Source organism: Crotalus tigris, unplaced genomic scaffold (assembly GCF_016545835.1).
Source record: "Crotalus tigris isolate CLP2741 ecotype Arizona unplaced genomic scaffold, ASM1654583v1 scf7180000017764.6130737, whole genome shotgun sequence".
In the NCBI taxonomy this organism is placed as follows: Eukaryota; Metazoa; Chordata; class Lepidosauria; order Squamata; family Viperidae; genus Crotalus; species Crotalus tigris.
Window position 1 is genome coordinate 4,095,781 of NW_024096618.1, and position 144,179 is coordinate 4,239,959.

At 39.1% G+C, this 144,179-nt stretch overlaps 1 protein-coding gene across 3 annotated transcripts; it reads right to left on the reverse strand.

Annotated features, from left to right (window-relative positions):
- Positions 1-48,397: 48,397 nt before the first annotated feature.
- LOC120307059 (copine-8) lies at positions 48,398-118,242 on the reverse strand. 3 transcript variants are annotated; one of them, XM_039341290.1, is made up of 21 exons: positions 117,989-118,242; positions 93,359-93,399; positions 91,953-91,999; positions 87,099-87,202; positions 85,987-86,026; positions 84,450-84,526; positions 83,665-83,730; positions 79,734-79,797; positions 77,972-78,075; positions 76,655-76,759; positions 73,306-73,347; positions 72,205-72,280; positions 71,255-71,308; positions 69,289-69,350; positions 65,081-65,127; positions 62,922-63,103; positions 60,370-60,497; positions 54,631-54,733; positions 53,680-53,737; positions 51,281-51,354; positions 48,398-50,466 (listed from the first exon to the last, which is right to left on the reverse strand). In XM_039341290.1, exons 1-21 carry the CDS (start codon positions 118,120-118,122, stop codon positions 50,278-50,280), a joined length of 1,797 nt encoding a protein of 598 aa, XP_039197224.1. In that variant the 5' UTR covers positions 118,123-118,242; the 3' UTR covers positions 48,398-50,277. The 3 variants fall into 3 exon arrangements, with proteins under 3 accessions (XP_039197224.1, XP_039197225.1, XP_039197226.1); XM_039341291.1 differs by lacking the exon at positions 83,665-83,730 and having other exon boundaries at positions 117,989-118,239; XM_039341292.1 differs by lacking the exons at positions 76,655-76,759; positions 77,972-78,075; positions 79,734-79,797; ... (5 more) ...; positions 93,359-93,399; positions 117,989-118,242 and adding an exon at positions 75,912-75,957.
- Between the last annotated feature and the right edge of the window lie 25,937 nt (positions 118,243-144,179).

The window sequence follows — 144,179 nt, forward strand, 5'->3', positions numbered from 1 at the left end:
AAATGTGCCACACTTACTATCAAACAAGGAAAAATAGTGAAAACTGAAGGAATCAAGATGCCCCACGAAAATAACATTAAGAGTCTGGATGAGGAAGAGTACTACAAATACTTGGGTATCCTTCAAGCTGACAACATCAAGCACACTGAAGTCAAGAAAAAGATTAGAGGTGAATACATCAAGAGAGTGAAGAAGATCTTAAAATCCAAACTCAATGGAGGAAATACCATAAAGGCAATCAACACCTGGGCAATCCCAGTCATTAGGTACACAGCTGGAATAGTGGACTGGACTCAAGCAGAACTAAAAGCAATGGATAGGCAGACCAGAAAAATAATGACAATGAATCATGCCCTTCATCCACGCAGTGACATTGATAGACTTTATCTACCAAGGCAAATAGGTGGGCGTGGAATGCTACAAGTACATCAGATGGTTGAAGAAGAAAAAATGGCTTTGGAAGAATATCTGAAGAACAATGATGAAGATGCACTGAAATTAGTATATCAGGAAGGCTTACTAACTACTGGAGAGACCAAACTGGCCTACAAGAAAGACCAAATGAAGAACAGAATAGAGGCATGGGAAGACAAAGCACTACATGGCCAATACATGAAAAAAATAGCTGGGAAAGCAGATAATAATAAAACCTGGCAATGGCTAAGAGCAGGAAAATTGAAGAAAGAGACCGAGGGACTAATTCTGGCTGCACAAGACCAAGCCTTAAGGACAAATGCATACAAAGTCAAAATTGAGAAGACAGCAACAGACAGTAAGTGCCGCCTATGCAAAGAAGCTGAAGAAACAGTGGACCACTTGGTAAGCTGTTGCAAGAAGATTGCACAAACTGATTACAAGCAGCGGCATGACAAAGTAGCAACAATGGTGCATTGGAAGATCTGCAAAAAATATCATTTGCCTGTAAGCAAAAACTAGTGGGATCATAAAATAGAGAAAGTCATAGAAAATGATAAAATTAAACTGCTCTGGGACTTCAATTCAAACAGACAAGCACCTGCAACATAACACCCCAGACTTAACAACTGTTGATAAGAAAGACAAAAAAGTCTGGATAGTGGACATGGCAGTGCCTGGAGATAGCAGAATAGATGAGAAAGAACTGGAGAAGATAACAAAAGACAAAGACCTACAAATAGAAATAGAAAGACTGTGGCAAAAGCAAGCAAGGGTAGTACCAATAGTGATAGGCTCCTTGGGTGCAATCCCAAAACAACTGGAGCACCACTTGAACACCATTGGCATTGACAAATTCGCTATTAGTCAATTGCAAAAGGCGGCCTTACTAGGAACTGCTTCCATCCTGCGACGATATCTGTAATACCATCAAACATCCACATCTGCCTATCCCAGGTCCTGGGTAAGGACTCGATAGGTAGACAAAATGCCAAATCCAGTCTGAACATCTGGCTGACTGTGCGATGATCGATAATAATAATAATAATAATAATAATAATAATAATAATAATAGTAATAATAATAATAATAAAGTTGGAAAGGACCTTGAAGGTAATCTAGTCCAATCCCCTGCTCAGGCAGGAAACCCTACACCATTTCGGACAAATGGCTGTCCAGTCTCTTCTTAAAAACTTCTAGTGTTGGAGCATTCACCGCTTTTGGAGGCAGGTTGTTCCACTGGTTAATTGTTCTAACTGTCAGGAAGTTTCTCCTTAGTTCTAGGTTGCTTCTCTCCTTGATCAGTTTCCATCCTTTGCTTCTTGTCCTGCCCTCAGGTGCCTTGGAGCTTGACTCCCTCTTCTTTGTGGCAGCCCCTGAGATATTGGAACACTGCTATTATATTCCTTGAAAAGACCCAAACAAACTTTCTCTGGATTCACAAATATCTCCTGTGGGGATAAGATGTAGTTCTGGTTTGGGGCCTTTGAATCAAAAGTTGGTCTATACCAGGGGTAGGCTCAGGAATTCTGACAGTTGAAGTCCACGGGTCATAAAAGAGCCAAGGTTGCCTACCCCTGCTCTATATCTTCAATCCGGGTTTTGTCTAGGCTATTGCATTGAAACAGTGTTAGTCATCCTAATGTATGGCCCCTTTTGAGAATAAGAAGTGAAAGTGGTGTTGGTAGCTTTGGATATTATTGATGTCTTTTTAAATTATTGTTCCACTACCAAAGAAGTCCTTTATTAATAATCTCAATGATTATAGACCAGTGGCACTCACCCCTATTACCATGAAGTGTCTTGAAAAACTGGTCTGCAGGCACATTGTGTTCTGCCCAGTGCTTTTTTTCTAAAAAAAAAAAAAAAAAAAAAAAGGTGCCGGAACTCACACATGTCATACAACCCGCCTTGCCTACCCTACAAGGTTCCATCCAAAAAAGGTGCCGGAACTCCGTTCTGGGCGTTCTATGAGAAAAAAAGCCCTGGTTCTGCCTCTCATACACATTTGATGGTCACAAGTTTACATACAGAGCAAAAAGATCCACAGAGGACACCATAACCAGCACTCTCCATACTGCTCTGACTCATCTGGAGCAGCAGGGGACCTATGTAAGGATGCTTTTTGTGGATTTTAGTTCTGCATTTAACACAATTCTTCCGTACACACTGGTGTCTAAACTTGTCAATCTTGGACTTTCACATTTAATCTGCCTTTGGATTATGAGCTTTCTGACCGGCTGCTCTCAGAGGGTTAGATTAGGTAACTATATCTCTTCAGCCCTTATTCTTAATACAGTCTCCGCACAGGGCTGTGTGTTGAACCTCCTACTTTACACCGTCTACTCCTATAACTGCATCCCCATTCATCCCAGCAATATTATTGTTAAATTTGCAGATGATACAACGGTGGTGGAGCTTATCTCCAAGGGGGATGAGTCTGCCTACTGGGAAGAGGTGGAGTGGTGGCTCTTATGGTACAAAGACAATAATTTGGTTCTCAACACAACTAAGACCAAGGAGCTTATAGTACAGTGATGGCGAAATTTTTAGAGACCGAGTGCCCCAAAACTGGCCCCACCCCTGCTCCACCCCCTGCCCTGCTCTGCCCCACCCCACCTGCCCGCAGGGTCACTCACTGCCTCCAGGGCCCACCACAGATTGCCCAGGCAACCCAGCAGCACCATGGCGGCCATGTCCTCTCCCCGTGCCCTGCAGCATCAACTGTGCACGATGGGGCGTGAGGGCAGAGTCTTGTCTACACTGCCTGGCTGCCATGTCCTTGGCTCTGCTGCTCCGCGTGGGCCACGCTCGGGGGCGACTCTCCTCTGGGGGGGGCTGCTGGTGAGGAGGGGGTCACGGGGGAGGCGAGGCTGGGGCAATGGCACGTGTGCCCACAGAGAGGGCTCCGAGTGCCACCTCTGGCACCCGTGCCATAGGTTCACCACCACTGTTATAGTAGATTATAGGAGGAATAGATCAGAAATTCAGCCCTTGACCTTTAGCAGAGACTGTGTGGAGTGGGTGGCAAGCTTTAGGTTTCTGGGCATTATCATAAAGGAGGACCTGACCTGGAGTACTCATGGTATAGCATTGGTTGGTTAAGAAGGCCCAGCAGACATTATATTTCTTGAGACTTCTCAAGAAACAACAACTGAATGAAAAACTGCTGGTGTCCTTCTACTGTTGTTCCATAAAGAGCATTCTAACCTACTGCATTTGTGTGTGGTTTGCTTACTGCATAGTAGCAGATAGAAAAGTGCTCCAGAGAGTCATTACCATTGCCCAGAGGATTATAGGCTGCCCTCTCCTCCCTGCCCCATGAGCTGTACAGTTCCTGTTGTCTTAGGAAAGCTCAAAATATTATTAAAGAGTCATCTCATCCCAGACATTCTTTTTTTGAACTATTACCATTTGGCAGATGGTACAGGATAATAAAAACAAAGACAAATAGGCTGAAAAATAGTTTTTATCCCAAAGCTGTAACCATATTAAATACCATTGTATAGTGCAACATTGAAGTGCAATATTAGGGGCCGCACAATAGTGAATAGAATGTGAAGGATGTGTGTATATAATGTATGTTCTTATTTGTGGTTTTTACTTGTGTGTAGTGTGCACTGTGGACAGCACTTAATTTTGTTGTGAGTTACACAATGACAATAAAGATATTCTATTCTATTCTATCATGCTATCTTGCTTCATTGGGTATGAGAGATACAACTGGAAAGTACATGGAGGGAAACTGAGGAGATAATAAAACTGGCCTTAAACTATAAAACCTGAATGATGGCTTTCTGAAAGATTCCACCTTCTTATTTTATTGACTTTGTCAATGCTATGTGTGCCATCCTTGTGAAATAAATGATAGCTTGAACATTTTAGGAACAGACTCACTGGAATAAGAATTGATTGGAAGAGCAAAGATTAGGGGTTGGGATAATTCATCGGGAGGTTCTCAATACACAAACACAAAGAAATCCTCTTGTATTTCACGAAAGCTCTTCAAATATGTCTACTCAGATGAGATAAAATAAACAAAGATGGGAGAACCACCTATGCTACAGTTTTCATCTCTCTTCCCCTCTCCACGACTGTGCTTGGCAATACCAGGTAAATTGCTTTGTGTGATTCAAAGGTGATTATATCAGTCACTCAGTTTTCCTTTCTCTGTTTTGCTTGTCTGGTACTGTACTGTATTTTCCTTAAACTGGAAAGCTTTGGAAGAACTGTGACAATGTTTTCCAGATCATCTTCTTTCAGCAGGCTTCCAAATTGCCAATTGATACCCAAAACTTTAGGGACAGAAGTTGTGGATGTTCCAACACTGAAGGTTTGTAAGGTCCTTTCCTACTCTGTTATCCTGTTATCCTGACATCCAAATGCCACACCATTTAGTTCATTGGGATTCCCATTTACCAACATATATACTTAATTTTGTTGTGAGTTACACAATGACAGTAAAGATATTCTATTCTATTCTATTCTATTCTATTCTATTCTATTCTATTCTATTCTATTCTATTCTATTCTATTCACCTGGGGAGACTTGATTGGATTCTAGAATCAGTCAAAACCAATTGACTTCTCTCTTTTATATGCTTGGGTTTCAGATCTCACAAACAATTATTGCCCTAAAAATGCCACATTTCCTTTGTACAGAAATAACACAGCAGGGAAACCTAAGACCTTTTCATCCTGTTTTCTTGACAACACAATTCAGTCATATTGAAACCCCATATGGAGTCCAGCCAGAAAACAGCTCCACATTCATTTAGTTCCTTTCACAATTTTCTCAGTTCTTGCAAGTTGCTCTTACTCATGCCATGCCTGGTTTGATAAAGAAAACAAAAGGTTAACAGTTCTTTACATTTTAAATAATTTTATCACTGAACTGGAATCATTGTTCAGATTGCTTTGGGTTGAACCCATTCAGTTTATGAATAACATTTTGGATATCTGAGTTTCTGGTGGCCTTCTTCCATTATTCAGCAATGATTTATGCAACTGTCTCAGTTGGAGAAAAAACTTTAATGTCATTAATCTAAATTGCTTACTTCCAATCTGCGTTTTAGCTTTAAATTATTTATTTTATATGACTGGGCACAATAGCTCTCAGTTATGGCAGAAATCAGATAGTTACTTCCAGTTTCTAGGACATTCCATCATCAACTATTCTAATCAACTACTTTATTAATAAAAAGCAAAAAAAATCCAGTATCAAGAAGAGCAGAAAAATTGTCCTCAAGGGCAATTAAAAATATACATTTGCAAATGTTTTTAATTACTTTGGAACGAGTGTATTTAGCCTCTACTTTATACTTTATTTTTGAATTCCTTACTGAAATGTAAGTATACTATATCCATGGCATATCTCTGGTCTACTAATTTAGTCACTTTGTCAAAGAATGAAGTAAGATTGGCTTGGCATGATCTGTTTTTAACAAACCCATGCTGGCTTCTAGTTTTAATTTTATTCGTTTCTAGATTTGTTTTTATCTTTTCCAATATTTTCCCATGCATTGATGTTAGGCTGATTAGTCTGCAGTTTCCTGAGTCTGTTTTTCCCCCTCTTTTTTTTGAAGATGGGGAACCACATCAGCTCTTTTCCAATCCTCTGGTACTTCCCTGGTGCTCCAGGAGTTTTGAAAGATATGGTGCAATGGTTCTGAGATAACATCTGCCAGCTCCTTCAGAACTCTGGGATGTAATCCATCAGGTCCCCGTGATTTATATTCATCAATATCCGATAGGTATTCTCTTACCATTTTCTTTCTTATTTTTATTTCTAGTCTGTCTTTTACAGTTATGTTTTTGGTAGATTGGGCTATAGTTTCTTTTTGTGTGAAGACTGATGCAAAGAATGTGTTAAGCAATTCTCCTTTCTCTCTACTGCCTGCTACCTCTTTGCCATCTTCTCTTTTTCTCTTTCTCTCTCCTATGCTTTATCGTTCTCTCTTCTATGCTTTTTAAAAAAATGTTTGCACAAAAGGCTGAATCTATTGGGCAGATTTTAGCCAAGACATTAGCAGTAGAAGCCTGGGGCCACTTGGTGAGATAGGAAATTGCTTTCTTTTTTGTAGTTTTTTTTTAATTCAACATTTTAAAAAGAGACTAGACCAGTGAAAAGAAAAAAGAAAAATATAACACAAAGATGACAACAAATGAACAAAGAAATAACAACAGTTATACATTTAGCATGGTGCTAACCATAAAAACCAGAATAATCTGATATACAAGGATATCACTTTCAAAAAGATCAAGCCGATTCCAATGTAGATGGCGGGGGGGGGGACCACTGGAGCATTCAGAGAAATTGTAGTCTTTTCACAAGATCCTTCAAGAACTGCCTCTCCATGATTCCTGCTAAGGAACCCCTAGAATTGTTTCCTTCAACTACAGGAGGAAAGTCAGTAGAGAAACCTTAATTAGAGGACTTAATCACAAGACTTAACTTGGGAACAGTGTAATCCAGATTGCATGCAGTTTTGGGATTCATGTAGCACAGCAGTACTACAACAACATATTTGGAAGGAAAGAGTTGTAAAAAACACACAATTCTGAATATATATATTTCATTCGTCTCACTAACACTTGCTTGCAACTAGATCTTATGTATCTTGGCTCCATGTATGTGTGTGTGGCTTAGATGCTAAAATCCTGAAATCTCACATCTGTAACATAGTGTTGTGATCCAAATGTGGCAGGGAAAGTCAAGTCCCCACCAGCAAGGGCTTTTCTGAGGCCTATCCAATCCTCATTTTTTCCAAAATAACAGCAATACGAATAAGTTTATAATTTCAGTGATTGCTGGGTGATGGTCTGACGTTTTTATAAATCACTAAGAAGGCTTAGATGACAAACAAAATAACATAATTGGTCATATATTTATTTACTACTGTATATTTATAACTTGCTGTAATGCAGTCAAGCATTTTCACAGATAAAGACATATATTACCAAAAATTACACAGTAAAAAATAAAAAACAAAATAGAAGTGTCAATAAACAAGAATATTTTAGCTCAGAGTTGAAATGAGGGGTCCTTGGTGTTCTCTGAGCTTGATTGTTTTTATGCAGACATTTCATTACCCAAACTCCCACTCCTTACTAGCATTGATGATATAACTTAGTTTGGGTAATGAAATGTCTGCATAAAAACAACCAAGTTCAGGGAATACCAGGGATCCCTCAAAATAATAATAATAAAAAAACTGACTACAAAATAAAAATAAATTGAGTTGGTTCCCAAATACTCTGTGAAAGGACTCTGTTTTAAGCTGTTTGTAGAAGACAGGAAGCAAACCATTCTAATTTTAACTGGGAGACTGTTTCACATCATGAAACAGCCCTCCTGCTCTCACTCTACCTTATGGGGTCTTTGACACCTTGCCACGCCCAACTCACCATAGCCAACTCATCATAGCCAATTCACCACAGCCAACACATTACAGCCAACTTGCCACGACCAATTCACTATTGGATAATTCAGCATGGCCAACTTGCCAGGGGACAACTTGCTGGGATAAGAGTTACACAAGTGTTATATTAATATTGAAGAAATACAGTGTTTCCCTGAAAATAAGACTCAACCAGAAAATAAGCCCTAGCATGATTTTTCAGGATGCTTATAATAAAAGCCCCATCCCCAAAATAAGCCCCAGTTAAGACTGGTAGCCAGATGGATGCATATTTCTCCAAATATAAGCCCTAACTGGAAAATAAGCCCTAATGCGACTTTTGGAGCAAAAATTAATATAAGACCCAATCTTATTTTTGGGGAAACACGGCTACTAGAATAGAATTATTAAAGAAAGGATGTGAAAGGAGGGACCAAATGAAATGTGAATGACAAAAATTAAATTAATGTTTTAACTATTTTAAATAATTATATTGAATTGTTGATGTCATGGTTCTGACAGACAAGACGAATAAAGCAGAACTCCAAGGCTTGCCGAAGAACATGTTTATTAGTTACAAAGTATTGGCACGGTCAAGAGTGAAACCAAGTCTAGATAGACACGTAACAATTCCCCAATACAAAGTTAAGAAATCCCACCCCTAAAGCATTTCCCCTGCCCTCCCACTTATACGACAATCTTTAGTTTCTTTCCCATACTTCCTTGTTTTCCTAGTTTATGGTCATATTTTACTAATGGTCATCACATAACTTCTCCAAGGTCATCTCTATACAGGACCATAGTACTGAAGGATGCCAAGCCATAGAAGGATTTACACCTTAAACCTAGCTTTAGAATTGCACCCAGAAGCTTATTGCTAGCAAGTGAAGGCATATAAGCTCATGAGCTGCCTCTTCTGAGGAATCAACCATACTCCTAACAAGCTGTGTATAAAATAAGAGTTTGCATTTAGCAGTTGGTATGGCAGAGAGTGCCAATGAAAACAAAGACAGGCCCTGAATGCAAAGCTTTTCTAAACACAGACCTCTGCAATTACCACCAGATGCTCTTGGACTTGGATTGGAAACCCAGATCTGTATTTTGAGGGTAGTTTGTATTTGTTTCAAAAGTAAGGGCCAAGTCATGTTCAGCCAAATTACTACAACAAAAGAGAAACAGGCAAAATAATAGGTGGGAGAAAAACATTGGAATGCACTTTCATTCATTAACAACAAAGCTTCAACTTTTTTTCTGATTGTCTTGCTTTTCAAGTAAAAAAAGGCCTGGAAAAGAGACCCCACCAAATGTTTGAACATACTGCTTGACAGTCTTCTTTCTTTCCCCAAGGTGTATTTGACAACTACACGTATCAATAATCCATTGTTGCAGATCAGCTATCGAATTCACTTTCTCATATTTCATAATTGCTTAATTCTTGATATCTTGACAAGTTCCAAATACTAGCTAGGAAGAATATAAGCATCTTTTACACACAAACCTCAATTCAGAGTAAAAATCCAGGCATTTGAATGGAGCCAGGCTAGAGAAGGCTGTTCTAATGGATAGCCTCATTCTGACACCTTTCAGAAGTGCATTAGCTTAATTCTCTTGAATGAAAATGGTCAGATCACAGTGCTTTGCTGGTTGAATTTTTGCCAACTTTGCCCAAAATTTGTTTCTAAATTTTGCATTCTGTATGATGAAAATTCAAGTTTGAATGCATTTTTCTAATTATATTATGCAGCTAGTCAGCTGAGAGATGCTTTGCTGGATTGGAAGGAAGGAGATAATATGCCTCATCACGTATTCTCCTTTGTAAAAGCTGGGAACTTTGTGATTAGGAGGTAGTAATGGGTCAGAAAAAAATAGAGTGCTTGCTAAGTGTTCAAATGGAGACCAAAGGCCCTAAGGCAGGGATCTTCAAACTTGGCCTTTTAAATGACTTATGGACTTCAACTCCCAGAATTCCTCAGCCAGGCCCGCTGGCTGGGGAATTCTGGGAGTTGAAGTCCACAAGTCATAAAAGGGCCAAGTTTGAAGAGCCCTGCCCTAAGGCTAGAACTGACCAGAGGACTGGTGAGATGTTAGACATTTTCTTAGCCAGATTTGTCTTCCCTTCCCCTTGAATCCAGCTGGAGAAAAATGGGACTTTAAGTATTATCTTCAGCCAGGTGACCTCATTATGTCAGATGAGGGAAAGAAATACCTCCAGTCAATAGCTTAGCAAAAACAAGAAGACCCCTGCTCTTTGCATATGGTCCACCTTTTCTCACATAATTCCCTCTGGCTGTTACTCTTCCAATCTGTTTAAAATCAAGGGATGGCTTTTTGTTAGTGTTGTGAGATAGTCCAGACAAGAGGAACAACAATCATTTAATCTGATATTCAATGTGGAGAAAAGCAAGGTTGTACACTTGTACATCAAATGTACAAGGACAGATTAGGTGAAACCTAGTTCAATTGCAGTAACTGTGAGAGGGAGTCCTAATGGACAATTACTTAAATATCAGCCAGCAGTGTATGGCAGAAGCCAAAAAAGCTAACATAATCCCAGGTTGCATTAACAGAGGGACATAATCAAGATCACATGAAGCCTTACTAAGTCTTAGTATAAAGCCTTAGTAAGACCACACTTGGAATGCTATATCCAGTTTTGGTCACCATATTATAAAAAAGATGTAGAGGCTCTGGAAAGAATGCAGATAAGAGCAACAAAGATGATTAGAAGGCTGGAGGCTAAAACATATGAAGAACAGTTGCAGGAATTGGGTTTATTTAGTCTAGTGAAAAGAAGGACCAAGGGAAGACATGATAGCAGCGTTCCAGTATTTGAGGGGCTGCCACAAAGATCCAGGGGTCAACCTATTTTCAAAAGCACCAGAAGGCAAGGCAACGAACAATGGATAGAAACTAATCAAGGAGAGAAGCAACCTAGAACTAAAGAGAAATTTCCTGACAGTGAGAACAATTAATCAGTGGAATGGCTTGCTTTCAGAAGTTGTGGGTGCTCTATCACTGGATGCTTTTAAGAAGAGACTGGACAGCCACTTGTCTGGAATTGTATAAGGTCTCCGGCTTGAGGAGGAGGTTGGACTAGAAGACCTCCAAGGTCCCTTTCAACTCTGTTATTCTGTTAATCAGACCATTGTCCAGGCTGGTGCTCTTCATCCTATCTCCCACAGACATTGATACTTCTGCATCTGACTCTCCTCTAATAAATCCATACTGGCTGCCAGCCATGTGATGCTAAGCCAGAGAGGGCAGTAGAATGTAGCCACAGATGTCCCCCACTTCTGTTTCTCTAAGACAGGGGTCTTCAAACTTGGCCCTTTTATGACTTGTGGACTTCAACTCCCAGAATTCCTCAGCCAGGCACACTGTTTGAAGACCCCTGCTCTAAGACTTCCCTCTGACTTGACAACCAATGAAAACTGCTGGTGCAATTTTCTACACTTTTAAGGCAGAAGATACACACAATGTAAAGTTATATAAATGAATGTTGTCATAGTTTTAAAAGACTATTAAATCTCTCCCCCAGATCTAAAAATCTTTAGTCCTTTATACATAAAATCCCTGGCCTTGGCATCATATCCTCCTCCAAACACTAAGCATGGCCCTTGATCACCACCCCTCCTCTGAGCCTTAACCACACCATCATCATGCCTTAGTGTAGCATATAAAACCAGCACCTGTTACCAATACACTCATCCTTTCTAGTGTGTAGCACTTTCTCACAGTTTTTCCAGGGTCTTTAACTTCTCCACCATGGTCTTCCATCAGAGATGTCTCAACTGAGCCCTCCCAGAGATAGAAGCCAGCTGATACCATTTGCAAATAACTGTCTTTCCACCGAGGATACTATTCTCACATCAAGGATGTGTGTTACAGATGTCTGTCTCTGCTTGGTGACTTTATTTCTGTATGCTATATTTTGCAATATTTTTCAGATGAAGCTCAAAGCAATTGTTATGGTTGTTATGATTACTATTACTACTATTGAAGAGGGTCAGTGGGTTCCCTAATGTTAAGAGAGTTAGGGCTGCCAGTTGTTTACTTCCCTCCCCAGACTCAAGAAGAGCAGCTTCTAATACCAGTAATTTTTGAAGGAGGAAAAAAAATCCTTTGCTTTTATTATGGCTGTTAAGGATAATCGTTACACTGAAAAATTACTGGAATAATTGCAGCTGTTTTCCTCTTTCATCTACTTCAGTGCCAATTATTAAAGGGTCAGATTTAGACAGAGGAGAACCTTTTATTGTTACAGTATTTTAAATCTATCTATCTATCTATTAATACTTGCCCAAGTAATCAGTAACATTATACAGTAAGCGATTAATTGAATACTCTATTTTTTTTTTATTTGTAGTTTTGAAGTTGTTTTCCTTTGCGCGATGCCTGGGGCTGGATGCCCAGCCACCCTTAGAAACAATTTCTTCTTAAGAATAGCTTACTGAGCTGTTCACATCACGATCAAAGAGCCAGCAGATCCCAGTCAAGCTCCATCAGCATCTTTTAGAAGTCTCTGTTCCAAATGGAGATGAGGTCGCAAGAATGGGGCTGGCTTTCGGAAAGCTGCTTTCAATATGTGCCCAGTCTTAAAAGACAGAGCACTTAGCCCATTTTTAAAAATAGTAATTAAGCAAAAAGAAGCCTCTGCTACAGGATGTTTCTGATACTTTGTCCATTATATGGGGCTATCAATTTCTCCCCTCTGTCTACCTTTTGATTCATACATGTAATCATCGTTTAACAGTAGTCGTTTTTTTAAGATAAGATAACCTTTATTGTCATTTTTTTTTACTGTGGGCACAACGGCACACATCAAAAATGAAATTTAGTTGCCCGTCTCAAAGTGAAACACAAACATGACACACACCTAAAACATAGTGTGTACAATGTATGTATAGACCCACACCCCTACATATACATAGCAAATAAATATTAAATACTGTACATCTTGAATATATAACAGAAGGAGGAAGCTTGAGAGTTCACAAGGTTAATGCTATATGGGATGAAACTATGGCTGAATCTGAATGTTCTGCTATGGATACCACGAAGCCTCCTCCCAGAAGGCAACAAGGAAAACAGGCCGTGAAGAGGATGTGAAGTGTCCCAGATAATCTTACGGACCCTGCTCAAGCAACGCTTCTGTGCTATGTCCTGGATGAGATGAAGGGAACTGCCAATGATCTTTTCGGCTATTCTCATCACTCTCTGCACCGCCTTGCTGTCTGAAGCAGTGATGCTTCCAAACCAGACTGTGATGCTGTATGACAGGATGCTCTCGATTGTCCCTCTGTAGAAAGTGGTCAGGACAGGGGAAGGAAGATGTGCTTTTCTCATGCGACACAGAAAATGCAGGTGCTGCTGTGCCCACTTCACCAGTTTCTCACTGTTGAGCGACCAAGCCAGCCTACTCGTTAGCTGCACACCCAGGAATTTGACGCTGGTAACCATCTCCACAGTCAAATCATTTATGCACAGAGAAGTGTGGTTGTGCCTGCCTTTTCTGAGATCGGTAACTCCATCGCTAGGTGATGTTGTTGTAAAGCATAATGTCACATGACTGTGCTGACTTCCAACAGCAGTTCTGGCTGCTGTCATTAAGTGAATCCCACATGGTCCTTAAGCATAATGCCATGTGTTAACCCTTTGTGATTCCCTGCTGGCTTCTCCACTGACTTTGCCTGTTGGAAGTCAGCAACAAAAGTCACAAATAGTGATCATGTGACCATAGGATGCTGCAACACTGTAACTGTAAGTCAGTTTCCAAGCATTCAAATTGCAATCACATGACTATGGGGATATTGCAACAACTGTAACTATGAGATTTGGCTATAAGTCTCCTTGTTCAGTACTGTTGCAATTTTGAATGGATGTTGAATCAGTGGTTGTTAAGTGAGGACTATTTATATCTTTAAAAATACCTGCTCAGAAGCAGCCATTCCTTAGGTAGTTTAACAGTATAAACTCAGATGGATTTATTTAGTATGAGCTCTGCAAGAAAGAAATAACAAGGTAACCCCTTCATTTAAAGCTGGTTATTTTATATATAAAAACTAGGGAGTCAACAAAGAGGTGTTTTCAGTCATTTTCCAGTTGCTATTCCTTTGTTCGACGCTATGATTTTGAAGACTTTGCTGCTTTTTTGAATACTCTTTATTGTACTTAAGAACTTATGGATCCTAAAAGCTACTTACCCAGTTATCTGATTTTGGTTGGTTAATATTATAAAGAAATTGCTTCTGTAGCAGCTTTCATTACTTGCCACCCTTGTTCATCCAAATAGATCTGGACTTCTATTTGTGTAGATGGTACATGAAATTATAAGTTCAAAGTACATTTGAAAGAGGAAACCTTAAATCACATGTCTGTGGATACCATCTTGCCTCTCTCCAACCCCCTCCCCCACAGTATCCCTGCTGTTTTTCACTGGGGGGGGGGAAGGACACCTGATATGGTCTGCTATTGAAGTAGTTCACGGAGCATTCTCTTTCCCCCAACAGCTTTTGAAGGAGGGGAAAGATATATTTTCAAGGAGCTTTCATCAGAAAATGTAATTAAATCTGAATAGCCAGAAGCTCTCAGGATATCTTGGAACACAATCTTTGCCACAATTCAGAAAAGCACTGGATGGCAAGTGTTTATAAGCTGTTTTCTCCAACTTCCCAACCCCAGTCTTCATGGCACATAATCTGAAGCTGGAATAAAATTAATCCTTTCTTTGGTAATGTTGCACCTCTTTAAAACCTCTGTATGATTTGTCTTCTTGTTAAGTGAGAGGTCTTACTTATCTCATCTTTTGACATCTCACCTTCAGCTATAGGCTATTATTTCACAGGCCTCTCAAGGAGAAAAGTGGCTTATCACAGTGACCCCCAACCTTCTGGGCACCTGGGATTAGTTCCGTGGAGAGAGGTTTTTCCCGCGGACTGGAAGGGGCGTGGCTTCATATGTTGCTTGTATCCCACGAATGGGGCTTTGCTTGTTTGCACGGTCTGGTTTCTGACAAGCCATGGCCCAGTGCCAGTCCACAGATAGGGGGTTGGGGAGTTCTGGCTTAACAGTTTTGCAGTTCTTCACATAACCATTTCCTTTGTTAGCTTGTGTACAACCAGACACATTGTTGTTGTTAGTTGCGAAGTCATGTCCGACCCATCGCGACCCCATGGACAACGTTCCTCCAGGTCTTCCTGTCCTCTACCATCTTCTGGAGTCCATTTAAGTTCACACCTACTGCTTCAGTGACTCCATCCAGCCACCTCATTCTCTGTCGTCCCCTTCTTCTATTGCCCTCAATCTTTCTCAGCATTAGGCTCTTCTCCAGTGAGTCCTTCCTTCTCATTAGGTGGCCAAAGTATTTGAGTTTCAACTTCAGGATCTGGCCTTCTAAAGAGCAGTCAGGGTGTGATCTCCTCTAGGACTGACCTAAACATACATATATACATACATACACATACATACAACCTAAACTAAGAACTCTGTTTTTATGTGTGTGTCTGTATGTGTGTGTGTTCTAAATTCTAATTTTATTTTTTAATGGAGGGAGGAGCCTTGAAGCGCACACATGCACACGCACACACACACACACACACACACACACACACACACAAAGTGCTCAAACTGATGCCTTTACTACCGTAATTCACAACAAGCTCAACCGGTCAGGAAATGGAGCGCACCAGGCTGGAGGAGGAGTCTGGAGAAGGGGAAGCGGTCTCTCAAAAGTAACACTAGTTGCAATATTATTTTTAATCATGCAAGGCGACTGCATTTTAGTTGTATCATGTCTGTGGGTGGCATTTTCGTGTAAATCTCGAGCAGCAGACATACAATTAACTTCTGTGTGATTCCACTGGTGTAAGAGAGAGGCTAATAGCTGCGTTCTTATCTTCTTGAAGAGCTGTTGGGGGAGGGGAAAAAAACCCTAAAGCTGCACTGAAAGTGAACACGTAGAGAAGAAAATGTCCTTTGCTACAGATTTATAGCCATTTCCCTTTTCACAGGCATTTGTCGGTGTTTCTGTTCCTCCATGGTGTTCATCCAAATATCTAATCCAGTGGTTCTCAACCTTTTTAATGCCGCGACCCCCAACCGGTCGTAAGTTGAGGACTACCCAACCGGTCGTAAATCGAGGACTACCCAACCAGTCATAAGTCAAGGACTTTCCCTGCCCGGGAGCACCGCGCATGCGTGGTGCCGCCCCCTGCGCCGGCCAAGGCGTAGCTGGCAAGGGGCAGCGATGGCTCAGGGCAACCACCAGCTGGGCCACCAGCTGGCCCAGCCCAAGGGAGGTAAGGCACCCGCCAGGCCCCACGCGCGCCAGCAACCCTTCCTGCGCCCGCTGGCCTCCCACCTCCCACCCCTGGCCCTCTTTTACTTACATTTTTAGTAGTTGCTCAGCAGGGAGGGGTGGAAACTTCCAGACAGCTTGCTTTCGCTGCAGACAACTTGCAGCACCGTTTGCAGAATGGGACTTTTGGCGGGCTCAGCAGGGCAGAGACAGCATGGACAATTCCTATTGGCTTTTGAAAGCCAATAAAATTAGACTCTATTCAAGAGAGTCTATTCTATTGGCTTTCAAAAGCCAATAGAATAAAAAGGAGTAGCACAGATAAAGAAAAGGGGGGAAAAATGGTGGACTGTGTTGTTTGGCGACCCCCGTGAAATGGTCGTTCGACCCCAAAGGGGGTCGCGACCCACAGGTTGAGAACCCCTGATCTAATCCAAATGGAGCCTTGTTTTAATGTTTCACTGAGTTCTGTTCCTGAAAGAAATACCTTTATTTTATGCAGCAGCCATACCTGTCAAGCGAATTGTAAAGGAAATCAGTATCAGTAATCTTCTCAAACAAGTCTGCCCTAATTTCTACATGATAGTCTTTTCAGGTACATGATGACAGCTATCATGTTTCTGTGTAGTCTTCTCCGGATGAAACATAACCGATTCCTCCAAATGTTCCTCATACATTTTTTAATTTCCTGGCCCTTTATCATCTGTAATTGCTTTTCTGTGACTCTGTCTCAGTTTATCAACATCCTTTCTGTCATGTGGTGGTCAGAACTGGGAATCATGTTCTAGGTGTGGTCTGACCAATGCAGAACAGAGAGAAATTATGAAGTTTCTTAATGTTAATACCTATACTTCTATTCATGTAGTCTATTCATGCAAAAGCAAATGCAGATTTTGTTTGCTTTTTTTGCCGCTGCATCACACTATTGGCTCATATTCAGCTTGTGATTTGCCAAGACGTCCAAATCCATTTTGCATGTATCATTTCCTATTATAGCCTTCTTGTTTCTATAGTCATGTCTTATTTTTCCTACATGTTGGACTTGGTATTTGTTCTTGCTGAAATTAACAAGGTGAAGTTTGCAAATAATTCCCCCCCCCCCTCTCTCTTTCTCTCTCTCTCTCTCTCTCTCTCTCTCTCTCTCTCTCTCTCTCTCTCTCTCTCACACACACACACACACACACACACACACACACAAACACATACACATTATGCATGCCTTCCTTTAAACCATGTTGTTGGTTGTTCTTTGAATCAGTTCACACATTTAGTCCAGCATCATTGGCTGTGATTGCATGTTTGGTCATCTGATTAGAAGTCAAAAAAGTAAATTATGATCCATAAACCTTACAGATTCTGTCCCAATATTTTGATCTCTAAAAGTAGCAGAAACAGCCTGTTTTGCAAAAGCTTGCCTGAGAGCTCTCTGACCGATGTTGTGTCCTTTCAGTTAGAATAGATTCCTGCAGAAGGTGATGACTGTTTTAAGAATACCTTCTGTTTGTGCAACATACAGAGCTGAGTCCATGGGAGGTTAGGATGCCAGGTAAACAGCATAGCAAATCATATTTTTCTGAAATCTGACCCAGTAGAGGCTAACTTTAACCCCCAAACTCTCCCTGGTCAGTTGTTAAGCTTTAGAAAGCCTGATCTCATTGCAGAAGTGTCTGCAGGATGGAATAAAAACAATCAAAACAGCTGACACAACTATGCCATCAAATCTCCGTCTTTTCTTGTGTGTTCCATGAAAGAAAGCAGCCATACTTCAATCAAATGGCTGTGTCTGCATCTTGACGTTTTCACACACACACACACACACACACACACACACACACAGACATCCCATCTGTTTTTATGGTTGATGGGCTTAGCAGGTCCTTTCTTCCAGTAAATCCACACGTTGTTACATTTGGCTCTTTGGAGGGGGATGTGCGAGGAGTTCTAGTGGTTCACACAAACCCACTTATATCTGGAGATATAAGCAAGGATCTTCCACAGGACATTTGACTCTTATTAAAGGAAACCAAAAGAGGAGGCATCGGAATGAGCTGGCATTTTCTACCTAGAAAGCATATCAACTGTTAAACTGTCACCTTCCCTTTCTGTTGGAAATCCTTGCTTCTTGAGCTCAATGTCATTTCTTCCCCATGAGAATGATGAGTAGGAAACAAATAATGTTACTGAAGATGCAAATATTAGGAGGGAGGGAGAGAGGGAGGGGGACCTAGGTTGACATCCATAGAACTTCATTGGCCAAGATTAAGGTGTAGACAGGACCAGATTCTTGTTTTCATTTTTCCTTCTCCTTTTCCTATTCTACATTACAGGTTGCCTATACAGAGGCATGTGGCTGCCTTGTGGGAAATATTCAGAAGCCGGTATAGAACCAAAAAATGCAGAAATGTTCTTTGAGCCCTGGGAAAGGAGATAGTATTAGGGTCCTTCCTGGTTCCCTCAGGTGTGGGAAGGAGGGAAGGAAAAATACGTCAGACTTGCAAGATTCTGTTAGTATAGCCTTGTGTCAATAGAGCTAATCTTCTTTTGGAGTCAGTTTCCTGGTCTGAATACCCACAAAAAAGTGAAATCGTCTTTGCAAGTAAGAAAAGGTAAAGATGTCCTCTAGTTCAGTTCAACTGGTAATTTATCCAAGTAGCAGGTGTCATTTCCTATCTGGACTACAAAAGTAGTTTGCAGGATGTGGCTGCGATTTCCTCGTCTAGCCAATTTTGCTCCGATGCCTGGATGCCTCCCATCCAATTAATAACTAAGACCAGGCATTTTTAATTTTAAGATTGGCAAAAATTGGATAGTTACTGATACCTGTTGACCCTTGAAACTCCATTTTGGTTCATATTGTAGTGAATGATTAGAGGATGGAAACAGTTCCAAGTTCAAATCCCCATTCTGACATAAAGGTAGTGATTTTGGGTCAAGCGCTGTAATGCTTAGCCTAATGTTGTCCCATGAGTGTCTGCAGAGAGATAAAAAAAAAAAAAAGTCAAGTTAGCAACCCCAACCATGTTATGAAAGCCCTGTCTTTTTCTTTACATAAGAAGCTCCCGTCACATAGTTGTGGCTGCCATTTTGGCTTATTTAAGCCCCACCTTGCAGACATACCTGCCTTGCTTACAGGGCTGTTGTGAGGATAAAATGGGGGAAAGGAAGAACCTCTGGCAAATCCAGGTTTCCCATTTTGTCCTCGTCCAATAAATACACCGATTGATGGATTAGGTGAGCTGACATCCGTGGAGGAACACCAGCAGGCTTTTTAATTTGAGTGAGTTTCAAGTTGCCAAAATGACATTTAGATGGAAGCCTGAATACAGGGAGTCTTCAGCTTATGACCACAATGGAGCCAAACATTTCTGTTGCTAAGCAAGACAGTTAAGTGAGTTTTGCCCCATTTTATGACCTTTCTTGCCACAGTTGTTAAGTGAATCATTAGAGTTGTTAAATTAGTAATGCAGTTGTTAAGCGAATGGCTTTGCTTGTCCAAGGTTGCAAAAGATGATCACATGGCTCTGGGACGCTGCAACTGTCATAAATACATGCCTGTTGTCAGCTTTGATCATGTGATCACGGAGATGCTAAAATGGTTGTAAAGTGTAAAAAATGTCATAAGTCACTTTTTTCAGTGCCATTGTAACTTCAAACGATCACTAAATAAATGATTGTAAGTTGAAGACAACCTGATAGAAAAAAATCTTAATGGCATAAAATACTGTATACCTTCTGGGGTCCCGCACCACACTCTGAGATCCTGGCCACTATAGCAATGAAAAGAACCAGCAATTCAAGTTGTGTCATTTTCTTTGGCAAAAGCATAATGATGGGATACATCTTTGCTCAACTTTATTTATTACCTAGACTGTATCTTTCATCCAGAAGAGAGGGATTGAGATACCATTTTGTAAATTTAGAACATAGAATAGGGCTGGAAGAGTCCTTGGAGGTCTTGTAGTCAAACTCCCTACCCCAGTGATGGCGAACCTTTTAGAGACCGAGTTCCCAAACTGCAATCCAAAACCCACTTATGTATCATCAGGTGCCGGTGGGCGTGGCCCATTGGGCGGACGTGGCTGCGGTGGTAACGGCAGACTGGGTGGGACTAAAAAGTTCAATCAATCAATTCCAACTTTGCGAGATCTTTTTTTTCCCGCAAGAAGTTGAAATTGATTGATTGAACCTTTTTTTTTTTTGCACATGGCGGCGGAGGCCTAAAGCGAAAAGGTTTTATAAAACCCAGCTGAAGGCCTAGGACTGGGGCGATTGCGCGCATGCCTACAGAGAGGGCTCTGAATGCCGCCTCTGGCACCCATGCCATAGGTTTGCCACCACTGCCCTACCCCATACCATTCCAGACAAATGGATGTCCTGTCTCTTCTTGAAAATCTCCAGTGATGGAGCACCTACAACTTCCAAAGGTTAGCCGTTCCATTGATTGTTCTCACATTTGTTCTCAGTGTCAGGACATTTGTCCTTAGTTCTAGGTTGAATCTCTCTTTAATAATCTTCCACCAATTATTTCTTGTCCTGCCCTCAGGTGCTTTGGAAAATAGGTCAACCCCTCTCCTCTCTGTAACAGTCCCTCAAAATACTGGAAGATAGTTATGTCACCCGTAGCCCTTCTCTTTGTTAGACTAGACATACCTAGTTCCTGCAAGCATTCATTGTATGGTTTAGCTTCCAGACTCTTCATCATCACCTTTGCTGCTGTTCTCTGCATTCTTTCTAGGGTCTTAAAATCATTTTTGTGCCATAGTGACCAGAGCTGGATGCAGTATTCCATCTCACCAGTGGTAAAGTGACACTATCACTTCACATAATCCCTCTGTTGATGCAGCCCAGGACTACATTGGCTTTTCTGCCAGTTGCAGCATACTGCTGGCTCTTACTTAAGTGGTAGTTTACAAGGACATCTAGATCCCTCTCACAGTTACTACCATTGAGCCAGATACCACCTTTTCTATACTTGTGTTAATCTTGCCTAAGTGTGTGTAGTGGGGTGCCCCAGGGCTCTGTTCTGGGTCCAGTGCTCTTCAACACCTTCATCAACGATTTGGACAAGGGGATAGATTGGGAACTCATCAAATTTGCAGAGACACCAAGCTGGCAGGAATAGCCAACACTCCAGAAGACAGGCTTAAGATACAGAAGGATCTGGACAGATTTGAACACTGGGCACTATCTAACAAAATTAAATTCAATGGTGAAAAAAGTAAGGTTCTACATTTAGGCAAGAAAAACCAAATGCACAGGTATAGTATAGGGGGTACCTTGCTCAATAGTAGTAACTGTGAGAGGGACCTCGGAGTCCTAGTAGACAATCACCTAAATATGAGCCAGCTGTGTGCTGCAGCTGCCAAAAAGGCCAACACAGTGCTAGGCTGCATTAACAGAGAGATAGAATCAAGATCATGTGAAGTATTAATACCATTTTATAGTCTCTTGGTAAGGCCACACTTGGAATACTATATCCAGTTTTGGTCACTGCGATGTAAAAAAGATGTTGAGACTCTAGAAAGAGTACAGAGAAGAGCAACAAAAATGATTAGGGGACTGGAGGCTAAAGCATATAAGGAACGGCTGCTGGAATTGGGTATGTCTAGTTTAATGAAGACAAGGACGAGGGGGGACATGATAGCAGTGTTCCAATATCTCATGGGCTGCCACAAAGAAGAGGGAGTCAAGCTATTTTCCAAAGGCAGGATAAGAAGCAACGGGTGGAAACTAATCAAGGAGAGAAGCAACCTAGAACTAAGGAGAAACTTCCTGACAGTTAGAACAATTAACCAGTGGAACAACCTGCCTCCAGAAGCGGTGAATGCTCCAACATTGGAAGTTTTTAAGAAGAGATTGGACAGCCATTCGTCCGAAATGGTATAGGGTTTCCTGCCTTAGCAGGGGGTTGGACTAGATGACCTCCAAGATCCCTTCCAACTTTATTATTATTATTATTATTATTATTATTATTATTATTATTATTATTATTATCATCATCATCAATCATTGCACAGTCAGCCAGATGTTCAGACTGGATTTGGCATTTTGTCTACCTATCGAGTCCTTACCCAGGACCTGGGATAGGCAGATGTGGATGTTTGATGGTATTACAGATATCGTCGTAGGATGGAAGCAGTTCCTAGTAAGGCCGCTTTTTGCAATTGACTAATAGCGAATTTGTCAATGCCAATGGTGTTCAAGTGGTGCTCCAGTTGTTTTGGGATTGCACCCAAGGAGCCTATCACTATTGGTACTACCCTTGCTTGCTTTTGCCACAGTCTTTCTATTCTATTTGTAGGTCTTTGTATTTTGTTATCTTCTCCAGTTCTTTCTCTTCTATTCTGCTGTCTCCAGGCACTGCCACGTCCACTATCCAGACTTTTTTGTCTTTCTTATCGACAATTGTTAAGTCTGGGGTGTTATGTTGCAGGTGCTTGTCTGTTTGAATTCTGAAGTCCCAGAGCAGTTTAATTTTATCATTTTCTATGACTTTCTCTGTTTTATGATCCCACCAGTTTTTGCTTACAGGCAAATGATATTTTTTGCGGATCTTCCAATGCACCATTGTTGCTACTTTGTCATGCCGCTGCTTGTAATCAGTCTGTGCAATCTTCTTGCAACAGCTTACCAAGTGGTCCACTGTTTCTTCAGCTTCTTTGCATAGGCGGCACTTACTGTCTGTTGCTGTCTTCTCAATTTTGACTTTGTATGCATTTGTCCTTAAGGCTTGGTCTTGTGCAGCCAGAATTAGTCCCTCGGTCTCTTTCTTCAATTTTCCTGCTCTTAGCCATTGCCAGGTTTTATTATTATCTGCTTTCCCAGCTATTTTTTTAATGTATTGGCCATGTAGTGCTTTGTCTTCCCATGCCTCTATTCTGTTCTTCATTTGGTCTTTCTTGTAGGCCAGTTTGGTCTCTCCAGTAGTTAGTAAGCCTTCCTGATATACTAATTTCAGTGCATCTTCATCATTGTTCTTCAGATATTCTTCCAAAGCCATTTTTTCTTCTTCAACCATCTGATGTACTTGTAGCATTCCACGCCCACCTATTTGCCTTGGTAGATAAAGTCTATCAATGTCACTGCGTGGATGAAGGGCATGATTCATTGTCATTATTTTTCTGGTCTGCCTATCCATTGCTTTTAGTTCTGCTTGAGTCCAGTCCACTATTCCAGCTGTGTACCTAATGACTGGGATTGCCCAGGTGTTGATTGCCTTTATGGTATTTCCTCCATTGAGTTTGGACTTTAAGATCTTCTTCACTCTCTTGATGTATTCACCTCTAATCTTTTTCTTGACTTCAGTGTGCTTGATGTTGTCAGCTTGAAGGATACCCAAGTATTTGTAGTACTCTTCCTCATCCAGACTCTTAATGTTATTTTCGTGGGGCATCTTGATTCCTTCAGTTTTCACTATTTTTCCTTGTTTGATAGTAAGTGTGGCACATTTGTCCAAGCCAAACTCCATTACAATATCTTGGCTATATATACGGACAGTGTTGAGCAGCGATTCTATTTCAGATGATGTTTTTCCATACAGCTTCAGATCATCCATGTAAAGGAGGTGGGATAGTCTAGCAGATGTTTTTGATGTTTGATAACCATGTCCTGAGTTATTCAGTATTGTTGACAGAGGAAACAGTGCAATAACAAATAGTAATGGTGATAATGAATCTCCTTGAAATATTCCTCTCTTGATATTAACCTCTCCCAGCTTCTCACCATTGATCTGCAACTGTGTCTTCCATTGTGCCATCGATCTTTGCACAAATTTTCTGATGTTTCTACTGACTCCTGTTATTTCTAGGCACTTGATTATCCAATCATGTGGCAGAGAGTCAAATGCCTTTTTGTAGTCAATCCATGCCACATTCAGGTTGGTCTTCCTTCTCTTGCAGTTTTCCAAGATCATTTTGTCTATTAGGAGTTGATCTTTTGTTCCTCTGCTATTGGGGCGGTTTCCTTTCTGCTCAGGTGGAAAGAGATTGTTTTCAACTAGATGCTGTTGTACTGCATCAGCTACCACACCAGTTAGTAATTTGAAAGTTGTTGGTAAGCAGGTAATTGGCCTGTAGTTACCTGGTGTTGCCCCTTTTGCTGGATTTTTCATTATTAGGTAGGTTTTCCCAGTTGTTAGCCACTTTTCAATTTCTCCTCCTTGTAGTATATTGTTGAACTGTTTGGCAATGAGTGGGTGTATAACAGTTAGATGTTTCAACCAAAACCCATGCAGTTCATCTTCACCTGGTGCTGACCAATTTTTGATTTTCTTTGCTCTTTTTTCTACCATTTTTGTTGTTATTACTAGTTCTTTCATTTCAACTTCTGTTTTATTTGCATCCACCTCTTTTAACCAAGCCGCATCCTTGTTGTATTTCTTTGGGTTATCCCATATCTGCTTCCAGAACTTGCACTGTTTCTTCCTTGTCAGGTACTGACTGATTCCTTGCAGTTTCTCCATTGATGGATTGGTAGAAACGTTTCTGATTGGATTGAAATTGGAGGTTCTGCCTATAGTTTGCAATTCGAGCTTCATATCTACTGATTTTCCTGGCTATAGCTGTTATTTGTTGCTTTATTATTTCCAGTGCTTCCTTGATCTTCCTTGTTTCTAAGTGGTATTTCTTGATTAGGTATTCTTTGGTCTTCTTGTTCTTCAGCTTCTTTTCTTTCATCTGTTCTAGCTTGCTTGCATGTGATCTTAACTTGCTGATCTTATTTTCTAGTCTAACCTTCCATTTTTCTGGTGCACTGTTTGTTTTTTTTCTTCTTTGTTGATTTTGCATCCCAGGTATTCTGTTATAACTGCAGCTGTGCTGTACATTAGTTGGTTTGTTTCTTGCAGTGAATTGGTGCTTATACTTGCTATTGCAGTATTTGCATCTTTTAATGCTTGTGCTAGCTGTTTCTTTGGAACAAGCTTCAATGCAGGCAGCCTTATTCTGTTGTTTTTGTGCTGTTCTAGATGCTCAGTTATTCTTTGTTTCAATTCTTTTATTTCTTTAGTTAGAGGGTTTTGTTCTTCCTGAGGAAGAGGTGCCTGGTTTCCAAATGAGAACAGTTGTATATCTCTACTGGATTCTTTCACTGCCAACTCCCCCTGGTTTGCCTCTACATTCTGAATTACTTCTTGTAAGGCTTTGATTTCTTTGCCCTGGGTAAACCTTTGCAGTTCGTCCAATTCTGTTTCTGTAAATACTTTATTTCGTGTTATAAATCGGCGTTGATCTGCTAGTCTCTGTTCTGTTATTTCTGATTCTGGATGTTGTTCTTTCCAGAACTGGTGCATTCGTTTTAGATATCCTCTTCTTGTTGGACTTGATCTGTAGTAACAGATCATTATTTCTTTGTTTTCCATCACTGTGTATCTGCGACGGGTAAACACCTTTTCTTCCAGTAGTTCTGCAGCTGCTGGCCCTGGTTGCTCAGCCAACAGTCCTGAGTCCTGTAACCCATTTTTCACCAGATATCCAGGAACTCCAATATCTAGTGCGGACCTTGTTAACCCGGGCGACGTCCGAGCCGGTATGGCATTCTGAAATTTACGTCTCACCATATTTTTTATGGGAGAGACACTCTTTGTCTGACTCCTCTGATGAGACCTGTCCAGTATGGTTGAACCTCTGGCATAGCTCTCATCTTCCTCAGAGTACACAAGCCCCACAACCACGTCAAGGTAGTGCCTCACTGGGGGTTATTATTATTATTATTATTATTTACTTTTCTCACCACTGAACTGCATTTGTTGGATAAGGTATAGTGTTCAAGTCTGTCAAGATCAAGGGTCTTCAAACTTGGTCCTTTTATGACTTGTGGACTTCAACTCCCAGAATTCCTCAGCCAGCATGCCTGGCTGAGGAATTCTGGGAGTTGAAGTCCACAAGTCATAAAAGGGCATAGTTTGATGACCCCTGGTCAAGATCCTTCTGAATCTTGAGTCTGTCTTCTACAGTTTTGCAACCTCTGTGGTGGAGTCCCAGAGTTACTGCCTTTGAAGATCAGTCAGGACAGAATGCTGATTTTCTCTGCCTTCTCCTAGGCCTAATTAACTTCTAGATCCGATTAAAAGCATCAACTCTGATGGTTAAGGCTCTTCATGGATAGGTTCCATAGCACCAAGATTATGGATCATTCCCTGAAATTTCAAACAGCTTTATTTTTTTACTTTCTTTAGATAATCGTACCAGCTTTTGAGGAAATTTTCTGTCCCAGTTAAAAAAAAAAAGTTGTTACTATGTAGGTACTTTTCCAAAATAATATTCCATTGCTACTACCACCATAAACAAACATACAAAAAGACAAAGGAATGACAAAAGGGATATTATTTTTATATACTGATTTCTATTCACCCAGGCAATTTTAATTATAATTTCGCTGAAGCACATAATACTAGTTGCAATATTGGAAAAGGTGAAACTTCAATTGCATTTTAATGATCCACCTTGGAGGTGTATAAATAAAAATATTTTTAGAGTCAAATAAATAATATCTTAATCTGATTATTAAAAGCTACCAAGCAATTTAGCATTGGGTTGGTTTTTATTTATGTTAGAAAAGCCTTGATTGAATTCCTTTTATTAAAAGAAATCGGTATCTTGCTGTAGTTGGACGTTTAAAATTCATTCATCTGCCCATAATATCTTATCTTTATGGCAATCACGTTTAATATGATTATGCAAAGTAAGAAGAAAGAAAAGTACATACTCCCTAACCATCACATTCAAAATATTTAATTCTGCCTTATTTTTAATAAATAATTGCCCTTTGGCCATAGAAAATAATATTCATCAGCCTTTTTATTATTTGGTAGTGTACCAGATCATAAATGAAAAGTGAGCACATTTTTAAAGCACAATTATAAATCCAGAATAAATTCTTTCTAACACTGCTAGTTCCCATCCAACCCATCACACCCACAGTAATTAAGCATTTTAGTCATTGGTTCTATATTTAAGATTTTACATCCTAATTGTAATTATGAGAGTTGTTCTTAAATGGTCATGTTATGCATCTCTAGTATAGATATATATTTTATTAATATAGATTAGTCATATATATGTGCACATTGTTTAGAGATAATTTCATGGAGTTTATCCATTTTATCAAGTTGCCAATATTGAAAAACAGTTGCATACTTAAATCCATTTCAGTCTACTCAGCCATTAATTTTATTTGATCAGTTTACATAACTGCTCTTTTAAAAATGTCTCAGGATGACATATAGTTAAAGAACTAAAACACAGTGAAAGTATGTCCACTGAAGGAAAACCAAAAATAAGACCATCGTATAGGATGGGATCATACAGTAAATGTTTCTGATTTAATGGTCAGGGGAAAATTAGGTCTTTAAGGCCTTATAAACTACAAACAATTCTCTATTTTGCTTTAAGAAAGACATAAAGGAACTAGACAACCCATGAGCCATTAAGTCATCATTTCAGAGATATTTCCTGACCAGATTCCACAATAACAATAGCACTTATTGTGTCACAGTGCTTTACAGCATTCTCTGAGCAGTTTACAGTGTCAGCACATTTTCTCCAACAATCTGGGTCCTCATTGTACCAACTTCGGAAGGATGGAAGGCTGAGTCAACCTTGAGCAGGTCAGGATCAAACTCCAGGCAGTGGGTAGAGTTAGCCTGCAATTCTGCATTTTAACCACTGCGCCATCATGCAGCAATGACAAAACTTCTAATGTGTTGCCTTCATTGAAAAAGTTGAGACACATTCAGAAATGTACAGTATCTGCCTTGAAAATAGTGCATGTTGAACTGGTTAGCATAAACATCAGCATAGGAAATGTTTTATGACATTTTGTGTTATGTCACAACTGTTTAGTCTATAGTGAATTGTACAACACAAACATCAGCACAGAAAATGTTTTATGTCATAAAGTGTTTTATGTTTATGTCATAAAGTATTTTATAAAATTTCCTAAATTTCAATTCCACATGAGTCATGGATTTTGGACACTTTCTGTAAGTTAATCCATTTGAGGTACTTTTGTTCAAAATGTTTCACCCTACCGTGCACTGTTTCACCCAGTTAAAGGTACAGGAATCAGAGATTTAATATCTGTATACTGTAATAGTAACCATCTCTATGTCTTTCTGGTTGTCTTAACTTTCTAAACATCATAAGAAAACTGATGATCTAGGGTACTTAAAGGACTTGACGTTGATGTCATTAAAGAAATGCTTAACTGCCAACATTTCACTATTTAACAAACATAAAGACCATTTATCTTGAAGATTTTCCCACTCTCTTTGAAAGGACATAATCTATTGCTTGCAAGGATTGATGCATTTCAGAAGCAATCTTGGTATTTGATCAAACTGGATCACTTAGAATGCAGGAAGAAATATATTTTTTTTCTTAAATGGTACTAAATGGCAACAAGAAACTTGTTTCTACCACAGAATTTTCTTCTTTCTCGGTTTTTAGGTTGGTTAGTTGGGGGAATCTGTCTTCTCCCTTCTTAGAGGCTCCAACAACCACAGTTGCCAACATCAATATCATGAGAAGGTAGTAGAGGTGAGCCTCAAGTTAGTCAACTTAGTGATTACCCGAGACTCTCTTCCATTAGGCTATGTGATTCTGAACTCATCTATGGTCAAGGCATCATATTTTGTATGGCGACGAACTCCAAACTTTCTAAAGGAATTGAAAAGTTTTGAAAAGTCCCATCTTTTTTGCAGTCTTTCTGTTAAGCTGTATAGATAGAGATCTCAGAGTTCATCAGTGGATGATCCTGGAGAAGATTCTGAATAGTGATTTGTGCTCTCAGACCAATCTAATCAGAGTCTTTTGTGCGGTGCAGAACATTTCAAGTGCTAGGCACTGTGCCACCTAGAAGATGGAGACTCTTGAATCATCTGAACACTCTCGCTCAAACTTTAGAGGTATTTGAATGGGGGGGAGAGGGCTGAGATGGAACCAGAGATGAAGTGTGGCTTGAAATCAAGAAAGGAAGTAAGGGGCAATTGAGTGATAATGTCCAAGGCCCATGATGAGACATGGAGATATATGCCAGTGTAGCTTCAGCTTCAGCCTTCTCACTGCTTTACACAACGTAACATAACATAAAACAACATGCCATCTTACAATGCTGAAAAGATACATGTTTTTAGGTCTCAATCAATTCAGTCTCTGCGAAAAATAAAATATTTTTTCAGCCATTTCTAATCCTGTAGAACAGAGGCCAATCTTATAAAGAAAATTATATTTTTATGTTCACTGATAGCAATTTTCTTCGGAACTCTTTGAAACAGTTAGGATGATATTCCCCAGTCCCCATTATAGGTAATTTCAAAGAGGTTTAGAAAAGAAAAAGCTGGATGACATCTGTGGGCCCCACATTTAACAATTTAGAAGCATTCCGTCATGAAGATCATGATTTTTAGATTTGCTGGTTGAGATCCTGTGAGACAGATAGAAAGCTCCCAAGCATGACCATCCTCACATTTTTATCACCACCTGGAAATTTTTAAAGATGGGGGTGGGAGCCAGCATTTGAAAAGTTCTCCATTGTTCTTCTCTCTGCATATCAAATCTTTTGACCCTGACTCCATTTTGCTATACTACTGCTAATAAACCCTATGCTAGCTAATAAACAAAAGATATGACAACATTGTCATTTGTGGTTTACAAATCACAAGGAAATGATATTAAAAAACAATAACGTTAAAAAACAATAATGGAATTATAATAAAAAATAGAAAAATATGAATGAAAAGAACAGGAGGCCAGATCCAATTGCCGAGCCACTAGTCTACCAGCTTTTTATCTGCTAAAGCTTTGAAAAAATTAAATCTGCAAAATCAAGCAGAAGAGGAATCTTTTGCTTCCTTCTGTCACTGAGTGGCCTGAACTTTGGCCTTCCATTTGAATTAGCCACTCTTTATCCATTATCATGAGCTATTCTTTGAACCTGATTGGAAATATAATTGAGCCATGATATTTATATGTCTGGAGTACATTAGATTTTCTCCCTCTTGTCTAGGTAACTGACCTTTTCTTCATGGAAACAGCTTCATTTTCATCATGTTAACTTCTATGTCACTATGATGGTTTACAATAGGAAACAAGGTAGAAGAAGTAAATAAATACAAGGGAAAGGTAGCCAAAAAAAAAATCAAAGGAGCAATTTTCAAAAATTAACATCTTCTCTGAGCTGAGCTCAATTTCTGGTAATCTGATAGGAAGGCCTGTGTTTTTTTTCTGGAAAGAATATAGTGGCTTGCTACTCTAACCTGGGATTCCCTGGAGAATTCTGGAGAAATTAACACCTCCTTCATAGAGAATTTTCATTAGAGGATAATACTTAATTATTGCTTAATTGTTAACCATGATTCTTTGGCCAATCTATTTTAAATCAGTGTTTCAACCAGAAAGCAGTTGTATTTGATTTGTGTTATTCTGAAGTTGCATTTAATTAAGGGAGTGGTGGGTGGGGTTTTTTGTTCATCACTTTTGTTCATCATATCATTTTGTTCATTAATTTAGGTTAAGACACGGGTGTCAAACTCGCCACGTCACGTGACGTGTCGCAATGTATCATGACTTTTTTTGCACTGCTAGAGCTGGGGTGGGCGTGGCCTCTGCATGATGCAACTGGCCCATGGGCCGGCAGTTTGACACCCCTGATTTAAGACAACAGAATCAAATCCTTGCTGTTTTCCTCTTTTGTCAAAAAGAGGGAAACAGTAAGTATCTGATTCTGTTGTCTTAAATTAACCTAAATAAGATTAATGTACCTATTCCAATGAAAAGAGGGCTAGTTTAGTCAATGGTTAAGGCATTGGACTAGAAATTAGGAGACTGAATTCTAGTCCTACCTAGACTAAAAAGTCAGCTAGGTGACATTGGGTCAGTTCTGCTCTCTCAGTCCTAAGAAGAAGGCAATGGCAAACCACTTCCGAAATTTTATCAAGAAAACTGCAGGGGCTTGTTTAGGAAATTGACAGGAGTTAACATTGAGTTGAAGGCTCACACACCATCCAAGAATGGAAGAGAATTTTGTATTGATATGTGTGCTGTGGAGTGTGGAAGATCTCTGGCCCTCCAGATTATGCCCTTCGTCTTCCTCATAATACTTCCCAACATTAGGAATAATAGGGGGTGCTTGAAAGGCCACGGGCTCTGACTCTCCATTAGTATTACAAATGCCTTGGAGAAAAGCTATAAATCAGAAGGCAACTACTTGGCAACTACTTGCCATTGACATGGCAACCTTTCCAGAGGCATTATAGCGATCTCAAGCATCCCTTAAATTGTACTTTCCTTGGTAAGATATTATATCTCTTTCTCAACAGCTCAGTGGGACTGAGAGTATACAGTACCTAGCCATAGTAAGCTTCCGTAACTGATAGTAAACCCAAATTGGGTCTTCCTAGTGTCGGTCCAATAGTTTAGTCACTATCTCATTTTTTCCCTGTGGATTGGAGGAAGTTGTGCTTTCTTTTACACCAAGATGTTTGAAAGTTGACACTATGCCATATCTCACTCCTGGTCAGAACTGTCATACCCACCAATGGCACAAATAGGACTTCTATCACAACTTAAATTTCTGATTAACCTGAATGGTGTCATATTTGTATTAAGCACATGCAAACAAAGTCTTTCATTACTTCAGCAAAATATTCAGTATGTGACCAAATCCCCAAAGAAGCAGATCACAGGAACAGGAATAACCTAAATGTTTGGCTACCTGAGGCAGTAGACCACATGCCTGCTCCTGGAAGTCAACTGGAATCTAGGTGCAAAAAAAACCAACAACAAACAAACCAATGACATATAATAACAATAAGAAGAATTTGCAACCAATCATTTTTTGTGTTTTCCTTATATCAGAATTAGCTGCCTGAGGCAACTGACTTATTGTGCTTAATGGTAGAGCCAATCATGTTGGTTGTCTCCTTGCTGTGAATTCCCAGTTTGTCTTCTTAGCCACTGTTGGAAACAGACTTTTGAATGAAATGGACCTTTGATCAAATTATGCATACAAGGCACTTTGCAAATTTTCTGGGTGAGTCTTGAGCAAGAGCCACAGCTGAAGAAAACAGGGAACAAACAGTTCAGGGCATTCTGCTGCAGCTGGACTGTTTTCTGTGTTCTTTACATGTTGGTTATCCAGGCTGGTTTATTTATGAGTAAAACAGCAAGAAACCAAGTCATGATTTGCTGGTGGAGCTTTCTGAAGAGTGGTAGAGGTAAATCTGGGCTACATCAGTAGGCTTCCATTTCACCTAGTTGTTTTCTTCTGCACCAGGTAGAAATAATGGGGGAAATACCTGAGTATACATTCTGTACTATAGATTTCAACAACAGCTTGTTCATTATCCTGCTGGGGCTGCTTTTGAGAACTGTCGTTTATACTAAAGTTTTTTTTAAAGAGCGAGTGATGTTCATGTATGTGTTCATGTGTGCAAGTAGGATAGAGGAAAGGAGTCTCCCCCCCTCCATATTTCTTAGAAGAGATTGCCCATAGGATGAATAGGTTCTTTACATAATGATTTGAGCACCAGAGGGGGGGAGCGCACCAATGCCTTTGTTTGGCATTCACAGCCCACACAGACAGTTCATGACATAAAGCCCTGCTAGCTTTCTTTTTCAGAGGGATGACTAAAGGCCTTTGAGGCTGACCCAACCTCCAGAGCAGCAGGGGGTGCCCAGATCACAGTGATGGAAGCAGCAACTATGTCACTATAATAAGAGTGCAATGCAGCAAAAGAAATGGCAAGAAGGAACATTTCCTTTTTCAGTCTTCAATGAGAGATTGTGGAGGAGAAGGTTCGTACAGTATGACTCACCTTGCTTGATCTTTTTCCTCCACATTCAAAATGGCTACTTCTTATTCCAAGAAAGCAGCACAGAGAGAAAATCAAATTAACTTGATGGAAAATTTTTATTTTATCTTGTATGAAAGTGATGAGTCTCGAACAAAAGGGATGGAAAGTTTGAAGCTCTTCAGATGCTCAATTATTTATTTATATATCGTACTGTTTATTGATCTTTGACATCTGGAAGATCGCTATAGGTTGTTTTGGGAAAGGAACGGAAGGCAAAGCACAATCTTGAGATTCTCTAAGTACATACTTATTGTTGAGTCCTCGAGTCAACGGCGAATGAATACAGCACATTCTGTAATTCCAACAGACCTTTATTTAAAGTAGTTCTCTCTCCGTCACAGCTCTGAGGCTCGCAGGCCTCTCTGACTCCTTTAATAGCATCCCCGGGCAAAAAGGAAACATTCTGGTGCGCTTCCGCACCTCGCGCATGCACGCAGAGCCGGCGCCACTCAGTCTGGTCCCGGGCAGCTTGCAACTGCCCGGGACCACTGCAACATCCCGAGCCTGCCTTTGCAGGCTCAGGACACAACACCCCTTCCCCCCCAGATGAGACTTATTAACTATATAGGTGGTTATTTGCGACCTCAACATGAGCGTGGTGTGCCAACCCCAAACCTGCACATCTATTGCAGCTGTGCAATAGCCACACAACAAATGGTACTGGGCTATTGTTTTGGAATTAACTACCCAATGCTAACACTCCCAGTTTTCCAACAACAGCAGGCACCCTCTCACTTTCCTTGCTTTGACAGCAGGGTTACAAAGTCCTCAAGATACTTGGGAGATCTTTTTACTCTCTGTGACCTCCTCAGGTTCTGAGAACCCCCTACTTCCTCTTGTGCAGAGGATGGAGTTGCCCCCTCTTTCAAACCCTGGTGGTCCCCGTGAACCATGTCCTGTTGCCTGGTCTGCTTGCTTGCCCACCGGGCTCATCAGACCAGGACTTTGCTCCCCCATAAACCTGGTTGACCTGCCTAACTGTAGGCTCTTGGGCCCCTCTGTATGCCTGCCAATGTTTGGCATTTCTGTAGAGCCTTCCAAGTCCACAGTGGATCTATCAAGGGAATGCATCCCTTCACTCCCAAGCCCTGTAACGGGATTGTCTGGGGTCTCTGCAGTGCCCCAATACTCAGTTGCCCGCCAATCTATGCTGGAGGTGCCAGAATTGGGATTTGCCTCTCTGACCACCTCCCTGTGTGAAGACTTCCTTTTGGAAGCAGTAGCAGTACTGGGCCAACTTGACTGTTTGTGTGCCAGTTCTCTTGCAATGTTTGGGTTATTAGGATGCTCCCGGTTATTCTCCCTGGCTGGAGTACTGAATGGTAGTTGTGAATGATGAGTATGTCCCCTGGGTGACTCCCTGGCTGGAGTAGGCACTGGTGCCTGTATTATTTCTTGTTCCCCGGAATTCCTGTTTGGAACACTTGCGGAACCTTGAAACAGGCCGTCTTTGGCCTCTCCGTTTGGCCCCAGCTGCTGCCAACACCCTTCCCTTTGCCCATAATGATCCCCCTCCCCCACTGGAGAAAGCCAAGGAGTTGCAGAGGGTAAGTCCAGTCTCGTACGCAGCTGATCAATATGCTGCCGAAGGAGACAACCGTCGTACAAGGAGACCTCGTATGACAATGGACCAGTAACCTTGCATACTACGGCAGGAACCCACAAGTGACCGAGCCCATAGTTCCGGGTCCATACTGGGGCACCCACTTGCAGACACCGCGGTGCCCTGGGTTGGGTGACCTTAGGAGGCAGTCTGTCTGGGTGCAACCTGTCAAGTTTGGTGATCAGTTTGCGCCCCCAACGGAGTTCAGCTGGGCTCTTCCCAGTGGAAGTTGAAGGTGTGGTGCGGTAAGCAAGAAGAAAGTCTGCCAACCTGTGGTGCCAGTCCCCGTAGGTCAGTTACTTTAAAGCATCCTTGGTGATGTGGACCATCCGTTCAGCCATACCATTGGTGGAAGGGTGGAATGGTGCAGAGGTGGCATGACGAATCATGTTGGCCTGCAAGAAAGCCTGAAACTCGAAAGAAATGAATTGAGGGCCATTGTCAGACACCAAAACATCCGGAAGCCCATGTGCAGCAAAAATCCCCCTCAGTACTTGAATGGTCTTGGCAGCAGTGGTTGAAGAGACAGGTACAACCTCAAGCCACTTTGAATAGCTGTCAACAAGGACCAAGAAGAATTGACCCTGAAAGGGCCCAGCGTAATCAATGTGCACCCTAGACCAAAGTGACTGTGTTTCCTCCCATCTATGTACAGGAGCCTGAGGCATTTCCAGGCATGAGCGCTGACACAAGTGGCATCCGTGCACTTGAGCCTCTATTTCCCTGTCTAACCCTGGCCACCATAAATGGCTGCACGCAAGCGCCTTCATCCTGACAATGCCAGGATGGCCCTCATGAAGGGAAGCCAAGACCCTAGGCCTCATTGAGGTAGGAATAACAACTCTGCTGCCCCACAACAGACAACCCTGAAAAGTGGATAACTCATGCTTCTTAAGCCAGAAACTCTGAAACTCAGTACCTGGACAACTCTCTGGCCATCCAGACAAAACCCAGGACAATACACGAGTGAGTGTGAGGTCCATGGCTGATTCAGCAGCCACATCCCTGGCATTTAAGGGAGACTCAGGCAACGCCTGAATGGAAAGAATGTTGATGGCAGGGGCAGGGTCAGCCTCTACCATTTGTAAAGGTAATCTACTAAGGCCATCAGCATGGCCCATTTCCTTGCCAGGTTTGTGAACCAAGGAAAAGTCATAGGCTGACAGAAAGATGGACCATCTCAGCATTCTAGGGGAGATGATAAGCGGAGTTTGTTTGTTCATAGTAAACAACCCCAACAGAGGCTTATGGTCAGTGTAGACCGTGAAGTGTCTGTCATATAGAAAATCATGGAATTTTTTAATTCCAGCAACAATGGCCAAGAAGTTTAAGTTTAAGTACTTAGTTTAAGTATTCAAAAGAGTACTGAGTCTGTGGGAGAAGCAAGATTTACAAACTTTTTGGAGTTAGCTTTAAGGGCAGTTTTCAAAGCACTTCTTTTGAGGTTTATGGACAAGAGAGACTGATAAGGAATGTGTTTATTGTGGATGGAATTTGTTATTGGTAAAGATTTAAATGTGTATAAGGGAATTTTAATGGTTTATGGACAAGAGAGACTGATAAGGAATGTGTTTATTGTGGATGGAATTTGTTATTGGTAAAGATTTAAATGTGTATAAGGGAATTCTAATGTTTTAAGTAATGTTCAAATTTGTGTTTTGGAGGGAGTTTATAAAGAATGATGGATAATAACGTAAGTATGATATGAAAAGGTTCAGAGTATATTATAATGTGTTTAATGATTGGGGTTTTTTTAATTATTATTATTATTATTTTTAAGAGAAGATAACTTGTTTAATTAAATGTACCTAGATTTGTTTAGGATTTATATGTCTTTTAAGTTTTTTTTTTTGATAGGAGAGAAGATTATGGAGATTGAATGAAAATCTTAGATAAGAAGTATTTAGTTTTAATGGTATAATGAAGGTTTATATGTTTATTTTTGTGTTCTAGGATAAAGAAAGAGGGAGAGATTAGATTTTATATTGTAGGTATAGATATTCAATGTTTAAATTTGTGTTTTGGAGGGAGTTTATACAGAATGATGGATAATAATATAAGTATGATACTAGAAAATGTTTAGAGTATATTATAATGTGTTTAATGATTGCAATTATTATTTTTTAGAGAAGATAACCTATTTAATTTAATGTATTTAGATTTGTTTAGGATTTATATGTGTTTTAAGTTTTTCTTTTCTTTTTCTGAAAAATTTTAATTAAGCCTGTACTCAGCTCTGGGAAGGTTGGGGGAGGGTTTGGGAGGTTTGGGGAGGTGGGGGAGGGTATGGGAGGGTGGGAGGGTTTGGGGAGGGGATTTGTTTTGTAAAATTTAAAAAACTTTCAATAAAAAAAAGACTATATTGGATGGCCTAAGCTTGGCCTGGAACCCACTGCTAGAGCAAATCTTTCTGAAAGTGTGAATGGAAATAATTGAAAGTGCAGACCCAGTGTCCAGTTCCATAATCAATGGAACTCCTTGCAACTTCACCTTAAGTGACAGTTTCTTTTTAAGTGGCCTGTGTGTGCCTGTCCTATAAATGCTTCTACGTGATGCACAGAAACCCACCCTATTTTGGCTGAGGACCCTGGTACCTTTCAGGCGCAATTCTTCTCGGGGTTGTACCTTCTGACGGCCCAGACACACCGCTGCTATGTGGCCTTGCTTTCCACATGCTCTACAGATTGCAGAACAGAACCTGCATTCGGTCCTCTTGTGGTGACCTCCACACCCGAAGCACTTGGGTACAGCTGAAGACTTTTCTTTGCCTTCCTTCTGCTTTCTTTCTTTGGCTGGGTAGAGATGATCCACCTCATCTTCAGGATCTTCTTCCGAGCTCTCCTGGATTCCCTCATGGTGCACGGAGACAGCTTCTGGGTTGTTCCTGATAGGATATTCTTGACTGCCCCATCTGCTGCCTCTTTTGCAGTGACCTCTCTCAAGGCATCTTGGAATGAAATGTCCTCCTTTGCAAAGAGTCTCTATTGCAAGTCTCTGTTCCTAAGCCCAATACAAATTGGTCTCTCAACCTTTCTTCTAAGTCTTTAAAATCACAAGGCTTAGCTGCTCTTCTCAAGGCTGCAATGTATTCTTTAGCTGATTCACCAGCTCTTTGATCCCTCTGTTCAACAGTGTGTCTCCACGCAATAACAGACAACTTGGGCTGAAAGTGTTCCTTCAATAATTTTTTTAAATTTGTATAAGTGACAGATTCAAGAGGAGCAGGGGCTGCCAAATTTTCAGCAATTTCAAATGCATCTTGACCACAGACACACAGCAAAGTAGCGGCCTTCAAGCCATCTTCTCTTACTTGATTTACTCTAAAGTAATTTTCTACTCTGGCAACATAAGAGTCCCATCATTCTGGGTGCGTGACATCGAATTCAGACAGTCTCCCTATCTTCGCCATTCTTGCTTCTCTGTTAGGAAGGGGTCTATCAGCCAGCTTACCTCCAGTGATGCTGTACTGGCAGTGCTGTGCTGAGTTTAACGCCGTCTTCCTCTCTCCAGGACTCTTGGGTAAGCTTACAATTCTTCTTTTTTGTTTTTGTAAGCCATCCCACCTTCGTCACCAGTGTTGAGTCCTCGAGTCAACGGCAAATGAATACAGCACATTCTGTAATTCCAACAGCCCTTTATTTAAAGTAGTTCTCTCTCCGTCACAGCTCTGAGGCTCGCAGGCCTCTCTGACTCCTTTAATAGCATCCCCAGGCAAAAAGGAAACATTCTGGAGTGCTTCCACGCCTCGCGCATGTGCGCAGAGCCGGTGCCACTCAGTCTGGTCCCGGGCAGCTTGCAATTGCCCGGGACCATTGCAACGTCCCGAGCCAGCCTTTGCAGGCTCAGGACACAACACTTATCAAGTGCTAACATATTCTAGGGTGGTGGGATCCATAACCACATAGAAAGTACCTGAACATTTGTAATACTTTACTAAATGATGACATGGAACAGTAATTGGTTAGAAATCTGGAGAAGGAAAATGCTACTTCCTACATTAGCGAAAATGGCTAAAAATAAGAAGAGCTCATTACATATTTACATGCTTATGTAGCTAAATATCGTAATTCTCTTCTTCCTTTCCAGTAGATACAACCTCGTTACTTATGTTGAAACTGCTGTTTTCAGAGATGGATGTGTAGCATTTTTCTTGTTTCTTTTAGGCTCTGAATTGCACAAAAAGGTTTATTTTCTTTAGCAATCATAGCAGAATCTACTGTCAAATAGTTAACTGTGCATCACTTTATCTGCCAAGCCATATATAAGAGTTTGGATATAATAACTGAAGCAGTATTTGGCCATTGAAGCTGAAATGCTCTGTTCATCCTTCACTTGTCATTCAGTCCACAAAATCTTCCCAGGTGAATCTGAGGTTGGATTTCTTTAGACAGGGCTCATACAATCTTGCCAAGAGGACAGAAGAAAAGATATTATCATCTCTCTGTGCATCATATGTTTCTGTCAGCACAACCAATCCTCATATATATTGACTAGCAAGACAGAAGATATTCGAGGGTTTCATGGCTGTCATAAACTAGGGTTCAGGGAATCAGCAACTTCAGTTCTTCTCTGAATATTGCTTTTCTTCTTTGGTCTTTGCCAGCTTTCCCCAATGTACTGCCTTCTGGACCACAACAGGATTAGGGAACTTGTTGGCTACACTATGACTTCTGAAAACCAGTATTGTTGATTTCCAGCATTTTGAGAATGCAAATGTATTGTATTGTAATCTGTAAAATATATTCAACGCTCTTTGAAAAACAAAGAAAGATCAAATCTAATCAAATCTAACCCCAGAATATAATGAAGAAACTGGAAATCCCTGCTGTTCTAGTTGGGTGTGACACAACCACATTCATTGTTCATTACCAAACATCTGAGCCTTTAGCCCACCCAATAATATAGCACCAAAAAATTGCCCAACCCTGGACTACAACTTCTGTTGAGCTCAAAATGTCATCATTTCTGGCCATCATAGCAAATAAAAATTGTACTCCAGGACATCTAGAGGAGGTTTAGGACAATTCAGCATGCCCAACTTGTCTTGGCTGACTCACCCCAGTCAACTCGCTGTGGTCAACTCACCACAGAACTTGCAAGGGAACAACTCAATATGGGATAACTCAAGATAGAGAAAAGAACAAATGAATTGCAATGGCCCTTATCTTGCTTTAGGTTTGAACCTTCTCAAGTTGGAAGTCCATGAGGCTGGGATGAGCTGCAATTCCACTTGTCCCTCTCTTGAGTTTTATTCCGTGTTGAATTGTCCCATGGTGAGTTGGCCGTGGCAAGTTGTCCCATGATGAATTGGTTGCATTGAGTTGGCCATGGCAAGTCAGCCGAGAAAAGTCAGCTGCAGAGGATATGACTTTTGGGGAAAGTTACTATAGTTTTCCTGATGTCGTTTTAAATTTCCACCTCTAAAGGAGTTTCATGAGAACCCATCAGGAATGATGGATTTAGATTTCCCATCTCCAAAGAGAGAACACATGCTGTCAGACCTCTGCAGTGCAGACTCTATCTCAGAAAGAGAAGCAAGGCTGGATTTTTTTTTTCTAGTTGAATTTTGCCTTTGCTGAGGCAGAAAATGTATTTTTCAATTCCTGTGATTCCAAGATACATGCATGTGAATTTGTATTTATAGTCATGTGTTTTTTAAAAATAGCTGATGCTTATTCTGTCCAATACCTTAGTTATTTGTGCTAAGACTCTGAATCCACTAATGTTGCAGGTAAAATCAAGGGGGGAAAAATAAACACACACACTCATACCACACACAAATATAAAAATAAAAACAGAAATGCCTGAACTCAAGCTGTCAAGATAGCAGAATTGATGCAAGTGAAATTTCCTTGACGAAGACATTTCCCAGATGGGGTGCTGAAGCTCATCAAATGTTGGGTTAAAAAAAAATCTGTTAATAGCTGAATCAGAAACTCTTTCACAATGAGAAAAGGGAGAATAGGAATGTTTAGCTTATAGAAGAGAAGCCCAAGGTGGGAACTGAGAAAAAATGCCACATACTGTAGTAGGAAAAAACTCATTCTTTATCATTCCAGGAGACAGGACACAGAATATGAAATAGAAAAAAGAAGGCAGTCTCTAGCTGTATGTCAGGAAACCTTCTCTGACAATCAGAGTAGTGGAATCAATTACCCAGATTGTGGGCTCTCCAACACTTGGATATATTTAAAAAGGATAGTTCATCAAATTTGCAGAAGACATCAAGCTGTGGGGAACAACTATTGCTTTGGAAGATAGACTCGAGATTCAGAAGGATCTTGACAGACCTGAGCATTAGGCCTTATCCAACAAGATGCAGTTCAGGGTTGAGAAGAGTAAGGTCCTGCACTTAGGCAAGAAAAAACAAATGCACAGGAATAGAATAGAATAGAATAGAATAGAATAGAATAGAATAGAATAGAATAGAATAGAATAGAATAGAATAGGTGATACCTGGCCCAACAATAATTAATGTGAGAGAGATCTAGGTATTATAGTGGACAATCATTTATGTATGAGCCTGCAATGTGCTGCAGTGGCCAAAAAAAGCCAACCTAATCCTAGGCATCAACACAGGGATAGTATCAAGATCACAAGAAGTGATATTACCATTTTATACTGCACTAGTTTGGCCACACTTGGAATACTACCCCCAGTTCTGGTCACCGTGATACAAAAAATGCTGCTGAGACCCTAGAAAGAGTGCAGAGAAGAGCAACTAAAATGATAAGGGGTCTGGAGGCTGCATTGTATGATAAACGGGCAAGGATACTAGATACGTCTAGTCCATGGGTCGGCAACCTGCAGCTCTGGAGCCGTATGTGGCTCTTTGAGCCTTCTCCTGCGGCTCCCAGCCTCCTCCGCCATTTGCAGAGAAAGACAGAGACAGAGACAGAGAGAGGCACTTGTGCTTCCCTTCTCTCTCTCTCTCTCTCTCTCTCTCTCTCTCTCTCTCTCTCTGTGTGTGTGTGTGTGTGTGTGTGTGTGTAAAAAAGAGAGTGGCCTCACGCTGTTCTCGGACAAGCTGACAAGGTTATTGGGCAGGGCTTTGCTGCATCTCAGCAGGAAGCAGCCTCTCTCTCTCTCTCTCTCTCTCTCTCTCTCTCTCTCTCTCTCGTGCGCGCGCGCTGAGTGGGGAAAGAGGACTGGCAGACCAAGTCAGGAGAGAGCTGGCCCAATAAGAATGTGTGTTACCTTGTCAGAGAACAGTGTGAAGCCAGCTTGCCAGGTGAGCAGAAGATCGGGGGGGGGGGGAAGAGAGGGAGACAAAGAGGGAGAGAGAGAGAGAACTCATGTACGGCAGCCTCTATTTCTTTTTAATTAAACTCTTCAATCAAGCTCCCCCCCCTTGCACCCACACGTGTGTGCGTGCAAGCAAATTTTGTGGCTCCCAGTGTTTTCTTTTCTCTGGGAAACGGGTCCAAGTGCCTCTTTGAGTGTTTAAGGTTGCCGACCCCTGGTCTAGTCTAATGAAGAGAAGGATTAGGGGTGACATAACAGAATAACATAGTTGGAAAAGATCTTCGAGGTCTTTTAATCCAACCCCCTGCTATACCATTTCAGAAAATGGCTGTCCAGTCTCATTTTAAAAGCCTCCAGTGATAGAGGGAGGGTAATGTCTGAAGGCAAGCCATTCCACTGGTTTCCACACGATAGCTGTCTTCTGGTACTTTGAGGGACTGTCATAGAGAAAAGGGAGTCAACTTATTCTCCAAAGCACCTGAAGATAGGACAAGAAGTAACGTCTGGAAGCTTGTTAAAGAGAGATCCTACCTGGAAATAAGGAGAAATTTCCTGACAGCGAAAACAATCAATGGAACAGCTTGCCTTTCGGAGTTCTGGGTGCTCCATTGCTGGAGTTTTTGAAGAATAGACTGGACAATCATTTGTCTGGAATCAAATAAGGTCTTTTCCAGTCCTATGATTCTATGAGGGCAGAACAGACAATTATAAAGGCTTTAATTTGGGTTCCTGCCGAGTTGGGAGTCTGGCTTGATTGGTCCCTGCTGACTCTGGCATTCTGATTTGAAAATTAGGAATCCAGTAACATATTTTCTGATTAATATATTGTGAGCTGCAAAAAAAACAGTAGTATCAGATTGCTGTTGGTTTTGGCACCATAGACTTAACACAGTCCTCCTCTTATTCTGATCTGATAAATTGCAGGCAATGTCAAAACTCACACATCAAGCTTTGAAATAAAACCCATTAATCTGTTGATGTATACTTTCTGAAAGCAATCTTTTTCTAGAAAAGGCTCGTATAAAACTTGAAAACTCAACTGTCTTTGAATTGAAAAAACCATTATATCTGAAGAATGGTGCAAAGAGAATAATCAACAAAGAACAGGCTTTAGGAATGGCATTAGAATTTCACCAATTCTGCTGCTAAAATCCCATGCAGAACTTATCAAATGCTTCCCAGTTATTTCAAACTGTTCTATTACAGCAAATTTTGTATCTATCATGTCATAGAACATCAAATGTGGAAGCAAGGGAGGGAGAAAGGAAGGTCATATGCAGAGTATAGCTTAACTTCCTCACTTACTGGAATTTAATAGTGAACCCCTTTTTTTCTTATAAAAGTTATACAAAGTATAATAAACAGCGTATCACACCTCAAGAAACCATTTAAGTTATAGGAAGGCAAATTTTGATTTATTTATGGGGGAAAAGCCTTTCTAATTGAAAGTGGAACCACTTACTTGGAGAGGCGAAGAGTTCCACTTTGCTAAATGCAGCATGTCTATGGAGATTCTCAGTCCCAAAGGTGCTTTTTCATGAGGCAACTGGATTTTCTTGTTTTTCTTTGAAGATGTTTCACTTCTCATCCAAGAAGCTTCTTCAGCTCTGACTGGATGGCGGGGAATGGAAGGATTTATATTCCTCGCAGACAGGTGGCCATTTGCATTTTTTTAGAGAGTCGTTGAGGCCACCTGGAGGTTTATCTGTCTCATCAGGGTCACCTGAGTAGTGCAAATGGATGTGCAGCCTTTTTGGAACTGGTGAAAGGACTGTGTTATAGACAGGAGCTAGATGATGTTGGATCCCTCCCCCTCTGTTGAGAGAGGGCTGTTCAGTTTTGACATAGATGGCCTCTTTGACCCCTCTTTCAAACCAGTGGTCATCTTTTTCCAAAATGTGAATTTTGCTGTCTTTGAAAGAGCGGCCTTTGTCTTTTAAATGCAGATGGACTGCTGAATCTGGTCTTGATGGGTTTGTTTTCCTTTGTTGTGCCATGCGTTTATAAAGCAGTTGTTTTGTTTCCCTAACATACAGACCTGCACATCTCACTGCATTGTACTGCATATATCATGTTACTCAGTTTGTGTTTACAAGATTCAGCAGTCCATCTGCATTTAAAAGACAGAAGTCTCTCAAAGACAGCGAAGTTCACATTTTGGACAGAGAGGATCGCTGGTTTGATTCTATCTCCTATACATGGAATCTCCACTCAACAATACATTGATTCATTTTCCATATTCCAGAGGTCATTGTTTGAAGACATTATCTAATGGATATCGAGATCAGGTTCCATCTTTTTAGTTTGCTTTCTATGCTGGCATTAGAATTGAATTACCATTCAAGGAAAAAAAACGGTTGTTCTTTTCTGGAAGAGCATCTGGCTCTTCTTCCTTCTCCTTAAAACCAGCATCAGTGCTGGCAAAGAAGCCCACAAAGGACAGCTGTTTCAAAGGTTGGGTCAATTCTTCTACAGTCTTGATTTTTTTTTGGTACCAGCCATTTGGGGTTTCTGCCATGCCATGGAATTGTCCCCTCCCATCCCTAAGCTTGGCAGATAGCCTAGTCAGAATGTCTGACTGCCTGAGCCAATGTTAATATGGTTACATTTGGATATTTTTCTCTTGAATAAGCACACTGTCAATTAGTTTGTTGATTTATTTCAGTTTTCATAGTTCCCCAAAGGAAAAGATTCTGGGGAGGTTACAACATATAAACAAATTTAAAACAATGATAACAAATCAACCCATCATCAAGTTGGATGCAAATAACAAAGTAGGTGTCAACGTTGCTAACATCGGATGTTCTTGCTTTGACAACAGATGGAAATGTAACCATTTTTCTCTATTGCTTTAAGAGTTAGTTGATGCTGGGAGGGGGAATGTGGATGAGAGTCCAGCTAGTCATAGCAATAATAACTCAGCAGTGGGAATCCAAGGTCATTGGGCCCAGAGTTGATAGAGTTTTGGCAGACTGGAGAGCTGGGGAGAAAGCCCCGCTTCAAGCTAATTGGGGAATGTGATTTATGACTGTTTATTGGAGGAGGGAATTGTGCTTTGATACTTTGTATCCAGGGGAGGGGGATTTAGTTTTTGGTTTCGACTATGTAGTGCTGATACTTCAGTTCTCAAATAAAAGATTTTTTAAGGTAAACAATGCCTCAAAATTCTTTTGAAGAGTTTCATCTGTCGGAACCATGACAGTAGGGTTTAAGGCTTGGTGAAATTAAACTCTCCAATGATCTTCTACAGGCCAAGAGGGAAAAATGTACTTTTTACTTAGTGCCTTCAAATGCCAAAGGAAAACAGAAAAAAGGAGCCTTCTCAAATGTCAGCACTATTTATTTATTTAGTTACTGCATTTATATTGTCACCAGGGAGGGTGGGGGTTACTTCCCTTATTTCATTCTTCCAGTTATACCTTTTGGAGGTTGGGTGTGCTAAGAATGAATGGCCCTTAATTATTTCCTAGAGTCCCTGGTCAAGTGGGGACTTAAACCTGATCTTCCTCGAAGTTCAACTCATTAACCACAGTAGAATAACCTTTTATTTTGATACTCTTTGGATGTGTTAGATTACATTTCTCAGAATCCTCAACCAAAGAAAACTTAGTATCAACATACCAAACCACAGGGAAGCAGAAAAAGATTGATCTTGCTTGCCTTATGTAATGAAGGCAGTGAAATGCTATGAAAGACACATCAAAAGAAAGATGTAGAGAAATGCCAATTTCGCACCACAAACAGAATGGACAATCTTGAGTTTCTAGGATTGTTGGAAGAGCTATGCTCCCTATAAGCACCTTTGCACCAAACTGGTAGTGTTTGCTGCTAGTTTGAGATGAAAAGTATGTGAACCCTGTAGCTTAAATTCTACAACACAATTTCTCGTCCTCTGAGCATAGGAAAACAGAGCCCTCCCATTGTAAGAAATAGCCATGCTCACTTTGCATCACTGCCTACTCACTTTTCCTCCTTCTCAAATGTTAAGTGGAACATCTGGCTTCCAAAATACTACTTTTCCTTGACTTCAACTGTTAGCATTTATCCTTAGGACCAAAAACCATTATGTGGTTGACAGCAATCTTCTACATGGCAGACCAGCACTCACCTAGATTCTTAGACGACTCATCCTGATTCAAGGTATGTGAGTCAGGTAATATCCATTCAGGTTGCCCAAAGCTGTGTACATAACTCACAATTTATCATTCCTATTTATTGTGAAAGACCTGTTGCAACAGAATTTGTTATATCTTTGGGAAGTTTTATCTCAGAAAAACACTCAGGGCTGCTATAAAAATCAATTTCGCTCAAGCATTCATGGAATTTGGGAAAGGAGATAGCTGAACCTTTCTTTTGGAAGAATATGTCAATGTTTAATATTAATCCATATCCTGTAAGACACCAAGTCTTCTCTCAAATAATTTAATTGCCATTGTCAGTGAGAGACTTTCTGTTTTTAGGATTCTGAAGATGTTTCTTATCTTGTTCTTAAAATAAACCTTTTTTAAAAAAAAAGAAAGGAGAAGCACGCTATTATTTTTTTATCACAGAGTAGAAAAGTGACTTAGCTCTCTGAACTCCTGAAAATTTTGTCTAGCTGGGGAATTTCTCATCAGCTAGTTGCCAACTGTCATGACATTAAGCACAGCAAATCGCTAGCCATAGTTAGCAAAGATGGGAGTGTGACTTCTACTTGTTACCAGGTGTAGAGTATCTTCAGAAATCTAAGCCGGTTTCCTTTGAATTCCATTTTCCTTCACATGAGCAAGAGAGCGGAGGGCAGGGGCGACCGAGCACGCACCTCCCTGGACAACATTGGAGAGAGAGGTTTGGAAATACCTACAGACAGCAAGGGGATCAATCAGAGCAGGAAGGTCTATGGGCACCACAGCAGTTGCCTAAACAACGCAGGCACCCTGAAGCTTTGAAAGACATCCCAGTGCAGCAGTGGGGGAGGAAGAGAGAGAGGCAGGGAAAAGGGTAGAGCTTGAGGAACGCAGGCCTCCTCCCTCTAGGGAGCAACTCCGGGAGCATAGATGAGAACTCCCTTCCTGGCAGCCACCTGCTGTTATCTCCCCCTGCACCTCTAGAGAGGTTCTGATCCCGCCATTTCCCCACAAGCGCCCTGGGCTGAGGTTCCCACTGCAGCCCCTTGCCCCGCCTGCTACCACCGGCCCCTGGTTCCCTCCTCTCCCAGTTCACTCCAGCACCCCAACCAGATGAGACAGCTGGGAGTGCAGGGGTGCCACAGGTGTAGCTAATAGGCCTGTGCAGGGAACCGGCTGTGGAGATTTCTCCCACAGCACATTGCCCGCAATTGTGGGAAGGCCAGTGGGGGAATAATGGCGACAGGGAAGCACCGGAGGGGAGGGGCAGTTAGGGACAAACACCCACGGTGGGTCAACTGGGGTGGGGTAGGGTGAAATGGCCATAACCATGTGGCCGCAACTAATTGTTCCATTGTTCCCTGAGGCACCCCATGTTCCACTTAACAACCTGTACATTTGTTTAATAAACACACTGGAGAGAGCAGGGATGGCTGTTCATTGAGGCAGTTCATTTGTTTGTCCCAACCTCTGACCCTAATGGGCAGGATCGCTTACAGTCGTTAACTTGAGGTCTACCTGCAATTGAACTAGTAATGGATGTAATCCATCTAGTCCTGGTGATTTGAACTCATCTAGGATGGACAGGTGTTTTCTTACCGTTTTCTTATCTATTTTAATCTATATTCCTAGTCTGTCTTTTACAGGTTCTATTTATGGTAGGTTAGGCTATTTTTTTTCATTTTGTGTAAAGACACGCAAAGAATGAATTAAGGAGCTCTACTTTCTCCCTACTGCTTGTTACTTCCTTCCTATCTTCTCCCATTAATGGACTGATCGTTTCCTTGACTTTTTTCTTGTTTTTTTACATATTAAAACTTTTTTTTAGCCTGAGATGGCATTGCATCTTCAGATCACAGTACTCACAGCAGTTCTGAGAAGCTAATTAAAATTCTGTGTTGAAAAATCTGGCTCAATCGTATTACAATCATCTTGATCTCTTAAACGCATTGTACGAGACATGTTGAAGTCTTCTTCAATCATTGCTACCTGTTATAACTGCTTATGGAACCAACCAAGGATTTTGCTGTATTCGTCTCATCCTTACCCTGGCTTGTCATGCCTTTCATTTCACATTCTAAAGTAAGAGTTTCTGTTTGGGATCAGATATACTTACCACTAGCAATCTTTTAAATAAGGAAATTAAAAAGAATTTCATTTTACTAGCTATATCTTTTATAATTTACTGACCAGAGAAGACATGACAATTGTAAATTTGACCAAGCAATGAGCAACATTTTAGATCAGTGCTTTTCAAATGCATTCTAGAAACTGACAATATCTTAAAGCTGCCAAGTTTGAAAAACCTGGATACAACATTTCATGTGGAATTAGATGTAACTTAAAGCAAGGAGAGCAATTATGAAATTATGAGAGCAATTATAAAATAATTAATTATTCAAAGTGTAAGGTATATGTGATTCAGAATTTTGCGGCTTTTAGTTTATGTTAACATACAGCTCAGAGAAAAAATTCTAATGGTCACATTCAGAAATTGCCTTTTTTATTTCAACAGTAACACAACTGTAAAACAGAAAAAAAGTGGAATCTAAAGGAACTGTTTTGGGAAATTTCTTAAGAATAAGCAATAAGGAAACATTACTGCATTAGTTGTTATTTAGCAAATGTAAATAAGAGAAATATTTCATACTTAAGTGTTCGGCAACCTTTTTTTTTAGAACTTATTTTTTCACTATCTAGTTTGATGAAAAAGTTATGAGGTGTTTCAAAATTCTGAATATACCTGTCTAAATAGTATCAAATTATATCTAGATTGGCAACTTCAATATCTGAAGTAGAAGTTATTATTTATATTATTATTTAGTTATTCTGAACAATTTGGTTATTCTTCACACTATTCAGAAAAGCATTTTCCAATAAGATAGTATTTTAAGGACCTTTAATATATTTAAAAATGTAAGATTTTTTATTACATAGGATTATCTATATACTATTGATGCTATATGTATTTGTTTTTTCCAGAAGAAATCCCTTTCATGCTTTAAAAATGCACCTTAATTTCATATTATTCAGTGTAACATATATAATAGTAAAGAAGGTATCAAACAGGTTATGTGCCAAAAAAGAGCGCTACACATTACAAGGCAATGACACAATTTTGACAGAAAAATAAAAGGCAATTCACAATCATTTCCAAGATATCTGTGAGATTTAAGGCCATTTGTTCTACTGTAAAATTTTGACACAAATACCCAGAAAAATGTGAATTTCTTGTAAAAACTGTACATGCAAAAACACTGGATAATTGGAATAAGAACAAGCATATCATAAAACACTTGAGTTGTTCTATACACAAAGTTGTGCACAAAGCAATACAATTGTGCAGTTTTAATCAAGTTAAATAAGATTCACAACTTATGTGCCCTCCATGGCAATATGACTGCAGCTCAGCCAACTCAAAATAAGTCACCCCCCCCCTTTTTGAATAGCCAATCTAGACAAACCTCATAGCAACTGTCAATCATAGTAAGATATTCACCTTCAGAAAGCAATATAACGCCAATTGTCTACTGTTATTCAATGCAAGCTACTTTACAGATTTCACATACCTTACATGAGCTAAACACAGAGCTCAAAAGTTATTAGAAGTGCATGATACTGTTGTTATCATTTATTATGCCAGCATAATCAATCTTAAAAAAATGTAAACACAAGTTATTTCAGGATTGGAGTATCTTGCAAAAATACATTTTGTTACATTATTCACAACTTGGAAGCTTATTCTCAGATATATCAGGTTGATACTTTACTGAGCTTTTCAGTGAGGTGTTTCCATTGAGACCTATGAATGCATTTGTCCCCCACTTTCTATTCTTAGCTTTGCACCTAATTCGTCTGGACAATCATTCAAAGAGATATTGCTTCTCTTGTGGATTTTTACTATTGCAAGATAGAAGACAAATGTTTAAGAATAACTATAAAAAGTAGTTAAATTTCAAAAGTAGTAACATGTAAACAGTGATACAGAGGATTTGCATTCATATTATATATACATATTAAGTCAGAAAGACAAAAGACTTTTGAATAGAACCCGTGGTCTTGTGCTTTCTCCAAAAAAACCCACATAATAGGCATTTTCTGTTAGAAACAGAGTAACACTTAGAAACGACTTAATCATTTAGCTTCTTGTAAATAAAAGCTGTTCAGTTGCGTGTGCAGCAAGATTGAACATTTTGGTATATGAAGTTTTAATTTTGTTTTTTTTTGTTTTTCCAAAGCCCACTTGAAAACTCTACTCACTGCATACAAAGAACTTGTTGGCTCTTAAAGTGCGTCACTGTACTGGAACTCTTTCTTGGCAGCACGGTATAATTTTGAAAAGTATTCAATATTCAAAGTACTCATATCTGAGTCTGCACCACGTGAATTGGGGGTGTGTATGGAGGGGGTGCCGGAGATGGCTTGATTCCTCTGACCCTCATGTAGGAAAGAAACTGGTCCGGGATCTCAGCTAAGACATCTCTTGCAAGTCGGGCCATACTTAATACGTGATTTCCAGTTCTGTCAACATAATCCCGAAACGGTACAAACTGAAATGAAATGGGGAAAAAAAAATAGTATTGCTTTTGTGGTATCATACTGAATGAAAGCTAAAGCAGGAAATAAAATAATTTTAGACAAATGCAGGAAAAAGCAACAAGAAACAAAAAAGTAATCAAAACCACAGATATATTATGGTTTGGAGAAGATGGATTGATTATATTCAGAAGAACTATGAAACTGAAAAGTATTATCTTGCTTTTGAATAGATTTTAGATAATTATTAATAGTATTAATGGTATTATTATTTTTGTCTTAATTTGTTAATATTTGTTTTGAGAAGGAGTTAAAGTGTATTATGGTTTTGATTGATAGTTTAGTTGGTTTATGTTAGCTAGAGTATGTTTGTTTATTTGTTACCCTGTAATCAGCTTTGGAAGTGAGGGAGGGAGGGAGGTGATGGGTGGGTTTATATTGTAATTTGTAAAACTTTTAATAAAAAAAAAACACCATAGTCATAATGTACTTAAAAGACAATTTAGAAAAATTTACTTCTCACCAAAGATCTGATCAAATACGCACACAAAACCACCACCACCAGCAAAATAATGTGGATGACAGATTTCACATGATACCATAAAATAACCCAGGCTTCTTTCTCCACTTATCATGCTCACTTATCTGATTATGGAGCTTTTGTGGATGTGTGGAGATGTGCTGTGGTTGGTGAAGCTGGTAGTATCAGTATTGGTTTCCCATTTTTTTTACTATTTTTATTATTTTTAACTGTCATTTGTCAGCCACCTATGGTAGGGGCTATAGAAATCTTTTAAATGAATCAATACATTAATATTTTTGTCTTACCTGTACTATATCTCTTTCTGCATAAACTCCTCTTGATGAAACCCTTACTTCATCACCATCCAATTCTTCCATGGCTTAAAAGATAAAAATATTCCCATTATTTCGCTGTCTGAAATTAATGCAGCCAACTTGATATGAAATGTGTGGCTTTCCTATATAATAATCTATATAATGCAATTACATTTTAGATATAAACTACAGCATTTAATGAACTATAAGTAAGCAGTTGATGTGTGAATTACTGAAATTACTTTCTTGCAAAATTATAAGGTTAATGAAAACACATAACAAGAAATTACATTCCCATTTTACATACTGATTCTATTCACAATCTGCTTAACCCAATTTGTTTAATCATGACTTTTTATACAAATCGCAACTGGATCATATAGAATGCTAACCTGTAAATCTAATGTATTATAATCAAATACCAACTAACCATATTAAAATCGTAGGGCAAATTTGAAAACTAAGAAACAGGATATTGTTACTTAGTTTTCTTCAGAAAAATATAATAATAACAACAACAATAGAGTTGGAAGGGACCTTGGAGGTCTTCTAGTCCAACCCTCTGCTCAGGCAGGAAACCCTATACCATTTCAGACAAACGGCTGTCCAGTTTCTTCTTAAAAACTTCCAGGGTTGGAGTGTTCACAACTTCTGGAGGCAGGTTATTCCACTGATTAATTGCTCTGTAAGGAAATTTCTCCTTAGTTCTAGGTTGCTTCTCTCTTTGATTAATTTCCATCCATTGCTTCTTGACCTGTCTTCGGGTGCTTTGGAGAATAGCTTGACTCCCCCTTCTTTGTGGCAACCCGAAATATTGGAACATTGCTATCATGTCACTCCTAGTCTTTCTTTTCATTAAACTAGACATATCCAATTCCAGCAACTGTTCTTTATATGTTTTAGCCTCCAGTCCCCTAATTATTGGTAGAGGACATGAAGACCTGGACATTGTCCATGGGGTCGCGATGGGTCGGACACGACTTCGCAATTAACAACAACAACCCCTAATTATCTTTGTTGCTCTTCTCTGTACTCTTTCTAGAGTTTCAACATCTTTTTTTACACTGTGGTGACCAAGTGCAGTATTCCAAGTGTGGCCTTACCAAGGCATTGTAAAGTGGTATTAACACTTCACGTGATCTTGATTCTATCCTCTATTAATGTAGCCTAGCACTGTGTTGCATTTTTTTAGCAGCTGCAGCATACTGCTGGCTCATATTTAAGTGATTGTCCATTAGGACTCCGAGATCTCTCTCACAGTTATTACTATTGAGCAAGGTACCACCTATACAGGATTTGTGCATTTGGTTTTTCTTGCCTAAATGTAGAATCTTTCTTTTTTCACCATTGAGTTTCATTTTGTTAGATAGTGCCCAAAGTTCAAATTTGTCAAGATCCTTCTGTTATCTTAAGTCTATCTTCTGGAGTGTTAGCTATTCCTGCCAGCTTGGTGTCGTCTGCAAATTTGATGAGTTCTCCGTCTATCTCCTCATCCAAATCATTGATGAAGATGTTGAAGAGCACTGGACCCAGAACAGACCCCTGGGGCACCCCACTACACACTTCCCTTCAAGTAGATGCAGTTCCATTGAGGACCACATGCTGAGTACGGCTGGTCAGCCAGCTATGAATCCATCTGGTGATTATGCTGTCTAACCCACATTTTCTATCTTATCAGGTAGTAGATTGTGGTCTACTTTATCTAATGTCTTAATGAAGTCCAAGTAAATTATATCCACAACATTCCTCTGGTCCACTAATTTTGTCACTTGGTCAAAGAATGCAATAAGATTTGTCTGGCATGATCTGTTTCTGACAAACCAATGTTGGCTTTTGGTAATGACTTTGTTTGCCTCTAGCTGTTCACTGATTCACTGCTTGATTATCTTTTCCAGAATCTTCCCAAGTATTGAGGTCAGGCTGATAAGTCTGTAGTTTCTTGGATCCATTTTTTTCCTGACTGGTGTCTAAATAATTCATTTCACCCAGGAACCTCTGGACAGCTGCATAACAACCTTCTCACCAACCTTCCCCAAAAAAGAAAGATTGGAGACATGTTAAAAATTATCCCACAGGGTGGAACCCAGCAATGACTTCTTAAGAAGAGGCCTCCTTAAAATGCTACCCCTCCTGCAGGGAAGCATTAATCACACCAGACCCCACCTCCTGGGAAGCTTTCACAAGTGGTTTACTTTGTCAAATGCCTCACTGAAGTACAAATATATTATGTTCATAGCATTTTCCTGGTCCACTAACTTATCACTTTGTCAAGTGAATTTATTACATGAAAGACATCACAAATTATTAAATAAAAGTACAGACTTTGTCCCACTGATTTTTGTTAAGACTTCTCTTTAGATAACAGGAACTATATTAATTGAGGTCCTCACCATCAAATTCCGCAGGTCCAACACCCACTATTATTATTGACATTGGAAACTTTGCAGCCTTCAAAAGAAGAACATGAAAGCAGTTACCTCATTTTTCAGATATCACAGGAAAATATTTTAAATATACATTTAATCTAGTGGTTCTCAACCTTTTTAATGTCGCGACCCCCAACCGGTCGTAAGTTGAGGACTACTCAACCGGTCGTAAGTCGAGGACTACTCAACTGGTGCAGCACCGTTTGCAGAATGGGACTTTTGGCGGGCTCAGCAGGGCAGAGACAGCCTGGACAATTCCTATTGGCTTTTGAAAGCCAATAGAATTAGACTCTATTCAAGAGAGTCTATTCTATTGGCTTTCAAAAGCCAATAGAATAAAAGGGAGTAGCACAGCTAAGGGGGAAAAAATGGCAGACTGCGTTGTTTGGTGACCCCCGTGAAATGGTCGTTCGACCCCAAATGGAGTCCCGACCCACAGGTTGAGAACCACTGATTTAATCCCTTAATATTAAAAACATGCATTACTGAAATAGTTAAATAAAATATTTGTTTTATGTTCAAGGAGCATTATTCACTTTTGAATCAATTAACCAGCATGAAATGTATTTTCAAGTTTTCATTTGATTTAGAAGATTTAGAAAATAGAATAATCCATTTTGTTTGGGAAAAAAAAAAGGTTACCTTTGTATAATAAATCCTCCCCTTTCACAAAGTAAGAGAAAATTTTTCTAGGGAGATTCTCAGTCATCCAGGTCATAGTTATACCAAAGATGCTTTTTCACGAGGCAACTGTGAGCTGAAGAAGCTTCTTGGAGGAGAAGCAAAACATCTTCAAAGAAAAACAAGAAAGCTCAGTTGCCTCGTGAAAAAGCATCTTTGGGAAGAGTAAATTTGCTTCTTCTTTGTGGTCTATACCATTTCCCCAAACAGAGTCCGTCGAAAAACATAACTTACATGCACTATGGACTCCTTTGTCTGAGCCATATCAGAAATGACTCCATCTGTAATAATGAGAAGAACAAAATACTGGGAGCCATCTTTTATTGAGGCAGCATATCTAAAAAACAAAAACAAAAAAGAAGCCCTCACATTTTAATGTTAAAACACTATTTGGAATGCTTATAAATCTAATTTACACTAAAAGAAATATAAACACCCAATTATTTTAAAAAACAAAACAAAAATCAAGTAGCTCTTTTTTTTATAAATTTTTATTTCAATTTTACAATACATTACAATCTTAAAAATACTTCAGATAAAAAATAAAACAAATTGATACACATCACTTTCGGTATTGCCCACCCATTTCCCCCCAAACCGCATCCACCCCCAATCAACTTGCCTCTTTCCCTCTTCTTCCTCTTCCTCACTCTCCACCTCTCCTCAACCTTCCTACTTACTTCTCATCTTCTTCTACCTTCTCGCTCCGGATGCGGTCCAGGGGAAATGCCCGAGCAATTCCTCTCTCCAAATTGAAACATTAATATTATATACAGTAAAACTATTTCTACTTTATCTGAACTACTTAAACTTCGACCCAACCAAAAATCAAGTAGCTCCTTGAGTATTATCTGTACATTTGCATAACGAATAAAGCATTATTTAAATTTTGCTAGCTTTCTCTTTTCAAGTGAAAAGAAGGAGTGTAATCTGTCAGGTCCCAATGATTTGAACTCATCTAGAGCGGAGGTATTCTCTTACCGTTTTCTTGCTTATTTTAATTTGTATTCCTAGTCTGTCTTTTACGGTTCTGTTTTTGATAGGTTGGGCTGTAATATCTTTTTGCATGAAGACAGATGCAAAGAATGAATTAAGTAGCTCTGCTTTTTCTCTACTGCCCATTGCTTCCTTGCCATCTTCTCTCATTAGTGGACCGATTGTTTCCTTGACTTTTTTCTTCTTTTTTATGCGTTGACAGAAACTTTTAAAATTATTTTTGACATTTGTTAAAAGTCTTACTTCATTCTGAACGTTTGCTTTCCTAATCATCTGTGCAAGTTTGTTGGTACTGTACTTTAATTATGTGTCCTTTTCCATTATTTGTACTTATCCTTTTTGTCTTTCAGTTTGTCAGAGTTCTTTGTGTAACCAAGCTGGTTTCTTCCTGGATTTCTTGGGGTTTTTTCCAGTGGTATTGAGCTGGACTGTACTTTTATACATATTTTTCAGAGTTTCCCAAGCTTTTTGAGTTATTAAGATTTTCATCCATGGAGTCCTTCCCAAGCTCTAAGTTTGCTAAAATCAGCTCTTTTAAAGTCAGTCTAAGACTCTAGTTTGATTATGTTCTATTGTTTGTGTTTGCATTATATTGAATTCCAATATGCCATGGTCACCCTCCCTAAAGTTCCGGCAACTTCAACTCCTCCCATCACTTCTCTGTTAATAAGAACGAGATTCAGTATAGCTGACCCTCTAGTTCCCTCCTCTACCTTTTGAATGGCAAAGTTGTAAGCTAGGTTTATCAAGAACCTGTTCAATCTCCCGCTTAATGCAGAGTTTGTCTCCCAGTTGATGTCAGGGTAAAATCCCTCATTACTATTGTGGTGTGTTTCCTACATATATTTGTTAACTAGTTAGCAAAAAGTTCATTATTTCTTCTGCTTGATTGGGTAGCCTGTAGTATACACCTACAACGTCATTCTTTTTCCCTTTTATATTTATATTCTCACATGCATTCTATGAGGCTTTCAGTCTTGGTTTGTGGATTTCTGTAGAGATGTAGTGATCTCTTACATATAATGCAGCTCCACCTGCTTGTAGGAGATGACCCGGCTAAGCCTGAGGGAGGGGTCAAACACGTCATCAGTCATGAGTCCCCTACGCACCGACAAAAGATCTAAGTCCAGGCCACCATGAATTCTTTTCTATTCTTAACTCCCACCAATTTCCCTTGACCATTAGTAGTTCAGATTCTTGTAGCGAGCTTAAGCTTATAATAAATCTTTATACTCATTTGAACTGCCTGAATCCCGATTTCCCTGGCACTTAACACTCCTCTTTTGTTAGATCTGTTTCTTCTGAACAGTTTGTATCCTTCCATCAGTACATTCCAGCTGCGAGTTTCCTCCCACCAAGTTTTGGTAATGGCAACTATATCATACTTGCCCTTGTGTACTAGTACTTCAAGTTCACCTTTTTGTTTCCCAGACTTTGAGCCTTTATGTATAGGCATTTTGAGTTCTGTATGGTTGACTCTGGGTATGTTTCCTGTATCTCCTACTTTATTTCTGAGATTTTCTTCCTTCCCATCGTTCCTTATTGTTTGGTTGACTGTCTTGGGATTTATGCTTGGGATTAGGTCCTAAAGATCCTAAGGATTGGTCATCCTCCCCCTTCAATTTTAGTTTAAAATTCCTTTGATAAATTGAGCCAGTCATTTTCTGAAAACATTCTTCCCAGTTCCTGTGAGGTGCAGCCCATCCCGTGCTAGAAGACCTTCATGTAGGTAATGCAGACCACGGTCTAGGAGTTCAAACTTCTCTTGGTGGCACCAACTCTTTTTTTAAAAAAAATTATTTTTCATTTTTCCAATTTACAAAACATTAAACATTTTTTTAACAGTACTGTGTCATGTGTCTCTTACAGTTATTTACATTTATTACTATACATTTTTGTTTCTCTGTTCTAACCAATTATACCACCTTTCCCACACCTCATAAAATTCTGTTTCTTCCTTGCCTTTCATTTCTAGCATAAGCTTATATATCTCGGCACATTCTAATATCTTATGAATAATCATATCATTAGCTAGTATATTTTCAAGTTTCCAGCACTGAGCATAAACAATACGTGCTGCTGTTACTATGTGTACAATAATATATTGGAGTTGCTTCTTTATCTTTTGATTTATTATTCCTAATAAAAATAATTCAGCTTTAAATTCAATTTGTTCTCCTGTTATCTCCTGTAGCCATCTCCTTATCTGTTTCCAGTATTTCCTTGCTTTAGGGCATTGCCACCACATGTGATAAAATGTTCCATCCTTATATTTACACTTCCAACAATCCGGTTTCATATTTGTGTACATCTTAACCAATCTCGCCAGTGGTAGATGCCACCTATAAAGCATTTTATACTGATTTTCTTTATATGCGGTCAATAATGTTAATTTGCAGTTTTTGTTCCATATTTTTTCCCATTCTTCTAAGTTTATATTTCAACCTACATTCTGTGTGGCACCAACTCTTAAGCCAGTGATTCATTTCTAAAATTCTTTGTTCCCTCATTGGATGTTGGAACATGTAGACATCAATTTCTGGCTGGGATGAAAGATTTTCCATATCTAACAGGAAAACGTTTTCAGGACTAAGACCATTCTTGTTTTTATGAAAACAGACATGATTGATCTGTTCAGTGGTCTAGGAAAGACGTGATCATTTCATACAGAGAAGCATGTGGTCCAAGTCCAGCAGTTGAAAGATTTCGGAGTTAAATCATTGGAACAGATAAATGATAGATGTATTCATTTATTTAGGAAATAATTTATTAATACCTTCAGAAACTTCTTAATAAATGGATGAGAAATAATTGTACTTATATATTGTACATAGAAGGCTACAATAGCAATTAGATAAACTTTTTAAAGTCATTATTTTTAACTCACTAAAGTGGAAGGAGAGCAAGAATTAGACAGCAAAAATAAGTAATAGATAATTGATATAATAGATCCATTTATCACAGGCATATAAAAAAGAAAAAAAATATTCTAGTTCACTTCCTTGATTGGCTTTTTGGCCACTTCCAATATAGTTCAAATATTCAATCTTACAGTTGGAAAAGAGAGATCCTCTGTGCTCTGAGGCAGAGGGAGTAAATATAAAGGTATTTTAGCAGGTAGTATGTACTGTAGGAAGTTCAGATTTGAAAAGAGGCTTTGCCACAATGACACATCAAGATATGGAGTAGAGACTAATAGGGCCAACTAGAACGACCAGTATGATGTACATGCCATCTCTGGATGCCCTTTTCATTGTTCAAACACTGTAGTGTATCACTCTTTACACAACCTAGTCTATGAGGAGTTCCTCAGATGAGCTAAGAACTTTTTAAAGTTTATGCATGAACTGCAGTGGCATCCAAATAAACAATAATTTCTGTCTTATGGAGAGGATAAAAGGTCAATCTTCTATATAGAAAAAGATATTTCTGTTAGAATTGTATGCTTATACTCCCGATAGTAATCACTTCCCTAATATATTATTACTGAAAACCTTGAACCAGTTCTATTTAAAATGTAATTCTCCATTTTATGAACAGATAACTAGAAGGCCGGGTACATGAAGAGGACAGCACAATATAAAGAGTTACTTAAACACTTATGTCTAAGGCAAATGGGAGTTTTTCAGTCCTATTACAAACTTCTTTATAAGCAAAATAAATTAAATTAAGAAAGTTGGGTTATCCTTCTCTGCCAGAATTTTAGGTGTGCAATCAACAAGATACTTGGCAAGTAAAGTTATTTTGAAGATCATGGCTAACATCCAAATAACAAGTATTTATTTATATCCCACATTTATTACTTCTACAAATAATGCAAGGTGGCAGACATATTCAACGCACCTTTTTTTGCAAGTCTGACTTCATCTCTGCAGATTCTTGCTATATGCTGGTATCCTGCCTTAATTATATATCCCTCTTTCCATTTTTAATACATGTAAAATAGAAAGCTAGCAATCCTCAAGCCAGAGCTGGCAGTTAAGTAAACACTCAACAATGGCTCAGTTTCAAGGCCACCCAGTGCTGTGCAGAGATTGTTAATTTATGTGAAGAAAAAGCTATGGGTCTAAACCACTTCAGCTTTATGAGCCCTTGTATTGCACTGAGGCAGTGAGCAATAAATTGCTGCATTTGATTTCATTCCTGTTTTCCAACTGAATAGAACTGTGCCTACTAAAATTCTGGTCTTGGGAAAATTTGTCTAGGAGATTTGTGATTTACATTGATAATAACGTATAGCAGTATAGAGCAAAATACTGTGAAATCTTGCTTCATTCAGTTTATAGTGTGAAAGGAAGCTAATTGTCACTGAAATATAGTTATAATTGCAAGTGAATCTATGGATGCACAAAAGGTTTATTCTGTGCATAGTGGACGTTTTGAGCAAAAGTGTTTTGTTTTGGGGGAGTATAAGCAACAAAAAACCAACACTGGCAATGGCAGATGAGAGGAGACAGAGAGAAGGGGCAACTATTGATAACTGAAGGGATAGACATCCGATAGAATGTGAGAGAAGAAAAGGGACAACATACTCCTATATCACCATAAAATCACTCTATAACCCCTGAAGGTTATTTTAAGCCAAAATCCAGAATAACAAAATTTTGAGATTTTATTTTTGTTTAACCACAGCTGATCTGAGAGGCAGAATGTCTGATGTTTTATGTTCCATAAAGTGTTAAAAAAACCTAATGCCCCCCTGAAACAATTTCTGTTTCATAAGCACCCAAAATGATTCCCTTGCCTAAATATTCATGAACAATCAAGAATCCAAAACACAAACGAGTCTTCATGTTAAAAAAAACAAGAGGGATAAATACAATCTAAAGTAAGTACATTGTGTAATAATGGCAGAATATTCTGAAGGCAAAAAAAAAAGATGCAGTTCTTCTTTCCATATTAATGAAGACTACATTAAAAAAATCTTGAATATTATTATATCAAGTTTCAGTACTGGATATTAAACATATTCATTACCTTGCTACATGATTAATAACTGGAGCAAAGTTGGTTGGTCCATAAAGCTGCACAGATTTTAAACTCATATAGTACGCTTCCATTACGCCATCAATTCCACTGCAATAAGGATTTTGTGGGTTTCCATTCTGTAAAGTGAAAACCAGTATTAATCACTGAGAATGTTACTTATAAAATAGTATTATGACTGACAAAGGCCACACCAAGCATTGCATGGGCTATATGGGACTCTAAAAAAGCAGGCAAACAGTATTTTAAGATAGTTTCAGGAGTTTTAAGAGATGAAGTGGCTCCTTAAGTAACTGCAAAACTTAAGTCGCTCATTTTGTACATTATCCACTCAAAATCTCCAAATCCAAGTGGCCACAAAATTCTGGAAACTATAATAAGAATGCTGATAATCTGCATGTGCTTCCTTGATCACACATCCTTCACTTCTAGACTTTTTCTTTCTAAATTCACTTAATTATCACAACGCCAGTACCATTGCTATGGATAATCTGCAAAATTTCTTCATTTCTACTCATCTTCCCATAAAAAAGTGAAATACATTTCTTTCTTATATCAGGTAGAATCAGATGCAATGTCTTAAAATTTCATGAAATCATTCAGATAAGATGATGGAAGATGATATAGAAGTGAAGCCAAGTACAAATGGTAAGTTTGATCCAATTTGCCAAGAAAGAATGTATTTCTTTTGTTAATTTGGTACTTTTTCTCATACATGACAGAAAAAAATTGTGTCCATCCTAAATTGAACCAAACTAAGGATATATCTATGCCAGCCTTTTTGTTTTCAATACTGAGATACCAGTAAAATACTTCTAAGAAACCCATAAATAAGAAAAAGCCACTCCTCCTGATTGCTTAGATGCTTGGAAGATATATAAGGCTCTTATACATTGCATGTTAAAAGAGACAAGAGGGCTAAATAAAATTTAAATAAACATATTATGCAATAATGGCAGAATATTCTGAATGCAAAAAAATGATGCAATTTATTTGTTTGTTGGCTGGTTTAATATGCTGCCTCTATTATTATTATAAACAACTCAAGATGGCAAACATATCTAATACTTCTTCCTCCTTTTTCTCCCATACAACAACTTTATGAAGTGAGTTGAGCTGAGTGTGTGTTACTGGTCCATGGTCACCCAACTGGTTTTCATGACTCAATCTCCCAGTTTCTAGCCTGGTGCCTTAGTCCACTAGACCAAAGTGGCTCTTAATCCATACATTATACAATAAACCTTTTAGAGCAGTGTTTCTCAACCTTGACAATTTTAAGGCATGTGGACTTCAACTCCCAGCAATGCTGGCTGTGGAATTCTGGGAGTTGAAGTCCACATGCCTTAAATTTGTCAAGGTTGAGAAACACTGTTTTAGAGTAAGACGGAGGGGACATTTCTGATTTTATATGGATTGTCAAGGAGATGAAACAAGGACATATTTTAGCGCCATTGCTTTTTAACATGTTTATCAACTGTTTAATTAAACCCTTCAGAGAGTTGTTATCCAGGTACCTAAATTAGCTGATAGACATCTCCCAATTCCCACTTTATGCTGTATGCTGATAATGGTGTTCTTCTCTCCTTCTCTTCTATAGTCATGAAGTGGGCACTAAGAACCCTAGCATCCTACTGCAATAAGGAACAATTGTTTTAAAGTTTTTAGTTTTTTTCCAACAAACGACAAAAACACAAGTGGACAATTGATTCCCATGAATTAGAGCAAGTCAAATGTTTTAAATATTGTGCATAGTATTTTTGTCTCTAAGAAATTAACATTCCAAGTAAATTATGTCATTTCTACTGCCCAAAAGAATGAACAAGCAATACCTAAATTATATAGGTAACAAACTTGCAATCAAACTGTTTATGGATAAAACAGTTGCCCAATTATTATGGTTTTTTTAAAAAAATTTAATATTTCTAGTTTGGCTTGATTTTGTCTGGTTTTTGTTTTGCTTGGTTTTTATGCTTTTTAATGGTTTTATTAACTGTTTTTAGCTCTGTTGTATGCTGTCCAAAGTCGCTTCTTTGTGAAATGAGAGGCTATATAAAGTGATTTATTAAATAAATAAGCTGAGATACAACTTGATCCATATATAAGCCTAAGGGCTTATGAAACCACTAAATTGAATAGTTTTAGGACTTAGTCTGATACCCCAAAATTCATTCCTAATGCAATCTTGAGGCTTGAAGCTAACATGCCAAATATTAAGGCCCAGATCTGGACCAGGTTTCTGATCTCAGAATTATATTTAACCCTACAAGCCTATTCCTTCTACTAGTGTTAGACACCTATCTGTCTCATTGGCATTGTACCTGTATAGAAGAACTTTACAGTCCTGGCCTCTCTCCTTAATACTTAGGCCAAGTAAACCTGGAGATGGTCAAAATCAGTACATCAAAAAAATAAAAGAAGCAAAATAAGAACAGGCAATCTTTGAACATGTTCTTTTTTAAAAACAACTACTACTACATAGGTTACTTTAATAGTGATGGGTGACCTATAAATTAAACATACAAGCAAATAAATATATTTCTTACCAAAGCAAACTCATGAGATATTCTTCCATCCGGGGGCAGTTTTGCACCAAAACCTAGAGCTGGAAACATTTTGTCACTATCATAATCTTGAATGATTTCACCTACTGCTCTTAATGCCATGCCATATGCATTCAGTTGGTATGGATTCATGTAGTGAAGTGAGGTTGGATGTGCAGGATTACCTGTTTTAAAATATATGTAGAGGATGTTTAGTAGATGTGAGTTTATAAGTACGTTTATATAGTTCTCTGTACTTGGTACCTTGGTACTGGTTGTTAATTGGTTCCGGGAAGCACGATGAGTACCAAAAACATTAAGTACCAATTTTTTTCCATAAGAAATAATGCAAATAAATTAAATGCGTTCCAAACCAAAGACAATGTACATTTTTAAGGCAATATGTAAAAAGATAGGGTTGTATATCATTACTTTACATAAGAAACAACCCTAAAAATGAACACTTAGATTAAATAAAATTTCACTTTATCTGTTCTGTACTGATGAGAAAAAAAATACACAAAATGACCACAAGCTAAGATAAGACCACAAGGAGATATGCACAGAGAAAGAGCTACTGCAGGACTAATGCGTGACCTTTTGTTTCAGCTGGAAAGTGTATTGAGTCATCAAGCAACCAACACTGACAAGTTCTAGCTTGCATGTTAAGTACCAAACAAATGATGACTACCAGGACAAAACTGTCTTGTCAAAATATGTTTGAGTACCAAATTCAACAAGTTTCAAAGCAGCTGAGTACCAAGGTATGACTATAGGAGCAAGGATCTCTCTAATTGCTACTTTCTTAACAGATATTATTTGTACTATTAATAGATATTTCTGATTATTTCTGCCCTCAACTTTACTACCTTCCTCCCACACGGAACTGAATTCCCCATTATTCCATCAAAGGCTGCCTTCTTTTCCATGCGAATAACACAGATTTCAACAATACATTCGTTAGTGATGAAAAAGCTACACAATTTTTTCAAAATGTGGACAGCAAAGTTAAGTATTTCTTCAAGTTGTTTTTACTATATACAATGTAAATATATAATGGGCTAAATGGGCACACAGGTATACTGCTTTGATCATTTTTAAAATTATATTAAATCATGGCAATTTTAATTTTGCTAAATTTAAAAATTGTGCAGCAATAGTTCAAAAGAAATGTATAGTTATTTTTAACTCACTAGCCCAACCACTTGATTTCTTTCATTTTCTGCTAGGCTTCATGAGCTCATTTTACTTTGAAAACAAAAATAAGCAACAAAAGCTTTCAAATTAATTAAAAATAAAATAATTAAAATGGAGCACAGTTTATATTTCATAATACATGGCAAGTGTAATTAATAAAACTATTCCTTATTGATAGAAAGAAGAAAAGGAGGCATCATATGATTCCAAGATCTAGATTCACTCATGTCTTTTTTAATCATATCAAACCATGGTTTTATAAAACAAGCCTCAATAGCCATCTGTCTGTATTTGTATGTATACACTAGTATCATAAATTGCACACAAATATAACCATATTGTATAGATACATGCAAACCTAGATTTAGACTTGATTTTTACTGTAAATAAAAATGAATATAAGCATATAATGCCAAAAACAAATAACAGTTTAATAGCCTCTCATGGGTAAGATAATTAAAAGCTTTCAGAAACATAAGGCTTCCCATCTTTTTCTAATAATATATCAGAAAGGAATCTAGGCAGTGAATGCTAGGTTACTGAAATACAGCACAGCATTTTTCACAGCAAACAAGACAAAGAACTCTCTCTAGAGTGCTTAATAATGCATTCTCAGTTTGAATGTACTGGCTTTGATCCACATTTCTATAGACAGAAATGTCTTCAATAAAAGGACTTTATTTCCTCCCTTTTTGCTTCATCATTCAGTGCCTCCTGAAGATATGCCTATTAAGATTGAGAAATCCTTAGCATAATGTGGGAATATGCAGAATGAAGCCATTAGCACTTTTCTATTTAGAGAGGGAACTTTTGCTTCCAAACCACTGTAATTTATTTGCATTAAGCTTTTAGAATACTTTAAGCCAAAATGAAAGCATATAACATCAAAATAATTCCCACAATTGAAATGTTTAGAAAACTGTATGGTATGCCCCAACTAAGTGAATAAACTACACAGCTCTTACCATTTGAAGCTGTAAAATCAATAGCCACGGTGAAATTGATTTGAGTCCTATTAAAAAAACATTAATAATGCAAATTATTTAAGACTGAGGTTTAGTATATGAGGAATATAAGAAAAAAAAAACATACTTAATTGCAAATGTTCCCATATATAAATTTAAAGCTGCATTGATCAAAAATTAAACTTATACTTAATATATTATTTTTTAGAAAGATCTTTTATGAAAATGGCATTCAAAAGAGTATGCACTTATACTCTTTTGTCACATATTTGGAATATTCCTTTTTTAAATATGCTGATCACAATTAAAAGTACAGTCCCCTTACAAAGGATTAATCCATGTGATTTGAGACAAATATATTGTATAATTATAATAATGATAAAGTTGGAAGGGACCTTGGAGGTCATCTAGTCCAACCCCCTGCTCAGCCTGGAAACTCTATATCATTTTGGACAAATGGCTGTCCAGTCTCTTCTTAAAAACTTCCAGTGTTGGAGCATTCACCGCTTCTGGAGGCAGGTTGTTCCACTGGTTAATCGTTCTAACTGTCAGGAAGTTTCTCCTTAGTTCTAGATTGCTTTTCTCCTTGATTAGTTTCCATCCGTTGCTTCTTGTCCTGCCTTCAGGCGCTCTGGAGAATAGCTTGATTCCCTCTTCTGTGTGGCAACCCCTGAGATATTGGAACACTGCTATCATGTCCCCCTGCGTCCTTCTCTTCATTAAACTAGACATACTCAATTCCAGCAACTGTTCTTTATGTTTTAGCCTCCAGTCCCCTAATTATCTTTGTTGCTCTTCTCTGTACTCTTTCTATAGTCTCAACATCTTTTTTACATCGTGGTGATCAAAACTGGATGCAGTATTCCAAGTGTGGCCTTACCAAGGCATTGTAAAGTGGTATTAATAGTTCACGTGATCTTGATTGTATCCATGTTAATGCAGCCTAGCACTGTGTTGGCTTTTTTGGCAGCTGCAGCACACTGCTGGCTCATATTTAAGTGATTGTCCATTAGGACTCCGAGATCCCTCTCACAGTTACTACTATTGAGCAAGGTACCCCCTATACTATATCTGTACATTTCGTTTTTCTTGCCTAAATGTAGAACTTTACTTTTTTCACCACTGAATTTCATTTTGTTAGATAGTGCCCAGTGTTCAAGTCTGTCCAGATCTTCCTGTATCTTAAGCCTGTCTTCTGGAGTATTGGCTATTCCTGCCAGCTTGGTGTTGTCTGCAAATTTGATGAGTTCCCTGTCTATCCGCTCGTCCAGTGAAGATGTTGAAGAGCATTGGGCCTAGAACAGAGCCCTGGGGCGCCCCACTACACACTTCCCTTCAAGTAGATGCAGTTCCATTGAGGACCACATGCTGAGTACGGCTGGTCAGCCAGCTATGAATCCATCTGGTGATGATGCTGTCTAACCCACATTTTCTATCTTATCAAGTAATAGGTTGTGGTCTACTTTATCAAATGCCTTACTGAAGTCCAAGTAAATTATATCCACAACATTCCTCTGGTCCACTAATTTTGTCACTTGGTCAAAGAATGCAATAAGATTTGTCTGGCATGATCTATTTTTGACAAACCCATGTTGGCTTTTGGTAATGACTTTGTTTGCCTCTAGGTGTTTGCTGATTCATTGCTTGATTATCTTTTTCAGAATCTTCCCAGGTATTGAGGTCAGGCTGATAAGTCTATAGTTTCTTGGATCCATTTTTTTCCTTCTTTGAAGATGGGAACTACATCAGCACTTTTCCAATCCTCTGGTAATTCCCCAATGTTCCAAGATCTTTGAAAGATATAGTTTAGTGGTTCTGAGATCACATTTGCCAGTTCCTTCATAACTTTGGGGTCTAATCTATCCGGTCCTGGTGATATGAACTCGTCTAGGGTGGACAGGTGCTCACTTACCATTTTTTTTGCCTATCTTAACTTGTGTTTCTAATCTGTTTTTTACAGTACTAAATGTGAACAAGGGAAAGATATCCTAGCAAGTAGCATGGCCAAGCAACTATTACTTCGGTTTATTATCAACATATTGAAATAAATGAATAGAAATATCATAGATTGGCATAGTTTTTTCTTCCTTCGTCACCCCATTCAAAATCAAAGATGGCAATTCTCCATGGTCCAAAGAACCCTAGATCCAGAGCTACTCGATCTTGCCAAGACTCAGTTTCAGCCTGTTGATCCCCATCCAGCCCTTAACAGCCTCCAAGCACTGCAAGAGGGAGGTCATGGCATCTCTTAACTCTCCATGGACCAAGACATACAGTTGAGTATCAACAGCATATTGCTGATATCTCAGTCCACGGTGATATTAAACAGTAGCAGAGAGAGTACTGAGCCCTGTGGGACCCTGCAAAGCAGTGGTTGTGGGATGGACCTCTCACTTCCTATCAATATTGACAGAGTGGCCACAGAGAAAGGAAGTGAACCAGGACAGCACAGAGCCGCCCACTCCCAAGTCTTTCCAAAATAATACCATGGTGAATGGTATCAAAGGCCGGTGAGAAGTTAAGTAGAGCAAGGATGGATGTACTACCCCCATCTCGTTCCTGCCAGAGATCATCAAAAAGCGCAGCCAATGCTGTTTCCATACCATATCCAGGTCTGAATCCTGATTGGTGTCTAAATAATTCATTTCATCCAGGAACCTCTGGACGGCTGCATAACAACCTTCTCAGCAACCTTCCCCAAAAAAGGAAGACTGGAGACATGTTAAAAATGCTCCACAGGGTGGAACCCAGCAATGACTTCTTAAGAAGAGACCTCCTTACAATGCTACCCGTCCTGCAGGGAAGCATTAATTACACCAGACCCCACCTCCTGGGAAGCTTTCACAAGTGGTTTACTTTGTCAAATGCCTCACTGAAGTACAAATATATTATGTTCATAGCATTTTGCTGGTCTACTTCCCCCCCCCCTTTTTAAAGATGAGAACTATATCAGCTCTTTTCCATCCTCTGGTAGTTCCCCAGTGCTCCAGGATCTTTGAAAAATATAGCTTAGTGGTTCTGAGATCACATCTGCCAGTTCCTGTAACTTTAATAAAGCTATTAAAAATTAATTTATAAGTGAAATGTACATCATTTCACTAAAATGTAGAGGCTTATTATAGATAAATCCTCATCTGGATAGTACATATATTAAGACAAATCATATACTACATGTCTAATACCTTTAATTTAAATGTCAGAAAGCAAAAACAAGCTTTCAGACTTCAAAAGCCTTGTTTAAGTTAAATGCTACACAATCATGCAAAAGAAACCAAAGCAAAACAACTTGGTGTAACAATCCTTGTAATGTGTAATTTCTGAAAGATTTAAAATGGAGTACTGTTAGGCATGTACAACCAGATCCACACATGAGGAATTCAATTAGGACATTACAACACATGCTCAAAAAGATAAGTTATGCTTTACTATTACTTACTTACTTTATTATTACTTACTATTACTGTACTTATTATAAATTTTGAGAACTTGGCTTTTTTAGTTTTTTTTGCTACATATTTTTATTTGTATGGATAGTTTAACATTTAAATCTATCAAGTGATTGATAATGTATTGATTTAGTTGCATTTCTGAACCATGTTCTCCCATATTAATATAACTTAATAAACCCCACTCCCTTCTAGCACTGATGATGTTAGCTTGTTTGGTAATGAAACATCTGTAGGTAAACAATCAAGGTCAAAGAGAACCACACTGCATATATTATTTATTTAATATTCTTAATAATATAATTATAAAATATTTATAATAACTATCAAAACTCCTAAGTTGTTATATTCTTTTATACTGTTTGAAATTAGTTCTCACATGATTTGAGGACTGGTACCTACATCAGGCTGGTACCACAAGGAATTGCTTTTAGCCCTTATATAAAGAGCAGCAGGAGAAAGAGGCATAAGAAATTTGAACACTCCTCGTCCTTGTAATATAAATAAAACTTGCATTTGATACTGAAGTCACTGAAATTCTTTATAATGGATTTATCATTTTGCTACAATAAAAATATTATACCTGATTCTTCATGTCCTAATAAACATATTCTAGTAGTATTATGTCTTTGACAGAGATCTGACAACCATAACTAAAACAATATCTCTGTAAGAAACTAGTACAAAGAATTTATGCTCCTATTTTATTCTCAATGCAAGTAAAATCTTGTTTTTAATCAGCTTTCTGGAATATTTACTTACCCTCCTTTAATATAGTCGAGAAATGAAACTTCTGTTTCCACTAAGAAGGAAAGTAAAGTTACCTGAGAGCAAATGATACATAAGAAGTAATGAACATTAATTTTCAAAACAGCCATATAGATAAAGAACATCTATTTTTAGAATACTGAAATATTGTTTTAAATTAGAAAAGTTTACATTTATTTAAAACTTTCCGTTATACAGTAAAGTGAAACATTTTGTGGTGATCTTGGTATGTATCAATAACAACTTTTTCTCCACTTTACAAAATCCACAACTATTGAGAAGAGTCCTGTCATTTCCCTATTGACAGCTCTGTTTGAAGGATTTCACCTATCAATTCTGAAAAGGCAAGCAAGGACTCAGACTATATGCCTCTCACCCTTGCAATATTGGCAGACAACCTCAAACTTCCTGGGAAATAGTTGATCCAAAAGAAACTGGTTATTATGGTTTCACCAATAGTCAGATCAAACTAGATCAGTGTTTCCCAAACTTGACAATTTTAAGGCATGAGGACTTCAACTCCCAGAATTCCACAGCCAGCAACGCTGGCTGTGGAATTCTGGGAGTTGAAGTCCACATGCCTTAAAATTGTCAAGTTTGGGAAACACTGAATTAGATCAATACTATGACAAAGGATCTTAGACACAAATCAACAGAAATTACTACTTTCTCTAATAATATAATTGCAAATTACTTACTGAGTGCCTAAACCAGCCTCATGTTTACATCAATTAATATTTCCCAATTTAGGAGAGCCTTATTTTAACTCAATTTAATACTCTCCACACTGCTGTCTTGAAAGGGAAATAGAGGAAAATTCCATGTGAAACCCAGTATTGTTCCTATGATATGGATACTACAGAAGCCACAGCCCATGTTCTTCTGTATTGCCAAGTTCTACAGGGACAATAACAGTTTACACCTTTTGCTTAAATTTTCAAGGTACTCAAACTTTTATTCTATTATCTATTAAACAATTAAAATAAATTTATTTCTCTAAAAATAGCAACACTTTGCTGCATGTTGCTAATAGTTCTTGTTAGAGCATACTTTTTTGTATTATTCAGTTTGTTGAATGTACTTTTATTGATTAATGAGTGAAATAAAGTTTCTATCCGAAGGCATGCATCCATTTTTGTTTTCAGACACTACCAGGATTATCTCCTAAATTAATGTTTAAAAGTACTGCTTGGTCTAGCATTAATGATTGCCAACTGTGTAAATAGCAAAACAAAACATGGCGAGACAAAATCTTCAAAGTATAAGGTTATTATTCCTAGTTTCACTTCATATATGTGAATGAGAATAATAGTACAGTTATCTGTTTTTGTTTCCTCAGAATAACTAAGCCATTTATATTAAATTTCTGAAAAGTTTTGGAAGAATTATTGGCTTCTGTTAAATGACATATTCATTGAAAGAGCTTCAAATTTTCACATATGAATTTTATTATTGATAATTTAACTTCTAGGAAATCACAGTTTCCTAAGTCAGAAAATTATTCAGGCTTTATATTTATTTCTAAGCATTTTAACGAGACTATGTTAACTCTTAAATGAAAATCTCAAAACTATATCAGACCAAGTCTTACTCACTATTTTTTAATATTTTGAGCAATCTAAATTCAGTGATGATAAATTTTGGAAGCTCCTTACGCAAATTCTTCCAAAATTTAACTGCAGTAACTGTAATGTGAATTTATATATTTATAGTTTTATTTTAATGTTGTAAGCTGCCCTGAGTCAGCTTACACAGGATGGGCCAATTGCTTCAGAACAACTTACATCCTGCAACAATATCTCTAACACCATAAAACAACCACATCTACCTATCCTAGGTCCTTGGGAAAGACTTGTTAGGTGTACAAAAATGGCACATCTGGCTGGCTGCAACGAACCATAACTTACTTCACGATACATACAAAGGAGAGAAACATAGTAATAAAAACCAGGCACTTAACTGTTCCTGAATTAACATACTTTTTCTTTTTTGCCTTTTTCTTTGGATTTATTACCTAGGAAGATAAGTAAATAAAGTATATTCAATATTAATGCAAGTTTTTTTCTTGTTTCATACACCTTTAGAATGCAACTGAATCCCTTTAACATCCACTATACACACTTCCTCAAACAACTAGCTTTTCAAAAGGAAAGATAAATTTGCATGGGCTCCTTGGCTGCTACTATATCTTTTTCTTTGGAATTAATTATAGGAAGGACTGGAAAGTAAGAAGTAACAGGGAGAGGAGAGAGGGGATGAGAAAGTCAGTGGAAAAAAACTGGCCACTAATGCACCAAACAGAGCAGAGATGTATCATGTGTTATCCTAGGAGTACACATAACTTCCTGCACCACTGCATTCTATATCAGCTGAAGCTTTCAGATATTATTTAAAGCCTACTCCATGTAAAGCACATTACAGCAGTCCAATCTGGAGATGACTAGGGCATAAATGACCGTGAACAGAGCAAGAATTGGGTGCAACTGGCATACAACCTAAAGCATCTCTCTATCCAGTCAGATAAATTTCTTATTGGTTTTCAATATTCTGTTCCTAGCCAAGAAGCATCTTCAGTTCAGAAGCTTCTTGAATGAGAAACAAAATATTTTCAAAGAAAAAAAAAAGTAAGTCCCGTTGCCTTTTGGAAAAAGCAACTTGGGGACAACAGCCAAAGATTGTTTTTACTTTTTCTCAATTTTTCAAATAAATTTTAAGTAAAGATTTGAGGTGATAAGTATTAATTTCTTAAAATAAGGAAATACACAGACACACACACACACACAGAGAGACAGAGAGGGAGGGAGGGAGGGAGGGAGGGAGAGAGAGAGAGAGAGAGAGAGAGAGAGAGAGAGAGAGAGAGAGAGAGAGAGAGAGGGAGAGGGAGAGAGAGAGATCAATTTAACTCTTTACCTCATATACATTAAACTGTGACTGGCCTCTAGATAATTCCCTATAGCTTGTTGTGAATTCTCCAATAAAATCATGACTAGAAACACAAAGAAATATTCACATTAGTAGAATCAAGCATTACAATGATATACTGTATGTTAATATATTTGCCTAGGTTATTTTAAATAATTTGTTCACAATTTTGGACACGATAGATTTCATATTCTCAATGGTTTGCACTTCGCCACTAGTTGATCTTCTGTAATATCACACTGTTATGAAGAAACATTAAAAATTCTGTTCAAAAAGTACAGTGCTAATGTTTGAAGTAGCAAATTTTAGAGGGTTGCTGGCCAAGAGACAATTAAGGCAGTGACCCATAAAATGCTTAGGTTGTGGAATAACCACTAATTGGACAGGGAGGCAGAGCAGTTAATGGAGCTGAGAAATGTATGTATACTTAAATGAAAGAGCCAAAACTTTGGTTATTAAATCATTATTTTTTTTAAAGAATGGTCAAAAGCATCAAAGAAAGAAAAGTTTGATTCTTGATAAAAATACCATCATATCAGGCATTTTTTCAAAAATTAACTAATTGCTAAAACAGGAGTCCCCAACCCCCACGTCCATGGCCTGTTAGGAACTGGGCCACACAGCTGGAGGTAAGCAGTGGGCAAGTGAGCAAAACCTAAACTACCACCCACCCTGGTCTGTAGAAAAATTATCTTCCATGAAACTGGTCCCCTGGCACCCAAAAGGTTGGGGTTCCCTGTGCTAAAAGAAATAAAAATCCAAAGCATGTCTCTCAAAAGTGAAGGGGCAAATGCATTTTATCAGGGTTTTTTTCCACACACCAATATGCTCAGTGTAGAAGTACAGTGTATGTATATATGTGTTTGTATCTGTATATGTGTATATAAATGATAGCAAAAGTAAGGAAACGGCAAGCAATAAGAGCTGCTAAGATTCATGTCTTTTCTATTAATATGCATATTCCCATCTTAAAGGTTTCAGTCAAATTAATTGATAAATGCACCTTCATAACACCCCAAATAGTTAGTATTAAAAATATAGGTAATGCTATATCTTCTATACATTTAGTGAAGTGCATATAATAATTACCTTCCATCTCTATCCCAGTCATACACTTCTACCTTAATTGTTCTGTAAAAAAATAAAGAAAACATTCTAGAGTAAAAAATACAATTATTTGAACTGTGCTATCACTGCCAGCCATTCTGCTCAAATTTAAAGGGCAATATAATTCATTTATAAAATTCTCAAGATATCTTTTATGAGGCAAGTATTAAGATGATGTATAATTGAATCTAAAATCATTATAAAAAACCTTTAAAGTCAAACTAGTTACCCGAAGATCTAGCCGATTTTTCTTTGTTTGAGAAAAAAATATACATCTTACTTAACCTGTTTGATATTCCAAATGTGAGTATCCAAACTTAAGATACCACAGGGGAGAAGATACAGTAAAACCTCAGTTTTGTAGATCTCTCTCCAACAGATACAACAGACAGAATTTCAGATGAGATTTAATTTCCAAATAATAAAATCCACTGTTCTCAAAATAGTCTAGGCAACTGCTTTAATATATGTCATTTACATCTATTGATATCATTTATATAATTATATACTTCACTTAATTTACATAAAATTATATACATAATACAAATGTTAAAAAATAAATGAAGTAAATTGATACAAATGACATAAATTACATCAGTTGACTGGACTGATGTAAATACAAGTTTAACAAACACTTGGCTTTAACACAACTATTTTCCCCAAACTGGTCTATGTAACCTACATTTTATTGTAATGAAGGAATGAGATATTGTAAATATTTCATATTTTGTATTTTAAAAAACTGAAATACTAAACTTTTCAATTAAACAAATAAATTAATACATGGATAGGTATCAACCAAATCTTCAGGCATTGGCACAAAGCAATCAATATCTGTTCTTATTTATTTGGTAACTTTTAGCAGTCACTCTAATATTTTTATGACTTAGGGAGAAATAAGCATGGGTAGAATGTAAAAGGATCTACAGGCATATAATGTAAAGAAATGGTAGATGAACAAAACTACATAAGTGTAATGAAACAAAATATTTTTAATCAAATTGTGTAAGTGAAAAAATAATAGAGATTTTTCCCTACCTGAAAAACACATTTCTCTGAGGGTAGGTCCAGTTATCCCAACTTCTCATTCCATAGATGACTGACAGGCAGATGTAGCCATGAGGCAGATACTGCTGCTAGAGTACATAAAACTATCCGTATGATATTTTATAATATACTAAAAGAACACTGTTGGAAATATATGGATTGTTGGATCTACTCTCAGAGAAATATTTTAGGGGCAGGAGCAAATTCTTCATGATAGCAATCATTCACAAGAATGAATATTAATACAACATTAACCATCTTGCTTAATACGAAGCCAGAGTTTATAAATTAAAGTCATCTTGTAAGACTAATAAAGATCTCAGCCTCAGGTTTGCAGATCTCTTCATAAGAGGTCACAACCTATACTACTATTTCTACTTCGATAAGATGAAGGAATGTTTTCCCTGAAGGAATGTTTCATTGAATTTGTGTCATGAATAAAGAAATCAATGTTGTTAAAAATGGCTTTTACCTCTTTCTCATTTCCAAGTCAGATGAAGCCTATCAGCTTGTCCAGATTGGGTTCTTAAACGTCAATAGATCATTTGGAGTCGCTATCGCTGCCTTCCTCAGAATTTACTAAGAAAGGCAGCTCAGGCATATAATAAATTAATGAAGCTGCTTCTGAGGAATTACGTCTAGCTACATTTAATCACTAATGTCAAATGTTGTGTTTATCATATTTGTTCATAAGTTTAAAGTTCAAAGTAACACAAAATGCAGGTGCAGAAAGCTATATATTTCAAACCTCAGAATATATTAGCATTTTGGGTAAGCATACTCTTTCTAGTCCATATCAATCTGAACTGAGCTGCCTGCTTTCAAAATGAAATATTTTAGTGTTTATTTCATGGTATTTCTTAATTTTCTTTAAAATAATATATTTTAAACAATATATCGTCTATTAATAATTATTGCTATCAGTTCTTCAAAATCAAAGACTTTATATTACAGACATGGCCATACCTTTTTTCAAGTCTGTTTCAGCTGAAATTGGTTGGGACACACAACTAATTTCCATGCAAAACCAAACTATTTAAACAATCATGATCTATAATAATTTGTCTAGATAAATACTGAAAGACGTATTACCTTATGAACTGCACCTGAACAATTTATAGGATACTTTTAAACTAGTGATTTTTTTTGTGCACTAGATTAATATTTTGCATTCCATAATGGATGGCAGTTATAAAAAGCAAAGAAAACTGGCTAGTGAAAATGCTGTGCCTTTTTAAGAAAGCAGAAATCTGGCATATTAACTGAAGATGCCAAGTGTCCAGAGACAAATATGTGAGACTGAATAAGTATCCTAAATATTTGTGTTTTTTTAAAAAAAAATTAAGGTTAATTTATATAATTCAGCATTTCTGCACTGAAAACATATTATAATTAATTTATCTCTCTGATTTGGAATAAAAATCTTTATTCTGACAATGAAATGAAGAAAAGGAAAGCCAGCAGATTTTCTATGCAAACATGTAACTCATTTTGTCAACTGCAAATGCTATTTTTTCTTCACTTGGTTTAGTTCAGAATACCTTGACAGACTGCTCTGAAACTTTCCTCCTCCATTCTGTGGCTTATAATGTAGCCTGAAGTTTCACACTGAAGGTGGCAAAGGGGGAAGAGAAGATAGATCAGTTGAAGTAACGATTGTATCAGTAATGTTGGCAATCACCTAAATTGAGTTTATTTATCAGAAGCACTGAATGTGGTACTCAAGATCCCTATCTCTTGATATGATAGATGTTAGGAAATGAATGAGAGTACCATGTATTCTGTTGAAGTTTCTTAGTCTTATTTTTATCCAATCTATTTTGAGCAAGAAGACATTTCCATAAAATTTAATAAACGTTTGGCCTGAGGAAAGCATAATCATCAATGTTTACTTTTTAATATTACAGAGCAGTAATTAATATCTTAGTGTACTAGCAGCAGTAACTTCTTGTTTCCTGATATTTTGATTTTTATCTGCTTGTCAATCATCTGTGGAAAGAGTAGCACCTATTGTTATACTAACAATGATATATATTTCATTTAGGCTGTAGTCTTATGAATTATTATTATTATTACGGATTATTAGTTTTACATCTAAGTAAACATGTACATCAGATTGCGTTGTCAGGTATTCATGTTTAATTTAACAAGTAATAAAATATTAATAATTATTATGAATTCTAAATTTATAAAAGGATTTTTAAATTTGTTTTACAAGGATTCAAGTAAAATGAATGATCTTATAAGCATTTTGAAACATTTAAACAAAAATGGCTTCACTTACCTGTCATAATCTCCATTGCAAAGTGCTCTGATCGACAGCTTGAATGCCTGCCATACTGGATTTAGAGTGTTCTTTATAACTTCTGTCTTATGGCAGATTGTGAAACTAAAACAAACAAAATATTTATTTTACTTTGTATTTATTCAGTGCCTGGCATCAGAGAACAAACTCTGAAAAATGCAATGTCCCATAGTTTGAATGAACATTTGTAAATTAAAAAAACACGATCGTGCAGAAGATGAATATAATAGAAGTCAAAGAAAGCAAAGCAGGGGATAAGATTTGTGGTAACTTTTGAAAGGTTTTTATAGCTTTGGAGATGGTATCTAGTAATAACTGTTCCCTTTACTTAACATCACAACTTATCACTGGGGAATTACATATTCTTTCATAACTGACATGTTTAAATTACATAGAACATAGAATTGTTGGAAAGTTGGAAATGACCTCAGGGATCTTCTAATCCAGTGTTTCCCAAACTTGACAATTTTAAGGCATGAGGACTTCAACTCCCAGAATTCCACAGCCAGCAACGCTGGCTGTGGAATTCTGGGAGTTGAAGTCCTCATGCCTTAAAATTGTCAAGTTTGGGAAACACTGTAATCCAACCCTGCCCATTCCTGTCAAATGGTTGTCCAGTCTGTTTTTGAAAATCTCCAGTGATAGACCACTCACAACTCCAGAAGAAGTGGTTCCATTGATTAATTGTTCTGTTAAAATATTTCTCCTTACTTCTAGGTTGGATCTCTCTTTAACAAGTTTCTCCCATTACTTTTTGTTCTGTTCTCTAGTTCTTTATTAAATAAACCAATCCCTCTTCTTTATGACAGTCCCTCAAGTACTAGAAGACAGTTATCATGTCCCCCCAATCCTTCTCTTTTATTGGCTAGAGACATACTAGCTCCCTCAACCATTATATGATACAGCCTCTAGCCTCTTTATTATCTTTATTGCTCTTCTCTGTACGCTTTCTAGAGTCTTAGCCTCTTTTTTATGTTGTGATAAGCAGAACTGGACACAGTATTCCAAGTGTGGCCTTAACAGTGCAGTATAAAATGGTATTATAACTTCTCATGATTTTGATGCTATCCCTCCTTTGATGCAGCCCAGGACTGCATTGGCTGGTCCACTGGAATACTAGATCTCTCTTATTGATACTACCGTTTTTTACAGAGATAATTTAGAGGGATATTGATCAATAAAGAAAAGCTAATAACAAAATAAAGAGAATTTTTTCATAGACTACAAAGAGAATCCAGTAATCACTATTAAAGCTTCTAAGACTGAATATTTAGCAGAACGAATAAGAACATCTACCTGCCATCTTCATTGCTACGAAAAAATACCAGGAAGGGATCAGATTTCCCAAAAAAATCTTTCTTGTCTAATTTGTTTGCACAAAATTGCATCAAAACAGCTTCCTAAAAAAAAGGATAATAGAAAGATTAATTCATAAATCATGTGGAGGATGATTTACATAAAGAATGATAAGCACAATTTAATTTTTAATTTACTAATAACTTAGAATAAAGTTAGAATGAAGAATAAAGCTAATAAAGAAAAAAGTTCTTTAAAACATTTATTATTTGCCGGGATTTTTATTACTAGGATGGAACAGTATCATACATTTTTAAGCCCAGGGTCACTATTTTCATTACCAAACTACGAATTAGGAGAAATGATTTCTTTCTTTTCTGCCAGTTATATATATACCATTATACTCATTTTACCATATCAGAGAATATCATTTTATTTTTTCAGTTTTTATCTTGCCCTCCTGTGGTATCATCTAAGAATGGAAATAGATGTTAAGAGCATATATTAATTTTTTATTAACAATAAAATTCGTAGCAGAAAAATTACAAAAAGGTAGCAGCAAGGGGGAAAAGTTACAAGTGATATGGAAAAATAAGACATATCAGACTTAGTGGTTATTGCAAGATCTATCGCGGCTCAAGGGGGGCAAGAGTGAATTTCTGAACTCTCTTTTGAGTAGCTGGGCAGATAACAAACTGAATCATGATATTCCCTGTTCATTCTCAGAAATAAAGATTGTTGAACGAAAACACCAGAGTGTTTTGATATGGAGTGAAATGTTGCTACATGCCCTAAGACAGGGATAGGCAACCTTGGCTCTTTTATGACTCATGACTTCAACTCTCAGAATTCCTGAGCAAGCATGGCTCAGCTTGGAAACTCTCCCTTTCCCCTCAGCATGGATGGCTCAGGAATTCTGGGAATTGAATTCCATGAGTCATAAAAGAGCCAAAGTTGCCTACCCCTACCCTAAGATAACTCCAAATTGAGAAAAGCATCCGAGGTCAGCAACCTTCTTCACTGAAGTGGCCAGAGGCCATGCTACCATTACTGCTGCCACTGCTAGAGGATCTATTGTTCCACCCACACTGAAGTGTCTGGTGAAGGCATCACCAAAAATATTCCCCCAAAGAGGCAGTGAGTGCTCTATCTCCCGCTCTCTCTTTTGTGAGCTGGATAAATATATTTCTTTTGGGCACCATTGGCTGGATAATTTCTGATAGCAGGTGACTTCTGCTTTTCCAATCATGATGCAATACTGTGGATTTGCAGCAGCTCGTAATGCAATGAAACAGGATTGTAATTCAGCGGTCATCTAGAAAATAATGCTGATATTCAGAAGAAGCTTCTTTTGGTTTGTGGATGCTTCCAATGCAAAGATTAAAAGTGAAAAGCACCAAACAGTGCTCCTAGGATACATCTAATCAGAGCATGATGGGGCTAAGATCTGAACTTTTTTAAATATTTTTCTGGTTCTAGTGAATCTTTTTAACTTTAGAGAGCCATTATCTTTTTAGGGAATTGGTTGCTATTGCAAAGAATTATAGTCAAAGGTAAAAGTGTTTTTATTAATTCCAGTTAACTATTAGAGAACACTTTCCTTAGTTCCTTCCTTCCCTTCCTACCTTTCATCCATTAGCTCAAGGCACTGTGTACCACGTGCCTCTCTTCTATTTTTCTCTACAACAATCCTGCGATGTAAGGTTGAGCTGACAGATAATGACTGGCAATGCCACACAGTGAACCAAAATTATTAATTTACCCGGCAACAGTTCAGTTCCTCTGCTGTCAGTATTATTATGCCACATTTTTTCCCAGGAATTCCTCTGTAAAAAAAAAACATATAAGTAACTGAAATATAAATGTAAAGAAAGTTTCCAAACAAAGAGAACATTAGGTGATTTTTATCAGACTTCTTTGCTCTTTCATATACAGTTCAATAGTACTAATATATGTACTTTTTCCCTAGTTGAAAGGACAGGAAAGAAAAAAGAAAGATAATGTACTACTGACCTACAATTCTTGAATTTAATTTTTTTCCACGCTTCAAATGTAGTATTTGGAGCTCATCAACTAAGACAGGCTCACAGAGAAGTTGCAAGCAGACTTAGTAGGGTAGGTCCATGCCTTATATGGCACAGAAATAGTGGATGTCAATTTACCACTTTTCTGCTTTCTGGGGCACAAAGTGCCTTTTCTTTAAAGTGAAGATTTTCTTGATTTCTTTTTGTTAAAAAAACCAACATAACTAATTTTTAAAAAGTGGGAGGATGTAGGTTGAATAATCACAGCACTCATACTGCACTTAATGTATCACAAGTGCTTTGTTTATTTATTTATTACATTTAGGAAGACACACTCTACATGTCAATACAAAAATACATTTAAATTACTATGAAAGAAGAATTAAAAATTTAAAAAAACTATACAATGATAGCGTGATTATATAAAACAATCTTTCCTGCTTATATAAAGCAGAGTAAGAGAAAATGTTCTTCAATTAGGGAAGACTGCAAATATATAAATAATTTATAGTAATGCACTTAAATCAGACTAGATGTGAGTACCTTAACACAGGGGTCTCCAAGGCCCGATCCGTGAACCAGTACCGGTCCGTGGCATGCCAGCAACCGGTCCACACAAACAAGCAAAGCCCCATTCATGGGATGCAGGCAGCACACAAAACCATGCACCCCCCCCCCCCCCGGTCTGTGGAAAAACCTCTCTCCATGGAACCGGTCCCTGGTGCCCAAAAGGTTGGGGACCTCTGCCTTAACAACCATAACACACCCTTATAGCAGATATATGATACGTTAAAGATAAAGAAGTCCCTGCAGATTTTACTCCACTAGTCACTGCTGACTATAGGGGCTGATTCTCATCTCTGTTTCAAGGCCATTGAGCCAGGACTGTCCAAAGATACTTCTACAGTCATGTGGCCAGCATGATGTCACAGAGCGCTATTACCTTCCACCAACGTGGTATCTATTTATCTACTGATAAGTTGGTAGTTGTTGGGATGGCACTCAGGTCTCAAACCTGGGCTGCCGGCTTTCCAGCCACCAAGTTCAACATTTTACTTGCTGAGCCACTGCCCCCCATATAATACATTATCTATAATAAAATAGCTACTGGATAAATTTCTATTGGACAGTTTTGTGCAGTGATAGAAAAATCATATGCAGAACCAATGTTTGATGTACTGATGTTATTAACTTCACATTCCCCAGAACACCTTACAACAATGCAACCTTTAGAGAAAGCCAATAAATCAATAAGGTCTTACAGGACTACAGGGAAGGAAGAACACTTTTCTTTTACTATGATGGCCGAACTGCCTGACTCGCTATATTTATCAGCCTCTGTTACTTTCCAAATAAATGGATAAATAAATGCCCAATATTCCCCATTGAATGTCTAATAATATGTTTTTTTTAAAAAAAATCTTTGACTACGTCTTTATATCCATAATTTGTCCAAGAGCTTAAAACATAATTCAAGACCACTTTTTTGTTTGTTTCAATGATGGGAAGTTAAGGCTGAGAAGAGATTTTCAATAACTCTACCACATAATCTATTATTTTAAAGGCTACAAAGCAAATGAATGTAGCAATGATCTCAGAAACGATGTAAGCAGTACAAAATGGATCAAACCAAAAACTGGAAATGAACACAAAGTCAGGCTACTCAGTCCAATCCTTATTTCAGACATATCCAAAAGCATGCAACAAGCAAAGAAAGCAAGAACAATAAAACAAAGAACATCCCATGAAAATATTCAAAGCAACACTTAGGAGCCTGCCCAGGGAATTAAGATTAAGATTATGATGTGGCAGTAAACAAGGGAAAATGACACTGAGACATGATTATGTATATTGTGTATAAGTTGTATATATAAATACTGCAACATATGAAAACACACTGCATAAAAACAACACTATAGCATAGAACAGTGATGGCGAACCTTTTAGAGACCAAGTGCCCAAACTGCAACCCAAAACCCACTTATACATCGTCAGGTGCCGGGTGAGTGTGGCCAATTGGGTGGACATGGCCCACTGGGTGGGCGTGGCTGTGGTGGTAATGGCAGACTGGGTCGGACTAAAAAGTTCAATCAACCAATTCCAACTTTGCAAGGTCTTTTTTTCCCCGCGAGGTTGAATTTGACTGATTGAACCTTTTTTTTTTTTTGCACATGGTGGCGGAGGCCTAAAGTGAAAAGGTTTTATAAAACCCAGCTGAAGGCCTAGACTGGGGCAACGGCATGCATGCCCACAGAGAGGGCTCTGAGTGCTGCCTCTGGCACCTGTGCCACAGGTTCGCCACCACTGGCATAGGAAATAAAGATGTGCAGGAATGCAGTAAACACAAATACAGATAGTCAGCAAAGACTTCCTACATGTTGACAACATGCAAGGGCCCAGTAAATACAAGCATTAAGATTGGCATAACAGTACAGATAGTCTTTGTTTAGCAACCATAATTGGGACTGCCAAGTCAGTCATTAAGTGGCTGCTTACGACTACAATTGGGACATGAATCTCAGTTGTTGAGTGAAGTGGTTGTTAAATGAAACACTGTGACTTCACTCAACAACCTCAATCCTAGCTCTCCCAGTTGCGGTCATTAAGCTCTCCCAGTTGTGGTCCTCATGCAGGAGTGCCTCAGGAGGTAAGAGAGACCCTTGTACTTACTGATATGTGGAAACTTGCCATGGGCTGGGAGGCCTTGGCTGGCTACGGGACCCACCAGTATGCAGAAACCTCTTTGGGCCAGGAGACCCTTGTGTTCTACTCACCCCACCACATCCAGGTCCAATTACATTTGCCTTTTTCTGCAGCTACTAACAGGTGCACACAGCCAATGGAAGGTGCAGCTAGAAATCTAGTGAACATGATCTCTTTGAAGGCTAGAAAGAGTAGAAAGTGTCTTCTAGCCTTCACAAAGATCCCAAACACTAGCTTTATAGATGTGCCTTGCATTGGCGGAGCCTGCCTATCCACAGCTGCAGAAAAAGGCAAAGGTAAGTGGAGCCGGGCATGATTGGATGGGAGAGGGCCCAGGGCATGGTGGAGTGGGGAGAGGGCCTGATGAGGTAGGGAGAAATAGCCAGTGAGCAGGCCGAGGCCTTCAGATCCATAGTAACTTTATGCATGCTGGTGAGTGGCTGAGATGGGCAGAGATAAGTGGCAGGAGTTGCAGTGTGATTCGGTGGGGCATAAATGCCAAGGGACCAAATTTTAATCACATGACCATGGGGCTGTTGCAAAGGCTGTATTTTTGGGCATAGGTTGAAACTCCCTTCATTCATTGCCACTGTACCTGTGCTTCAGCTCTTCTTTGCCCTACAGATTTGCAAAGGTTATAAGTACGAGGTCTGGTTGCAAAGTTGCTTTCTGAGTACCATTCTACTGGTCACCAAATGAGTCAGTCACTAAATGAGGACTACCTGTACAGCACTTGAAAAGATATCCAGCCACAATAAATGACTATAAACTATAAGCAGCAATATGTACCAGAGCCGCTTTGCAGAATGAGATGGGCAGCATATAAGTGTAATAAATAAATAAAGGTATTATTACACACAGTCTCATAGCAATATATAATGTCACATCAAAGCATATGTATGCAACAATACATAATCATTCCAAATGAAAGCAGCAGCTAGTCTCCCTCCACCAACAAATACACACTTCTTTAGCCTACTTAGATCAGCCATTTTTACTTTGGCAACCAGGTTCCACCAAGGAAGTTTCAATCTGCCAAACAGATAACTTACTTTTACTATTCATGGACTTATTTAAAACATTTATTTCACAGCAATAGGAATGTATCTTTATCTAGGGAGAAGTACTCTAGTTTTTGATTTTTTTTTTGACATTATGTACATTTATATAATGTTTTATTTATGTAACATATGACAAAAAGAAAATATTTTTAAATGTTTGAATTTATTTTAGATATTTAAATTCTTCATGTAACTGTATTTCAGGCAGTTATATTTTACAATACAATTTTAAAAATCAAGACAAAGGTATCATTCATTCAAAACCAAGTCAACAATTAAATTTCATCGGACAGGAAAGGGAATTGGAAGGGAATTCTATACCTACAGGATTTGAAATGAAAAAGTCCCCTCTGTTTGAGTGAGAAAACAACTATCTCAAACAACGACCTTGTTGGGGTATAATTATTACCTGTAATTTCAGATCAGTGGAGTCCTTAATGTTCCCTGAGCTTGGTTGTTTTCAGTGCTGATGATGTTGCCTAGTTTGGTAATAAAACATCTGCAAGAAAACCACCAGGTTCAGAGAGCACCGAGGACTCCACAATTCAATTCGAGCTACAAATATTCTCTTCTATCAGTTTCAGATCAACATTAGGAAAACAAGTAAACATTATGAAAATGTTATGAAAATAACACCGGGCTTATAACAACATAGCACTACTAAATCTGTATCTTTTAAAATGTACTTACATAACTGGTTTTTCTAATCTGCTTCCTTGTGACCCAACGATTTCTCCTAGTGTACAGAACACTTGTCCCAAGAAATCCTGAAAAACCACGCAAAGTTATGGAGCTTAGACATTGTCCCATCTGCAGTATTCCATCCACATTCGCTACATTTATCAGCACAAGAAACGCAATACTTATGAACAATTTAGTTATAAATTCATAATTAGAAATAATTAAATTAAGCCACTCAAGGTCACTTCAAAAGTGAGATGAGTGGCATATAAATTTAATAAATAAATGAATAAAACAAATTACGTCTGGATGCAAGAATTGTAGTTTATGAGTACAGAATGAGCATGGGTAAATCAAGAGTCAATGTACATACTCACTGTTCTCAGTACCTTCCAACTATGTATATAAAAGTTGCTACAGATATTACTAATTTGAATGGAACACATTACCACATTTTATCTGAAAACAAAAAAGGTTCATATACTTTTTAAAGACACATAAAGTGGCAAGCTTTAAACCAGGGGTGTCAAACTCAATTTCATTGAGGGCCGCATCAGCATTGTGGTTGCCCTCGGGGGGCCAGGAGTATGTGGCCAAGGTTGGTGCAGCCTAGTAGTGGGCGTGGACGGAGTAGGTGTGGCCTACTGGGTGGGCATGGCCAGCTCTACATCGTTTGCGTCAAGGGTGCCTGTAGGGGCCTAGGCAGGAGTGGGAAAGATCTGAGGGTCTCTGGCAGAAGGGGGTGGGACCAGGGCAAGCACCAAGGCATGGTAGATTTCTTCATTCCTCACAAAGGGTGACACCTCCCCAACATGCACCCATGGGGCAGGGCCGATGCGACGGGCTGGTTCCTCGCTGTTTCTAGACGGCCTTGTGGAGCTAAGACTGAATGCATTTCAGCATAGATGGCCACCACAAAATTGTACATTAGCTCCTGGCCAGCCTGGGCCAGGGCCAAGGTAGTAGGGGCCGTTCCCTCACTGTTTCCAGGATGGCTTTGCGGGCCACATGAAACCACTTCGTGGGCTGCATCCGCCCCCCGGGCCTTGTGTTTGACATGTCTGCTTTAAACTAATACCTGCTCCAACATCTCACTTCATCCCTACCTCATAATCTTTTTTGTGAATTTCATTCTAGTTTGATAGAATATAAATATTTTGTTTTCCAAGGGTACCTCAAATTCCCTCAGTAAATTTCAGAGCCCCAGGTTTAAAAATTAATTCAAAATCTAATTTTATGTAAATCAATATGATATTCCCATGTGATGAACCAGATTCTCCCACCACATTTTTTCATAGTTTGAGCCAGTATTGACTCCTGGAAGCTGCCTGGGCAAGTTTTCTTAGCAATATTTTTGGAAGTGGTTTGCCACTGCCTTCTTCCTACAGCTGAGAGAGGATGATTGACCCAAAACCACCCAGATACCTTTGTGCTTAAGTTGAGACTAATTTCTAGTCTGTGCCTTAATCACTATACCCAACTGGCTCCTAGATTCTCAATTAATAAAAAATACTATATGGATAAATTTGTAAATTAACACACTTACATGCTTTGAAAGATTTGGACTCTTAGAATCAACATCATACCTATAAAGAAAAGATAGATTTATTCACTCTAATATTTTAAGGCAAAAATATTCAAGGACATACTGGAGTCTGCAGGTACTTGCATCCTAAAGTTATATAGTTAAGAAAGACAATTAATAAGATAATCTACTATGTGTGAAACCGGCCTTCCAGGTTTAACTTAATCTTGCACTTAACCTTAAATCAATTATGTATTTTCAAAATGGAAAACCAGCCAACAAACAAAAAGTGATAAACAACATGCATAACACAAATAAGAAGTAAATGGAAATCCCTGATTCTAACTGGCATTCCAGTGCATTTGGCAGAACACAAAAGATATAATTATGAAATTTTGTTTGTTTTCTGATTTGTACTCTGCTAAGATTATAGTATCTATTTAAGTATTGCTTCACAACTTTAGTACAAAGCCCACTGGAAATGCATTAAAAAAATAACAAAAACTGAGTGGGCTTTTGAACATTTAAACTAACAAAGTTAGAATCAGAAACTCCAAGTCTTATTTATAACTTATTCATCATATTTTGTGGTACTGTATTCTATTTTTCAATTTGGAAAATATACTCTGCCAAAACTGATTTTATAAAAAAAAAAATACTGGCAATGTTCTACAAATCTGTGCAAGCATTGCTTAGTAAGAGCATAGAGTTCATTTCTGACTCTTATCACTTAAATTGTCTTTATCTTTTGGCAAAAGAAACAACAGATTGTAGTAATATGGTTTCATATATTACCTGCTACATTTTTATGAGATACATAAGAAATAATTTCTGCTCTTATTTCTGATAAATTGATACATCATGATTTGCCTGCAGAACAGGACAGTTTTTACACTGCCTTAATCTGGAAATATACTATAAAATAGTGAAAACTAGGGTTTTAGAAATTTTTTTTACTGCAGACTATATTTTTAAAAATCAGTTCAGCACTTCATTACAATTTAAACTACTATAATAAAATATGACTTATCTAATACAAGTAGTTTATTGACAAAATAGCTCCTGGTATCTGTACTATTCTGATAGATGAATACACTTATATTATCAAAATCCAAGTTTATTAGTAAACTTACAAATCAAATCTCAGGTTCTGTCTCTCCTCAAAAAAGTAATCCATTATAAATTTTCTTACGAAATCTGGGTTCAAAGTGTTGTCAATTACTTCTGTTCTTCCAAACTATAAAATAATATTTTAAAGAAAGTGCATCAGTATATAATTATCTTTCTGCCCATGTACACCTCAAGTAAAAATACCAAATAAAAATATGAATATATATGAACAAATCATGGGCCAGTTTAAAGGAGATAAAAGAGGAAATGAGAGACTTTAATGAAAATGATCTACTAATAGAGAAACTTTCAGTCTTTACAGAAATAAGTATTCTCAGAAGCCATTCCCAAATATTTATCTGATCTATGTAATCGGTTAATATTATTCTTCTACTTAAATTCAGAATTGACTGCAAAGGGGTCTAATAAGAAAAAGTTGTAGTCCAATTTGCTTCAAATTATGCTTTTGTTAAATACTCAGATTTCATTAAGAAGTCATTTATCCCAGTCTGTCACCTTTTTATCATATAAGCCACGAGTAGGTAAGATTTTTCGCAGTCACTTCAGTTGTTTGGATAAAGCATGTACACAAACAAAATCACTTCCTCTACTCATATGCACACCATCATTTCCATAAACAGCTTGCCGTTCTTCTGGGAGAGGAAAAAATCCTTTCTTTCAATGTCAGCAAAATTGGAAAGATTTTCAGCCCATTTCCAGAATAAAACACACAAAAAAGCTTCCCTTTTTTCTTTCTTTTTTTCAAGGAAAGTCTAGTAGTCTAACAAAAAGGACTAGAGGTGACATGATAGTCGTCTTTCAATATTTAAAGGGTTGTCACAGAGAATAGGAGGTCGAACTAATCTCCCCAAAAAAACCAACCAAACAAACACCTGAGGGAGGGACAAGAAGTAATGGATGGAAGCTTATCCAAGAGCAAATTCTAATACCTAGAATTAAAGAGGAATTTCCTATCAGTGAGAACAATTCATCATTGGAACAGCTTGCCTCCAGAGGTTGTGGGTACTTCATCATTGGAAGTTTTCAAGAAGAGATTGGTCATTTCCCCAGAATATAGGATCTCTTGCTTGAGCAAGAGATTTGACTAAAAGACCTACAAGATCCTTCTAATTCTGTTATTCTGTAATTCTCCTAGTGAAGTAGATGAAAATTGATGCATCTCTACTGCTAATGGCAACAGAAGCATTAATTTAAGCTTCTTTTACTTCCCATTTCTTTCTAGTGAAAAAATAGTAGTTCTTGGCCTGCTCACCTGACTGAAGGCAGCCTTTGACTATATGGAACTGCTACATGCAACCCTTTGGGTGCTCATTTATGGCATATGCCCTGATTATTTTTTCCTCTGTTGTAAACTCAAAAAAGAATTGATCCTAGTATATAAAAAGGCAAGATGATGCACCAATAACTGTATCTTAAGTATGCCTGAAATACAATATAGGCCCGTTTGTTTCCAATTTTAAATTTCAAAGGATTTTTATAAATATCAGAACCAAAATCATTATTTGATTATATTTTTCTTTAATACTGAACTGATTAATAAGAGGTTACAAACAATGAAGGAAGAAGCATAATAAGTGGCTGTACATGAAAAATAATATGCAATGAGCAGGGGACAAGAATGAATTTCTGCATTACTTGATCTCAGAAGAAAACCAAAAAAGGGACTTGACAGTACAGATAATCCTTGAAGAACAATTGGGACCAGAATTTCTGTTGCTAAGCAAGGTGGTTGTTAAGTGAGTGGCACCTGATTTTACAATATTTTTTGCCATTAAACAAAACTGGCTTCTCCCATTGACTTTGCTTATTGGGAAACCAGCTGGGAAAGTCACAAATGACAATCACACAGTATCCCAGGACCATACAACCATTGTAAATACATGCCAGTTGCCAAGTGCCCAAATGTTGATCACATGACTGTGGGGATATTGCACGAGATCTAAGTGTGAGGAACTGTCATAATTCACCTTTTCATTTCTGTTGTAACTTCAAATGGTCATTAAAAGAATGGTTGTTAATTGAGGACTACCTGTAACCAAATCAATGAACTGCAGATGTATCAGTTTCTTTGGCCCACTGAGAAAGCTGCTATTTAATAAGGTGTATTATTATATTAAAGATGTTATTTAATAATATGTGTACAATATATACAAAACTCAGCTTCTTAGACTGACTGGGAAATTATAATAATGCAAGCTATGAAATTGAACACTTTGAACAAAAAACACCTTTAAGAAGAATCAAAGCACCATAGTAAGAAAAAGAAGAAGAATGGCTTTGTCATCTTTTGGAGCTATTAAAAGCTCCAAGACAAGGACACAACTGATAATAATAATAACAACAACAACAGCAGCAGCAGCAACAACTTTATTATGGTCACAGACCAGCAATAGACATCACTTTTTACAATATATTAAGAAAAAAATAAAATAAAAATAGTACTGACATTAATAGTAAATAATAACATCTCTGTTAAGAAAATACATGTTCTCAAAATGTTAGGGTCACTCCCTAGTTTACGTGAGTGGAAAGCCGATAAGTGTGTGAGTAAATATAATGTTCCAAAAATTATTAGAGATATCTCCCAAAAATTGGCACAAGTTGACGGCTATAAATCTGTAACCAATTTTTTTCTTGTGGACATTGCCGCAACACAGTATTTTGCCACTGCATGCCTGATAGAAGGGTTTGAGTCCTGGAGGAGAAAGCACGAAGCCAAAAACACCAGCCTGAAGATGACGAATGAGACTTCGTTGAAACGTCGCCAAGACACTTCCAATTTGACGCGGGAGAAAGCCCGAATAACCAAAGACCTACATGTATGTATGTATGTATGTATGTATGTATGTATATGTATGTCTTTGGTTATTCGGGTTTTCTCCCGCGTCAAATTGGAAGTGTCTTGGCGACGTTTCGACAAAGTCTCATTCGTCATCTAAAGGCTAAAAGCGTGAGGCCAGTCTAACCTTATAGAGAGAAGTGATCTAAAATAATGTTACTGAGAATGTTATTTTATAGGTTCCTACTTTCTGATCTTTCTAGGGGTTCAGACCTATAGCATTGCCTCCCAGGCACCACAGGAATTTTCTACCTTCTGGGGAGCCCAGGCCCAAATCCTCTACAGCAAATATTTAATACTTTGAATTAGTCCCAGAAACCTATCAGTAATCAGTTCAGCATGTAATAGAATAGGTGTTATTCAGCTTAACTGGATATTTCCTGTCAACAAGTAGTTGCATACTAAAGCTTCTAGGCACAACTGGTGACCCTGCCAAAATTGTCCAAAGATATTTCTGGGCAAGTGCATCTGAATATAGGGTAATCTGTACAATACTAAACTTTTTTCAGCTTTCAACCTCATGCTCAAATCTTGTGCTGCATGATATATAAATAGAGCCAGTTGTGAGGGAATGGCTGCAATCTGTGCTTTGCAGCCAGGCAGAAATGTTTCCTACCTTCACTTCCCTCGTGCAGTCATACATTCCCTCACAATTATCTCACAAGCCTGCAAGTTAGCATTTCCAGCTGCCTATGATAACTGAGCCATACCCTGGCATTTTCAAGGACTTGCCAACATCCAGAAGCAGGCTGACCCTTCCCCCCCCCCTTAGCTTACAAATGCAAATGCTAAGGCGGAATAGAAAAAAAAAGGATGTAGGAGGAAAGGAATTGCAAACAGGGCCCAGTACTCTTTAACATCTTCATGAATGATCTAGAAGGAGAATGTACCAAATTTGCAGACGACATCAAGCTGGGGGGGGGGGGGAACAGCTAATACTTTGGAAGATAGACTCAAGATTCAGAAGGATCTTGACAGACTTGAGCACTGGATGCTATCCAACAAGATGCAGTTCGGTGGTGGGAAAAATAAGATCCTGCACTTAGGCAGGAAAAACCAAATGCACAGGTACAGAATAGGTGGTACCTGGTTCAGAAGTAGTAAATGTGAAAGAGATCTAGGTGTCCTAATGGACTATCACTTAAATATGAGCCAGCAGTATGTCTAATTTAACGAAGAGAAATACTAGGTATGATAGTCTTCCAGAGTGCAGGACAGAAGTAATTGGTGGAAGCTTAAAGAGAGATATAGCTTAGAACTAAGGAGAAATTTCCTGACAGTGAGAGCAATTACCAATGAAAGAGCTTGCCTCCTGGAGTTGTGGAGGTTTTCAATAATAGACTGGACAACCGGCATAGCCATTCTCCTGCCTTCCTGCTCAAATTTGACTAGAAGACCTCCAAGGTCCCATCCAGCTCTATGATTCTATGATCTATTGGCAGCTATTTCAAACAGCAAGTCAACTGCCAGGACCACCAACTGCGGTGAGCAACATATCCTGGAGGGAGTCCTGCTTGGAGTTTTGCCTGGACTTGGTAACAACTAGAAAAGGACCACAACTCATTGCAACCAGTGCAAGAACATTTGGAAAAAGAAAAAAGATTGTATGCTACTTAATAGATTTTGAGTCTTTTTTTTGAACTGAGTGTTAGAGACTGAGTATAAAAGAATTCAAGACATTTACATGGCGGCAACAACAACATGCAAAACCTAGAAGGGTAGAGTTAACCCAAAGCAATATCCTGTTATTGGGGAAGTTGTAATAAAGCATTTGTGTATCCAGGGGTAGGCAACCTTAGCTCTTTTATGACTCGTGGACTTCAACTCCTAGAATTCCTGAGCCAGCATGGCTGGCTCAGGAATTCTGGGAGTTGAAGTCCATGAGTCATAAAAGAGCCAAGTTGCCTACCCCTGTGTATACATTTGCTATGTTGGCCCTTGCCAGTTCTTGGAAAGCAAAGAATTCTCACACCAGTACTTTTATATGACAGTACTCAACTGCTATATATAACATTACCTCTCTCCATTCTTTATTTCCCATCCCTTGGGTGTACAAAACACAAACTGCAGAAGAGAAGAAAAAACAATCAATATAAAAAATGTATGCAAATGAACATTCCATTATAGACTAATATTTAAGATATAATATTAGGCAGATGAAAATTACATAAACACAAGTTATATTTAAGAATTATATTTAATAAAATTACATAACACAAGTTATATTTAAGAGTTGATGAACTGAAATTCATATCTGGAATTTGAATATTTATATGTGGTTTTGTTTATTTTTTAAATATATATATATATATACAGATAATTGTATTTTTTAAAAATAGACATCTGAGTCAGAGTTTAATGTATACTAAAAAACATTTAAATTTACCAGAATTATCCATCCCTGTTAACTTGACACTTGAGTATACAATTCACAGACTGTATGCCTCCCCCGAGGAAGAGCCCATAGAGAGAACAAAGACCCCTCCCCAGATTTCACGGAAAATAGATTTATTTTAGAAATTTCAAAGTTCAACACTTGTCCATTGCACTGGGGCATAAAGGGGGGAATGATAATCTTGGCTTAGTCTACTTTTTTATTTTATCCCTTCCACACTAAATATGGCCTACTACAGTCAGCCATAAAAACTACCGCCAATCCCTTACATCACATTTTAACTATAAAAATATAATATATTATATTGTATACATATAATAAATATATGTAATATATTTTATTGTACAGCAGTAAAGGAAAGAGACTTAAATGGAAAACAGTGGCTATATTAATTTTAAGGCTGAATGTAATAGAATTCATGCTTCTACTGATATTTGTCTCTTGACAAGCTTCTCTATTTTTAACATCTTGATTGTTATGTATTAAAAATAAAAAATGTTTCTTGGTGCTCTCTGAGCTTGCTTGTTTTCTTGCAGATGTTTCATTACCCAAACTAGGTAACATCATCAGTGCTAGTGATGATGTTACCTAGTTTGGGTAATGAAACACCTGCAAGAAAACAAGCAAGCTCAGAGAGCACCAAGGACCCCTCACGTCAACCCTGAGCTACACCTATTCTCTTTTATTAAAAAAAAAATACTTCATAGCCTACTTTATCAATTTTGGTAAACAAAACAGGCCTTGTAAAACAGACACAAAATATCCACAATTTCTTTTTCAAGCTTTCATATCTCTAAGCACAGTCTATCACAAAACTGCATTCAAATAGGTGCTGGTGTTCAATCAGCCAATCAACATCTGGTTTTTAAATTCCTACAGTAAAATCTCAATTCAACAGTGCATTTGAGGGAAGGGATATCTGAAATTATACTATTGTAATGAACATTATTTATGCAAATAATGTACATATTTATGCATTATGTCTTCATTGCCTTATTCCAAAAGGGGAATACCAAAATAATACTTACTTGGATCAGATTTTGAAAATGTATCTCTATCCAAAAGGTTCCTATTAATAAAACAAAATAAAATGATATTTTTGTTAAAACATTTTACTCAGTCTGCATAAGGCTTTTAAGAAGAGACTGGATAACCATTTATCAGAAATGGTATAGTCTCCTCAGAGAACAGGGGGTTGGACTAGATCAGTGGTCCCCAACTTTTCTAGTTTGATGGACTGGTAGGGGGGTGACAGGACGGTTCCATGTGAGTGGCAGGTGTATGTGCGTCACTTGCACAAGTGGAGCTGCACACACTTGACATTTGCATAGACCATGGCCCAGGGGTTAGATACCCCGGACTAGATGACCTCCAAGGTACCTTCCAACACTGTCACTGTTACAAAAAAAAGAGCTGTTTTACATCCATGCCCAGAGAAGCACAATGGAAATATCATTTCTGTAAGGGTTAAAATAAAGGCAAAACACATTTAAATTGCAGCTACCATATGGCCCAGCAGTTGGGTATGGGCTCTTATTAAGGAAAATTTATATGCTTGAAACATATAGCAATGGTAGAAAAGTAGATACTCTTCTATTGTTGCTCCTATGAATTGGGTAATGTACAAAGGAATCATGGAAACTGACACACTGTAGGAATTGAAATACTTCAAATGTAGTGAGATTACTCAGCGCATGTATAAATACTAAGAGCCAATAACTTAGAAGAGTTGCCAAATAAGTAGTTGGAAGTGGAAGAACAAAACAACAGATGCCATATATTTATTTTAAACAACTCCAAAAAGACACAGTTAGGCACTAAAGCGGTAAATGTATCTGTAATGAGGGAAGAGGTGTCCTTGGGATCTAACCAGCCAGGTTGCTTCTCTCCTTGATTAGTTTTCATCCGTTGTTTCTTGTCTTGCCTTCTGGTGCTTTGGAGCAGATTAAATTGCTCATATTCACTCTATGGAGCTTTATGGCAATGCCCATGGAGATTAAAGGGGGGAGCTTTGCACAATTATCTGGGCATTGTACCTGAAGATGTGGGCAGGGTTTCTTGCAGCTGCTAGCTCAGTCACCTCTGTAGACCTATGTCCCTTCTAACTGGTTAAAGCTGCCCAGGAAGGAACAGATGATTGGGTCTGGGCAATGATCAATACTCCTTGAGGGAAGGGGTGGTTCCTCTTAAGGAGGCAGTCGTGTGCCCTCTCCTGAAGAAACCATTACTTGACCCAGTAAGTCTGGACAGCTTTCATCCAGTCTCCAACTTCTCCTTTTTAGGGAAAGTTGTGAAGGTGATCACATGGCAGCTGCAAAGGACCCTGAATGCTAGGCAGATTATCTGGACCCTTTTCAGCCAGGTTTCAGACTGGGTTATGGGAGTGAGACGGCCCTGATTGTGCTCTTAGATGGCTTCTGCTGAAAGTGGAATGGGAGTAGTGTGACCATCCTCACTGTTCTTGAGCTCTCAGTTACCTTTAATACTGTTGATGATATTATCCTTCTAGGCTAGTTTCAGGAGCTGGGGATGGGTGGCCGTGTGTTGTGCTGGTTCTCCTTCCTCAGAGTTGGTTCCATTCAGTATGGAATGGGAGGGAAAAGATCTAGCCCACAACACCTATTTTGTGAGACACTTTTCTAGTTAACACCTACATGATGCTGCTAGTGAGATGAATGATAGTATGGGTGAAGCGTCACAAATATGCCAATAATACCCAACTTTATATCTCCACCCTGGTCTGCCTGAACAATAGCATGGGTGTCCTGTCTTAGTGCCTAGAGGCTGTAAGGGTCTGAATGGTGCAATGGGTTTCATCTTAACCCAGTGTTTCTCAACCTTGACAATTTTAAGGCATGTGGACTTCAACTCCCAGAATTCCACAGCCAGCATTGCTGGCTGTGGAATTCTGGGAGTTGAAGTCCACATGCCTTAAAATTGTCAAGGTTGAGAAACACTGTCTTAACCCAAGCAAAATAGAGTGGCTTTGGGTATTTGGCTGTTATAGCAACAAGTTTTTTTCACACTAGTCCTGGATGGGGTCGCATTGCCCCAGACAGATTTGATCTGCAATCTGGCTTTGTTAGAAGAGCAGGTGCCAGCTATGGCTAGGAGGCCTTTGCACACTTTAGGACGGTGTGCCAGTTGCATCCATACTTGAATTGGGAAGCTTTGTTTGTTCCTGGATTGGACCCTTGTGTCCTTTTGTCTAGACTACTGCAATGTGTATATGGGACCGCCCTATAAGAATATTCGGAAGCTTCAACTGATACAAAATGCAGCTGCATAGAGTAAAAGGTGTTGGATATCTGACATATGTAACATCACTGTTTCATGAGCTGCACTAGTTGCCAAGGTGTTTCCGAATGCAATTCAAAGTGCTGATTATCACCTTTAAACTTCTTCAGGGCTTGGGGCAGGATTGTCTTAGAGACCATTTTCCACCAGTCATTTCTATCTGTCCAATTCAGTCAGTCAGGTTGGGCACATTGCAAGTGCATCAGCCAAGGAATGTCAGAAGTTGGGAACCAGGAGACTTGCCTTCTATACTGTTACCTCTGACCCCTGGAATATCCTTCCCGATAGATATCAAGATGACCCGACCTTGTTGGCCTTTTGCAAGGCTGTGAAGACTTATGTCCCCAGGCCTGGGGCCCCAAGTATGTTAAGGGTCCTTTTCCTGGTTGTATTAACATCTATAGTAGCAGTTTTACTTGGGGCCATATATATATATTGTATATTATTTTTTTATGTTTTATGATGTACACTGTCTAAAATCAATTCAAATAAAATCAATCAATAAAATGGTCTACTAACAAAACCTATAAAACAAAACAGGTTTGAGACAAAAGCCAGGTTTTCAAGGTATTCTGGAACCCCACAAGAAAAAATGTCATCCTTACTCGGGGGGGGGGGGCTGCTGTCCCAGAGGATAGGAGCTGCAATAGAAAAGCATGCTTCCTAAGTCCCACAAGGTGGCAATCTTTAATGGAGGAGACCCAGACTACCCCATCTCTGCTGGAACACACTGGGCTGGCAGAAACAATTGGAGATAAGTGGTATCTTAGATAGCCTTGCCCTATGTTATACAATCCACTTTAAAAGATGGAAGTAGAGAAGCAAGCAGCATATTCCAGAAACAAGGGCACCTAAAAAAAATAGCTGCAGAGATCTAATAAACCCTAAGGTGGCTATTGTTCTTGAAAGGTAAAGTACCTAGAAAAGAAGGCAAGAACACAATCTTCCAGAATGATGCTCTCAATGATTCCTTTTACAGAAAGTGAGAGGTTTTCTGACATAACTCTGGAGATTTATTAGAAATAGCAGAATGATTTGGTGTAACTCCAGAACTCAGTATGTTTTCCTGCAGAAGAATCAGCAGACTGCACTATCATTGTGTCATGGAAATCAATGTCCTTGAAAATAGGCAAGTAGACAACATGGGGGAAACATTAAAATCAGCTAGGGTCTATAACTTTATTATGCTAGTCATGTAGATGGACTTGATGTTTGGCAACTCCCACAGCTAAAGAACAGTATAGTCAAGATTAGTTGGATTATAGATTGCAGTTAAAGGAAATGAAGTTGTGAAATGAAATAGCTATTGCTCATATACATGCTAGCATGAAGTTCAAAACCCCATACTAGGTGTTACCAATCTTATTAATCTTTCCTTTCTAAAGAAAAGGTCTTCAATTCTGGCCACAGCCTTCAGCATTAATTCAGTGTAGTGAAGTAAGGCATAATGGCTCAGGGCAAGGGAAGAAAACATAACCTTAACTGTCTAGTCAGCGATGCAGTAAGTCTTAAAACTCTTAAACATATTATGGCAAGTAAATATCACAAATTAGTACTGTTGTGTTTAAGTTTAAAGGGCTGGGCTCAGCGTATATTTATATATTGTACATATCAGCCCTTGTACCATGCTTTTCATGATTCTATAAAATCATTTTAATCTCCCATCTTTTCAAATTTTCAGAGTATCTTTTCAGGCTTGAAGAATGTGAATTTTTCAATTTTTATATCATAATTTTTCTAATAAATTTATGATCAGTTTTGTGGATATTACCATTCTATATTTTTTTTACAGCAACCTCAAAACTAGACTTTAGATGGTTTATGAATGAACTCGCCACCTGGAGTGAGCAGGCATTTTTCTCCATTCTAGGATTCAGTTTTGGTACTGCCGGGAAATAGGAGGGTTAAAGCAGCCCCAACCTCTCCTTAACAGGTGAGTTTATTTTATAAAAAGGTAACTGAAAGAAAGCATGTGGGTGGATATATCAAGAAAGGAGTCAAGCCATGAAGAGAGCAGAGACTTGGGAATGAGAAACCTCCAACTCCAACTAAGCAACTCAGAGTAGTTTTCAAATAGGAAGAGAGTTCGAGTTGCAGGACTGTTTGTTGAGAGGCAGACCTGAGACACAAAGGAGGAAAAGAGCCCAATTAGAATCTATAGCTAAGTCCACCATGTGCAGCAGCTCTAAAGCTCCAGAAACAGAATGCTGTAATTTCTTCCGACTTGGGAAGGGAGAGAAACCCCATTCACAAGTCTATAGTGAAAAGTTTTTTCACATGCAAATGCATTGAGACTGGCTACTGGCAAAGAACATCTGGAGGAAAAGGAAAGATTTAAAAAGCTAAGAAATATTTAATATAAGAAAACATAGTGCTACAAACATAGAAATAGGAATAGAGAAATAGAATGTTGGAAGAAAAGTCTTCATCGTGGTTCAGTCCAAGCCGGGGATAAACAACATGGCGACTGCTTTAGAAAGAAGGTTGCAATTTATTGTAGAGGAGAGCCAGACAGAAAGATGGCTCTGGCAGAAAAAAGAGAATGAGCACATATAGGGAATGGGTTTTTATACCCTATAGAGCCTTTTGTTTGGAGTTGTTCCTGTGGCATGAACTTTGACCTGAGTCTGAGTGTGCCCTTTGGTATCTCTGTGTTAATCCTATTATATCCTATCTTAGAGCTTGGGTGGGGTATGTAGATTTTATGTGTCTTTGTCTTCTTGATCGTCTAGCTAGGGTCTCCATCTGCATTTCTACAGAGCTGGTTTCTGCTTGGGGGAGGGAGACCTGGGGTCATTAAGAAAAACTGGCATGTTTTTCTGCCTCTTCAAGATCCTTTGAGGATATATATTTTCCTGCCCTTTTAATATTTCCTTCTCTGAGGGGCTGACTTCCCACAAGAACATAGAGATAGAAATGTATAAACTGAATAAAAATAGAAATAGTTGTAAATTCATAATAATAGGAAGACAGTAAAATAAGATACTAATTTAATTTTGTACAATAAAACAATTTTGGGTGGGGGAAGGAACAGCCTGTGTGTCACTGTTCTGCATTATTTTAAAACCCTAATAGTGATACGATAAAATGTACAGGTAGTCCTCAACTTACAACAGTTCGTTTAATGACTGTTTGAAGTTACAAAGACACATAATCAAAATTCAGATGCTTGGCAACTGACTGATATTTATCACGGTTCCCCCATTCATCAGGAGTGCTAAAAGGTTTTGTTCAGTGGTTCCGAGATCACATCTGCCAGTTCCTTCAGAACCCTGAGATGTTAACCATCTGGTCCTGGAGATTTAAATTTGTCTAGAGCGGATAGGTGCTCTCTTACTAATTTTTTTTTTTTTTTGCCTCTTTTGACCTGCATTCCTCTTCTATCTCCCACGGTGCTACTTTTGATAGGTTGGACTATTTTTTTTATTTTATAAATTGTGACAGATGCAAAGAAGGAATTAAGCAGTTCCGCTTTCTCCCTGCTGCCTGCCACCATCTTATCATCTTCTCACATTAGTGAACCAATCTTTTCCTTGACTTTCTTCTTATTCTTTACATACTAAAAGATTTTTTTTGTTATTTTTGGCATTTGTTGCAATTCTGAGCTTTAGCTTTTCTGACACCATCTTCTATTTTTTTATATTTGTTCATTTTGTCCTTCAGTTTCTCAGGCAATTCTTTGTGCAGCCATGCTGGTTTCATCGTGTGTCTTTTTTTCCCCTTTGTGGTATTGTGTTCGATTGGTCTTTTATAATTTCATGTTTCAGTGTCTCCCAAACATTCTGAATTGTTTTTTCCTTTAGGATCTCCATCCAAAGAATCTTTCCTAATCTCTTAGTTTGTTGAAATCACCTTTCTTGAAATCTAAAAGAATAGTTTGACTTTGTTCAATTACCCGTGCCTACATTATGTTGAATGCTAATATGACATAGTCATTCTTCCTTCAAAGTTTCTACAACTTCTACCCCTTCAATCATTATATCCCTATTAGTAAGAATGAAGTCCAACATAACTGTCCTTCTATTTCTTTATCTTTTAGCTGACAAAATTATCAACTAGACATGTCAGGATCCTATTTTATTTCCCAGTTGGTACAAAGTTTATCTCTCAGTTGATATTGCTGCTACCCTTTACCTTCTCAAGTACCTTCCCCCAAAAAGTGTGAAGATGGGGCAGTGAAGATGGCCACTTCAAGAGTCAAGCCTCCCTCTTGCCATTTCATTCAAGGTTAATGATTCCCTTTTCTCAAAGAATTCACCACTTCCCCAACCAAATCTTTATCCCCTTCTTGGCAACTTGATTAGGCTAAAACAGACAAAAATCCAGTTCACATAAAATATTGCCCACTTCATCAGAATCCACAAACTCAAAGAAATCTCTCATTGGAAGATATCTCCCTTAATTGGATTTTGACTAACCACCATCTAACTCTGATAATGATTTTTCTCTACAAAATATCTAGCAAAAAGGTCACTGAAACTGGCCAATGATTCATTTTGTCACCATTCATCAACAGAATTATTTTTCTTTAAACAGTATTACTGGATGGCATTTTGCAGACATGAAAAGAACATAAAAATATGGAAGCTTGTCACGCTTACTGCCACAGTATATAGTCAAGTCTGAGTTTCAGCAGGTCCTAACTTTTCTAGCTTTCCAGAAAGCTTTTAAAATCTGGTTCTTCCGTAAAGAACTGGAGCTCATGGCTGTAAATGTTGATGTACTGAATGTTTGTTTACTGGGATTTTATTTATTTTTGTTGGAGATTGATTTTATTATTTATGTTTTTATTACTACTTTTGTCAGCTGCCTAGGGCTATGGCCCTTAAGATGGGCAGCCAATTAAACCTTTAAAAAATAAAAGTAAATAATGATTTATATCCATGCTTATTATATTCATGTCTTCTTCTAGCATTGCTTTTGGTGTTTTTGTGTCATTTATCTCCTAGAGCAAGTAAATAAATTAAGTATAGAACTTGTATTAATGAAAAGGAGAGATTGCTGGGAGTAAACCTGTCTAGCACTTTTTTGCAACTTAGTTTTCCAGGTGTCAAGAAGGTAAACAAATTGCTGTCAAATAGTTGGAAAATACTCCGAAAACTTACTGAAAACCAAAAGTTTCCGTAAATCGACTTCAACAGACCATTACAATAGATCTCTCCCACTTGAGATTGGTGGTGCTGACAACCCTCATGGTCACAAGAAAGTGATCCCTTAGGGCAGTGGTTCTCAACCTGTGGGTCGGGACCCCATTTGGGGTCGAACGACCATTTCACGGGGTCGCCAAACAAGGCTGTCCGCCATTTTTCCCCCTTTTCTTTGGCCACGCCCCTGGCACCCGGTGATGTATAAGTGGTTGGGGGTCACCACAACATGGGGAACTGTATTATGGGGTCGCGGCATTAGAAAGGTTGAGAACCACTGCCTTAGGGATTCCACTCGAAGCTGCTCCAATTGAATAAGCAATGAATGCCTGATCCAGGTAAGGGTCGCAGCTAATTGAACTATTCACAGTATTAGAAAAAAATATATCAACATAAGAACTACACACTACAATTTATCTGATAAGTCACCGAGCAACCTCTGAAATTCCACACATACCCATCTTCCTTCCTTTCACTAATCTGACTTACTAACTGGTGATCCTCATAACCACTGTATTTAACTAATCATTCCAACAGTAGTATAACAAATGGCCACCACTTCCTTTTGTTCCTGGCAGAACCGTGTAAGGCAGTGGTTCTCAACCTGTGGGTCGGGACCCCATTTGGGGTCGAACGACCATTTCACGGGGGTCACCAAACAACGCAGTCCGCCATTTTTTCCCCTTTTCCTTAGCTGTGCTACTCCCTTTTATTCTATTGGCTTTTGAAAGCCAATAGAATAGACTCTCTTGAATAGAGTCTAATTCTATTGGCTTTCAAAAGCCAAAAGGAATTGTCCAGGCTGTCTCTGCCCTGCTGAGCCCGCCAAAAGTCCCATTCTGCAAACGATGCTGCACCAGTTGAGTAGTCCTCGACTTACGACCGGTTGAGTAGTCCTCGACTTATGACCGGTTGGGGGGTCACAGCATTAAAAAGGTTGAGAACCACTGGTGTAAGGCATTTCAACCATTCCTTTCTCTGGCTTTTTCTTTGCAAAGTAATGGGTAAAAGGTATATAAGCTCTGGTTCTACTTTTGCATGACTGTTCAACAAAGTACAAAACTTTGCTGAGAGCCCAGTATACTGCATTATTGATTGCATGAAAATAAATGTATGTTCCATCTTCAAAGTGATTTGGTTGCTTTGGGTGAATCAGGTTTTGGCCAGAACACCTGGGCAAAGAGCTACATCTTCAGAGATGTTTGAAATACAAATAGGGCGGAGGCCATTTGAATCTGGGCAGGAACCTCATTCCATTCTTCTATAGTGGGGGGTCTCCAAACTTTTCAGTCTGAAGGCCACATTGGACATTTTGCAAACATTCAAGGACCAGAGGGGGAAAAATAAATTTTATAAATGTGCCCAACTAAGCCAGATCACTCCCCCCCCACACACACAAGGCAAAGGAAGGGACCCTCCAGATGACCCTTCCTCATCCACCTGGCCTGAGCCAGTTCAAATGGGGCTTTCTTTGTGTGGGGGGAGAAACAATCCAAGGGAGTCCCTTAGATCAACCCCCCCTCCCCACCAGCAAAGGAAGTGTCAGACCTGACCCAGCTTGGTATCTTAAGAAAGAAACATTCTTGGCTCCATTCAGTAGCGACAAGGTTACTTTTACTAAAGCCAAGCAGTTATAGTAGCAAAGCCAAATCTAAAAGTCTGCGCATGAAGATTTCCCTAGTTAACTTTCCCTTCTCCTTTCCACCCCGTCCTCTCTCCATTGTCCAGTCATATTCAAAGAAGATGTGTTGGTCACTGTCACTGCAACAGTTGGATAGATGGATAGGCACTGCATTCCATTTCCAGGTCCTCAGCCTTGGGACAGCTCAGAACACAGCTCAGAACAGCAGGAAGATCACTTTCTGTTTCCCCGTGGCTTATGGCAGACTGGCATCTAGCAAAGCACAGGTGTGAGCAAAGGATGGCAGTTCTGACAGGAAGCAACCCTCCAGCTGGCTCAAAACCAGTGCCAATTTTAAAAAGGAATGTGTTTCCCCTTCCTCGTCCACCAACCCTCCAGCTGGCTAGCAACCCCCTCCACTGGAGAAATTGAGGGAATCCTACCTTTCTTTCCAAACAGTGGTGAATACAATCTGCTTTCTCTCCCGGTGCTGTTTGGAAACACATGGCTGGAGGGCTAAAAGGAGCCTTCCAGAGGACCAGATGTAGCCCGCAGGCCACAGTTTGAAGACCCCTGTTCTATAGAGCAGGTGTGCTTCCACAATTCTGACAGCTGGCATAATGAATGGAACCTGGAGTGTGCCGACACTACCAGATCAAATTAGCTGGGCAGATACTATGGGAGATAGGCAGTCCCTCAAGTAACTAGGGTCTAGGCCAGTGGTTCTCAACCTTTCTAATGCTGCGACCCCATAATACAGTTCCCCATGTTATGGTGACCCCCAACCACTTATACATCACCGGGTGCCAGGGGCGTGGCCAAAGAAAAGGGGGAAAAATGGCAGACAGCCTTGTTTGGCGACCCCCGTGAAATGGTCATTCGACTCCAAATGGGGTCCCGACCCACAGGTTGAGAACCACTGGTCTAGACATAATTATATAATTTATTATCAGAAGCTAAGATAAATGTTACATATATATTTTGAACACAGTACGATTTTCTTCTGAGTAACTGTATTGTAATTTTTTTTTTTTTTTTTGGGTACGATCCTCAAGACTATCTCACAGGTCAAACATTTTAAGCAATAAAGGCGCGTGGATATTTATTCAACCTCTATGGATGCCCAACTTGCAAACCACCCTAGGGAGCTCACAAATTCAAAAATATGTACATTTAAAAATTACAAATTTAAAATCAATCATAAAAACATTCTCATAAAAACAGATTGGCAACTGAGGACACCAGCCAGCATACTATATTCATCCACAGCGTATAGCAACAGATAGACCTTTAGTGTCTTACAAAAGCCAATAGGCCAGGTACCACAACAGAGAAGGCACACTTCCAGGGTTCACAACATTTCCTATGGGCTGCATATACTAATAGCAAATTAACATGCAGCTTCAGAAAAAAGTGCCAGGGATCTATTATGTAGGCTTTCATTTTTAACCATATTTACTATTTACTCAGGATATTCTACCAAGAACAGATAAATAATGTGCCCAACACTTCTAGCAATAGTTAAGAACTATTTAAGGAATTAATTTTCTTACCTATCTAAGAAAACTGTGGAATAGACAGAACAGAAAAACCCAGTTCCATTTAAATATGCAAGTTCCACTTAGAAATGTTCTATGGATAAGAATGACATTTGTGAGAAGCCTTCCTCTACTATCTGCTTACTTCCAGATCAAGCTTTTGCTTTTTCTCTCACTTCCCTGTGGCTGCTACAGCAGCTTAAGAAACACAGAGTACCACCAAGAAAAGGTTGCATGAGAGTATTGTATAAATACGTCCCGTAAAACATTGGTTTATATATGTATGGAAATTCTTATTTTGTTATATAAAAGTAATAGTCTAAGATCATGCAAATGCTTTATAGTTACTTGGGAATGAAAATCAGTAAGGTAAAATTTATTCAAAGGACTGAAAGTTCACCCACTGAGCAGAAATGATGGTCATTAGGAAGACTAAACAACTACAAGATTAGAACTTGCAAGAGATGAAAATGATTTAGATTAAAGGGCTAACAAATACATTCTACAAACAGGGACCTGGCTTCAATAAAGAATACTTTTTCATAGATAACTTAAAAATTATTCTGACTATATATTCAACAGCTATTCCACTTCAAGAGAGCGCTGCCAAATCTATCCTGCAATTTCAGTGAAATAGGAAAACTGACAAATATGCACTAGATGTTCAGTCTAATGCATATAAACTGCAAGAAAGAAAAATAAGACCAGTTTTGGTACAATAAAGACAAGATAAAATTTATGCCAGGGATTTCTCAGTGCTAGTTTGTGACTTTATGGCTTGTATGCCAATAAGTACGTTATTCGTGAGTCATATTTATTCACATTTGACTTCACAATGAGAAGAGTGATAGTGAATACAATAAAAATGTAGGGGAGTTGGGATGGGAAAGATGCTATTATTAATCCATTGTCAGCCTAAACCATTTCAACCAGCAGCCAACTTGTCCATCTGCCAGAGTAAAGGATTAATTAAAATATTCTAAAAAACATAGAATGCATAAGATTACTGAATGCATTGGGGTAATTTTCAAGACAGGCTGAGCAACTATAGTGAGGTTTAGTTTTGTTATAGATTAGAATGACAAGATAAAATGGATCTTTGATATTATCATCTCTGATTCTTTTCATTATGGCTTTATTATTAAAGTTCAGAGGATTCATGAAGAATAAGTCAGATGTGGAGATGATTAGAATCCACCTATGAAAATCTATGTGAGGATGACTGAAAATAGCTTGGAATATTTTGAGTCTTTCTTTGCTAGTTAATACTATACCCTTTGGTTGCTGCCCAGAAGAATTATCCTATGTGATTAGGAGACTATTGCTATAATATCATCCCCTATAAATTTTGGAACCGATATACAATTCCTGTGACATGTTTAGAGGACATTTAGAGAAGACACTGTACTGATCTGGAGGCCTCCAATGATGTATTTTGAATAAGGTGTCTGTTTCCTATTTGCTCCACTTGGGCAAAATCAGTTTCAGCCAACTTTATTATTCCAGGCAATTGTTAAGAACCTTAAACTGGTCTGAATTCTTAGGACTGATTTAACAGTTACTAATATCCCTTTCTTGGGGACAGTTAGGGTCCCCAAGTAGGGAGGGTAGAGGATGCCAAGAAAGAAGAACCTAGAGCAGCGGTTCTCAACCTATGGGTCGCGACCCCATTTGGGGTCGATCGACCATTTCACGGGGGTCGCCAAGCAAGGCTGTCCGCCATTTTTTTTCCCTTTTCCGGCGGGTGCCTTACCTCGCTTGGGCTGGGCCAACTGGTGGCCCAGCTGGTAGTCGGCCTGCTCCATCTGCCGCTTGCCAGCTACGCCTCGGCCGACGCAGGGGGCAGTACCATGCATGTGCGGCGCTCCTGGGCAGAGAAAGTATTCGACTTACGACTGGTTGGGTAGTCCTCGACTTACAACCGGTTTAGTCCTTGACTTATGACCGGTTGGGGGTCGCGGCATTAAAAAGGTTGAGAACCACTGACCTAGAGTCTCTTATTAAAGCTTTGAATTGAAAGAGGGCATTTGAAGTTAGTGTGTCATCCTAGAACTCTAGATTGCCCCATTCTGAAATTTATAATAACATGAAGAATAGTAAATTATTCTGTGTATTTGAACATTAAGGTTATTACTTCTAAGGAGAACAAAAACTGAAGTGCAAATGATATGTTCTTTTCTAGTGACAAGTGCCCCAAATATTTAAGATAGGGAGCACATTTGAAATTTTGAAAACTTATTTACTTTTAAGTTAAAAAAAAAAAGAAAGTAGGGTGAGAAGCATATTGTTGCCCTTGAGTTACAACCTGGAAACCCAAGCCCTATACCATCTGCTAATATTCATTTTTCTACCAGAAATAATAGAAAGAAATGATATGGGGAAAAATAAGGCCAGAGTTATTACCAAACTGCACATATCTTAAGAAAAATAAGACAAAAGCTGAGAAATAGTTTGCAGCAGGAATATACTGAGGGAAAGGTTTTAACCACAAATACAGACCAAAGCCACAGCAAGAACCAAAGACATGAATTAATGATTTCTTTTTACATGAGAAAATCCCAATAATTAATACTAGTAATTATTAATTAATAATAGTAATAGTAAATAGAAAGAGACACATATCTAGGACAGAACAAATAGCTCAAACCTGCAAAGATGAAGTTAGGAAAGCTAAGGCCAGTGGTGGGATTCAGCTGGTTCGCACCACTTTGGCAGAACCGGTAGCTAATTTTTTGTTGCCCAGGCCCAGAATGGACTTCCAGAAGTGGCATCCACAAAGAGAACCAGTTGTTCACATATTTAAATCCCACCACCGGCTAAGGCTCAGAATGAAGTAAGATTTTCAACAAATATCAAAAATAATAAAAGATTTTTCCACACATAAAAAACCAAGAAAAAAAATCAAGGAAACAATTGGTCCATTAATGAGAGAAGATAGCAATGAAGTAACTGGCAATAGAGAGAAAGAAGAGCTGCTTAATTCATTCTTTGCATCTGTCTTCACGCAAAAAGAAAATACAACCCAACTTATCAAAAACAGAAACCACTGTATCATATCTTTAAAAAATCCTGGAGCACTGGGGAGCTACCTGAGGATTGGAAAAGAGCTGATACGATTCTCATCTTCAAAAAAAAAAAAGGGGGGGGGAAACAGACTCAGGAACTGCAGACCAATCAGCCTAACATCAATACCTGGGAATATATTGGAAAAGATCATCAAAAAACAGATCTGCAAACATCTAGAAACAAATAAAATTATAACTAAAACCCAGCATGGGTTTGTTAAAAACAGATCATGCCAAACCAATCTTATTTCATTCTTTGACAAAATGATTAAATTAGTAGTTCAGAGATATGCCATGGATGTAGTATACTAAGATTTCAGTGAGGCATTCGACAAAGTAGACTGCAACCTACTTCTTGGTAAGCTAGAAAAATATAGAATAGACAGCACTACCACCAGATCGATTTGTAACTGGCTGACAAACCATACTCAATGAGTGGTTCTTAATGGAACTACATCTACATGGAGGGAAGTAAACAGTGGGATACCACAAGGTTTTGTCTTAGGCACAGTACTCTTTAATATCTTCATAAATGACTTAGATGAGGTTATAGAAGGAGAACTCATCAAATTTGCAGATGACATAAGCTATCAGGAATAGCCAATACACAAGAAGATAAGCTCAAGATCCAGATGGATCTCGACAGACTTGAACACTGGGCCCTATCTAACAAAATTAAATTCAATGTAGAGAAAAGTAAGATTTTACACTTAGGGAAGAAAAACAAATTGTATGGGTACAGATTAGGTGAAACTTGGCTCAACTGCAATAACTGTGAGGGATCTTGGAGCCATAGTGGACAATCACTTAAATATGAGCCAGTAGTGTAAGGCAGCAGCCAAAAAAGCCAATGACTACATTAATAGAGGGATAGAATCAAAAACACGTGAAGTACTTGTATCATTTTATAAACCCTTAATAAAACCGCACTTGGAATACTGCATCCAGTTTTGGTCACCACAATGACCAAAGATGTTGAGATTCTGGAAAGAGTGCAGAGAAGGGTGACAAAGATGATTAGGGGACTGGAGACTAAAACATATGAAGAATGGTTGCAGGGATTGGGTATGTCTAGTCTAGTGAAAAGGAGTAGGGGAGACATGATAGCAGTGTTCAGTATTTGAAGGTCTGCCACAAAAAAGAGGGAGTCAATTTATTATTCAAAGCAGGAGAAGGCAATACAAGAAACAATGGATGGAAACTAAACAAGGAGAGACACAACCTAAAACTAAGAAAAAATTTCCGAATGGTAAGAACAATTAACCAGTGGAATGGCTTGCCTTCCAAAGCTGTGGGTGCTCCATCACTTATGTCTTTTAAAAAGAGACTGGACAGCCATGTCTGAAATGGTACAGGGTCTTCTGCTCGAGCAGGGGGCTGAACTACAAGATTTCCAAGGTCCCTTCCGACTCTGTTATTTATCTTCTATATTCTAAGTCAGGGGTGTCAAACTCAATTTCATTGAGGGCCACATCAACATTGCAGTTGCCCTCAAGGGGCCGGGTGGGTGTGGCCAGGGTGGGTGCAGCCTACTGGGTGGGCGTGGATGGAGTGGGTATGGCCTACTGGGTGGGCATGGTCAGTTCTACATCATTTGCGTCAAGGGTGCCTGTGGGGGCCTGGGCAGGAGTGGGACAGATCTGAGGGTCAAATGCCCAGCCTGGCCCTCGAGCACCCGCGGCACCAAGCCCAGTCCCACTTCCCCAAGGGGGCGCCCAACTGCACTTTCCTCCTCCTCAAGGCTGCTGCTGCTGTGCTTGCTCTCCTTAGCCAGGTTGCTCATGAAGGGTACGAGGGCAAAGTCAGAGGGAGGCCCATTACCTCTCCATGGGGGGAGACCTGGCTTTGTATCCAAATCTTCCTTAGCAATAGGATATTAGACCCCCAGGATAGGCCAGGAGGAGAGGGCAAGAGGATAGTGAAAGGGCAGGACTAAGGTAGGACTTCCCTCAGACCCTCCCTCTCCATCTTTCCTTCCTTCTTTCCTAAGTACAGAGTGGTGGGAAAATATCTGAGATGAGGGAAGGGAGAAAAACAGGCAAGAAACGCAGCTGGGGAGGTGTCACCCTTCGTGAGGAATGAAGAAATGCACCATCGCCTGGAAGTGGCCAGCACATGGCCCTCTCCTACTTCACATATCTGGCTTGGTGGGCTCTGAGGGAGGGGATGCCATGAGCAGCGTGAGAGTCAACGTTACCTGCGCAATGCCACCCAGCCCCCAGCCTGCCTGGTTGAGACTCAAGGTTACCTGCGCAATGCCACCCAGCCCCCAGCCTGCCCGGTTTCAGCAGGCACGTGAATCTGAAAAGAAGAGTGACACCGCCCAGCTCCCAGCCTGCCTGGTCTCAGCAGGCAGTGGGGCGCTCTCCTCATAGTGCCAAGAGGCTGAACTAGGCGGCGCAAATCCAAAAAGAAGCTTGAAGCCGCCCAGCTCGCAGCCTGCCTGGTTTCAGCAGGCAGCAGGGCGCTCTCCTCACAGCACCAAGAGCTGAACCAGATGGCACGAATTTGATGAAAAGTGCAATGCTGCCTAGCCCCCAGCCTGCCCAGTTTCAGCAGGCAGCAAGGTGCAAAGCTGACGAGCTTCGCACCACCCGACTCAACCTCTCGGTGCTATGAGGACAGTGCCCCACTGCCTGCCGAAACCCTTCCCCCAGAGCCCATCAAGCCGGATATGTGAAGTAGGCGAGGGCCATTTGCTGGCCACTTCCAGGCGATGGTGCATTTCTTCATTCCTCACAAAGGGTGACACCTCCCCAGCAGTCACTGGGGGGGGGCGATGCGGCAGGGGCTGGTTCCTCGCTGTTTCCAGATGGCCTTGTGGAGCTAAGACTGAATGCATTTCAGCATAGATGACCACCACAAAATTGTACATTGGCTCCCAGCTGGCCAGGGCCAAGGCAGCGGGGGCCGTTCCCTCACTGTTTCCAGGATGGCTTTGCGGGCCACATGAAACCACTTCGCAGGGCACATCCGGCCCCCGGGCCTTGCGTTTGACATGTCTGTTCTAAGTAATAATTATCCTTATTGCCTTTGTTGTTCCTGTGAAACAATTTTTTAGAAGAAAAAACAAAAAGTATGAATTCTTAATAGATAACTACTACTTAAGGTTTAATAAAATCCTAATGAACTATTTATTATGGCATTCATATACTAATTTGCTATGCCTATTTATTTGTTAAATTTATTTGCCGCCCATCTCACTGGGGGACTACTCTGTTAAAAATGTTTAAAATTCTCAGAAATATGAATATTCCTAGATCTAATTTCAGCCTCTCTAACTCATCTCTGAAAGTTAAATCTGAATAACACACACACACACACATATATATGCATCAGTGAGTAGAGGTTGTTCTTAACATATAATCAAAATTGAGCCCCAAATTTCTGTTGCTAAGCAAGACAGTTAAGTGAGTTTTTCCCCATTTTACAATCCTTCTTCCCATAGTTATTAAGTGAATCACTGCAGTTGTTAAGTCACTAACATGGTTGCTAATTAAATCTGGTTTCCCCATTGATTTTGCTTGTCAGAAGGTTGCAAAAGGAGATTACATGAACCTAGGACACTGCAACCGTCATCAATACATGCCAGTTGCCAAGTGTCTGAATTTTGATCACGTGACCATAAGAATGCTGCAACAATTGTTAAGTGTGAAAAATGGACATGTCGCTTTTTTTAGCACCATTATAACTTCGAATGGTCACTAAATGAATGGATGTAAGTTAAGGAATATCTGTATACATGAACAATAAGACGGTAATATTGTTATTTTTTCTATTAACTATTTCATTCATGCACCCTTAATCGGGAAACCAAACTACTCAATGATTTTGTCAGAGTCTCTAATGGTCAGGATGCTTTCCCTCTACTGAAATAATACATTCTCACATCCCTTTTTTCAAATGTATAAAAGGTTCTAGAGCAGAAAGCATATAATCTACAGACTGATTTGATTTCCAGTTGAAAATGAAAGTGAAAATCACAAATATTATATAAAGTCATAAATAGTCATAAACATGCAAAATAGGTTGAACAGGTTAAGGCAGTGGTGGGATTCAGCCAGTTCGCACCACTTTGGCAGAATCGGTAGCTAATTTTTTGTTGCCCAGGCCCAGAATGGACTTCCAGAAGCAGCATCCACATAGAGAACCGGTTGTTTGCATATTTGAATCCCACGTGGGTTAAAGGCTGCTGCTGAAACCCAGCTTATTAAATCTAATACCAGGCAAAGCATATTAGATTTTCCTCAGGCAGACTTCAGCTTTATAGTGCGTAACTGATTATTCAATAGGGCACATAAAGACTTTATAATGGCCAGCCTGCATACTGAGTGAGCAATAAAAATAATTCAACAAGGAAGCCTCCAAATGACTATGAGAAGGACACATGTTAAAATCAGGTTAACTTATTAGAGTGAATGAATGAATGTGAATAGAGTCAAATCATTTATAATTCAGAATTATACACATATAAATATCAATCACATTATACTATAAAAACAGTAATTTAATATAAAAGAGAGCATACTGTAATAGGTTGAGCAATCTAGCCATCTCATCTCAGAGCATGATTTACTCATTCTAAAGCTTTACCTATGTTTGATGCTAAGGTGAAAATCTTAATGCATTTTAGGATTGCACAAGGATCTAAACTTTTGATGATTTGATGAACATTTTAATCTAGATGTTGGGACTCTAGAAAGAGTACAGAGAAGAGCAACAAAGATGATCAGGGGACTGGAGGCTAAAACATATAAGGAACAGTTGCTGGAATTGGGAATGTCTAGTCTAATGAAGAGAAGGATGATGATAGTAGAGTTCCAATATCTCAGGGGCTGCCACAAAGGAGAGGGAGTCAAGCTATTTTCCAAAGCACCTGAAGGCAGGACAAGAAGCAATGGGTGGAAACTAGCCAAAGAGAGAAGCAACCTAGAACTAAGGAGATACTTACTGACAGAACAATTAACCAGTGGAACAACCTGCCTCCAGAAGCTGTGAATGCTCCAACCTTGGAAGTTTTTAAGAAGAGATTGGACAGCCATTTATCTGAAAAGATATAGGCCAGTGGTGGCGAACTTATGGCATGTGTACCGGAGGCAGCACTCGGGAGCCCTCTCTGTGGGCACACATGCCATTGCCCCAGCACTGCCTTCCCCCATGGCCCCCTCCTCCCCAGCAGCCCCCCTGGAGGAGAGTAGTCCCCATGCATGGCCCACGCAGAGCAGCGAACACAAGGACATGGCAGCCAGGCAGCGTAGAAAAGACTCCCCATCATGCACAGTTGATGCTGTGGAGCGCGGGCAGAGGGCATGGCCGCCATGGTGCTGCTGGGCTGCCTGGGCGATCTGCGGTGGGCCCTGGAGGCGGTGAGTGGCCCTGCAGATAGGCGGGGTGGGGGCAGAGCAGGAGATGGGGCCAGTTTTTTGGCACTCGGTCTTTAAAAGGTTCGCCATCGCTGGTATAGGCTTTCCTGCCTGAGCAGGGAATTGGACTAGATGACCTCCAAGATCCCTTCCAACTTTATTATTATTGTTGTTATTATTATTATTAGTAGTAGTAGTAGTAGAAGTAGTAGTAGTAGTAGTATTCTTGGTAACAATAAATAAAGAGGTTTGTCATTAACTTTTTTATTTCCCAGTCTAATCTACAGTCCTGGGGACTTAGAACTATTTGCAAACATAGTATAACTGCTCCTACAAAGACAATATTAGTAAAATGACAAACCACTGGACAAATAAGTAGCACGGGCCAGTGTACTGATAAATGTAACTTGTTTCTGCAGTCATACAGAAAACTACTTGGAAATTTTCTTCTCTACTTTCAACCTTTAGACTTGTTCCAACTACCCTGCATGAAAAAACAGGAAATGGCCACTGTCCAACATTCCATACAATCTTTTGAATTTACTACACTGTGGTATCATTCCACCTCCTGTATTATAAATATAGGCAAAATAAACATTAGTAAACTACTTCCTTTCTTGAAATCAAGACTCCTCTAAATATGTGTAGACCAATGTTTACCTTTCTATCTAATGCAAAAATACTTTTACACTCCTAGAGTATGTTTCACATCTCCTATTTTGAGAGAGACATGCTAAAAAAAACCCTGGTAGATGCTTTGCTGTGCATTACTGAAAACTAAAAAGATCTAGAAGCATATAGAGAATCTAAATGTCAGAGTGTGTATTAAATGCTCTGAATGTTTATAACATGTAGTAAATGTGCAATTATTATTCTACCATGTATGTTTATGCATCACACAACTTACAAATCTGGAACATTTCCAGTAAATTTTCAAATAAAAACTTTATTTTGTAATGAAAGGACCAGGTTGGTATGGTAAATAAAAGGAATGAACTGCCATCGGGAAGACCTAGATTCTGGTCTACATTCAGTGGAAAAAACTCACTGGGTAATTCTGGACCAGTCACATTCTCTCATCCCAAACTACCTCACAGGGGTATCGTATGGAAAAAATGGAGGAAAGAGCACTGTAGATACCAACTTGACTCCTGAACAAAAAAAGATACAAATCTGTTAACTAAATAAATCCACAGGTTGGTCTTGAATGTGTACAGAATATATATCAGTGATGGCGAACCTTTTAGAGACCGAGTGCCCCAAAACCAGCCCTACCTCTGCTCCGCCCGCCCCGCCCCCACCCCGCAGCAGGGCCACTCACCACCTCCACGGCCCGCCGCAGATCGCCCAGGTGGCCTAGTAGTGCCATGGCGGCCACGCCCTCTGCCCACACCCCGCAGTATCACTGTGTGATGGGGTGCAAGGGCAGTCTTGTCCCTGCTGCCCAGCTGCCATGTCCTTGGCTGTGCTACTTCACGCAGGCCATGCTCAGGGGCAAGTCCTCCAGGGGGGCTGGTGAGGGGGCCACGGGGGAGGCGGGGCTGGGGTGATGGCATGTGTGCCCACAGAGAGGCTCTGAGTGCCTCCCCTTGCATGCATGCCATAGCTTCGCCACCACTGAAATATATCATTAAAAATGTGAGGGTAGGAAAAAAACCTGATTTTTCTACAATTTTTTTTTCTGAAAATGAAAAAAAGACAGTTCCTACAATTTTGTTTTAAATATTGTAATGCATAATGTGGCAAAGAAAACTGTTTTCATATTTCTAACCACCTTTATTCCAAAAATATTTTTACCAGAGGACTTGTACTGTATATACTTATTTTTTTTTCTTTAAAGTATCAGTGATATTATAACGAATTTATAAACAAATATTACATATTGTAAGTTGCATAGTAAAACTCTCAAATGCAAAGATACATTTTTCCTCTAGGAGGCGCTGTTGTTTCCTTTGTTAAAGACCTTGTGATCTAGCACAGAGAGAGCAACACATGGCCTGTATGCCATGGATCATCAACATCTGAAGATGAGCCCCAAACTTAGTAGGAAATGACTTAATTTATCTTGTATGCTACACAGAATTGCTTTGAGTTGAACAGCCCATAAATTAATTGATTTATAAATAAATATATTTTGGTGGTGCAGTATGTGAGGATGAATTCAAAAATGAAGATGGCAACGGGAGCAGAAAGCCATGGAGTCCTATTCCCACCCTTAACTGATATTTTTCAATCAATCAATGGGGAGGGGGGCTTAGTGAGAGCAAAGACTATGTATCAAACCCGATTAATCCCTTCACCTAATTAATCCCATCCAAAGTTTGAAGCAATCCCCACCAAAAGGTAATTATCAGGGTTTTTTTTCAGATTTAGGGACATATGGATGGGAGTTTATCTTTTAGTTTCCTGTGCTCATTCCCATCATGTAGCTTTCCCCTCTCCAAAATAGAAAAGGTCAAAAATATTCTGCTACAGGTAGTCCTTTACTTACAACCATTTGTTTAATGACCGTTCAAAGTTACAACACCACTGAAAAGAGTGACTTAGGACCACTTCTCACACTTATAACTGTTGCAGCATCCCCACAGTCATGTGATCAAACTTCAGATGCTTGGCAATTGGCATGTCCAACGGAGCTTCCCAATGGGGGAAATCTAATTCATTTAATGATCACGTGATTCACTTAACTCTAGTGCAGTGGTTCTCAACCTGTGGGTCGGGACCCCATTTGGGGTCGAACGACCATTTTACGGGGGTCGCCAAACAACGCAGTCCGCCATTTTCTTCCCCTTTTCCTTAGCTGTGCTACTCCCTTTTATTCTATTGGCTTTTGAAAGCCAATAGAATAGACTCTTGAATAGAGTCTAATTCTATTGGCTTTCAAAAGCCAATAGGAATTGTCCAGGCTGTCTGCCCTGCTGAGCCCCCAAAAGTTCCATTCTGCAAACTGCTGCACCAGTTGAGTAGTCCTCGACTTACGACCGGTTGAGTAGTCCTCGATTTACGACTGGTTGGGAGTCACAGCATTAAAAAGGTTGAGAACCACTGCTCTAGTGAGTCACTGAACAACCATGGCACAAACATCGTAAAACGGGGCATAGTTCATTTAACTGTCTTATTTAGCAATGGAAATTTTAGGCTCAATCGTGGTCATAAGTCGAGGACTACCTGTATATTCTTTCCAATCAAGTTGCCACATTTTGCTACACAGAGAAGGAAGGGAATGGGGCATCACAGCCATGTATAAAATACTGATTCAATCCCTCATTTAGTACTCTTTGGAAACCCTCCCCCCCAATAATACAGCAATCAGACAAAAACTTTCTCAACCAGACTGACTAGGGTGGGATATTTAAGAGGGATTACTATCACAAGGACATTTACACCCTCTGAATATACCCACTCACCACAAGCTTAAAAAGCAATTTCCTAACATGGCTTTTTTACTTAAGTGCTACACAGGAAAATTTTTAAAGTTCTACCATACAGAGAGTAATCAGTTCTTTTCCACTTTCTAAAATCAGCTCCTATGTAGAAAGAATCTTTTAGGCACAACAAAAACCTTTTGGAGGAGCCCACCACCTTTCAAATGAGAATCAGAAATCATGGAAGCCGCCATGATTACTGAACATGCTGAATCTATCAAACATTATGGATCACATAATTTTTCTGCATCCTCCAAGTTAATATTGGTTTGCTACATCAGTCTATTTCTAATGTTCTTTGTTAGCATGTGTCCCAATATGTTTTAAGTAATTGAAACATTTATTGTAGCCATTAACAATGAAATATTCATTCAAATTATTCTGTACCAGTCTTTTATGTATTAAAGGAAATAATTTCCAGTGTGGAAATACCATCATAATGAACAGCTTATTCAATATCACATAGGCTTGAATCTAACATTTCTGTATTGGTGTACAGAAAGAATGGTACAACAAATAAAGTCTGATTTCAGAGCTTTTTCAAAATCTGGATGAAGTCATATTTTCCCAACATCACAACCTGGGTTGCTGCATTCTGTTGCCTATACAAAAGAACCTGAATAACTGATACTGTAAACAGCAGAGAAATGCCATTCTATGTATATAGTGCAAAATTAAACTATGCAAAACAAATATTACAAAGTGTTCAGAAATGAGAAAAGACAATTCAATTCCCATTTAATTCTTTTCATTATAAAACCTCTGAAAACGAGGTAATAATACTGGTATAACATTTCAAAAGAAAGGGACAAGCCAAGACAATCTGGTGAAAAAAAATATGAAGGTCTTTTCTCTAAATTTTAAAGCATAAGAAGTAACAATTTTCTTCCTTTAGCTGCTAGCTTTAATAGACGTAAGTTGCAATTCTTTACTAGAACTCCAGAACATGTAAGGAAACAACATTAAAGGCAATGGATTAGTTTTATACGGCACAAGATCAATTTTAATTTTCTCCTCTCCGTTAATCACCATGATAGAAAACAGTATTTTCAAAAGACCAATACTGGATTGCAGGAAGAAACAGAGTGAGTAGAATGGGGAAAAATCAGATTGAATTGCTCATCTCCCAATAACAGAATTTGAAACGTTTCTCTGATACATGTTTGTGTGTCTGTACACACACACACACACACACACACACACAGGAAAATTGAAATATGCATTACTGTTGGCATGTTTCCCCAGAGATAATAACATCAGTATTTTCCACTTGTTTGCATCCTGTAAAAACAATAATATGAGGGTGACAATAAAGGGGGCTTTATTGTTTTACCAGGAAAAGGTCCACACAGACAGAAGTTACAGGTACAGCAGTACCAACCAGGTCAATCAAGTGAAAGAGGGGAAGACAAAGTGCATTAGTATCAGCCTTGTAGAGTTGAAGGAATTTAACAACTTTTCAGCATGGAGGAAAACAAGCCCTTTGCTGGATGTCGAAGAAGTAATCCTAAGAAGAAACTGATGCCAGAAGCATTTCCTGCCTCCAATACGCGAATCAAGCCCTATTGCGCTCAAAGTCTCCCCCCACCCCGTTTCTCTACCCTCCCGTGTTTTTCTTTTTTCTCCTGGTTTCTGCACTGGGGTCGTTAATGGTCTTGTGGTCGTTTGACACTACGGTAGTAGCACAGGCAACCTAAGCCACAAGTTCTTGTTGTGAGCTGCCTGGCGGGTGTGCGTCACATACCAACCACCCTCTTCCCGGATTGTACAACACAGGAATTTCACACCCCACGAACTTTCACCAGGTGCCAACCGAGCGTCACGGCGGGTCAGGAAACCTCCCAGGCACAGAAAAAAGCCTGGGTCGAGGATCTCCCGCACCCAACCCACCGGGAATGATGGGGTGGCTCCCGTCTGGCTGTCAGCCCCGTGGGGGCGTAGGAAATCCCACACCCAGCACGATCTGAGTGGAAAAGAAAAACGTCGCTACCCCGATGGTGGCGACCCTCCCATGCAGCCAGCCACGCAAAGCAGGTTTTTCCGTTCGCACGTTCGCTCGCAGCCCCCGGGAAAGGTGTGGTGGCTCCATTCCCACTGCCCTTTCCCGACCCTTTTGCCCCGTCCAGGAGCGGGAAGCGCCCTCGCCCCCAAATCAAGAGAAGCGCGCCGCACTGCACCGCCTTTCCTCTCCCTCGCCTGCCTCACCTGCAAGACACGGAGATCTCCACCCGGGTGGCCGGCACGTTCGCGCTCACCGGGTTAAAATCCCCCACGGACGCCATATTCCCGTATCTCTCCAGCTTGGGCAGCTGCCCCAACAGTTTTTCCGGACCGAACATGTGGGGCCAAAGGCGGGGCGAGGCGGCGGGGGAAGAGGTGGCGCTAACGGAATTTAGCGGGCAGGCACGGAGCGCGCGCGCTGCGGGGAGAGGTGGGGGGCGGGGACGGAGGGACGGAGCGGCTAAGCGGCTCCGCTGCCGAGGCGCGCGGGCTACGAATGCCGAGCGCGGGGACTGCCTGGAAGGGGCAGCGGGCGCGAGGATCGGAGTGGGTTTGTGACGTCACCGCCTTCGGGAGACGTGCGTGACGTCCCCGCCTCCCCTGGGTACCCGGGCGGAGGTGGCGGGGGGGTCTCTCACTTGGCGCCTGACATGTGGCACGAAGCCGATTTCGCTCCCTTTTTCCCCTCAAGGAGGCGGCGAGAAGCGGGGGGGGGGAGGGAGGGGGAATCTCCGGATGAGGGTGATGCCCCTTTCCCGTAAAGTTCAAGTGTATTTTATACTACGTGGCTGACGGGACTCAGCGGGGCATTTGACACTTAGGGAAAGTTTTTTTAAAAACAGTCCAAGAAACCGCGGCGAGTTAACGAACCTATCAACCCATCCCCACGTTGCAGCTTTCCTTAAAGCTACAGGACTAGATAGTGAATGGAGTATGCATGGAGCACTCCCAGCCGGGTTAGCCAGCCTTTGTGAAGTCAACCCTGGTTGCACCGATTAACGCAAGCTTTCGGGTTGGCAATACCCCGGGAATAGCGAATTGGAAGCTATTTATCCGAGGCCGCCCCGACGAAAATCCGCGGCGGCTGCAGCCTTCTGACGCTCTCCCTTGCACGGGATGTTCGGGAAACATCCGTGTCTTGTGGAGCGTGCAGCAGAAGGGAGGGACCGACAATAATAGATCTCTTCCAAAGCCCTCCTGCAAGGGAGCAGTCAATCCTTCTCCAGATCAATTGAGTTGTGGGAAAAGTTCCGCTAGGAGGGGGAATTTGCTAAGGGGTCTTTTTCTCTTTCCAAGAAAAGGAGGGGGCCTTCTCGGTGACGCCCTCAAGAGGTCTATCCTGAAAAAGGAGGAACGATCGTTACTTCCACGCCTAACGGGGATGAGTCAGCTTCGTCTTACTAAATGAGCGTAAAGTATATAAATAGTCCATGAAATGTTATAAGTATAAATACACAGTCGTCAACAGGATTCTTAGTTTTCTTTTTTTAGGATCGCCATTTAACTCGGTTTCTTAATTAAAAAAAAGGGGGGGGAGAATTGTGTTCAAAGCATTAAAGAGAAGAACTTCATATTCTTAACCATGGATGGCTGGGCAACTTGGATGACTGAAGCAAAATCCCACCCAAAAAACTCCCAAGTGCTGCCTGAGATGGCCAAACAAGAGTGCGCTGTAGTTTGTTCACTGATTAACACAAATTCTTTTATTTCTTCCCAAAGATGGAAAGTGCTGTATGATTTCTCAAATGCATTGAAACAGAGCAACCAACATGCTGTACTTAAACAGCTGATTCACCTTTACAAGACTTGGAAAACCCTTCCCAGAATGCTATTAAGTGCTCCTGGGTTCACAAGGGTGACATTTCTTTCTGAAACAAACTAAACCTCTTTAGTCCTCAAACGCTAAAGGGGTCAAACTTCAGATATTCTCAAATAATCCCCCATGGTTTGGGAAAGGCCAGACTGCAGAGATCATAAATAATAGTACTAACTTTTAAAGACTACAATTTAGCATAACTTTAGCTTTTGTAGACTACAATTTAATTCATCAGAGACATTGAGTGTTAGAGAGTAGTGGAAAATATAAAAGCAATCATGGAGAAAGGCATCTATAGATACTTAGCATTTATAAAACAGATACACAAAGACATTTTGCATTATTGAATTTACTCGATATGCTGTGATAAAAAACCTTGGAAATTTTTTATCTGAGAAATGGTTTCCTAACAAATTTCAGTCTAGCTATTTCTCAAACAAATTACCCTTTATAGCCTTTGCAATCTGTAAATCAGTGATGAGTTTCTAGATGATTCAGTACTTCCATACTGATTTTTGAATATTGATGGCAGAAAGCGGTCTATTTCTTTTTTCTTTTTCGGATTGGGTTGTGATGGCAGCACACATCCCATTAGCAAATGAACAAGTTTATGAATATCTCATAATATCACTGACATTTGATCCTTTAAAGCATTGTAGAAATAGGGATTGGAGAAGCTAATGCTGCTGTGCATTACTTCTTAGAAATAATTATCCTGGGCTCAATATAGTATACTTCCCAGGACTGTGCCTATGATTACTCTTTTGGTTCTCATCAGTATGGGTGAAGCATGTCCTCATTCTTGTTGGAGTACATTTTTGAGTGTGGATCTTTAGATAGACAAAATAGCACTATCCTTATACAAAAAGGAGGTAGGTACGTAGGTAGGTAGGTAGGTAGGTAGGTAGGTAGGTAGGTAGGTAGGTAGATAGATAGATAGATAGATAGATAGATAGATAGATAGATAGATAGATAGCCTTTATTGTCAATTTTTACTGTGGGTACAATGACACACATTAAAAATGAAATTTAGTTCCTTGCTTTCAAAGTGTACACATATATAACACACATTTAAACATACTATATACAACATATGTATAGACCTACACCCTTACATATAAGTAACATAAATATTAATCACTGTCCATCTTGAGTTCACAAGGTTAATACTGTTTAACACTGTATGGAACAATGCTGTGACTGAATCCAGATGTTCTGCTTCGGCTACCACAAAACCTCTTCCCAGATGGTAACAAGGAATAACAGGTCATGAAGATGATGTGTAGTGTCCCAGACAATCTTGCAGGCCCTGCTCAAGCAGTGCTTATATGCTGTATCCTGGATGGAAGGGAGGGAACTGCCAATAATCTTTTCAGCCATCCTCACCACTCTCTGCACTGCCTTCCTGTCTGAAGCAGTGATGCCTCCAAACCAGACTGTGATGCTATATGACAGGATGCTCTCGGTCGTCCCTCTGTAGAAAGTGGTCAGGACAGGGAAAGGAAGATGTGCTTTTCTCATGCGACGCAGAAAATGCAGGCGCTGCTGTGCCCGCTTCACCAGTGTCTCGCTGTTGAGCGACCAGGCCAGCCTACGTTAACTGCACACCCAGGAATTTGATGCTGGTAACCATCTCCACAGGTGAATCATTAATGCACAGAGGAATGTGGCTGTGCCTGCCTTTTCTGAAATTGACAATGATCTCTTTGGTTTTTCCAATGTTTAAAACTAGGCTGTTTTCCTTACACTAGTTCACCAAACCGTCAACCCTCATTGTCATCTTGAATAAGGCCCACTACTGTGGTATCATCCACAAACTTCACAATATGGTTGGTGGCAAACCTAGCATAACAGTCATGGGTCAACAGGGTGAACAGCAGTGGACTTAGAACGCAGCCCTGAGGAGAACCTGTGCTCAAGAAAATGGTGTTAGGAATATTTGTTTCAGCTTGCACATACTGGGGCCTGTTAGTAAGAAAATCAAGAATCCAGTTGCACAAAGGAGTGTTTAAGCCTAAAAGGCCCAGTTTGTCTACTGGATGCTAAAGAATGATTGTATTAAATGCTGAACTGAAGTTGACAAACAACAAACGCACATGAGTATTTCTTTCCTCTAAGTTAGGGGTCCCCAACCCCCGGTCCGTGGACCAGTAACAGGCCTTGGCCAGAAGAGTGGCAGGGCAGAAGCCGTCTTGCTCAATGCAAAGGTTCTTCAGTGGCTGCGCTTGCAACTGGCTTGCAACATCTGAGCTCCACATCCTTTGTGTTTGGGAGGGTGCTTTCTCAGGGTGCAAATAGGGGCAGGGAGAAGCTACCTTTCACTTTAAGCACTGCGTCTTCAAGGGAATCTCATTTGCACCTTTTCTAAGACGGCTGAGTTTTTTGCTCTTGTTTTGATGCTGCTCCAGGTTCCTCATGTTTTGGCAATTTCCTGCCTGCTTTAATTTTGTGTGTATGTGTGTTCACGCTCCTTCGTGCAGCTCTCAAGTTTGCAAGCCAAGAGCGCTCCTATCAGGTTCGCAATGGTGTAGGGGAGAAGCTACATTTCCCTTTAATCATTCTCTCTCTCTCTCTCTCTCTCTCTCTCTCTCTCTCTCTCTCTCTCTCTCACACACACACACACACACACACACACAAAATGGTTTTCTCAGACTTCCTGGGTCTTTGGTTTGTTTTGCTGGAAGGCTGAGTTTAGGATTGTCTCTTTTCCTTCCCACTTTAGTCACTGGTCTAATCTAATACAATGTAATAATAATAGAAATAAAGTGCATTATTTATTTGTTTATTTAGAAAATTTAGAATATAATGCACTTAAATCATCTTGAAATCTCCCCCCCCCTTCCCCCTGGTCCATGGAAAAATTGTCTTCCATGAAACTGGTCCCTGGTGCCAAAAAGGTTGGGGACCTCTGCACTAAGTGCTCCAAGCTCAGATGGAGAACAGAAGAAATAGAGCGATTTGGTCGGTAATGCAAACTGAAGTGGGTCAAATGCTTTTATACATAACTCAAGAAGCTGAACATACCTAACACTCCAGCCTATTCTCCCCATTACAACAACCCTGTGAGGTGGGATGGGCTGAGAGAGACTAACTGGCATAGAGTTTTCATGTCTAAGGCAGGACTAAAACTCACAATGTTGTGGATTAATATTATACTTCCCCTTTCAGCTTTTCAAAAGGGATTTAATGCAGCCATAAAATGTAGGTTTTTGTGGAAGAGAGAGATGGAAGAAAAAAAGTGCAAGGAGGAACAGAATAAGGAATAAGAATAAGGAGTCTGGAACCTTGAATGGAGACATTCCACATTGCAAAGTTTTTATTGTAGATCCTACCAATTATCCTTAAAGCCCAGGCCATATTACTTGATGAATTCTAAACTCTTCTGTACAGATTTTGGGTCCACATTAGCCTCCAGTACTACAAAGAATCTGCAACTGACAACATTTCAGAGTTGCTGCATTCTAATGAGATATCTATGTCTCCTTTCCCTGCTTACATCAATAGTATTCCCTCCTGGTCCATTTATCTTTCATCTCTATGTTTTCCTTCAAGCCATCACTGTATTTGATTGGCTTCCTTTAGCAACTATTTGTGGCATTCTTCTGTCTTTCACACCATGAGGTTCTTCAGTTCATTTATTACTGGTAGCTGTTCCTTGCTTCAGGTACTTAACTCCACATGTTATCCAACCACCTCATTTCCCATTATGTTTCCTTTTTCATTGATACTGTCTGCTCCTTCATTGTTGTCTTTGGGCTTCCTTTCTCTGTTTCCCACCATTTCTTTTCTGTCCTATACAATATTACAGTACAATATTTCCAACCAGACAGAAACCAAAATGCAAACTGTTAATTCCTTCACTTAAAACCAAGCTACCACATAAGATCACCCCTTCAGCAACATGGGGTGCAATCAGCTGGACCTCTTTTGCTTTTAAAACTGAGTTAACAGTCATTAAAGTTATATTCCAAAGGAAACACCATTATTTTTGGAGGCTTGTAACCCTACTGCTTTCTGTCTAGTATTTCATTTCACAAGAAGACCTTGCAAAATTGTAAAACAAAATAGCCAAAAAGATTTCTTGGGTAGCTAATTAGAATAAGCAAATTCCTGCATGCCCTGGACTATAAAAATCTCATAAAACCGTTATATAGAACAGCATAATAGGGAATTCTAGAACTCTCTTAACACCCACAGAAGCCTCAAACTGGAACTGCACTAGTTGGTAGAACTGCTACCAGGATTCAGGGCTTAGTTATAGCACAGTGTAATCTTTTTCTTTCTGTTTACAGACACAAATGCAGTCAACAATTGAAATAGTTTTGAAGCAAATATTAAAATAGAGAATGTTCAGTGGGCCAGATCAGTACATTCTCCAAAATCCACTCAGATCACAGCATCTCCAGCTGCCATTTCAAATTCATTTCAAAGCTACCTCTTCTTCAGCTCTTTCCTATAATTACAACTATTGCATTTGATTGCTGCATGTTTCTTGGATTTGGCAAGCCTAACAGGGTTGGAATTGCTCCCAATAATTTATGGGTTTCAGTTGCAGGAGACAGTTGTTCTCTCTAATCATTAATAATGGGAATTTGTCTCCAAAGATTTAATTTAAAAATGCTGAAATAAGATCAGTTCTAATGTTTGATCCATACCATTTGTTAATATTGCATGCAGAAATAAAGTTAGTTTCAACTATATTAAATCCAAAAAGTCTAAATCATTGCTTCCAGAAATGTTTATCATTACGTATTTCAGATATCAGTTACTATTTAAATAATAGTACATAAGTGTTCACAGCCATCAGAATATTTAATTCTTTACTTTTAGCTTGTTGTAACAGTAGAAAAGAAATTGAAAATGTTGCAATTGTTTTATTGTTTAGATACTTTTTCCCCCCTTTTGAACCTTTATTAATACATGACCCCCATTTAATGATGGGTATTTTAAATACAGGTGAGGAATAACTGAGTCAATATAATTTCATGAATATTTTAATAAAATGTAGGTATTGAGCATTAAGCCTTATGACTTGTTATTATGCTCTGAATATATATTTTATTATGTGTATATATTATAAAAGTTCAGTAATAGACCTGTAAATGTAATCAGTTTGTGAGAAAAATATAAATCTAAATTCGAACTAAAGCAACAAAGAGCACAGAACATAATTCACCACTTATTTAAAAAGGTTTCAATAATTATTAGGCACGTTACTGCTCGTAAGCATTTTTCCTACTCATACAAATGCAAACATCTGGTGGCATTTTAGTTTTATCCCATAAAAAGATATCTCACTTAGATTAATAGAACAATTAATGATAGGAAAAGAAAATTTAAAATTAAACAATTTTATCTTCCTGAGTACATTGCCAGCTGCCATATGTGCTAGAATAAGGTTTCATATTCCAGAAGGAAGAAGTAAATTATAAAATAAACACCTATTCCCACTGTATATGGAGTTAATCAAATTTTTATATAACTTCACTTAGTATTCTAGTTAGGAAGATCTTTGGGGGGGGGGTTCGTTTACATATCCATTTAAATGTGAATAAAAACTTCATGTCCAAAGTATATGCTTTTCCTACTGTCTAAGGGCATTCTTGTACAGTAAAAATGCCAGATATAAAGATATACCAGAGAAGGATTAATAACAGGTAGCCAAAAATCAGATCTGATAGCAATTTTTTAAATTAGCAAATTTTATTAAAAGCCATAAGCTAGTGTGAATTACTGCTCTATTCACCATTTGCAAGGAATCACTAAACTAATGTAGGATTTAAGCTGGAATGAGATGCAGGAAGAGAAGCAAGATTTTGTACAAATGCAAGATACATGTGTGATTTACTTGTAACATTTGTGATGCTGAATATCATGTGTGTTAAAGTATAGGTAGTCCTTGTTTAATAACTGCCTTGCTTAGTGACCATTTGCCATTACATTACATGAAAGAGTAACTTTGTGGCCAATCCTCACATATATGATCTTCATAGGTTGGAATACGACAACTCAGTGTGGCCAGCTCAGTGTGGTCAGCTTCCTACCACTGAGATGCCATTGCCAACTCACTGCCACCAAGTTCTCAGAGGACAACTCAACACAGCCAATTCACTGTGAGAAGCTGAATGGAGAGCCATGCAGGTGAGAGGGCAGAGCTCAGAGAAATGGCAACAGCGAGGGGCTTCCCACTGGAGGAAGAGTCGGGTGAGCAGAGCACAGAGAGTCAGTAGCTGGCGGCTTCCCATTTTCACACTCACCACTGCTGCCACCGTGCCAAGTTCTTGGCCATTCAGAGTTCAGGCTGTTCAGTTGCAGTGTTTGGGCCATACGGCGACAGTGGTAGGCAGAGTGGGAGGATGGGAAGTGGTGTCTGAGCATGCCCTATGTTCACACCCACTGCCGTCGCCACTGTTGTGCTGACCTCCAAGGTGAGGTGGGGAGCTGGAAGGTGGCAATGGCCAGGTGCATCCCATTTTTATACCTCCTGTTACTGCTGCTGTCACTGTTGCCTCCACACCAAACTCAAGGCCGTTCAAAGTTCAGGCCATTTGGTGTTGACAACAGGTGGGGCGGGCAGCCAGGCATGTCCCATTTTCACACTGCTACTGCTGCCACCTCACCGAGTTCCCAGAATTCTCAGAATTCAGCACAGAGGCAGTGGGGTGAAAATGGGATGTGTCCCTCTGCCACTTTGCTACCACTCCATATGGCCTAAACTCTGAACAGCCTGGAGCTTGGCCTGCTAATGGCATGGGGGTGTGAGAAAATGGGAAGCACCTAGCCCCTGCCACCAATCTGCACTCTACCCATCCTCTTGCTTGTCTTCCCATCCACCCACATGCCCTGCTCTCTCCGACTGCCCATAGCAAGTTGTCTCCATATTGACTTGACCATGTTGCATTGTCCTGCGACAACTTGGCAGCAGTGAGTTGGCAAAGACAACTTGGCAGTGTGAGCTGGCTGAGTTGGCTGCACTGCATTGTCCTAGATCCTTCGTAGCAGAGTAAAGCTGAAGATCATAAACACAGTTGCAGTTTCACTTAGCAGCCACTTTGCTTAACAACTGACATACTGATCCCAGTTGTGGGCACTAAATAAGACCTATTGGTAATGTTATAAAAAGAATTATAAAGCTTAGATAGATAGATAGATAGATAGATAGATAGATAGATAGATAGATAGATAGACAGATTATAAAGCATTATAAAACATGGCATGGAATACTGAATTTGATTATTCAGCTGTTATGTAATTTAAGATAAGAAAATCATAAAGATCCACATCCTCATAATAATGGATTATAATAGTAAAAGATGATACTAACTTCTTGTTTGCGTGCACTACTGCGATTGCAAAAGCTTGTGCAAAGTGCACATTTATATTATTGAAAGGGATACTGTGTAGGAGCAGTCTATACTGCAGCTCCTCCCTATTAATATACCATGAACTCATCCTACAGAGGAGAGTCATGAACTGCAACTTGAAGCAGTGCCAGTGGCACAGCATAAGGAAAGGGCTTCCAGCCAAGATTGAAATGAGAAAGGAGATAGAGTGGTACTTTTGCATGTGGCAGGTGGTATGCGACTGTCCTAGAGAAGTGTAGCAGGGGAGGGGAATGAGCTGAAGTGACCCAAGCCTGAGGAAGAGGCAGTTACAGCTGCAGGATTGTCTGGGCTTGGCAGAAGCCCCAGGAGCCAGCAGGGCTCCAGCTGATTGGCGCTTCTGGAAGCAGTGTGGAGATGGAGGTGAACTGAAGAAAAGGGGGGAAAAGAGGATATAAAAGGAGGTGGTTTTGGCGGGAAAGGAGGAAAAAGACAACAGGGAAAGAGAAGGGGAAGGAGAAAAAACTGGCAGGGAAGAAAAAGAGACAGGGAAGAAGCAGCAGCTATTGCTGGAAGAAAAGATCCCCTGGTTTGTTTTCTCCAGCCAGGAGAATGCAATCAGTACTGATGAAATGAAAAGCCGGGAGATGAGCATGTCGGAAAGGAGGTTGGTTTATTTAGTTCTGGATCAGCTGGCAGCTTGATTGGGTTACCAAAAGGATTTTTGTGCAGTTTTTATAGCGTTTTGTAATTCAGAGGCTCGGTTTGTGTACTTTGGTTATTGGAATGCAGGTGAAATTCGAAAAATTAGAATATTGTGCAAAAGTTCATTTATTTCAGTAATGCAACTTAAAAGGTGAAACTAATATATGAGACAGACTCATTACATGCAAAGCAAGATAGTTCAAACTGTGATTTGTCATAATTGTGATGATTATGGCTTACAGCTCATGAAAACCCCAATTCTATTCTGTTTCACAAAGGCTAGCAATGAGTCCAAAGTGTTGACTTCCATAGGTTTAATCCCTTTAAACAAATGTAATTAGTTTTGCCCCCTTTTCTTGAGTCCGTCTATGGCTTTTAGAAAGTTTTCTTTGAAGGTAAACAGGCTTAATTTAAGGCTAAAGTTTTTCACTATTGCCAGAGTCTTTCAATCTCAGGTTGCAATATTGTGACACATGACACACCTAAGGCAGCTTAAAGGAAAAAAAACCCCAGAGTTTAGTGTTTATTCTGGGAGGCTTTTGTGAGCCTTTCTTGCTTTGCACTTGATTCCTGTGTCTTTAAGGGTACAGGGAAGGGACTGGGGGTGCATTCTTACTACACTGTGGAAGAAGAGCTCAGAAGGCAGGGAGGAAGAAGAGGAGAGGGAGAGGAGAAGAAGAAGGGCCGACCAGCCAGCTGGTAGTGGTGCATATTAATAAATATGGATAAATTCATCATACATTTGTCAGTGCAAAGGAAAAGTGATTTAGCAAAGGAACTGCCACCAAAGAAATTAAAACTGGTACTTTTTTCCTTTTTTTCTACAGTTTGTAATATTTTATTAGCTTATAGAATAAAATACAAAAGCAAATAGTAGGACACGGGAAAAAGTGAGGGGGAGAAGGGAAAAAGAACAGACTTCCTCTGTTGCAGTAGAAGGAAGCATTAGCATTGAACCTCAACTTTTTACTTTTCCGTAATATTATAAACTAGCCATTTCTATAATAACAAATGAATTTAATCAGTAAAATCCAAACTCCCCTCCCCCTTTTTTTTAGTCATCACATTTTTGACAGCTTGCTAAACAAGGTGTTACTCAAATATTGTCATATGCTAAAAGTAGTACAATCTGTGAAAAGGTTGAAAAGCCCTGATCTAGGGCATCTTTCCCAAGATCTCTTTAAGTTTGTTGAAGACAGCTCTTTAAAGTCTAAAACACTAGTTTCATTTTGTTCTATTGCTTGTGTCTGCATTATATTGAATTCCAATATGATATGGTCACTCTCCCCCAAAGTTCCTCCCCCAAACTTTGTTAGCATGAATCAAGCTCGGTATAGCTGACCCTCTACTTCCCTCCTTTACCATTTGGATGAGAAAGTTGTCATCTAGGCTTGTAAGGAACTTATTTGATCTCCCACCTGATGCAGAGTGTCTCCCAGTTGATGTCAGGTTATTTAAATTATTACTGTGGTATGTTTCCTACATACATTGGTTAACTGATTAGCAAAAAGTTCATCTATTTCTTCTGTTTGGTTGGGTGGCCTGTGGTACATACTTATGCAGTATGTATCTTCTCTACCTTTTGTGAGAAAAGGAAAGAGATAGTGACGATCGTGTGACAACGATAAGGCAACTTCTAAGTACTTTATTATCCCCATCTCTAAAATGCTTTAAAATGTTCAATGCTAGTGAAATCCTGTCCCTTCATTCTGCTTTGTTCGTTTTGGGAACACTTGCCCCAATCATCCCTTACTGACCTTGGTGCAGATTGTTTTTTCTCCATGTCATTCACTGATTATGATCTCCAAATAACATCAGCGTGATGGCATGACCTCTTCTCATGCAGCTCCAACTGCACTAGAAAACCAGAGAACTCCCCATATTTTCTGGAGAAGTTAAGTTATTCATTTTCTTCCTGATTTCCTTCCTCAGATCTGAAATGGAAAAGGCAAAATAGACACATCACACATGTAACTGATTGATATTTATTTTGGTGTCCATCAAGTGCAGTCATTGCTATGCAGACTAAACTAGGGATGTGTGTCAACTTTCAGAAATGGGATAACCCCTTTGTGTGGTAGACTCAATAAGCAAAAATACACAAGACAGGAAAAGGAAGCAGGAACAACCCTGTCCCATCCAATTATTGTTCCACAGGCAGAAGTGACAGAAATAGCTCTGCAGAGGCAGAGACTTATTTTTTGGACACTAAACTACAAGGATTGTGTATTTTCAATGTGAACAGAGAAACAAGGTATAAATTGCAGTCACTAAATAAATAGATCATCTAATTATTGGGCATTATAATCTCTCCCTTCCTATATTGTTATCTAGATACTCCGACTTATGCCTTGTGTTTTCTTTTTTCCCTCCCTGTTAAATAAATTATCTTAGGAAATCTCTAGTGTTGTTTTTTTTTTAATTTTATCTTTTCAGGAAATGGAAAACCTGGTAAAATGTAAGCAGTGCACTTTATTTTGGATGTAATTTTCTTCTTATTCCGTTTCTTTGAGTGTAATGGTTAAACTGTTGGACTTAGATTAAGAGATCAAAGTTCAAGATATCGCTTGATTGCAGCGCTAATTAGTTGATTTGGGGCCAATTACTTTTTCTCAGCAAAACCTACTTTTATGGTGATGAAATGAAACATGCATGCTATGTTTAATTTTAAGAAATAAGGCATAAAGATAAATTTACCAGTTGTGTTGGTAGATTAATTTGTTTTGATTTGTATGGTTTGAAAATTGAATCTTTTAGATCTCGGAATATCTTATTTTGCACTTTATGTTCCAGTTTCCGGAGTTGCTCCTGTGAGATGGCTGGCTAGGTAAATTATTTAAATAAAAAAGTTATTAAATATTTCAAATAAAAAAAATAAAAAGAAATCTCATTGTTTTTAAGTCACAGCTAAATGCTAGTGAGTTGAATTAGGTGGTGAGGATAGTTATATCTATAGAATCATAGGGCTGGAAGAGATCTCGGAGGTTTTCTAGTACAAATCCCTGCCCAAGGCAGGAGTCTAGTCAAATGGCTGTCTAATCTTTTCTTCTCCTCCAATGAAGAAACACCTCAACTCATGGAAGCAAATCATCTCAGTGATCAATTGCTCTGTCAGGAAATTTCTCCTTAGTACCAGGTAGGATCTCAAATGACCTTTCATCTGAAGCTTCTTGTTCTGCCCTCAGATGCTTTGGAGAATAAGTCGACCCCCTCTTCTTTGTGATTGCCCCTCAAGTACTGGATGATAGCTATCATGTTACCTCTAACCCTTCACTTCATTAGGCTAGACATACCTAGTTCCCTTAACCATACATCATACAGTTTAAGCTCCAGAACTCTTACAGTCTTTGTTGCTCTTCTCTGCATTCTTTCTAGAGCCTCAGCATCTTTTCTGAATTGTAGTAACCAGGACTGGATGCTGTGTTCCAAGTGTAGTCTTACCAGTGTAGTATAAAGTGGTACTAACTCTTCAGTTGATCTTGATATTATGTCTCTATTGATGCAGCTTAGAACTGGGCGGGCTTTTTTGGTAGCTGTAGCACACTGCTAGCTCATTCTTAAATAGTTGTCCACTAGGACATCTAGATCCCTCTTACAATTACTACTGTTGAGCCAGATGTTGCTTATTCTATACCTGTGCATTTGGTTTTTCCTGACTAAGTTCAGGACCCTAATTTTCTCACTACTGAATTGTATTGGATTGGGCCCATGTTCTAGTCTGTCAAGATCCTTCCTGAGCCTATCCTTCTTGAGTTTATCTTTCAAAGTGTTAGCATTCCCTGCAGCTTGGTGTCATCTGGAAATTTGGTGGGCTCCACTTTTATCTCATCATCTAGATGCTTTCTGAAAGTTTTGAAGTGCCCAAAACAGAACCCTGGGTTACCTCACTGCATGATTCCCTCCATGTAGTTCCATTGAGGGCTACACACTGGGTATTGTTGGTGAGCCAATTGCAATCCATTTGGTAGTGATATTGTCTATCAAACATTGTTCAATCTTACCAAAAAACAAGCTGTGGTCTATATACTTGTAGAATATCTTAGCTCTACAGAAAACACCGTTCTATTTTTGAAGTGTCTTATTTAAACTGTTAGACATGATACCACTTTACGTTAGTAATAGTGGTAATAGTAATTTTCCTGGTTCAAGCAAAGAGTTTGCTGGTGGATTTTACTTGATACAGGCAGAATAACTCCACGGACAGATTCATCCAATTACTTTATTCAACAGGCATCCTCAAGTGAATAACTTACAGTTAGTGTAGAGATTCTTCTGGAATATAGGTTGTAATTGGGACCCATCACGTAGGTAAAAGGAAAATAGGCTCCTCCATTCTAATGGAGCTTCCAGCCCTCGTGGCTAGGATTCATGGAGAGATTGCAGACTGGCACGTAATCAGGATATCCCGTAATAAAACACAAGACCCGCCCAGTGGCCAATCCTAACACAGATATGACCAGGTAACATAAACTACATTACCCAGAAGGCTGTCCCTTAAGGGAACAGTTCTTAATTCCTAAACTAGCTATGTACTCTGACCAGATGGCTATATATTCTGACCAGCACAGTAATACTGAAAATGGTATAGAGATCACCATGATAGGCAACAATAGAAAGAAAATATAGTTTACTCTAGTTCAGTGGTTCTCAACCTGTGGGTCGGGACCCCATTTGGGGTCGAACGACCATTTCACGGGGGTCGCCAAACAACACAGTCCACCATTTCCCCCCCTTTTTCTTAGCTGTGCTACTCCCTTTTATTCTATTAGCTTTTGAAAGCCAATAGAATAGACTCTCTTGAATAGAGTCTAATTTTATTGGCTTTCAAAAGCCAATAGGAATTGTCCAGGCTGTCTCTGCCCTGCTGAGCCCGCCAAAAGTCCCATTCTGCAAACGGTGCTGCACCAGTTGAGTAGTCCTCGACTTACGACCGTTGATTAGTCCTCGAATTACGACCGGTTGGGGGTCGCGGCATTGAAAAGATTGAGAACCACTGTCCTAGTTGCAGTGTTGAAAGACTCAACTGTGAAGGTCCAGTTGTCAGCATTAAATATTACCGCTAGAATTTGCATGAGATAATTGCAGCTGAAATGAAATTGTCAAGAATGAAAACAATTTCATAAATATGTCTATAATCTTGTTCCACATGGAAGTAAGCTGTTAGCTAAGTGAATGTTTCTATGGAAATACTTCTCTGCTAAGTAGATATTTTATTTAAATGTTTCCACTATCATACATTTGGTTCAGCATGTTTAAGCACCCATGTAATAAAAGACACAGAAGGATTTGCAGGTATACAACAGATTTGCAGCCCACATTTTTTAACTAGACAAAGTGGCCACAATCCTATTCAGATGCATTAAGTCCATTCATTTTGGTGGATTTAAGTGTGTCTAATTCATGTGCTTAATATGTTTATTGGAATTTGGTTCATAAAGAGTGTTCAATTAGATTTAACTGTATTGCCTTACTGTGAACAGAGTATTTTATTGTGTTTGGGTGACTGACAGAATGAGAATGTATGACTAAAATTCCTAGCTGCAATTTTTTAAAACAGTAATATTTTACCATGTGATCAAAATTAAAAATGGAAAAACATGTCTATTTTTAGTACTTCTCAGTAGTTTTTTTTCTTAATTCTTTTCTTAATCACAAGCTTCTCATTACATATGACATAAGTTCAAAATCCCTGTAACAAAAAGGTTCCCCTTTCACAGCTGCAAAATTGTTCTAAATTGGCTTTAATTGTCTCCTGATTGCTTAATCTCTCTTCTGGCTTGATGTGGGGAATGTGCTTGCTAAATCTACACACACACATGCACATGAACACAGAAACAACTTCCCTCCCTCTATGGAAGCAGAAGTAATGTTCTATACTATTTATTGCTTTCAAAGATATTAATTGAAGTACGGATGGTCATGAATAATAGAAAGTATTCAATACTAGATCAATAAGATTATTATTGATAATAATTATAATAATTAAGTAAAATAAATAATAAGTGCATGTCTACAATCCATTACAATATAATTTTCTCAGGAATGGAAACACAAAATTCAATGTACTTCAGATATGATTACAGTAAAGCAAATATATCCTGAGGTTACTGGGTCTCATATCTTTGTGGTATATCCAGGGGCTATGTCTTTTTTCTGTCTGTTTTTTATGTGCATAGCACACTGACATATATAAAAAAACCTGGCAAATGTTTGATCTCATTATCACAACAACCATCAGGGGCTGCCACAAAGAAGAGGGAGTCAAGCTATTTTCCAGAGCGCCTGAGGGCAGGACAAGAAGCAACAGATGGAAACTAATCAAGGAGAGAAGCAACCTAGAACTAAGGAGAAACTTCCTGACAGTTAGAACAATTAACCAGTGGAAAAACTGCCTCCAGAAGCGGTGAATGCTTCAACACTGGAAGTTTTTAAGAAGAAACTGGACAGCCATTTGTCCGAAATGTATAGGGTTACTGCCTGAGCAGGGGGTTGGACTTGTTGACCTCCAAGGTCCCTTCCAACTTTATTATTATTGTTGTTGTTGTTGTTATCTTAACTTTTTGCCCTTATCCTGTGGACACACCTAGTGAAATCCTTCCAATTTAAAGATTAAAATCATAGTTTAGTTTCATATGGACCACTATCACTGAAAATATATTTTGGATGAGGATAGGATTGCTAATCAATGTCAAAACTACTTGGTAGAGAATATGCCAAACTCTACTTATAGACTCATTTATTTTTGTCATTTGCGCAACTGACAATAATTTCATGCAAGTGGGCACCCCCATGATGAAGATAGTCATTTGGAAGCAAAAGGGAACAGCTGCTTATACATGGTTTTTGTGAATTTGTAAATAAAGCCAGGTGGATAACAGTATTGTATAGTATCTTCTGATTTTTCATAGCCCTTCTATATAGAAGTATTTAAATTTATTGGGAGAAAAAAAATGATGTTATAACAGGTATCCTATAAATCATATTTTATCTTCCCTTAACCCCAAATAGAAAATGTTAGTATTAAGATTTTTGTCCTACATAGGACAAAGTCCTGCATCATAGCTAGAGACCCAGAAAAAAATCAAGAAAGTGGAAGTACTTTCAGGAGCACAGTCCAAAATCAGTCTGATAGTAAAAATTGGAGTCTCAAAAGGAGAGAGTAAGTCAAGTCGACGATATACAGTATTCAGAGAAATAAACAAACAAAGGTTTGACCTGCTTTACAATGTCTTGCTATGTAAGATGTTCATATAAACCAGAAACAGACAGAAGTTAAATTGTGGAGTATCATCCATTTCCCAGTGATATGCCTGATTGCAACAAGCTTTTTCAAAACTTTGTCTAATGCAGTGGTTCTCAACCTGTGGGTCGGGACCCCATTTGGGGTCGAATGACCATTTCACGGGGGTCACCAAATCATGCTGTCCGCCATTTTTTTCCCTTTTCCCTAGCTGTCCTACTCCCCCTTATTGGTGGCCACACCCACTTGGGGGTCACCACAACATGGGGAACTGTATTATGGGGTCACGGCATTAGAAAGGTTGAGAATCACTGGTCTAATGGCTGGGCTACCCATGACCCCATGCTCTTACATGAGGTCCGTGAAATCCTTTTCCTGCAACCATGAAATTTCCTTTGATCATTTATTTTTAGGAAGGATATGCACACCAACAGTAGTGTGAATACAATAACATAATCAAAAACAAAGAGAAAAACTCAAGGGAGGGGATTCTAGTCTCACTGCATTGCTATTGGCTCGCTGTAGTCTTCTGTTCCCCAAAAGCTTTTCTGGCTTTATCCATCCCTACCATATAGGATACCAGAATACTAATAGTCATACAAATCATAGAATCATAGGACTAAGAAGGATATTGGAGGTCTTCTAGTCCAACCCTCAGCTCAAGGCAGGAGTCCTTATACCATCCTGGACAAAGGGATGTCCAATCTTTTCTTGAAAAACTCCCCTAACTCTGGGAGGCAAGCTATTCCATTGGTTGGACATTTCCTCACTGTCAGGAAATGTCTCTTTAATTGCGAGTAGGATCTCTCATTGATGAGCTTTCCCCATTCCTTCTTACCCTGCCTTCAGGTGCTTTGGAGAATGAATCAACCCCCTCTTCTCTGTGACTGCCCAAAATGTACCAGAAAACAGCTATCATGTCATCCCAAATCCTTCATTAGGCTACACATACCCAGTTCCCTGAATCATTCATTGAGTGGTTTAGCCTTCAGACCCCTTATTATCTTTGTTGTTCTTCTCTGCACTGTTTCTAGGACCCAGCATCTTTTTTGTATTTTGGCAAACTGAACTGAATGCAGTTCAGTATTGCAAGTGTGGCCTCACTAGTGCAGTGTAGGCAGTACTATTACTTCCCATGATCTTGACGTTATCCCTCTGTTGATGCCGCATAGTTTGCATTGGCTTTTGTGCCAGCTGCAGCATATTGTTGGCTCATATTTAAGAGGTGGTCCACACCAAGATACCTTTCACAATTACTGCTATTGAGCTGGGTACTGCCTGTTCTGCACTTGTGCATTTGGTTTTCCCTAAGTGCAGAATCTTACTTTTCTCAGCAATGAAATGCATCTTATTGGACAGGGCCCATTGCTCTAGTCTGTCATGATCCTTCTGAATCTTTTATCTTAGTTTTTGACCTTTTTTTAGCAACACGGTAGCTGAATTATTGGGGCTATACAAAACTCTGAAAAAGATGCTTTGCTTCAGTGATCTTTAGAGTGAAGGATTTTGAAGGCAATTCACAAAGCAGTATAGCTCAAAGTTCCCAACAGCAAAACAACCAAGATTCTTTGTATTTTGGATTCCTGAGTTTTTAGACTGAACAGTGGATGTCCAGCAGTCTCTTCAGGGAAAGTTGTCAGAGGAACACAGCATCTCAATAAAGCAATAACGTGGCCTCTGTAGCATAGAGCAAATTGTGGCAGCTTTGCAGTGACCTGTTAGTTATGCTTTAAATGGGAATAGACTTCATGCATTTTATAAATGTGTGAATGTGTGTTTACAGTCAACTATAAGAAATGTAATTTGACAAGGTAACAAGAGGAAAACATCAACGACTAAATCAGCTTATAGAGAGCAGAGAGTGCAATATACTTTGAGACCCCAAAAAGCAAAATCATGTATTTTTCCACTTAGAAAGTTAATATGTTATATTTTTTTAAGAAATACATTCTCCAGAAATAAATGTGAGGTATTCTGTGGCAGCCCTCATCTGCTTCTAAGAGATTTTTTCAAAGGATTTCTGGCCAGTTGTTCTCTAAGTGAACATTGCACATTTAATATCATATTTTTCAATGCACTTGGGAAATACCATGTTTCCCCGAAAGTAAAGCCTACCCCGAAAATAAGTCCTAGCTTGATTTTTGGGGATGGGCCTAATATAAGCCCTACCCCCCAAATAAGCCCTAGTTTTGGGGTGAGGTACACACCTAAAAATCAAGCTGGGGGGTGGATCTGCCCTACGTGCCCCGCATCCACTTACCTTGCAGCCAGGCCTTTCCTCACCAGTCCACTTCTTTTGAAGCATCTTCTGCAGCCAGGCCTGCATTTCTCAGTCAGAGGCTTTTCCGGAAGGCCTCTGCAGCCGAGAACCAAATGATGGATTGAATCCATAGCTCGGTTCTGCAAGATCTCTACAGCCGAGAACAGAGCTATGGATTGAATCCATAGCTGGGTACTCAGCTGCAGAGGTCTTCCGGAAAGGCCTGACTGAAAAGTGCAGGCCAGAATGAAACTGCTCCTTTGGCTCCAGAAGAAATGGACTGGCTGGGTGGGGCTGTCGATGCCGGAGGTGAGTATAAAAGACATCCCCCCAAAATAAGACCTGGTGCCTCTTTTGGAGGCAAAAAAAAAAAAGACCTGGTCTTATTTTTGGGGAAACACAGTACAAAATACACAATACAAGGGATGGAAGTCTTCTTGAAAGTATTTGGGTAAGTGTTAGAGAAAAAAGAAATGACTTTGCTATAGGTTTGTACTATAGGTCACCCAACCAATGAGAGGAAATATATGAACTCAAAATCAGTTAGCTGAGGTGTGCAGAAAACACACCACACTGTAATAATGAGGAGTTTATTACTCTGACATCAACTGAGAAACAAACTCTGCAATAAGTGGGAGATTGAGCAGATTCCTGATGTGCCTACCTGACAACTTTATCATAGAAAAAGTAGAAGAGGGAACTAGAGGGTCAGCTATACTGGACTTAATTCTTACCAATAGAGATGAAATGGTTGAGGCAGTAGAAGATATAGAAATTTTGGGGTAGAATGACCATGTCATACTTGAATTCATTATAATGCAACCAGGTAACAAAATCAAGTCAGACTAGTTCTAAAATGAAAAACAGTACAAGATGCTTGGGAAATCCTAGAAAAATGAGATATTGAGATAATGAAGGCCCAAACAAAAACAATACAAAGGGAGAGAAAAATAAAAAACAGCAGATAAGACCAGTATGGTGCACAAAGACCTCTCTAACAAATTGAGGGACAAAAATGTTACATGTAGAAAATGGAAAGAGAGACAACAGAATACTAGCAAGTAGCCCAAATCTGCAAGGAGGGAGTCAAAAAAGCTAAGGGCCAGAATGAGCTAAAACCGATAACTAATAACAATAATAATTTTAAAAGTTTATTTCAATATCTAAGAAAGAAGAAGAAAGTTAAGAAAACAATAGGTCCACTAATGGGAGCAAATGGCAAGAAGGTAATGAGCAGCAAGGAGAAACAGAACTGCTTAATTTCTTCTTTGCATCTGTTTTTATGCAAAAGGAAGAAATAGCCCAACCTATCAAAAGCAACACTGAGGGAGATAGAACTGGAATAGAAATCAAACTAGGCAAGGAATTAGTAAGATAATACCTATCCACTCTGGACGAGTACAGATCACTTGGACCAGATGGTTTACATCCCAGGGTTCTGAAGGACCAGGCAGACATAATATCAGAGCCACTGAATGTAATTTTTCATTGGATCCTGTAGCATGAGAAATATCAGAGGAGGATTTGTGAATACCTAGAAACAAACAAGGTGATTTCTAGAAGACAGCATGGGTTTGTTAAAAACAGATCATAGCAGACAAATCTTATTACCTTCTTTGATAAATTGAGTAAATCACTGGACCTGCAAAATGCTATGGACATAGTATACTTGGACTCTGGTAAGGCATTTGACAAAGTAGATCACAGCCTATTTCTTGGTAAGAGAGAACAATATGGGATAGACAGTACTACCATCAGATGGATTTGCAAATGGCTGACCACTGCACTCAGAGATGATAAAGAGGCTAGAGGCTAAATCGTATGATGAACGAGAGAGCTAGGTACTTCTAACCTATTGAAGAAAAGGATTAAGGGGGGACATGATAACTGTCTTTGAGGGGCTGTCACAAAGAACAGATGGTTTGCTTATTGTCAAAGCACCAGAGGGCAGGACAAGAAGCAATGGGTGGAAGAGAGAGATCCAACCTAGAAGTTGTAAATGCTTCATCACTGGACATTTTCAAAAGTAAACTGGACAAACATTTGACCATGAAGGCTTAGGGCAGTGGTGGCGAACCTATGGCATGCATGCCAGAGGCGGCACTCGGAACCCTCTCTGTGGGCACAAGTGCCGTTGCCCCAGCCTCGCCTCCCCCTGCGACCCCCTCCTCTCCAGCAGCCCCCTTGAAGGAGAGTCACCCCTGAGCGTGGCCCACATGGAGCAGCACAGCCAAGGACATGGCAGCCAGGCAGCATAGACAAGATTCTGCCCTCACACCCCATCGTGCACAGGACGCGGGCAGAGGGCATGACTGCCATAGCGCTGCTGGGCTGCCTGGACGATCTGCGGCGGGCCCTGGAGGCAGGGGGGCGGGAATGGGGGTGGGGCGGGGGAGTGGAGCAGGGTGGAGCCAGTTTTTGGGCACTCGGTCTCTAAAAGGTTCACCATCACTGGCTTAGGGTCTCTGGCCTTGGGCAGGGGGTTGAACTAGAAGACCTCTGAGATCCCTTCCAGCCATATGAATCCATGTTCTACTCAGAAAATACAGCTTCTCTTTAGTGCATTTAAGGCAAAGGATATTCTCAGTAACACATTTTTAACTGAAAGTCAACATATTCAAAGCCAAAGATAGCCAGGTTCCAAGTTGAACAATAATTTCTCCAAACCAAAGTAATCTGCATACAGATGTCTTTGCTTTGTGGCTCTCAAGCATGATAGAGGAGGCAGATGCTGATATATAGTGTTTCAAGGAAGCTAAAATTTGATAGTGGCAGAAAACCCATCCTTTAGTTTATTATCAGACAGGGCCAGGCAGCTGGCTCTGACAAGAAGATAAACAAGCAATGAATACAGCAGCCAAAGGATTGAAGCAAAACATCTGAAGCATTGCTTTCATACAATACGGTGTTTTAAGAGCTTCCAAAAATGGGAGAATTTGGATTGCGATATGAAACTGATAAAAGATACACTTTGCCACATTATTGCAATGATGTACATTGCATGTTGGGGATGGCAGAAAGTGAATTTGAGTAGTGTGCTATTACCTAATAATCTCATCAACAAAATATTTGTTCTGCATGGTTTGAGTTACATTAGCTATTATTAATTTTATAACCATTATTGCAGGCTGCAAGGAGTGATGGAAGGCAGCAAGACCACCACAGATCTTAACTGATAAGCAAGTTTCCATGAAGTTCTTCCTAACATTTCCTGACCTCTGCATCAGTCATGCTAACTGGGTGCAGCTGAGGGAAAAATACTTGCCTAGTTTTATGGAGAAAAGATTATCAGGAGCTTCTTTATCCGTGAACTTCTGCCTCCAGGAGAAGGGGAAAACTCTCCTTCTCCCACTTCCACAACCTTTTTGATTGCAATTCTCAAGGTGCCATTACTGATGTTCATAGGCTTTATTGGAGCCTTTCGGACTCAAAAAAGTAAATATTATTATTTGCATTCTTGCTGAGGAAGAAATAGTCCCCATATCCCACAGATCTGTTATTGGAGGATATTGTGAAGATGAACACTTCGTAAAGAACTTTGATAATAGTGTAAATAGATCTTTCATAGACCAGGTTGTAATGCTTATTTCTTTTGTGATGCTACTCTTCTGATTTTTTAAATAATACATTTATTAAAGATTCTAATTGGAGCGGTAAAAATTAATGCAAACTAAAAAAATAGAAGAATAAAAAGAAAATATGTGTGCAGAAAAGAAAAAGAGTGAAAGAGAAGGTAAGGAAAAGAAAAGAAATATATAAAAATCTACAAATATTCCCTCCTGTCACAATATAAACTATTTTAGGAAGTCACCATCCCCTCTTAAAATACTACAAATGATTTCTTCTTCCTGTATTCTATCTCTTATCTATAAACAAATCCATAAAGCTTTCTTATCACTGGTATCAGCAAAAGTTCTTTAGGAGTCATCAGAAATATCTGTTTTAACCTTGACCAAATAAACCAACTTTATGTTCCTTTCTTTTACTTCTAACAATCTTCAGGTTTAATCCATTCAAATGATGTCATGGACTTTTTTTTAATCCTTCTCACTTCTATATATAAATAAAAATGTAAATGTTCGTTTGTTCAAAATCTTAAATCTCCAAATGTTCTTCACCGATTGCTTTGAAATTTTGGCACAATGTTGCATTCGAATACGTGCGTGTTTTTATATACCTATATTATATAGATGTCACACCTGTGACAGGTAAAACATGCTTTTTTTGAAAAACAGCACCATCTGTTGGACGTAAAAGCAACCCATGCTACGATTTCAGACAATCTCTATATCTGCACAGACAATGGAACAACAAAAAATATTGTATACCCACAAGCATTGTGAAATTAAACATATTTACAAACGTGCGCTTTTTCTTTTCTTTCTTTTTCATTTAACCAGACTGAGCCACAGCAACGTGTGGTTGTGTACAGCTACTAATTTCATAAACTTGTATTTAAAGCTTTTTTTTTCATTAAGGATTGAAAGAAACTCACTCCATGCTCGCAACCTTTTGATCCAAATACATGAAAAGCAGTTAACAAGCAATTTCCAAGAGTGATTAGGGAAAGGAAGCATGTCCTTTCAAAAACACCAACCACAGTTTGTGCAGGGCAGCCAATCCCTCATCTCCTAGAGTTCTAAACTCACTGGAGACAACTATGTGTGGTCTCCTCGCAAGGAGCAGTTGGCTATAGCACTTGTGGGTGACCTCAGCTCCTCTCCAATCACCTCCTGTCTAGAAAGGTTTCAAAGAGCCATTCTACTCTATGGCTCTTCATTCCTTCCTGGTCATCAGTTCCACTTTTCACAGAGCCCACCATTTCTTCCTCCAGAAGTTGGAACTAATCACCAATTCTCTGATCAAGGACATAACTGATTTTTTTTATGCACTACGAATTTTGAAAAATAAGCTTGTAATTGAACATTCCACTCTTAGAAGAAATGACACCAAATCTTAGCCATCTCCAGCATGAAAGACTGAGAACATTCTGTCCTTTAAAAAGGAGCTCTACCCAAATATAATTGCCCTGATATTCTGAATTTATCTCCCCATAAAACTAGTTCTCAGCAAGTTAAAATGGCACTGAAAAAAGTGACTTTATTATTTATTTATTTATTTATTTATTTATGAGACTTATATACCGCTTTAAGTGCAAGCACTCTCTAAGCGGTGTACACCAGTAAGCAATGTATATATATATTTACATTGCCCCCAACAATCTGGGTCCTCATTTTACCTACCCCGGAAGGATGGAAGGCTGAGTCAACCTTGAGCCGGTGAGATTTGAACCGCTGACTTATGACTCTTTCTCACACACCATTGAAGCATCCCCATGGTCACATAATCAAAATTCAGACGCTTGGCAACTGATTCATGTTTATGACGGTTGCAGTGTCCCAGGGTCATCTGATCACCTTCTGCAATTGTCTAACAACCAAAGTCACTGGGGAAGCCAGATTCATTTAACAACCATGTTACTTATTTAACAACTGCAGTGATTCACTTGACAACTGTAACAAGAAAGGTTGTAAAATGGGGCAAATTTTGTCCTGAGGGGTTTGTTGTTGTGCCATGTGTTACATAGAAGAACAAATCCATCAGGGCAAGATTCAGCAGTCCATCTGCATTTAAAAGAAAAAGGCCACTCTTTTGAAGACAGCAAAGTCCACATTTTGGACAGAGAGGACAGCTGGTTTGAAAGAGGAGTCAAAGAGGCCATCTCTGTCAAAACTAAACAGCCCTTGCTCAACAGAGGGGGAGGGATACAACATCATCTATCTCCAGTTTACAACATAGTCCTTTCAATAGTTCCAAGAAGGCTGCACATCCATTTGCTCTACTCAGGTGACCCTGATGACACAGATAAGCCTCCAGGTGGCATCAACGACTCTCTAAAAGAATGCAAATGACTAGCTGTCTGCAAGGAGTATACATCTTTCCATTCCCCACCATCCAGTCAGAGCTGAAGAAGCTTCTTGGATGAGAAGCAAAAATCTTCAACCCCTTCCCCCAAACAGAAAAGTTGCCTCATGAAAAAGCATCTTTGGGACAACTATGACCTGTATGACTGAGAATGTCCATAGACATTCTTTCTTTCCCTGTAGGTTGCTATATATAACAAATTTTGCTGTATGAATTAAATCAATGCCTAGTGGTGATTTAGTACTGCCATATTTCTTGAATATATTAATTTTGGTTGCCATCACTAAAAGAGAGGCTGTTTCTAATATCTGTATATTCTGCGTATGTCCTACCTTCTGCAGACTTCTTTGAGAACCTTCCAGACTCAAATGTATATTCTTCCAACCATCTTAGAATACCTTTACAGAAAACATTATGGAATGGCATTAGTATCACTCATTAAAAAAAGTATGACTTCTCATTACTGTAGAATGTGGAATTTTGGGTAGCTGATGACAAAACTAATATTTCTTGACATGTGGGAGGCAGATTTGTGAGACTGTGATATCATATTAATAAAGGCTGTTTATGTTTGCTGATATTTTGCTCTCTTTAGAACAGCTGTTGCCTAGAGTCCTTTTTTTTGCTAGTTATGATATCTGTACCAGCAGGTTCTAAGAACTGTACATGCTACACTATGTGATAGGCATGGAGATTGCTTCATGACTCATGCTACACTATTTCAACTGTTTTGGCTTGTCTAGTTTTCCTCTTTTTCAGCTCAAAGAAAACAACAAAATTTCTGTTGCATCTCATTACTTGACAGGTAGTGTCCTTCCCACCATCTCCAAAATGCTACCTTTGTTGATTGCAACTCCCCAGTTTCAAGAAGGACAAGCATCTCCACATATTTAAGAGGCTTTGCTGGAACTTTCAATTTCTACAAGCAGGAAGCAAACAAACATATGGCAACTTTATTATTTAGGGTTGGCACAAATTTTGCTTGAGATGCCAGGGGCTTATTTGTCTGCATTCCCCAATCTTGAAAAGCATCAGATATGGCTTGCCAGCCATACACAGTCCACCCAAATCCTGAATTCAAGGAGTCTTCACGGTGAGAAATAAGAGAAGTAGTGAGACACTTTAGC

Excerpts from the sequence above, each read along its gene's own strand:
- LOC120307059 (XM_039341290.1), bottom strand. The coding sequence starts at position 118,122 with ATGTTCGGTCCGGAAAAACTGTTGGGGCAGCTGCCCAAGCTGGAGAGA. Across the intron at positions 86,027-87,098 it reads CAGAACCTGAGATTTGATTT|GTATGATGTTGATTCTAAGA; the intron begins GTAAGTTTACTA and ends TTTTCTTTATAG. Across the intron at positions 50,467-51,280 it reads CAGAAAGAGATATAGTACAG|TTTGTACCGTTTCGGGATTA; the intron begins GTAAGACAAAAA and ends ATTTCATTTCAG.